This window comes from Oncorhynchus nerka, linkage group LG27, assembly GCF_034236695.1.
Source record: "Oncorhynchus nerka isolate Pitt River linkage group LG27, Oner_Uvic_2.0, whole genome shotgun sequence".
Taxonomy (NCBI): domain Eukaryota; kingdom Metazoa; phylum Chordata; class Actinopteri; order Salmoniformes; family Salmonidae; genus Oncorhynchus; species Oncorhynchus nerka.
In genome coordinates, this window is record NC_088422.1 from 30,455,718 (window position 1) to 30,595,202 (window position 139,485).

Below are 139,485 nucleotides of genomic sequence, written 5' to 3' on the forward strand. Positions count from 1 at the left end.
ATGATATTTTATTTATGACAATGGGCAGAGATGCCACACCCTCCCCCTCTCCACCCAATGAAGCCATCTGCAGCTGCTTAGTGGATCAGGCCTGTTATTCTACTTAGCCATTTGTCTTCACATCATGTGTTGCTGATAGCACTTAACAGAACAACCAAATGTTGCTGTCAATAACCATTAGCCATCCATTTACTTTGCTGTTCCCCTTGACAGATTGATTTAGCTCTCACTATTTGGATTGTGATTTCTCTGTGTATTCTGTGCAATTGCTATTAGGTTTTAAGCATTAAACATTATTTGGGTTTTGCCAAAATGTCATATTCCCATGGAAACAGCAGGGTAACTGCAGATGGCATGAGTAGTCAGCCCTTGGAATTATTGCTACAGTTTCTGGTACATATTTACATAGCACTTACAACTGCTATGCATGTTTGTGGCATGCACAATACAAAAGGATTTGCAGTTAAAATCACAACAGAGGAAAACTGAGTAGAACTAATCTTAAACAATTATTCGGTGTCGAGAGGAGGTTTAGCTACAATTAATGTATTTTTGTTTTGCTTGGGAAATGAGTATGGACATTTTTTGCAGAATATACTGTTGTGCTGCATGATTTATGTGGCTGAATACAATTAAAAGAGAGAGAGTGCTTTAGACCTGCATGGATTAAAATAATACATCTAAATCTACAGAAATGTTCAGCTCTCTCACAAGCCCCATGTAAGAGGTTCTAGATGAGAGAGGTGAGGGAGCCATGGTGCTGTATCCCCTGTCAATGCCAGACAACTCCACTGGGGACAGAGTGACTGGACTAAGGGAGGGGAAGAGAAGTTTGTTGTTACAAATCTATTGCATATAAAAATGTCAACATGCAGTTACACAAATCAGCTAACGTACCTACACTGTAATTACACTGTACACCTTCCCTTATTGTAAAGTGTGACCAATAGTTCTCTTTGTTTGACTTGTTCATTGTCTGTTTTGCTTTACTAAGCTGCCTCATCTAAGCGATTAAAATACTGGACCACTGACGGTTTATGTACTTAAGTTCTTTTGAATAATTTGACACAGTTTTGTTGGATCTGAGCATTTTTGGTTGAGTGATTTGTGTATTCTTAAAAATGCACAGGAACATCCCAATGTGCATCACAAATACAGTGAGCCAGCAGAAGGTCATGTTGGATTCAGGCAGATGTATTGGACTAGCAATGAATCAAAGCCCATTTCTAAATTCAGAGTAGGCCTTACTTTGCATAGTGTAAACAACTAGGCTAGATCTGCAGATCTGTAGTAATATTCAGGTGTACACTTTTGCCATGTAAAACATTTCTACAAATATAATCACAAACAGAAGTGGAATCCTTTAATTTATTTATATAAAAAAGATCCTTTGACATTGTCACGCCCTGACCTTAGAGAGCCTTTTTATTTCTCTATTTGGTTAGGTCGGTGTGTGATTTGAGTGGGCATTCTAGTTTTTCTATTTCTTTGTTGGCCCGGTATGGTTCCCAATCAGAGGCAGCTGTCTATCGTTGTCTCTGATTGGGGATCATACTTAGGCAGCCCTTTTCCCACCTTAGATTGTGGGATCTTGTTTTTGCATAGTTGCTATCTAGCCCTGCAGAACTTCACGTTCGGTTTTGTATTTTGTTGTTTTGTCGGAGTTCAGTATTAGAAATCATGAACACTTTCCACGCTGCGCTTTGGTCTCATTTATCTAAAGATGGACATAACAGACATACCAGAGACCATTCAAATGAAAAGGAATTCCACAAGCTGTGAATAAGGAAGACAATATTGCCATCATGTGACAGCAAGTGGATTTACAACTATTATGAAACGGATACCTCTTATTCCGATTTTATGATTGTGCTTGAGTCATGGTATTATGAGGTCATATTCATAATCACAATAAGCTTATGAGAGACAGATTCCGGCTCAATAGGGCATTGTGTATAATTGTTTACGGAACATTCTACCAACTCAGGGGTAAGCTTATTGTAAGCATTATGTAAGCATGATATGTACTGGCATCTCAGGTTGAGTCGAAAAGGTGTAGGTCGATGAATCAGTTAAGCAGACAGGGATGTGTGTCCATTCCTCACTTAAGTCAGGCTCTGATTAGAAAAACTGCCTGTACCCTCCACTTCTCACCCAGTGCTCTAGTTTAGATTGGATTGCATCACACGCCAGGCCTGCTTTTATTAAAAACTCCTTGAGAGAAAGCATGACTGTGAACAGACTCTTTTTCTGTCATCCCGAACAACAAGACAACCTTTATGGTTATCAGAGACAGGGGTAAACAGATTGAACGGTGAGTACTGTACCCTATCTATGGTGCTTTGGTGGTACAATGTTAACAGAAACAGGTGTACAAGTATAGTTACTGCCAGGATTGTAGGGCTTAAAGAACAATCACTTTCATTGTCTTGTGGTCTCAAGTGAAAGACAGAGCTGGAAGAGAGTAAACAGCCTTATAGGAGCCCAGAGAGATGGGGTTGGGAGGATTATCTCTACTGGCTAGTCTATCATTCCTCTCTTCATTTCCGTATGGTGGGGTCTTCGCCGCTCTGCCTCAGACTGGCTTACATGTGGTAAACCAACACTAACTTGACATTCATATTTTACTTATTGAATTTTACATGTTTATTTTGACATATGGGTCAAATAGAGATAAATAGTACTTAACTATTGGTGTTTTCATATTTAGTCTACCAAATGGATTTATGTGGATTTTGGTAATGTGTAACTACAGTATATACTGAGCATTCCAAACATTAGGAACACGGGAAACTGCTGAGCCTGAAAAACACACCAGCATTGCAGTTCTTGACACAAAACGGTGTGCTTGGGACATACCACCATACCCCGTTCAAAGGCTCTTAAATCTTTTCTCTTGCCCATTCACCATCCGAATGGCACATATACACATACCATGTTTCAATTATCGCAAGGTTCAAAAATCATCCTTTAATTTGTCTCATCCCTTTCATCTACACTAATTGAAGTGGATTTAACAAGTGACATCAATAATGGATCATAGCTTTCACCTGGATTCAACTGGTCAGCCTATGTCATGGAAAGAGCAGGAGTTCTTAATGTTTTGTACACTCATTGTATATTAAGAATTCTATTTTCCCTTCTCTTTTCTTATCACAGGCCTAATCGCAAGATATTGCTGCTGGGATGTAAAGTCTGCCTGAGCTATAAACACTGTCTGTTCCTTACTCGTCAACAAGGTAGCGGACTACAGCATCTGCATCAGAAGACGATCATAATCAACTCTTGTCCTCCAACCATCTGTTCCAAGATAAGACCATGAGTTCACCAGTGATCCCTAATATGATCCCTTCTCCCAAGGATGTTTCAGCACCTCTCCTGTGGACCAAGGAGGCTAAAATACATATGAGTAGTGAGGATCCAGCTGTGGGTTCAAGCCCATATCATGTTTTCAGGTCCCAGTGACAGAAGTGCACTCAGGGTTCAGGTGGATCCCTGGGCCCCATGCCCAGGCTGGGCTATGCCAAACGCAGGCTCAGGTATCACCTGCTATCAGAGGCTTTCACCTGCCTGTCCAACAGGGGAAAGTGATTGCTTTGGCCCTCCAGCGATGGGCTGAGGTAGCTCCACTCTCCTTTTTTATTGAACATTTATTTAACTAGGAAAGCCATTGAAGAACAAATTCTTATTTACAATGACGGCCTACCCCACTCGGGAGCCTCTTTTCAGGAGGATCCTACTTCTCCTGGGGCAGAGATGTATTTCCTCCTGGGCTTTGGCACAGGTTTTACAGACACGCTCTGAATTTTACTGTATGATGCATAGCCGTTGGTGTTCCCCAAGTTTATTGTATTCCATAGTGCTTACATATTGAATCTACTTTTTCTATTTTCTTCCTTCCTGTGAGAGATGTGCTCAGAACATAGCGATAGACAGATTACTCATCTTTGTATCTGTGCCATTATAGCGTCTGTGACACATGGGCAGCGCCATTGCGTCTATCTCTAGTTTAAAGTACTCAATTTTTCTTCTTCATTGGCTGATTGCTCCCAACTCATAGGAATCCCCACCCAGTCGACTACTTCAAAATGGTGGAAGCACGCAATGTCCATGTTAAAACGTTATATCCATGAGTCTTCTATCTATCTCTATGGCTCAGACCAGCCTCCCTTTGGTCTGTGTGTTTTTGTGTTTCTGACCCTCCGTCTTCAGGACATCACCTAGGCTGTCCTTTGTTGTTCAATGGAACAGGAGGAGAAGTTGCACATACAGCCCAGCCAGGACAGATCCACCTGGATGATGATGAAGTCTACAGTGTTTTTCCATCCAACCATGGGGTCAATCGGCTGTTGGTACAGTAGGCTATACACATTCAACGTGGCACACATTTGTTTCTCAGTGTGATGTGAAATTCAGAATGTTTAGCTTTTTGTTTTAAATGCAGGTTTTGCTGCATGAGACAGGACATGTACTGAGACTGCCCCACTTCTCTTCCCCTGACTCTGTGATGCACTCTCTGTACCCCAATGACAGCCTTATGGAGATGGGTTGGGAGGACCGAAAGGCCATACAAGGTCATAGGTAATGTGTACTGGGAGTATACTGGGAGAATACAAAACACACTATGTAACACCCATTTGTCTCTTCTTTCAGGCCAGTGTGAGGGTTCCTTTGACACTGTCTTTGATTGGGTGAGGAGGGTGCCCAGTGACAACCGCAGAGGCAGACTTCGCTGAGACAACCCCAGGAGTAGTGCAGCAGGGTTGGAAGGGGCTTCCTCAGGATGGAGTAGATGCCCACCTCATGACCATGACAGGGTCTACTTCTTTAAAGTGGCAATCAGCAATTGAAACAATAACAATGCTCCCTCCCCACCCGTTTTGGTAAAAAGCTGAGGGATAGGGCTGGAGACATTTCTCAAGGGCATTTAGTTCTGTTGCTCCAGTGATTTGCAGGACTTTGATGGGCAGCTGATCACTCAGGGTTTCCCTGGCATCACAGAAACCCTGGACACAGCAACATTTCACCAGCACTATCGACTGGTCCATTTCCTAAAGGTCATCAGGTCGGTAAATTTGTCAACATGTATTGAAATACATTAATGTTAGCAAATGGCTTCGTCAACTAAGGTGAATGAGGTATTTTGGGGGAATATTCTTTAAGTTGTAGTATTTACATTGTCTAGGTGTGGGGGTTCAATGTGTCCAATCATCAAGTACAGGAGAGGTACCCCACATGTTTAGAGCATTTTCCATGCTTTTGACCCAAATGATCATCCACAAGGTTGGTGTTACTTACTTAAACTTCAAAATCCAACAAAATATATGTGATATGTACAAAAAATAGATGTTTTTCTTATAGGTAACTTGAATGCTGTCTATTTCTCATATACCCAAAATGCCATGTTTTCATTATTGGAAGGCCTCAAGGGGGGGGGGAGGTGGACAACCCCCTCCTAATACTTTGTTGCTCCGCAAGAGGGAAGCAGATCAGTTGCGAGGACTTGCACAGTCCTCTCAAGCCCATTTTGTGAATGACAATGAATGTCCATAAGATCCCAGCAACATACATTTCACTTGTGTCTTTTGTACAATATGACCTACAGACCTTTTGTATGACATACAGTAGAATGGGCTTTGGTTTCCTTATTTTTTTTTTTTTTTACTGTATAGACACAATACAACACTTGACATTAACATTGTTTTCCCAACAGAGAATCAGGTGGTGTTTTGACTTATGTTTGCTGAGGTACATTTCCCTCATGGCAACCCTGGTTGCTTTAAAATGAGTTTCAAAAACAACAAGTTGAGCCCAACTTCTTAACTTCCCTTTTTGTTGTCTTTTCTATATAGAGAATCTGTGCTGGTATCAGTTTGATACACATGCAGTCTCCTCATTTGCTCATTGCAACGCCCTCTCCTTTGTTGGAGGAAAAAAGGGAGGGATGGAGGGAGGAGCTGCAGAGGATGGGGTGAGCTGAGGACAGGGAAAATAGAGAAGGGGAAAAGAGGGAGGTGGCAGCTGCAGAGTTTGGGGCGTTGGCTTTCTAATAAGGTGAAATATGACTATAATATAGTGCTTTGTTGAAGGTGTTTTTCCTTAATTCTACTGCCAAGTTATATTTTCCGAGCCCTGCTGCATCTGTAGTCCAATTGTTACCCTACATTGATGTGCTGTATATAGTGTGAGTTATGCCATGTATGGGAAACTTCAGCCACTGCAGTAATTAAGCCATTCTCTCTGCATCCCTGTCAAGTAAAACTTATATCCTTGGAAGAACAAGTGTTCTCCTTGTTGGGGATATACATCCACAAAATTCAAATTGATACGAATAGCAACAAGTCACACATAGCCCACAGTATGTACGCAATGTTCCTGCATGTGTATGAACGGCTGTCCATTTCCGCCACCAGTGTAGTGCAAAAAGAGTGTATTGAATAAAACAGACCATCCGCTGTCCAGGTTTAATGTGAAACTTTCCTCATGTGTTTCTCTAATGGGAATTGCTTTCTGCTGGCATCCTCCATCGGAAGGCATTTGGCCAGATCCTTTGGTGCAGCAGCAAGCTAACTAAATCGTAAAGATTCTAATTTATGGCCAGTGATGTGAAGGAGAGTGAGCCAGCACGAAAAACACTAATGTCAGCTCACTGATCACACAAAGGGGATAATGGGACAGAAAGGACCTTCTGACTTATGAGACACACACACACAGGGTTCCTGTTCTCTACTGAAGACGGTTCAATGTATTTAGAAAAACAGAAGAACACCCAGAGGATTAATATTAATAACATCTTAAATGTGAGTTGATGTATGTGAAAGTTCTCTCAATCACTGATTTCTGGTCGATTTGAAAAAATTAATGAAAAAATGTGTTTGCTTCTCAGCTATTCTTTATCATTTTAAAATCTACCAAGGTGGGGAAACTATCAGCAATTTCGAAAAGTTTGTTCAGTGTTTGTCAAAGGGCCACCTAAGAGGGTGTTTCTCATGAGACATACAGGTAGTACGTATATTATTGAGGAATGACATAATCTATCAACCAACCTAAAAAGGAAACAGTTATTCTAATACTCTCCTTGTAATCTAAAAGAACATCCTGAATCACCAATGCTATTATCTATACACTCCGGCAGGTAGCGTAGTGGTTAGTGTTGGGCCACTAACTGAAAGGTTGCTGGATTGTAAATCACCGAGCTGACAAGGTAAAAATCTGTTGTTCTGCCCCTGAGCAAGGCAGTTAACCTACTATTCCCTGGGTGCCAAAGGCATAGACGATTAAGGCAGCCCCCTGCACCTCTCTGATCCAGAGAGAGAAATTCAGAATACACATTTCAGTTGAAGGCATTCATTGTTCAACTGACTAGGCATATCCATTTCCAAACTCTTATTGCTGACTCATCCGGATAGTCAGGAAAATGAGTAGCTACTTCATGAGTGAATTCAATAGTGCAATAATACCAGAAATGGATGTATTCAGATGGACATGTTTTAAGACTTTATTTGTGTTCAGTACAGTACATCATTGATCCCACTAAGAATATGTCTAAGGCATTGAAAATCAAGTATATTGAACACAGTGGTGTTCTTATATGCATATTGTGGTGACAGAAATGCACATAGGTTTTTCAAACAAATATTTCTTAGGCTAATACAATACAGTATTTGCTCACAAAACTCCACACATTCTTTCTCATTTCTCTCACCCATAGAGCACTCATATTGCATTTATTTATTGCATATACAGGTATTTGCTTTTTATTATTTATCGCCTTGCTGGCACACACATGCATACACTGTCATGTTTTGCTTCACTCAGTGTACAGCCATACTACCTCTTTGCACACAAACATAAAGGCCTCTGCTGTATACAATGGTTTCCTGATTGATTGTACTGAACTAATGGATCGTTTTGTAGAGCACCTCAATATGGGACAATCAATGTGTCATTCATCAGAATCTTGATTTAAATATTTTTGTCCTTTGGCTTCTCTTTTTCCTCTGCCACTTCTACTTCCTTTTAGCTTTCATCCTCTTCTCCCTTATCATGCCCTTCTTCTGTTTAATTGGCTCCATCCTCCTCTCCATCTCTACCTTCTTGGTTTTCATCTCCTCCATCGTCTCCATTTTCTTTAGCCTCCTCTTCTGCCTCTTCCTTCATATCTCCATTTTCATCTGTAGGTAGAGACAGTGTGATTAGTTGCTATCCGCTGCAGATACAGAACCTGACATCTCAAAACCTTCATTCCTTTTTTTTGAAAGCACATTAATTTAAACTCTGGACAATACTGACCTTCTGCTTTTTTCTCTTCCTCAACATCCTCTTCCTTTGCTTCCTCGTCTCCCTTCTCTCCTTCCTCCTCCTCTTCCTCCTGAGGACTTGACTCAGCAGGCTGTGCTTGACTAGCAGCTATAATCTCATCTGCAGAGGAGAATGATGAGCTGTACATGCGTAGGTAGGGGGCACCAGAGGTCAGGCTGGACTGCATGGAAAACATGGGGCGGTTGCGGGATGGGGCAACACACAGGCTTTGGGAATAGACACTGGACATTGCTCCTGGTCCTACTGCACTGAAGCGATTCTCCTCCCCTTCAAGCAGCTTCCTGGAAAGATAATAGATACATAGGGTAGATATGTAGATAACATGTAGATAATGAGAGACGGCACAAAACATGCTGATCTAATTTTATAAGCCACAGACCTGTAAGCTGCGATCTCGATGTCCAGAGCCATCTTAACATTCAAGAGGTCTTGATAATCCTTCAGGTACTGAGCCATTTCATTCTTGGTTGTCCTCAACTCGTCCTCCAGCTGGCCAATTGATTCCTGTTTTTGGAGAGATGCTTTATTATGTTAACAGTGTAACATGATTAATAAAGTGTTTATTGTGGAATAACTATGAAATAAAAACATTTTAAGTAATAGGGAGGCACTCTAAAACAATACTATACAAACTTAGCACTATTTTCTATTGTAGACATATTTTCAATACACATTATTATCAAATTATTTGTACATGTAATCTACAGTCCAAAACTTACCTTGTTGACTTAACGGATGCATTACACCGCATTTCTGTAGAATATTGTGTACATTTGTCTGAAGGATTAGGCTCAGCAGGGTCTAATGCAGATATTCAGACATGTGACATTTTTTTATGAGAAATTGTATGATTTTCATTCATGCTGCTCTGGCACTGACCTGTAGGGCTGCGATCTCAGCACTCTGTTCCTCCTCTACCTCCTGTAACTGATTCTCCAGGGACTGGTTCCTATCACGGCAGGCTTCAATCTCCTGGTTCCGTGTTTGAATCAGGCGGCGGTACTCCCCGGCATCTTCTTTGGCATTGCGAATGTTGTCTGTGTTGCGGGCGGTGCCTTCTGTCATCACACTCACCTTGCTGCGGAACCATTCCTCGGCTGACTGGAGGTTGCGATGTGCCAGTTTCTCATACTGGACACGGATGTCTCGGAGGGCTGAAGACAGGTCTGGCTTGGCCACCTCCATCTCCACGGACACCTGGGCATTGTACTGCACCTGGGCCTGCAGCTCAGCTATCTCCCCCTCGTGGAGACGTTTCAGGAAGGCCAGCTCATCCAGCAGCGTCTCCGTCCTCTTCTCCAGCTCAGCACGGCCCAAAGCAGCCTCATCCGCCCCTTTCCTGGCATCCATCAGTTGCCCCTCTACCCCTTCCCTGCTCACTACCTCCTCTTCATAACGTCCCTGCAGACTCTGCAGCACCTCCTCCATCTGGTCCCTGTGGTTCTGGGCAGCCTGTTTCTCATCGCGGGCTTCCTCCACAGCAGCACGGAGCTGGCGGATCTCGTGCTCATACAGGGACCTGAGGTGGGAGGGCTCGCCATGCCTCTGCCTGAGGATCAGCAGTTCAGCATCCAGCACCTTGTTCTGCTGCTCCAGCTCGTGGACGCGCTCAATGAAACTGGCAAAGCGGTCATTCAGCTCCTGTAGCTGGGCTTTCTCCTGCGTCCGCACGGCCTTGAACTCAGTGCTCACCTGCACCGCCTGGCTGATGTCGAGTTCAGCAGCGGCAGCAGATCTGGGGGTAGACAGCAGCATGGAGGAGCTACGGCTGTATGTTGGGTAATGCAGTCGGGATGACCCATGGTATGAGAGGGGGGCAGAGTGGCTGGAATACACCGACCTGGATGCCATCCCTCCTGCACTGTCTCCATACCCTCCACTGCGCAGCATCACCCTCCTCTTGTGGGAAGAGGAGGGAAAGTAAGGGTCGTAAGCAATGGAACTCATGACTTGCGAAACAGGCAGCTCTAACTGTAATAGAGTTGCTGGGTCGACACAGTGGAATCTGCATCACTGTATCTTTTATAGAGCTGGTAATGACTGTGACGCAAACGTTTTTTTAGAGCACTGACAGCAGGGATCAATGATAGCGTCAGCCAGCCAAGTCTGAGCTGTTAAGGAAGGGAATGAGAGAGATGTAAGGGGCGGGGATAAGCAGTGGAGAGACGGAGGGCAATGAGGACAGTCTGAGAAAACAAAATATACATTTAGCTGAGAAGCATGTCTATCTCTCTGAAACATGATGAATAGCAAATATTACCATTAGCCCCTAAAAACAAACAAAATCTCAGCAGTGCATCAGGTGACTGCAGAGGCTTTAAACTACAGCGCTGGCAATTGAGGGAGCAAGACTTTTGCCAACAATGACACAGCACTGCACCATTTTGCCACTACCCTACAACTGTGTCCAGATCACTGCAGTGACTCATTTTGAACCTCATTTTTGTATGTTTAGCTTTTGCTCAACATTTGTATCAGTATTAAAAACCATTTTTATGTAGCCCTTAGTTCAGGCTTTATGGTGACAGTACTACTGGACTGACAGTTGCAGGTTTCTGGGTTTGAAATCCATTTGGGCTATCCCCTGAATTTTCAACGACATTTTTCCTTTATCTGGCTTTTCAGACAAGGCTCTAGTCTAGATATGCAACCTCGCACAGACTCCAAAACAATCTATACACAATGGTCACAGCTTCGGGAAGCCTTTTGAAGACAATTTAAAATTGTGAATGTAATTATATTTTGTGAAAATCAATTAATCATCTAAAGATGTTTCCCTCTATCTAGCCACTCAGACTCTAAATATGCCATACCAGCTCTCAAACCTCTAACTCATGTCTATTTAAAGTTCATGTCTTGAGAAAGCTTTATGAAGATAATTAAAAGTTGTGAATGTAATGATATTTTCATGAAAATTCTGATTAGGCACCAGGTATACCATACAAGTGCTCACAGATCTAACTGATGTATATTTAAAGTTCCACTAAGAGGAAGCCTTATCAAGAAAATTAAGTGTTGTGAATTATATTTTTGTAAAAACGTCTAAATTCTCTAAAAACATGTACTCATATTATTCTGTAGATATACCATGCCATTTCTCACATCAGGTTCACAGGTAATCAAGCATGGAGGGTTTTTACAGCTAATACAAATCACTACTGTAATTCATCAAAGATGCTTTACTCTGGTTTGAGATAAATGTTATGGGTAAACCATGGACAAAGATGTCCATTGCCCCCAACCTAACCTGACTCTTATGTATCTTTGCCATTGGGTAAACCAGAAGGGGCGAAGCGAGAGGGTTTACTCTGCCCCAAATCTTTCCACGAAAATAAGACCACGAAGTGGTCAATGAAAGCGTCGATTTTGGTCAACAAAAAATGTAATTGCTAATTTGTTACCAGGCTTATTTGATCGAATAGAAGTTTCGTAATCTTCGGGTTGTTATGAATGCACTGATATAAGTGGACGCACGTGGCATTCCGGCAACTTTGGTCACACACGTATCTGCCCTCTCATTGGCTAGAACGGTCCCATCTGATCTCGCCTCCTCCCGCCTGGTTTCCATTTTTGTTATTTGCATTGTTAGAGCGGTCACTCGACTATTTTGCCAATAGAATATATTATATTTGGGTAAACTGGTTTTGCACGGCATCGTATTTTTATTATTATTTTTGTTGTCAAATATAACAGACAGACATTATGGAGTTTAATAATTGAAAATAACATAAAAGCATACGCGAAGTGGCGATGACACTTATTTTATAATATTGGGCTGTAGACAAGATTTTCTTATTATTTAGTCATTTCAGAGATTCAATTATAGACTAAGTCTAGCAAGAATACTTAAAAGAAGGGTTGCCGGGGGGTCTGAATGAAAGGCCGAAATGAAGTGAACAGAGTCGTGCACCAATTGCGGACAATCAACTGAATATCACATCTTATGATTGGCGCTTCGAACCCACCCGGTATTAAGCTGTCCAATAACCCACGATTTTACTAGTCATCGGATCATTCCACCATGCAGAGTGAACGAGCTCTAGTGCATTTACAACAACAAAGGAGTGTCAAAGTTTTCAAGACCCTCACAGCTAGTTGGCTTTATAATATTGTATCATATTGATGCAGACTCCCAATATATGTTCGATTGTCAAAGTACCGAACAAGTCTGGTCAATGCAGGGAATGATGAGATTGGGAAGGATTGGTAAGTGGCTAGTAACAAAAAATGTGCAAGTGATGCACACCGAGACTATTAGCTAGCTAGCTAGTTGTACCGCGCTAGCTAGCTACTGAGACTGATTCGGGTCAGGATGGAATAAGGATAGCAAGTAAGCTAACTATATATTTTTTGGAATCAAATCAAAAACCTCACCTCGGTTAGTTTTCTATCGGTAGATTGTGATGTCAAGTATTATTTTTTTTACAAGAGTATCACTAACGTTAGCTAGCTATGATTCGATATGGGTTATCATCGGTGTTTTGCAGCTTGCCTCCTATCTTTGCCCTAGACGATCGATAGCTAGCTAACGTTACATACATAGCATAATTTCTGACACTGACATTCACTTGCTAGCTAGCTATACACTTCATGTTATTAACTTCTATTTTCAACATTGATCTTTAGCTTAGCATTGCTGCAGTTGTTTTGAAAAACGATTTCAACTAAAGAGTAACGTTACAGTACATACAGTTAGCTAACTTACATCTCCTGCAGCAATGTTTATCCAATATCATTTGTGTTTGTAATCTTGTCTATAGGTCTGGACAGTTGGAATTGATGACCATTGTAAGCGCATGACTCAAAGATGGTTTGTTTCTTTATTTTACATCCTAACAATCCTATACAAATAGCCAAAACTTCCAAAGTAGTAGCGATAAAGTAGTTGCCCAATACATTCTCCTGAACAGGTAGTCAAATCGCTAGTCATACTGTACCAGTACCACATGTTCAGTTTTTCACAGGACCATCAATTCTCACATTTGTATTGCACATTGATGTCTTTGGCCAATAATGTAATATTTTATTTTATTCAGATCCGGATTGCAGCACTAAATGCAGCCTCAGCCGCAGCGGATGAGTCTGAAGACCCTCTGAAAACTAAAAAGAGTCGAACTAAGGAGGCACAGGTGTGGTAATCTTGCTGAGCCGCATTCCACCAACCACATTTGGGTAAACTTTGCTTTCAAAGTAGATATTTGCTTGTTCTGAATTATTTCCCTATTTTTCCTCTACAGGAAGCAGAGGCATTTGCTTTGTATCATAAAGCATTAGATCTTCAAAAGCATGACAAGTTTGAGGAGTCTGCAAAGGCTTATCATGAACTCCTCAAAACCCCATTGCTCAAAGAGGTATCATTCCCTTCAGAGACTCGATATGTGTTTCACTGCATGTCTTATTGAAATGATCCTGCACAATAACCCTTTATATGATTTAACATGTTGTCATGCCTCTCACAGGCAATGCCCTCGGACGACCAAAAGGTGGGTCTTAAGCATCCAGGGCTGATGCTGAAATACTCTACCTTCAAAAACCTGGCTAGTTTGGCTGCGCTGCGGGATGATTTGGAGACAGCCATGGAATTTTACTTGGAGGTAAACTCATCCAAAGAGAGCATAAGTTATGTAACCTATCAGTAAACCATATAACTAATAAGGGGTAAGGAACATCTTAGCGGGAGACTAAATGTTGTTTAGTGTACACAATACATTTGTTCAAGTCCATGTGACCTGAATATACAGTATATGTTTTCTCGCAGGCTGTGATGCTGGATTCCACAGATGTGAACATGTGGTACAAGATTGGTCAGGTGGCGGTGCGACTGTTGCGCATTCCTTTGGCGCGGCATGCCTTTGAGGAGGGTCTGCAATGTAACCCAGACCACTGGCCCTGTCTGGATAACCTCATAACTGTTCTTTACACACTCAGTGACTACAGCTGTGAGTCATTCCTCTGTATGTCTGTCCTCTGTCACTGTGCAAAGGACTAACTAATCAGTATTGTTTTTATCATATTTCTTACTGTTTAGAACTGTTGATTTGAAAACAATGTTTAAGGGTGGTCCAGGTGTGCAAAAATGATGAAGGGGATAATTATCTATCATACTGTTTTCCAGGCTGTTTGTATTTCATCTGCAAAGCCCTGGAAAAGGATCATTGTTACACCAAAGGGCTGGTGTTGAAGGAGAAGATCTTTGAAGAACAGCCTTGTCTGAAGAGAGACTCCATGCAAATGTTCTTGAAGTGGTACAGCCCTTCCACCTACCTGTTTACTTATCCTAAATGTGTGCTGTCATACAGCAGTCCATGTGGTCATGATCTTGTCCTCATGCTCCATATGCAGTGACATGTCCATTCACTATGTGGAGGTGGATGAGGAGGAGACCCAGGCCATTGTGGAGGAGGCGATGGATCTGCGACGGCGCAGGCAGGCTCTCTCTGCCCGGGAACCCAAACCAGACCTGGTCCTAGTCCAACCCATCCGCTGTTTCTCGTGAGTCTTCACACTTAATCTTATCTGTTGACAGGTGGATGCACCTCCACTTCTCCTCGTTTAGTTTCACAGGATACAGAGTTGCTGTGAATACTTAAACATGTATTTATTTTTTGCAATTTACTCCCTTGCTTTTCACTTTGATTAATGATAGGATTGTTTTAATTGACAAAGCATTTAGCATTGTTATGATTCTCAGGTGGAAGAATGTTGGAGAGAGCCTCCTTGCCATGTACAGACATCAGACAACCTGCGAGCCGCCACGCCCAAGCCTGGGCCGCAGAATTGACCTGTCCCAGTACCGCGACCCCAACTGCCTCCAGGCCTTGCCTCCTGAGCCCTGCCCTCCTGTCAGTGATATTCAGACCATCCCCAGCAGCAGCCCCAGCTCCTCCCTGCCTCCACTTCCTGTCCCTGAGCCATCAGCACTGTCCCAGCCCAGCCCTCTGGTTCAGATCACACAGAGCCAGACAGTAGAGGTCATTACAACTACAGCCCCCTCTGTTGGTCAGTTGTTTCTTTTCATCTAATTTAGCATGTCAATTCCATTGATTTGCAAGCATTTAGACAACAAAACAAATTGTGTCAGAATGGCTTATTGTATGCTCTGATAATTAATGTATTGTTTAAATATCAATTTGTGCCTTCACAGCTATGGACACATCCTTCACTGTGAAGGAGAAGGAGAAGAAGGCCCCTAAGAGGAGACGCACAATGGAGGACAGCGGAGACACTGCCAAGCGCCGCTCAGCTCGGGTCAGAAACACAAAGTGCAAGAAGGAGGAGAAGATCGACTTCCAGGAGCTGCTTTTCAAATACCTACCATCCAGGTATTGTCATGAACCCCAAGGGAACAATAACAACGCAATGCAAATATATTGTTTTGGATGGTGATGAGGCTCTCCTGTTCCACTCAGACTAAAGAAGTTTGACCTTGAGGATGATGACGAGAGCCTGAGTAACCTGGAAGCTCAGTGTGAAGTTAAGCAGGACTCCCAGCTGCTCCATGGCAACAGCGGCATGCTTTTAGACTCTATTGAATACATGGAATCAGGTACATGTCTTATACAATCCTCTACGTGACTCAAATGCATTAATGTCAAACATCTTATAGGATTTACATGACATTGTCTTTCTTCATCCCCAGAACAAGAGGATGTCCACAACTTCCTGCTCAATAATATGAGCAATGGTGGGATATTAGAGTTGATGATGTGCTATCTGAAAGCGGTGGGTCAGAGGTTCATGGAGGAGTGGCCTCGGGGGCTGACTGCAGTGGTGCTGGAGGTGTATCACAGCTGGAGGAAGCACAGTAGCGGACTGCCCAACCCTCTGCTCCGCGACTGCAGTAATCAACACATACGGGTATGGGACAGCCCAGGGATCTATTGTGACTCTCTCCTGATTTGTTACTTCATCAACAGTGTTTTAAATTGAAGTACCAATGTTTTGTCATCCCACCTATTGCACCTGTCAATCTGTCTGTAAATTAGTTGTAATTGGTGTTTCATGTGCAGGAAATGTTTCTGATGAGCCTATCATGTATGGAGCTTCAGTTGGAGCAATGGTCTCACAGCAAAGGCAAAAATGGTATGTGTCAAACAGATCGCTTTACTTTGGTATTCCTTTATGATGTAACCATATTGGTTGGCTTCTTTTTGAATAACCGTACTGGTATGTTCCTTACTTTTTCTTTTTGTAAAGGGTCGCCGAGAAAGTGCAGTGGGGGCCAGAGCAGTGTTGTGTGTGAAGCAGAGTTCCCAGGGCAGCACTTTGAAGGGGACCTGTTACAGCTGGCCTTGGGATCATCACAGGGGTACTTGTTTGAGGACAACTGGGTGGCCGTGGTGGTACGTGTTTACTGGCTCAAGGCACGCTTCTTGGCCCTGCAGGTAACCTTAACATTCATCCTGTAACCTCATTTACCTATGTTTTCTTTTGCATATTTCCCTTAGCGCTTACATTTTTTTTTATTTTTATTTAAAAAAAGATTTTTGCATCATACCGAGTTGACCCCTCCCAATAAATCTCACATATTGATTTTTCTTAGTCATTGAATTGAATCTGATCAACATTTTCTGTTGATGTGATTCATAACATAAGTCTTGTTTTGTGTGCTTGTCTTCTCACAGGGAGACATGGACCAGGCCCTGGAGAGCTATGATGTGTGTACAGACATGCTGCAGAGTCACGCACGGACCACAGAGGAGGACAAGTACACCATCTACCTGCCCAACCTGCGTGTGGATGCAGCCATCTCAGTGGAGGAGGTCAGTGACCAGTAAAACTAGCACACAAATACCCTATTTGAATAACATGCACTTGGCCCTCACATGTGATCTATTATTTTGTCCAACCATCTCGTTAGAGCATGTAGGTCCCCTGTGACTTTGAGTTTCTTTCTCCAAACGTCATTGACAGATTGATAAGAAGCTGAAGTCTCTGGAGCGTTGTCAGTCCCTGGAGGAGATCCAGCGTCTGTTTGAGTCTGGGGACTATGAGTCTGTGGTGCGGCTGCTGCAGCCCACCCTCAGCTATGGCTCTGGGCGGGTCAAGCCTCTGGAGTTTGTCAGCTCTGTTCCTGAGAGGCCTGCCCAGCTGCTTCTGCTGCAGGTTAGCTTCTGGATTCATACAGCAATAGTTGTACTGTGTTCCGTGTCTTTTATGAGTCTCCTTTTCTAAGAAGCCTTTCTCTGTTTGGCATGGCACTACTTATCAGTGTGCTACCGATGTAGAAAAGGACACGCAGTGTTATTGCTTATCACGTCAGTACATTCTATGAGCATGATGCCATGTACAATAGACAGCCATTGAGCCATTTTTAGATGGATGACATTTTTCCTCTTTTCTCGGCATATCTGTACTCCAGAACTCCCTGTTGAAGCAGAAGGACTATCGTCAGTGTCTGGAGTGCACCGAGGTGGCCCTGAACGAAGCCCTGCAGCAGCTCAACGCTGTCCCAGCCAGCTCTCACTCGGCCAAAGAGGAATGGGTCTCCACCATCACAACACTGCTGGGAGGCATCGAGGTCTGCTTCACAGAGGACCTTCAACTCCTGAGCAACGTCAACCGCTACACCAGCATGGCCCGGCTGGCCAACAACCTCATCCAGGTCAGATGGGGAAACCGGGGAAACACTGACTCTAATGTATCTGGTAGACACAGAGTGTGTTTGGAAACAGAAAATCATATTCAAATGTGTTGTGTGTCTTATCTCCAGCTGATTGACTGCATCATGGTGATCCCAGATGATCCCAAGGAACCTAATTTCTCCTCGGTCCTGCCCTGGATTCTCCTGTACCACATCATCAAACACGAGGAGGCTGCTTTCAACTGCCTGCTTCGCCAGCACATATCAGTAGGGGACGATGAAGGTACGTGGTGGTGGACTACATCATGTTCATAACTGCGAAGATTGTTTAAATCCATGTTGGAAGCCCTAAAATGACTTGTTCCCGTGACCCTCTTCAGAAGACTCTAACACCCCCATGCTGCCCTCATCCTTGATGCTGCTCAACACGGCCCACGAGTATCTGGGCCGCCGCTCCTGGTGCTGCAAGTCAGATGGCGCTCTGCTCAAGTTCTATGTGAGTTGGTCAGCAGGGCTGCGATTGTGTGGACATCCTCTGTCAGCTCAGTTAATTCCCTCTGTTTTGTTTACCTATGATATGGCTTTAATTAGTTTCTAATTGCTTTCAAATTATTTTTCATAGTTTAATCAGGATAGAACGTTACTAGTGTTGTCTTCATGTTCAGGTTTGTGTTCTGGAGAAAGAGCTAGCTGCCTCTAAAGCGGAGGCCACCCATCCCTACAAAGAGGAGTTGGAGATGGCCTTGGAGCAGTGCTTCTACTGCCTGTACGCCTACCCCAGCAAGAAGAGCAAGGCCCGCTATCTAGAGGAGCACTCTGCTCAACAGGTCAAACACCCAGCCCTCTTACAGGGATACTGTGAGATCTGGCATTCAAGCCCTTGTTTTACTTTCGCTGCAAACAGGGAAATAAAAATGGTGTCCACGAGTCCATCTGACTCTGGGTAAGTAGAACCAGAGCCAGAATGCCAGAATCCAACAGTATCCCTTTCATGTCATATTACTGACTGTCCTTTACCTTTCAATGCCATTCACATTTCTGTCAGGGTTTGTCCTATTGTTTTGAGAGAGGAGAAGCTAATGGAAATCATGTTAAATCATGTGAGATCATGTAATATGTTCAACTGGCTACTAGGTGGCTGTCAATCCGTCATGAGGTTGTTTACACACTGGTACTGGCTTGTAGTGTAACTGATATGCAGTAATTGCATGATGAATAGACTGCTCCTAAGAGACCAGGTTAATTAGTTCATGATTGCAATCCCCGACTAATTAACTACTGGTTGGTCATCCGAGCCATAAGACCCAAGGACTCTACTAGAATGGGTCAAGACATGAGTAAGCAATTTGTGTACTTTCAGGGAATTTTTATGAGATTGATTATCTGGCTGCATCTGATTAAGAATGTACCAGCCAGTGCTGTTAGTCCCTTCTCATGCTAGAGGGAATCACCAAGGTTTCAGTTAGAAGCTGTTTTTCTATCTCAGGGCCATCAGACTGTTAAACAGCCATCACTAACATTGAGTGGCTGCTGCCAACATACTGACTCATCTCTAGCCACTTTAATAATTAAAAATGGAATGTAATAAATATATCACTAGCCACTTCAAACAATGCCACTTTATATAATGTTTACATACCCTACATTACTCATCTCGTATGTATATACTGTACTCTATACCATCTACTGCATCTTGCCTATGCCGTTCGGCCATCGCTCATCCATATATTTTTATGTACATATTCTTATTCATTCCTTTACACTTGTGTGTATAAGGTAGTTGTTGTGACATTGTTAGATTACTTGTTAGATATTACTCCATGGTCGGAACTAGAAGCACAAGCTTTTTGCTACACTCGCATTAACATCTGCTAACCATGTGTATGGTGCCTGTAATCGAACCCACAAATGCTGAAGCTCCAGACACTCAACTAGTCTAAAGAAGGCCAGTTTTATTGTTTCTTTAATCAGAACAACAGTTTTCAGCTGTGCTAACATAATTGCAAAAGGTGTTTCTAATGATCAATTAGCCTTTTAAAATAGTGTATGTATGCGTTAAAATAATATAATAATTATATAGATTTTTTTTTTTAACAGTACAATACAAAAAATGTTCTTATCAAAACTAAATGTGCCTATCTTTGGCGTGCAGGTGGAACTCCTGTGGAGCAATGCCCTCTTCATGTTCCAGTACTTCAAGCCCAAGACTCTGCCTGAGTTTGACAGCTACAAGACGAGCACGGTGTCTGCTGACCTGGCCAACCTGCTGAAGAGGATCTCTGGCATTGTGCCCCGAAGTGACACTCCCATCCTCACCATGGATGAGGTGTCAGCCTACATCGAGGGCACGGCTGGGAAGGTCAGTACAGGGCATTTATGAGTCACCAATGCTAATTGCTTCAACCTGGCTTTACATGTTGCCATGGAGAGTGCTTTAGGCCTATAAAGCACATCATGACCATTCATTATAGGTCATGACACTGTACAAGTCATATTATACATTCAAATATGTCTGGTTTACAAATGGAATACTTAATATGTATAAGATTCTAGTTGAAACTCTAAGACTGATGTCAGACCTGACCTTATCAGCATAGTAGATCATGAGGAGATCATCCAGTGGTTCTTCCCACCTAGGAGCCAGTACCTTGCCTTCCTGAGGGGGGCGCTCCAGCACCCCCTGTGGTCAATGAGATCTTCTACCTCCTGGCTGACTACCACTTCAAGAACAAGGAGCAGTCCAAGGCCATCAAGTTCTATATGCATGACATCTGTGTTTGTCCAAACAGGTCAGTTCTGTTCGCTGCTATAGTTCTGTTGTTTTAGTTTAGTATTAACATTTTAAGCAACTCAACATGAATATATGTTGTTATTTTTTACCTTCAAGGTGATTTCTAAATGGTGTGATGTTGATGATTTTCCCTTGGCATGATTCATTCTATGGTTGTAGGTTTGACTCCTGGGCTGGCATGGCACTGGCGAGGGCCAGCCGCATCCAGGACAAGCTCAACTCCAACGAGCTGAAGAGCGATGGCCCCATTTGGAAGCACTCCCTGGCTGTGCTCAACTGCTTTAAGAGGGCCCTGGAGATCAACAGCTCCAACCTGGCTCTGTGGATCGAGTACGGCACCATGTCCTATGCCCTCCACTCCTTCGCCTCGCGTCAAGTCAAACAGTGGAGGAGCGAGCTGCCCCCTGAGGTCGTCAAACAGGTGCAGTGGACAGACCAGTGTATAGAATACTCATAGGCACTGTATTCTGTTGTACTTCTCTAAATGATGTCACACCCTGTCAGTTCCGGTCATCATGTGTCTGAATTAATTGTTTAGTCAATTGATCTGTCGAGGGGAGGTAAATCACTGCTGACAGTATTGGATTTAATGTGTGTTTTTCAGATGGAGGAAAGGAGAGATACAATGCTGGAGACGTCGTCCCAGTGTTTCCAAGGGGCGTCTCGATGTGAGGGGGATAGTGATGAGGAAGAGTGGCTCATCCATTACATGCTGGGGAAGATAGCGGAGAAACGAAAGCAGCCACCCCGGGAATACGTCCAGCTCTACAAACAGGTGCACAGCAGGGGACACTATCTGTGGACTCAAGTGATTCATAGGTCTGCCTTGCAGACTAGATTTGTACAGACTGGGGGAGTCTGAGGGCTCAAAGGAGTAGGTATGTCCATGGAGGCCAGTATGGTGGAAGGGGAGTGATGGGGAAACTGGGAAGTCAGAGGTCAGATGATGCAGCTCTGTCTGTATGTCTTTCACCTCTCCAGACCCAGTCCTTCAATTGTTTAGCTCCATTCTATAACTTCGAATCACTGTGTATCTCTGTTTTGTTTTTCTCTTCTTCCAGTTCGTCTTTTGTAGTGTGTTCTGCTGCTCTGTTATAACAAGTCTAACACGATGTCATCAATTTATTAAGCAATATGTGTGAAAGGCTGATATCTGACCATTGCAAGTTATTGACTATGGTAACCAGTGTTTCATTGTGTGTAACACCCATCAGATGAGATTGAGCAGTGTGTCTCTCCTCTCTTTTTCTTCCCACGCAGGCAGCACATTATCTGCATGAGGAGGCTGCCAGATACCCTCGGAAAATACACTACCACAATCCCCCTGACTTGGCTATGGAGGCCCTGGAGGTACACATGCTTCAGACCGGAGGGTTTCTAGCTCCAGTCCCCACTGGGCCATAACATACAGTTGTGCTTTTGCACATGAAGCAACCACTTAAAAAAAAGACAGTTTATTGCTGTATTCATCTAGAACAGTGATATTCAAAGTCGGGGTCGCGGGAGAACTGCAGCGGGGTCACCCCCAAAAATACAATTCAGAGTATTGTATGGGACAATATACAAACGTTTTTGAAAAATAATAATTAGATTTTTTTTTATTTTTTTTTCATTTTTATATGAGCTGAACTTGTAATGAATTGAAGGTTATTTGTTGACATATAAAAATCGAAAGTTGGCTATTTACAAGGTTGTGTCATTAGATTTGGGGTCGGGTGGGGGTCATGACATTTTTGGAAGGGGGGGGTGTCCCCAGAAATTCTGGTGAAAAAAAAACTCCTGAAAAAGTTAGAATAACACTGATCTAGAAGGAATGACATGCAAGTGTCCTTTTTGTGTAGTAATAGATATGTAGAGAGAGTATACCTCATCTTAATAAATCCCTTTGACTCTCTGGCATCTCTCTCCCCCAGCTGTACTTTCGTCTGTGTGCCACCATCCTAAAGCTGCTGGAGGCTGAGGAACCGGACCTGGAGCACGAGATCTTCTTCAACATCCTGGCTGAGGCAGCCACCGGACCCTTCGCCAGGGGGGAAGAGAAGAGCATGCCCAGGTCCCACGAAAAGTGAGGGGCCTCAACCTTAGCCTGGGATCTATGCTCTTTGTTATGAAACAAGCTCTGTGATTCGCCTACAAATCAAAAGAAAAACATGAAATTCCCCCACTCTAGTCCAACCTTTTGTTTTGTCCCCCTCTCTCTCACCTCAGGGAGAAGCCCCTCTTCATGATGGACGAGGACTCCCACTGCTCTGTGTCGTCTGTGTGCGCTGCGGCGGATGTTCATGGGGCCTCCCTCCCCTCCAACGCTGCAGGTCTGACATCACCACCTTACACGGCCACTCCGGTCGACCACGATTACGTCAAACGTAAAACCCTCAGGAGGCAGCAGCAGACGTGGCAGCAGCAGCATGAGGAGGAGCAGCAGGCTGATGGTACAGTCCCAGTCCTAGACGCTGCTTCTGGGCCTCTGGGCCCTTCCTTCACTGGGCTGGGTGAGGAATCTCACTGGGCTGGGGAGTAGTGGTGGTTAGAAGGTTCATCACTATGATGATAATGGCTTTGGTTCCAGTAAGGACCCCATATGCACTGGGTGATTGGGATATCATGGTAAAATGGGCAATATGGCATCTCAGGATATGTGGATATTGTTTTACTGCACTATAAAATCAACAGCGTTTAGTTTAGGCAAACAGGTGTGAAGGTTGAGTTTGGCAGACAGCGTCCAGGCCTGTTTGATGAAATATATAGTCAATATTTAGACTTTTGTGGTTGTCACCCTCTTCCCCCCCTTCTTTCCCATTTCCCTTGCTTCTCCTTTTGATGACATCACCAGTTTCTATTGCAACTTCAGGAGACCTTGTGTCCCTGCATAGATAATTTTCTCATCGCCTCTTATGAAGACATTTTGAGAATAGATCCTGTTTTGATTTTATAATATGCTCTTTTGATTTCATCAGGTGTTTCTGATGACTGTTCTTACTATTCAAATAATTATAGCAGGGCAATTATTTATGAAAATAATGCAAGAGGCTTGCTTACTATCACATTAGACTTGGTTGCCAATATGTTCCCTGTAAGCTGTGGTGTCTTTATAGGGGGTAATGGCCAGTAAAGTAGAAGTCTGTCCTGGACACAGCAGGCTTTTAGTGTGTTGTTAACTCTAGACCCGCTGTGACAATCCCAGAGCCACAGACAGCCAGGTTTCCATTGAGAGGTTTTACCTGATCCCAGTGAACAGTTGCTGAATTGCTTGAGGTACCTCACAGTACTCTTTAGTAGCATTTCACTGCATGTTCACTTGAAACAACTGAGCTAAATTGAAGATTGTCACCCACTGATTGGACACTTCTAGACACAAAAGCTTGTCTTTAAACAAATATGTGTCAAGGGAAGTTTGGTAGCTGTACTGACACTGGGATCTGAGAACAAAACTATGGTTCAGAATTGTGCCCGTTACTGTGAGCGCAGTTCGATTACTAAACCAAAGTCTAGTGCTTGTTTTGCAGTGCCGTATGAGTATTACTGATGGCTGGTTCACTAGTAGCAGCAGGCCTGTTAGTAGAGGGAGGGAAAGGGGAGAAGAGGCTGAATTTAGAGTACACACTCTTTTTAAAGAGTGTGGGGAATCAGTCACCTTTGTAAAGAGTAATTTCAATGATTCTACTTTACTAGACCTACACTGTCCACATACAGACAATATTGTCATACAATATAACAGCATGGTTAGAGATCCTTCAGTACAAGGGAGGTAGCTTTTCAAAATGAATTACAAACAAGATATCAGTTAATGCACTGATGCAACTTTGCTTTACATTTTAGCACTTAGCATTGCATGACAACAGTAGTGTGATGGGAGACAAGCAGTTTACTCTGAACTCCCAATTGCGTGCGAGATGATTGTGTGCTTCACCAAAGTGTGGATAAAAAAAATGCACCAAATCTCAGTGCACTAAACCTATGTTTATATTTATGCACCATTTTTAAGAGCATATTTTACAGAGGGGACGCAATCGTTAAAATATCACGTACAAAGAAGTGTGCGTGTGTCTGTTTGTACTTAGTGGGAAGTTAGGATGAGATATTTGCATAATATGTTCCTGAAAAAAGTTGAAAGGCTTTTCACTTATAGAAACATAGAGCTATATACAATAATGTACAATTTGCTTCTGTTTCCCATAATTTAAATGATATTCACTGCAACATTGTTTACTATGTTTGTTACATTGTTGCAAAGACGTCAAGGGGTAAAAATAAATATTTGCCGTGAGTGAAAAGATACAGTATCATTGAATGAATGCTGTTGTAAATATTGAACAAAAATATAAACCCAACATGCAACCATTTCAAAGATTTAAAAAAGTTACACTTCATAAAAGGAAATCAGTCAATTGAAATACATTCATTAGGCCCTAATCTATGGATTTCACATGACTGGGAATAGAGATATGCATCTGTTGGTCACAGATGACTTTTTTTATTTTTAAAGGTAGGCGCATGGATCAGAAAACCAGTCAGTGTCTGGTGTGACCACCGTTTTGCCTCATGCAGCGTGACACGTCTCCTTCACATAGTTGATCAGGCCGTTGATTGTGGCCTGTGGAATGTTGTCCCACTCCTCTTCAATGGTTGTGCGAAGTTTATGGTTATTGGCAGGAACTGGAACACGCTGTTGTGCACATTGATCCAGAGTTTTCCATAACATGCTCAGTGGGTGACATGTCTGGTGAGTATGCAGGCCATGGATGGAGAACTGGGACAGTTTCAGCTTCCAGGAATTGTGTACAGATCCTTGCGACATGGGGCCTTGCATTATCACGCATGATGTTATGGCGGCGGATGAATGGCACAACATTGGGCCTCAGGATCTCTTCACTGTATCTCTGTGCAGTCAAATTGCCATAGATGAAATGTTAATGTGTTAGTTGTCTGTAGCTTATGCCCGCCCATACTGTAACCCCACTGCCACCATGGGGCACTGTTCACAACTTTGACATAAGCAAACCGCTCTCCCACACGACGCCATACATGCTGTCTGCCATCTGACTGGTACAGTTGAAATCGGGATTAATCCGTGAAGAGCACACTTCTCCAACATGCCAGTGGCCATCGAAAGTTCCTGGTCTGGCGTGGTTACAAGTGGTCTAAGGTTATGAGGCTGGTTAGACATGTTATCAAAAGCAACGTTGGAGGTGCCTTATGGTAGAGAAATTAACATTTAATTATCTGGAAACCGCTCTGGAGGACATTCCTCCAGTCAGCATGCCAATTGCACGTTCCCTCAACTTGAGACATCTGTGGCATTGTGTTGTGTTACAAAACTGCACATTTTAGAGTGGTCTTTTATTGTCCCCAGCACAAGGTGCACCTGTGTAATGATCATGCTGTTTAATCAGCTTCTTGATATGCCACTTCTGTTAGTTGGATGGATTATCTTGGCAAGGAGAAATGCTCACAAACAGGGATGTAAACACAATTTGTCAGAAATAAGCTTTTTGTGTTTTTGCAAAACGTCTGGGATCTTTTTATTTCAACTCATAAAACATGGGAACAACACTTTACATGTTGCGTTTTATATTTTTGTTCCGTATAAATTGACCATTCATTACAAACAGCCTTGCAAAATATCTTGGCAGTATATACTGTAAAAACAGCTTTTGGTATTTTGTTTCCCCCCTATGCCCTGTTTAGCTTGAATGTCTGACTACTGCAGCCATATTGCCCATGTTGCCAGTTTTTCTGTCACCTTTTCCAGATTCCTTCCTACCTACCTACCCACCTGCCTGCTACCTCTCTGCCTGCTTGCTTCTGCCACCTGCTTTGTCATGTATATGCATGTGGATACCAAGGGATGTGTGCTGCCACTGGACAAATTCAGTCCTCTCACAAACAATCCACTAAATGGTTCATGGGCTACTATGGGTTACTATTTGGCGTGGGTTTGGTGTTGCTTATGTTTGCAACAGAGATCTTAACCTATTTGATTGTATTTAAAAGTTATACAATGATTACTACGCTTTCCATTGCAATTGTGTTCAATTGATATTTACATTTTAGTCATGCAGAGCGACATACAGTTAGTGCATTCATCTTAAGATGGCTAGGTGGGACAACCACGTCATGCATAATAAGTACTATTTGTCCTCAAAGTAGCTATCAGCAAAGTCAGCGCTAGTATGATGATATAATGCCAAATCAGTCCGACTGTGGTTGGACCCTCATTGGTACACATCTTCTGAGATAGATGGTAGAAATGGACCACCGTGTGCAGGCAGGTTTGCCAGTGGATGCCGAGCCTTTCCTGCTTGATGCCTGTCTGAAGCGCATCATGGTAACCGCAATATGTAAGCAATTGTGGGGAGTAGAGGCGGTGCTGTTCTCAATTGAAGCATATGATGTTTATTTTCCTCAAACACACATGTACTGTAATATGATGTCTAATTGTCAAATCAGGAATGAAGCAATTTTTATTTATTTAAGCATATCCCAATATCTTCAACAGCCACCCCAGAACATGACCATGATTACTGCCTGCCCAGGTCTCCAATGTGGCTGGCATCCCTGAATGGTACTGCACTTAAGACCCTCTTATATCCAGGACATTACAGAGTATCATGCACAATTTTAGGGACACAATTGCTCAGTGTAAAAGTGTCCCTAAATGAGTTCCACAAACTTCGTCACTACTCCACACTTTTTATTTTTATGGGGCAGTCCTTGCAACACCTATATCAGCTAAATTTGTATATTTAGCTAATTACAGGGAATCTTTAACAAGTCCCCTGAGCTCCTTTCACAGAACTTTGTTGCCCTCCTGCTAATTTGGTTATTATCTGCAGAGGATTTCAGCTTCTTGCTGAGGTTGCACAGTGTGCTTATTAAGAAGAATGCTGGCATCTAGTTTTTAGGTGGCTTGAGTGCTGTGTAAAAGCAGAGGCCTCCCTCGAAGCATGACTAAGGTCTGGAGATTTTTGTGTATGTACGATTACTGTAATGGCTGTCTGGCAGATGAACCTGATTATGTTTGCATAAATAGACATACTTTGCTACACACACACACCCCTTTTCAATCTTGGATACAAGTACCTATTTTATTCCTGAATGAAAACCTTAACTGCTTTGTGATTGATCCCTTGATAAGGAGTAGGTGGGTGTCCGTGGCCCATCCATGGGTATGGCTGGTCCATGCGTGTGACTGGCACCCATGCCAGACCTGTGTTTGTGTTTGACCCCTGGCAGAGCGCAGTCAGGACAGTGTGGTGGTGATGCTGTCTGACTCCAACTCCACCCAGGATGCCTTCACAGACCCCGCCAGCTCCCAGGACAGTAGCCATGCTAAGCTACAGTCTCAGTCTGGGAAGGGCAGTACGTCTTCCTCTGAGAACACCACCCCCATCAAGGAGGGCCAGCCTACAGTTGAAGACACAGGTGGGTGTTGTTCCTTTTATCCTGAAATGCAGTTAAGGAAATTAGTTCTACCCGAACACCAGCTTTAGTATTTGCTAAATGGGGTTTTTCTTTTGTGATATTGTAAGCCAATGACTTGTGTTTTAGAGGGGACAGGACATATTGAGAATGGATCATGTTAATATTTCGCTCCTCTTCAAACCCTGAATTCCTCAAGGCTCGCATGGGGGAAGAAGCATCGAGGGCGGGACTGTAATCTTGCTGGAGGACAAAGAACAAGTCCAAGAAGTAGAAGACACCATGTCAGTGACAGTACCTGAGGCTGATGCCCAAAAGCCGACCATAGATCCCTGCCCTCATGCACTGCCTGTTCCATCCACCCCACCAAAGGCCTCGTCCACTCCCCAGGTCACCCCCAAACCCCCACTCCTCAGGCCACCCCCCAGACTCCCGCCAGCGATGGGAAGAGCCGTCACCAGAGATGGCCCGAGCCCCCTCCAGAGGTTGTGGAGGTGCCCAAGGCCCTCCCTGCTGAGCGGACAGAGCAGCGCCACATGCTGGTGGAGATGTGTGTCCGTGCTCTCTTCCTCTGCCTGAGCCGCTTCCCTCAGCACTACAAGAGCCTCTATCGCCTGGCCTTCTTCTACACCAACAGCAAGACCCAACAGGTTAGTTAGCCCACCCTCCCCCATAGCATGCACGGTCACTAACATTCATTCACAGAATGTTTAAACAGGAAAATTAAACAATTTATATACCAGACCGTAAACCTATCATCAGTGGTATTAAATCTGACATTTTAAATCCCTCTGACACCATGAGTCTAGTTCCTCTTGTCAATTGTGCTAGTTTGCCTGCAGTTTATGTGACTACAGAAGGTGCTGAAAGAGGAGAGTGTGCTTTGTACACAAGGCTCTGTGGGTAGAGGTGTGCGTGGGTGGCAACAGCGCAGTGCTCTCTCAGCCAGGTTTGGCACAGCGAGGCTGCATAGTGTCGTGACGTCCTACAGTAAGCATTTTGCCAGTCAGACCATCCTATGGGGACTGCTGGTCCCAATTCAATGAAGTTGGATTAGCCAATAGCCAGGGCAGAGTTCTTGCCATTGATAACAGCTTAGTGAACTGTTACTGTTTTCTTTAATAACCTTTTGAGACTTATGTAGCTCACCTCAGAGTGTGCTGTTCATCTTGTTGTTAGAGGATTCATTCAGGCAGGTAGACTGACCTGGGCCCGTGACTTGCTTTATTTTACTGCCCCAGTGTTTTAGACTTAACAAAATCACAAAGCCTACACCTTTAAGAAGTGAATAGGTCCTGAAAGTAAGTCCATAATTGTTTATTTAATTCCCTGTGGAGTTCTGTTAAAATGTCAAGTGACTACCTACTGCTCAGTGTTAGCGACCAGTGGTGGCATTGTGGGTGTTCAGGTCTGTAGACCTCTTGGTTAATAAGCGATGAACCCATTTGTTTTTCCAGTACAAATCCTACTTCCTCTGTGTTTTAAATTACAGGCTAAGGTTATTATACATTTGTCTACTAGATTTATGGGTTAGTATTGTAACAGTAATGTGTGGTGGATAGATGGATGAGAATTTGAATAGCTCTGTCTCTATGCAGAATATTCTGATAGCTTTTATGAATTTGTATTAAATATGATAATACATAGTGCCTTTCGGGAAAGTATTCAGACCCCTTTACCTTTTCAGCATTATGTTACGTTACAGCCTTATTCTACAATGGATTAAATAAAAACAATTCCTCAGCAATCTACACACAATAACCCAAAATGACAAAACTGAAATATCTCATTTACATAAGTATTCAGACCTTTTGCTATGAGACTCGAAATTTTGCTCAGGTGCATCCTGTTTCTATTGAGCATCCTTGAGATGTTTCTAAAACTTGGAGTCAACTTGTGGTAAATTCAATTGATTGGACGTTATTTGGAAAGGCACACACCTGTCTATATAGGTTCCACAGTTGACAGTGCATGTCAGAGCAAAAACCAAGTCATGATGACGAAGGAATTGCCTGTAGAGCTCCGAGACAGGATTGTGTCTAGGCACAGATCTGGGGAAGGGTACCAAAAAAATGTCTGCAGCATTGAAGGTCCCCAAGTAAGAACACATTGCCCTCCATCATTCTTAAATGGAAGAAGTTTGGAACCACCAAGACTCTTCCTAGAGCTGTCCGCTGGTCCAAACTGAGCAATCTGGGGAGAAGGGCCTTGGTCAGGGAGGTGACCAAGAACCCGATCGTCACGCTGACAGAGCTCCTCTGTGGAGATGGGAGGACCTTCCAGAAGGACAACCATCTCTGCAGCATCTCACCAATCACGTCTTTTCGGTATAGTGGCCAGAAGGAAGCAACTCTTCAGTAAAAGGCACATGAAAGCCTGCTTGTAGTTTGCCAAAAGGCACCTAAATGACTCTCTGACCATGAGAAACAAGATTCTCTGGTCTGATGAAACCAAGATTGAACTCTAGCCTGAATGCCAAGCCTCACATTTGGAGGAAACCTGGCACCATCCCTACGGTGAAGCATATTGGTGGCAGCATCATGCTGTGGGGATGTTTTTTAGCGGCAGGGAGACTAGTCAGGATCGAGGCAAAGTACAGAGAGAACCTGCTCCAGAGCGGGGGTGAAGGTTCCCCTTCCAACAGGGCAACGACACTAAGCACACAGCGAAGACAATATCGGGACAAGTCTCAATGTCCTTGAGTGGTTCAGACAGAGCTCGGACTTGAACCCGATCTAACATTTCTGGAGAGACCTGAAAATAGCTGTGCAGCAACGCTCCCTGACAGAGCTTGAGCAGATCTGCAGACAAGATTGGGAGGAACTCCCCAAATACAGGTGAGCCAAGCTTGTAGCATCATACCCAAGAAGACTCTAAGGCTGTAATCGCTGCAATAGGTGCTTCAACAAAGTACTGAGTAAAGGGTCTGAATACTTACGGAAATGTGATATTTCAATTATTATTATTATTTTTTAAATAAATTAGGAAAAGATTTCTAAAAAAAACTGTTTTTGCTTTGTCATTATGGGGTGGTGTGTGTAGATTGCTGAAAAAAAGCTATTTTTTAATCTATTTTAGAATAAGGCTGTAATCTAACAATGTGGAGAAAGTCAAGGGGTCTGAATACTTTCCGCTGGCAATGTACTGTTCCTAATGAATAGAACACAGCTTGGACACCCTTGTCTCAAAAACAAATGGTTTTGACCGCTTGGAACTTGAAGTGAAGCTTCTCCTCCCGATCATGCTGTTCTGCTTGTAAAATGATTATCAACTTTACACACCTTATGTAAAAATGAAAAGTTACTATTGGATGAACTATATATCTACTTGAATATAAAGTTGAATCCCTCCTCTCTAGCTGGGGGTGAACTCCCCCCCCCCCCCCCCCCCCCTCTAGTAAAGCCTCTAGTTCTCCCAGAAACAGTTAGGGTAAACATGAATTGGCTGGGACAGACAGTTTGAGGCTAATCAGGAAGTCAGAGATTGACAGGAGGACCTGTAATTGCAGGTTATTTGGCGCTGGGTTTTTACAGAACATCACAGTGACATTTTAAAAAGGGAGAACCACTTTCATGTCAATAACTTGACTACAGCTACAGTCACTTTGTACTGTTAAACTGCAGTTAGTTGTGTCCATCAGAGCTGCTATGACAGGGAACAAGGTAGCAAAACAGCGAGGTTAGGTGGTGGATGATGCAGATGAAAAAGAGCGATTAAAAAAAATCAAAAAAACTTGTGGTATGATGTAGCTAACAGTTGTACCTTTTTTAGTCTTGTTTGTGGTCTGCCTCTTGAGGGACCGTTTTCATATCCCCAGTCTTCTGATTATGTTTTATGTTTTCCTAGAATCTGCGGTGGGCACGAGATGTGTTGCTAGGAAGCAGTGTCCCATGGCAACAGCTGAAGCACATGCCAGCACAAGGACTTTTCTGCGAGAGGAACAAGACAAACCTGTTCAATGTAAGTTCACCAAGCCAGCTCTGCTATCAAAGGTCCTGTTACTCACCTGGCTAACATTACTATGCACCAGTCCTGGTTCTCAGTTTGTTTTACAGTTTGGAAAATGAAGTTATTTTTTGGAATATTGCAAACTCAATAGTAAGTTACAGAATTTACACCCAATTTGACTCAATCTAATCAGAAGTCAGTGACTGGAAGGAAATGCTGAGTTAATTTGGCGTGTCTTCCAATCGTCTTCCTCCTCGACTTGTAGCAATAACATTCTGCACCAGGAGAGACCCTTAATAGCTAAAACAATGGAGGGAGGACTTAGAGATTCCAACATTGCATCAGTTGTTTAAACTTAAATGAAAAGGGTACTTCTGGGAATTACATACTTAGTGTGTCAACCTTCTCATTACATCCTGTTGTAAGTCCTCCAAGATATATTTCTCCTTGCTGCAACTCTTCTTAGTCCCAGTTATCCATGCAATATGTTTTTTGCATGTTATTGTATGGTAGCTTTAAGCCTGGATGTATGGAATCCCAGGTAGCACTGTCATGAATTGAAGCATGTGTGGCGGTCTGTGGAGGGTCTGGAGACGAGGACAATGATCAGTAATGTCACTGCTGGTGTTGAGCCAGGGAGTAGGCCTACTCGGAGGAGGTTTCCCAGGTCACATCACTGCTGATTTTCATCTGACTTTTGGTGTGACTCAACAACTGTTGTCTTGTCTGCCATGGCCTTCAGTATCACTGATCCCTGAGCCTGACAGACAGATAGACCAGTCATTGTCAGTGGTGATATGTGTTGTGCCTTCTGTGTGACAGAGGGGACAATGATTGTGCTGGTTTTCCTCAGTGACAGAATGACCAAATGGCTGGATGGGAGATGATATTAGACATGAGATGATAGGTTACCTGATGGGACTTGGTCTTCAGTGGAGTGTTTTTCAATGGGGAGGCCAGGCCACACCACCTGAGTAAGGTTTCTCTAGATCATTGGTTCACTACTGGTTTTGCCTCGGGACCAGATTGTCTCAGTCACGACCCAATATTTGCATTGCAAAATGCCATCTGGAAAGCTATTTTTAATGCTATATTGATAGTCAATGTAGAAATTTACACTGAGTGTACAAAACAGTAAGAATACTTTCCTAATATTGAGTTGCACCCCCTTTTGCCCTCCTAGCAGCCTCAATTCGTCAGGGCATGAACTCTACACAGTGTCAAGCTTTCCACAGGGATGCTGGCCAATGTTGACTCATGCTCCTCCCCTTCATCTACACTGATTGAAGTGAATTTAACAGTGGTCATAGCATTCACCTGGTCATGGAAAGAGCAGGTGTGTTTTGTACACTCAGTGTATATGACAAGGGAACTACATCCCCACCTTTTCCATTGTTAGTAATAAATGCTGCCCATATTCTTGATAAAGAATGTTAGTAAGTTCACTGGTTTGAAACACAAAATTAACCAACTGTGCTAAATAGTGATCTTATTAGCTCTATTGACAGTACTAATTGAAGAAAGTTTTCGGATTTTAAATTATTCAAAAATGCAGTCTCATTACACCCTTCTACCTGGTTTTAGCAGTTTAAGTTCAGACTGGAGTATTTTCCATTTCAATTAAAAAATAAAAAAGTTCTCAGACACCCTCGACCCATTCGAAACCTCCCGTGACCCAAATTTGGGTCGCCACGACCCCCCCCAGTTGAGAATCACTGCACTCAGTCCTATATTGCAGCCTAATGTAGGTCACACTGGCCTAGTTTTCATCTGGGTATGGCTGGTGTTACATCAACTGGGCCACCATCAAGAGTAGCCTAACCTATATTCTGCTGTTTTGACATGTTCCAGACTGTGGCATGCAGCACCCTCTGTTTGACTGGTAGTAAGCCTTCTTATAACTGTTCTCATGTAGTCTCAATCATCTTGTGTTTCACCAATCGTAAATGTTGTGCATCGAAGAATATGTATAATGTAGTAACTAAACAGGTTTATTAGAAAACACAGCTGATTAAACAAATTGCATTCTTAACTGAAGATCATGATTAGATGATTATTGGAGTCAGGTGTGTTAGATGGGGCTGGGGCAAAAGTGTGACACCAGTCAGGCCCCTGAGGACTGGAGTTGCCCAGGCCTGAAATAAATCAACCATGACAGGGAATCTCCAATGGAAACACCGCTGTAGATGGACAATAATATTATAGATTTGATATGGATATATATATATATATACTATATATTTAGTTTACAGTTGCTGTAATGCTCTTCATAACATAATGTTGATGATTCCAGTAAATAAAGGCCTAAGTCCTCTGGCCTGCTCCCTCAGGCAGGGCTGTGCAGGGCTGACTGCTCTGCAGGCTGGGCTCCAGGATGACAGTCCTGAGGGGGGGGGCATTTTAAATCCATGAGGGGGGGGCAAAACTAGGATTTCTTTAGAGCCCTATCTTTTAGGCTTCATAGCTTAAAATTAAATCATTACAACTATAGGCTACATTTCGGTTGAATTTGTGACACTACGCAATGAGCGGAACCCAGCTACCACTTCTCCAGGTGCACAATATTTTCTGTGTGGGAGAGTTTAAGAAATATAAACTAAATCAAACTAATTGCATATTTTATAGTCAGAATTTTCTTACATGGCAGTAGCTAATTTGAATCTGCCACGAATAGAGCAAATGCCCATTCCGAGAGCAACACCGGCGCGCTATAGGAAGAGGGCAACACCGGCGCGCTATAGGAAGAGGGCAACACCGGCGCGCTATAGGAAGAGGGCAACACCGGCGCGCTATAGGAAGAGGGCAACACCGGCGCGCTATAGGAAGAGGGCAACACCGGCGCGCTATAGGAAGAGGGCAAACACCGGCGCGCTATAGGAAGAGGGCAACACCGGCGCGCTATAGGAAGAGGGCAAACACCGGCGCGCTATAGGAAGAGGGCAAAACCGGCGCGCTATAGGAAGAGGGCAACACCGGCGCGCTATAGGAAGCGGGCAACACCGGCGCGCTATAGGAAGCGGGCAACACCGGCGCGCTATAGGAAGCGGGCAACACCGGCGCGCTATAGGAAGCGGGCAACACCGGCGCGCTATAGGAAGCGGGCAACACCGGCGCGCTATAGGAAGCGGGCAACACCGGCGCGCTATAGGAAGAGGGCTTCACACGCACGCTATAGGAAGAGAGCAGGGAGGGGATGAAAAAGTAGGCTGTGTCATTTTCATAGTATTGACATCACTTTTACACCAGCCTATCTCATAATGACTGTAATACAAATGAATGATAACAGAGTGAAAGTTTTCCTAATTGTTTTAGTAAGTTACACACGGTATTGGTCCAACATACAAATTGTTTAAACATGTAGGCCTATCTAAAAAAATAACAGCCATAAACACAACTGTCATTTTGCACACAAGAAAGCATGTGATGTTGAAGAGAATCCCCAGGAAGACTGATAGCCCAAGGTGGGTTCATTAAGAAAGCACACACCGTAACCGTTGATTCAGGGCCATGGACAGAAGGCTACCTTCAGTCAGGATAAAGTTAGATGCACTGACAATTTCAGCATTACCTCAGAGTACAACTAATAGGCTACATTGGTCATTGTCCTGATACCCATCAAATAACGCAAAGATGTGTGTGTGTATATATGTGTGTATATATATATATATATATATATATAGCAATTAAACACACAAAAGTTGTCTAAAAGATGCATTGAAGTAAAAAGCAAAGGCTTAAACTATCCATTACATAAAAACAGCCAAACAACCAGAAGGCTTACATGAGGGAAAACCAATGAATGAATTAAGCTTATCATTTAGACTAGTTACAGTCTCCTCCATGCTGTTGTGAACCTCATGAGAATTTTCTGACTCCATTCTCCTTCCTGACAAAAATGTACTTGTCAGGTCCCTCTCAAACGCCAGCTGGACAAGCTGTGCTTTTTGTTGATGTAACATACTGCGTCTGTGTTCACTGAATACGTTCTTCAGAGTGGAGAAGGAATTTTCGCACATTGCTGTATACGTCCCAATTGTTAAGCCAAATTCATGTTTCAGTGCCAACAGCACAGTCGGCATTGTTGAAAAAGGCCCACCGTATCTTTTAAGAACACTGATTGTTGTTGCTGGCTGTGGTTGCGATTTCACTTTGCAGTAATCAATAAACTCTGCTTCGACAGGTTCACTTTTGGTTGGATTCAACAGGTTGTCAGGTGCTAGTGGCTGGGGTAATGGAGGTGCAGGTGCTTGTTGTGATATCACCTTCATGATATTTGTGCTAGGCCCCGGATCTTCTCCGTGTTGTTGGTCAGCAGACAGCGTGGGGGATGGGTGGGTATTACATTTGCTGCTAGGCTCCTCAACCTTAATGGTCGGGCCAGCCGTTTGCTCGGTGAGCTCGGCATCACACTCGACATGGTGGTCCTCCGTTTTTTTTGCTCTTGGTAATGCAAAGCCTTTTTCGGATATCCATGCAAATTAGCCAGCTGTCATTATTAATCTCGCCACGAACAAAACTTAGCGAATCTAGTAGCTACTAGCTAGATGATTAGCTGTCTGGAAAAGTTAACTACTTTTATTCCCTTTGTGAGAGAACTGTCCATTTGACCCGGTCCTGGTTGGGATCCAATGAGCTTCCTAAACAAGGTAATGAAGGCGGTACCTTATGACATTGCATGGCTAGGTAACCAATCAGAATGCATTTTGGGATTTTTAACTAGTAAATATAGCATCTCCCCCCTCTGATCATGAGTGCACACCCGGCATAGCCTCTGTACCGCTGTGCACAACTGGCAGGCCCGACAACACTCCATTGGCAAGACCAGGCATTGTAAATCATATACCATTTGTTATGTTATGGGGAAACAACTTGGAGGGTACAAACTCTATCGGGGGGTCAAAAGCTCTGCCACCCCATATAACGGGCTCTGCTGGCCTGCTCCATTCCGTAATCCTGCAGAGTCACGATGTGCTTGCTCAGGCATGGTGTTGCCCACACACACGCACTGTATGTGCTTACATATTTATCCGCCTACGCACCCACACATGCACTCTACTGCAAGCTACAGACAAAATGGATGCCATCTTTCTGGATCTTGCAAAGACAGTACAGTATGAAGATGGGCAGAAACTGCTTCTCCCAATAGAAATCCCAGATCACACTTGTAGGCGATATCATGGCTAGCTCATAGAAACACGTCACCGGGTCTAACGGTCGAGTCGTGCAGAACTGTGCATGTGCAGGCCATCGAATCAAAGCCACTCCTTCGAGTTATTTCAGGAGGTTGGAGTAATAACATGTTTAACTACTACAGACATTGGCTCGAATCTAGGTTGTGCCTTTAGGTTTCGAGAAAATGAACAACTAAGGAAAACATTTTCACTTCTCATTGACTTCTCTAACCCCAAACCCCAGCCTGGTCTGCTTCATAAGTGTTGCAGGAAGTCTCATGATCTTGTCCCACCTATAGGTTTAGAGACTCTGTGGATCCTGTTTCAGAGGAATTACATTACTTTCTAGTCTTTTAACATTGAAATATATCTTGGGGCTTTTTCCCTCACTTTAAACCTTTGTCTTCATCGCACCGAGATGCTAACTAAGTGTGTTTGTGGCTATACAAAAACGTGTTCTTGAGTCCCGTACTTATATAAACTGTGGTGTAACTGTGTCAGTTTTGCTTTTGTACAGTACTGGAATGTTGGGTGTGTTTTTCTTGTCTACCTAGCATCGTGTGGCACATTGAGTTATGTAGGTGGAGCTGCTGAGACCAGGAGAACTAGTTGGTATGAGCAAGTAGGGGAGGAGGAGTGTGAAGGCAGTGGAACATGTTGTAATATATTGACTATTTTAACGTGTTCCTTTCTCTGAGGTCCTGTCTGGCTTTGTAGCACTAACACCTCTTCGGTGCTGTCCTGTCTGTCTACCCTCCCTGCTGGAGAGCTCATCATGTCAGCAGGTTGTGGTCTTGTTTTACAAGAACATAAGCTCTGCACGTGGACAAATCGGAACATTTTAGCACCACACAAATAAGGGACCGTTCCCGGCTACACACACACTCGATGCATGTGTGGCTGGTAGCCTTATGTCTGCCTTGCCACTCACGGAATCTTGATTTTGAAATGTTTTTTAAAATGATCCACGCGTTGAAAGAACGTATTCATTCCACCCACCAGCAGATTTTTTTTGAAGCTCACCCACGACTCTACTAATGATCAGCCCAATAGGGTAAATGCAGATAGGCAACCCCATGCTTCAGTCTATTTATTTATAGCCACTATGCTGTATCAGTTGGGCTACAGGTAGTAATGCTTATTGCTAATAGCATACCTAATACCTAATAGTATGGACCTTGCATAAGCTATATGCTCGGTCCAATATGTTAAAATCATTTTACCAATATGTTATTTGGCCAATTTCTGGAGGTAGAAATTATATTTTAGATGTCAGCATAATTCTGTTTTTGTAAATTTTGGAGTAGAATATATTTTTAATGTCCACCAACCCCCCTTCCCCCACTGCAAATGTTTTTCTCCAGAGGAAACACTGTACAGGCTAGGCCGACACACTCATTCCTGTCTTTCCTTACTTCTTCAACTACTTCTCTATCCTCCCTCCCATAGCTCCATCTTACTCCGTTCAAATCAGCTGCTTGTTCTAAGTCAGCTTTTTCAGCTTGCCAACTCTTCCTCTCTCTCGGTGTCTTCCTGTTGCTCACTTTCTTTTGTGTGATCATGCTCTCCCCCTCCTTGTTGCTGCTCTCGCTAGCTCTCTTTCTCCTCATTGCTCTCTCTCCCTTCTGTTTGTGTGTGTGTGTGTGTGTGTGTGTGTGTGTGTGTGTGTGTGTGTGTGTGTGTGTGTGTGTGTGTGTGTGTGCAGTTATGGGCGGGAATAAGTCGACCCGTCGCTGATTGGCTGGCTACAGTCTAAAGGGGTGGGCACTATGATGTCTATAGAGTGAGAGCGAGAAGGGTGGAGGGAAAACAACCTAGCAGGCTGGGGTCAGGGGAGTTTGAGAGTGTGTGGGTGTTTTTGTTTTGAGATGGCAGGGTTTGAAAGAGAGAAAGGAGCGAGTCAGCCCGTCTGTCAGTGGCACGCTGAGTCTCTGGGCCCTGATGCCAGCACCGTTTCTGCTCCCCTCGTCCAGGCTGCTGCCCTCTTCCTCTCCACCTCTTCTTTCTCCAGCTCTGCCTTGCGCAGCTCTTCTCTCCTGCTGTCTACTGCAGCCTTCACAGCCCCAGCGCATGCATGCAGCCCACCCCTCTCTATCTCAGTGTGAGTTTCTCTATGGCTGCCAGGGCCGCTGGTGCTGCTACAGCCAGCAGGAAAACATCCAAAAGAATACACGCACAGACACAAGTGGAGTAGCTTTCGTTGGTGATGGTGAGTCTCTCCTTTGCCGCCTTTCATTTTTTTTCTCACTCTGTCTGTTTTATTAGGGAAAGAGTACATGATTGTATTATTTTGTTTATGTGAGTGGAGTTCTTCCACAGTTTGTGGAGTTAGTGTAGTACTTTCATGGGGCATGGTGGGGTTGATTCACCCCCCCCCCCTCCTTCTGTGGAGAGGGAGGCAAGAGTTGTGTTGAGCCCTCTGCTAGCAACGGAGATGAATGTTTACTCTACACCTGGCTTTTTTCAAGAATACAGAGCGATGGAGTGATCATGTAAACTGGTTGTATGAAAGTGCGTAGTAAAAGTCATTTCCTGTTGCTATTTCACCCCCCCCCCAACTGTTGGGTTTGCTGTTCTGCAGGGTGTAATGGTTTGATAGGAGGTAACGGTGTGAGATGTTTGTTTGAGCCTGAGGTGATGTGTTCTGACATCATAAAGTAGGCATGTAGTGGTGTGGCATATAGTGGTGATTTAATGGGTTATGGCTGGGCTAAGGGGAGTGAAAGGAGCTGGAGTTGTGCTAGGAGCAGGTGTTGTGCTAGGTAGGAAGGGGAGATACTCAACACGCAGAAACTAAAAGGCACATTGTTGTAAAAATGACTGAACAATAGGGGAAGTTGGCTGTTTTGTTAATTGAGTGTTATTAATTAGACTATTAGTTTTCCTATTTTAGATCATTACATTTGCAGAAATAATTGATTGAGCGACGTGTAACCCACGGTAATATAACCCACATGAGTGATAACTAGCGTCCCCAGGAAACATAATCAATCCTGGCAACTCTGAAAAGCATGGTCCCTCTATGGAGATGAATATAGTATCTTGCATCACAGTGGTGTTGTTATTTGATAGGATACCTGCTACATACTGTGGGATTGTGGATATAGAGTCCCAGGCAGGAAGGGGTGGAGGGGTTCCCTCTGATAGGAGGGGTTTGGTGGGCGTGGCCAGGCTGTGTGCTTCCAGGCCTCCTAACACTATAGGGAGAGAATCTCCTTTTCCTCTCTTTGTCTTTCTTAAGGTTGGCTAGCAGGGACAAAGCATGAGCAGAAGGCACATTCTTTCAAATCTGCCTGAATTATTGATGCAGTCATTATTATGTTGCTATGTTTAATGCCCGATCAGATAATGCATTTTGAATTCCCCCGTGATAGAGCGTGTGCTGTGCGTGGGCCAGGGGTGTAAACACATATCCATCTCTCACACAAACCGTGAGCGCAATAACATTTACCCATGAACAGCTTGTAAACAATTGCAGCAGAGAGCAACAAATATGGAGCAAATCTTGACCTCCATTAGAATAAAACAAATGAAGCATTTTGATAATCAGCGGTGCTGTAAATGTCATGTCATTTTTGAAACTGGTTGTAATATATTTTATTTCACTTGTACCCAGGAAGATCAATCAACATCAAAGTAGCACAAACAAGTTTGGCTGGTTACCATTTTAGAAAAACATAAAGAAAATGTTAAGACATCTAGAGGAAAAATTCTAGTTCTCACAGGCTGGTCATTCAATATGGTTAACATGCATCCAGAGTAGAAGAGGGCTGTTCTGACAGATCATTATTATAGAATGTGTATTAACATTGATGGTCTTCATTGCCTCTTCTTGACAAAATGAGGCCGACTGACTCTGGAATGCAATTTGATTTGATAGGTATGTTCTGTTTATCATTTATTTCCTGCTTGGCTTCTCTCCAAAGACTGAAAATGTCAACAGACAATGTGGACCTGTTTGTTAGGCTGAGGAAAAGACTCCCAGGTGTAGGGGCTCGTTGCGTCTGTGGAGGCTGATAAAGGCATTTCATTTGTTTTGTTCCATCGTGAAATGCTCAGTTTCTCCTCCGACTCGCACACACTTCTAAGGCTGCTCGTTGCCTCGTTGCCAAGTTTTAAAATCTTTTTTATTGCACATAGACCACCGAATTATGCCTAAAATTGTATTCTATTCTACTGAGCCATTTACTTTATGTTCCTATTGTTGCATTGTCGAGAAGGAACCTGCAAGTATGCAAGTAAGCGTTTCGTTGGACGGTGTATATAGCATGTATATCCTGTACATACAACAAATCAAACTTGAAACCATCTGCGCTCATCTCACATGATCTGCTCTGCTGTGGAGCATAGAGCCTTGCCTGTCCATACACACCTGCTGGGATGATGTGTGCACTGGGTTGTTTGGTCGTCATGTACTGTAACAACATAACATATGCTGTCACATTATATGCTGTCACATTATATGTCACATTATATGCTGTCACATTATAACATATCTGTATTTAGATTTGATTGATCGCTGCCTGTGATACTCGTAGGGATCTGAAGACTTAGCAGTCCTTCAGAGATATTGACATTAAAGAGATTATCCAGTACTTTTGTATACCTTTTAGCCAGTAGTCCTGAAAGTAGCCAACACAAGTCAAAAGTGGTCCCTGGAAATTGTGTACTGCGCCACATATGTGCACCACGTCATTGCACTCTCTCGCTCTGCTGTGCGCATGATGTGCTTCTTGTTAGCCATTACTCAAATGGTGAGGGGTAAAGCTCATTGGTTGAACTCAAATTAACAGGGGGCTGACCCACGTAGGGAAAGTGATGCAGTACATCTCCCAGAAAAACTGTGGCTTTCATACTAGGGATTTTATGACTAATTTCAGACTAAGACAGTAATTCAGCTCCTAAGTTATGCATGTATGAATTATACATTGACACATCCAGCCCAAAGCGGGAGGTTTAAAAAATACTTAGTAGTTGCCAAATTTCCGGAGCATGTCTTTAACAAGTCAACGTGTGTTTGATGTGCTGCTTTCTGTGGTTCCCTGAACCCACCTAAACCCAGACAGAACACAGTGCTAATGAGGCTGCCTCCCTGCCTGCCTGCCTGGAGGGATCTGATCTGCCTGGAGTCACTATAAAGCCCCTTCACAACCTCGACTCTGTAGGCACTGTATTTCTCCCTACAGCAACTCTTTCCATTCTCTCACTAGGGCTCCTATCGTCCAATGCCACAGTTTTAGCTCAAATGTGTTCCTCTTGTCTTCTCTTCACCTCCTTTTCCTTTCTTTCTTTCTCTTCTTTCTTTCTCTTATTTCTTTCTCTTCTTTCTTTCCTTCCTTCCTGCTTGTTTGTCCATTTCACCCCATTAATTGTTTCCTGATGTCAGCCATTGAGGAGCCTGCTACACAGACACTCCAACATACCCCATTTAGCCTGTCTTCCAGCCCCTGTGTCCAATGAATACACGAAAGGACCTGTTGAATCTCTGTAATATTATCTCAACCCAGAGTTTATTCAGGTTTTTGCATGCCATTACCTATAGACCTAAGGAATGTTTAAACATTGTTCTCTGCCAGCTGGGCAGAATACAGGGTATGCTGTTAAAGTAACTTTTTATTTAACAAAGGACCCATGCACATTATCAGTGTTGTCGGTGTTGCGTGAGTAAAAGGAGAACGTATTTAGCTGTTGCCGTTACTTTTTTCTCATCAGCACTGATCGGTTTATCTTTAAACGCGCATATCAAATCTGGAATAATATATGCTCATACATGAAGAGCTTGTACCCTCTCCTATATGGCTGATAATTGCCAGGGACCTCAGGATACTTAGGTGCTCAGCTGTATTGCGATTCTCACTATTATATGTGTTGCGATTTGATGTTCCAAACATATTGTTCACTCTACAGTGCATTCGAAAAGTATTCCGACCCCTTCACTTTTTCTACATTTTGGAACGTTACACCCTTTTTGTAAAATGTATTTAATCTGTTTTTTTCCTTATCATTAATCATTAAAACTGATATCACATTTACATAAGTAATCAGACCCATTAATTTGTTTGGCAGCCTCAAGTCTTTTTGGGTATGACGCCACAAGCTTGGCTCACCTGTATTTGGGGAGTTTCTCCCATTCTTCTCTGCAGATCCTCTCAAGTTCTGTCAGGTTGGATGGGGAGCGTCGCTGCACAGCTCTAATTAGGTCTCTCCAGAGATGTTCGATCGGGTTCAAGTCCAGACTCTGGCTGGGCCACTCAAAGACATTCAGAGATCTTGTTTCTCATGGTCTGAGAGTCCTTTAGGTGTCTTTTGGCAAACTCCAAGCGGGCTGTCATGTGCCTTTTACTGCCGGCGATCTCTTTCGCGGTTCCAAACTTCTTCCATTTATGAATGATGGAGGCCACTGTGTTCTTGAGGACCTTCAATGCTGCAGAAATGGTTTTGTACCCATCCCCAGATCTGCGCCTCGACACAATCCTGTCTCGGAGCTCTACGAAAAATTCCTTCGACCTCATGGCTTGGTTTTTTTCTCTTACATGCACTGTCGATTTTGGGACCTTATATAGACAGGTGTGTGCCTTTCCAAATAATATCCAATCAATTGAATTTAGCACAAGTGGACTCCAATCAAGTTGTAGAAACTAGAGTTCGACCGATTAATCGGAATGGCCGATTAATTAGGGCCGATTTCGAGTTTTCATAACCTTTATTTAATCTTTATTTACCTAGGCAAGTCAGTTAAGAACACATTCTTATTTTCAATGACGGCTTAGGAATGGTGGGTTAACTGCCTCGTTCAGGGGCAGAACGACAGATTTTCACCTTGTCAGCTCGGGGGATCCAATCTTGCAAACTTATCTAGTCCAACACAATAACGACCTGCCTCTTTCTCGTTGCACTCCACAAGGAGTGTTATGCGAATGCAGTAAGCCAAGGTAAGTTGCTAGCTAGCATTAAACTTATCTTATAAAAAACAATCAATCATAATCACTAGTTAACTACACATGGTTGATGATATTACTAGATATTATCTAGCTTTTCCTGTGTTGCATATAATCTGACTGAGCATACAAGTATCTGACTGGGGGGTGGTAGGCAGAAGCAGGCGCCTAAACATTCATTCAAACGGCACTTTCGTGCGTTTTGCCAGCAGCTCTTCATTGTGCGTCAAGCATTGCGCTGTTTATGACTTCAAGCCTATCAACTCCCAAGATGAGGCTGGTGTAACCGAAGTGAAATGGTTGGCTAGTTAGCGTGCGCAAATTGTCGTTGTGTTGCTGGTTCGAGCCCAGGGAGGAGCGAGGAGAGGGACGGAAGCTATACTGTTACACTGGCAATACTAAAGTGCCTATAAGAACATCCAATAGTCAAAGGTTAATGAAATACAAATGGTATAGAGGGAAATAGTCCTATAATTACTGTAATACCTACAACCTAAAACTTATTACCTGGGAATATTGAAGACTCATGTTAAAAGGAATCACCAGCTTTCATATGTTCTCATGTTCTGAGCAAGGAACTGAAACGTTAGCTTTCTTACATGGCACATATTTTACATGGAACATATTGCACTTTTACTTTCCTCTCCAACACTTTGTTTTTGCATTATTTAAACCAAATTGAACATGTTTCATTATTTACTTGAGGCTAAATTGATTTTATTGATGTATTATATTAAGTTAAAATAAGTGTTCATTCAGTATTGTTGTAATTGTCATCATTACAAATCAAAAAAATTGCCAGATTAAATCGGTATCGACTTTTATGGTCCTCCAATAATCGGTATCGGCGTTGAAAAATCATAATTGGTTGACCTCTAGTAGAAACATCTCTTGGATGATCAATGGAAACCGGATGCACCTGAGCTCAATTTCGAGTCTCATGGCAAAGAGTCTGAATACTTATGTAAATCAGGTATTTCTGTTTTTTTTATTTTTACATTTACATTTACATTTAAGTCATTTAGCAGACGCTCTTATCCAGAGCGACTTACAAATTGGTGCGTTCACCTTAAGACATCCAGTGGAACAGCCACTTTACAATAGTGCATCTAAATCTTTTAAGGGGGGGTGAGAAGGATTACTTTATCCTATCCTAGGTATTCCTGAAAGAGGTGGGGTTTCAGGTGTCTCCGGAAGGTGGTGATTGACTCCGCTGTCCTGGCGTCGTGAGGGAGTTTGTTCCACCATTGGGGGGCCAGAGCAGCGAACAGTTTTGACTGGGCTGCGCGGGAACTGTACTTCCTCAGTGGTAGGGAGGCGAGCAGGCCAGAGGTGGATGAACGCAGTGCCCTTGTTTGGGTGTAGGGCCTGATCAGAGCCTGGAGGTACTGAGGTGCCGTTCCCCTCACAGCTCCGTAGGCAAGCACCATGGTCTTGTAGCGGATGCGAGCTTCAACTGGAAGCCAGTGGGAGAGCGGAGGAGCGGGGTGACGTGAGAGAACTTGGGAAGGTTGAACACCAGACGGGCTGCGGCGTTCTGGATGAGTTGTAGGGGTTTAATGGCACAGGCAGGGAGCCCAGCCAACAGCGAGTTGCAGTAATCCAGACGGGAGATGACAAGTGCCTGGATTAGGACCTGCGCCGCTTCCTGTGTGAGGCAGGGTCGTACTCTGCGGATGTTGTAGAGCATGAACCTACAGAACGGGCCACCGCCTTGATGTTAGTTGAGAACGACAGGGTGTTGTCCAGGATCACGCCAAGGTTCTTAGCGCTCTGGGAGGAGGACACGATGGAGTTGTCAACCGTGATGGCGAGATCATGGAACGGGCAGTCCTTCCCCGGGAGGAAGAGCAGCTCCGTCTTGCCGAGGTTCAGCTTGAGGTGGTGATCCGTCATCCACACTGATATGTCTGCCAGACATGCAGAGATGCGATTCGCCACCTGGTCATCAGAAGGGGGAAAGGAGAAGATTAATTGTGTGTCGTCTGCATAGCAATGATAGGAGAGACCATGTGAGGTTATGACAGAGCCAAGTGACTTGGTGTATAGCGAGAATAGGAGAGGGCCTAGAACAGAGCCCTGGGGGACGCCAGTGGTGAGAGCGCGTGGTGAGGAGACAGATTCTCGCCACGCCACCTGGTAGGAGCGACCTGTCAGGTAGGACGCAATCCAATACATTTGCTAAATTGTCTAAATGTGTTTACTTTGTCATTATGGGGTATTGTGTGAGGATTGATGAGGGGGAAAAAATGATTCAATCCATTTTAGAATAAGGCTGTAAGGTAACAAAATGTGGAAAAGTTGAGGGGTCTGAATACTTTCCGAATGCATTGTATATCTTTTAAATTTTTTACATTTTACGGTACTTTGAGTCAAAGTATGAATATAATATCGTCCAAAATCATTTGTAACTTTAGATTTTTTTTCTTTCTCCGGCCATCACTACTGTGTCATTACAATATCACTGCCATGTCCGCTCTCCTTTTCAATTGCCCTCCCTCACAATCTGTCTGTATTAAATAAATCATCATGTATTTACCATCACATTCAATTGAACAAAACATTTCAGATACATCCTACTCAATGTTCAGTTAAGCATTTGCAGTTTTTTAAATTTAAAACTAAAAACCCACCAGTGGAATCTGTTTTCCTTGTGAGTGTGTTAGTGGGAAATAACTCTAGTTAGCCTGACAGACACAATCAATACAGTACATTAGCCTGTCTTCATAACACGTTAATGCCAAGCAGTAGGAAAATGGTATTTAGTTGATTACGGTATGGGTTCAGTGTTAGTGAACTGTTGCCTATTCTCCTCTAATCTTCCTGCTCCAGGGCATCTGGCGTATCCCAGTGGATGAGATTGATCGGCCTGGCAGTTTTGCATCTCATATGAACAGATCCATCGTTCTCTTGCTGGAGGTGCTGTCTCAGCTGAAGGACCACGACACACTGCTCAAAGTCTCTTTCATGCTCCAGAGAACCCCTGACCAGGGAAAGTAAGGATCTTTCCCTCGTGACTCAACCATGTTTCTCTCTGTGTTTCATGGCAACATGTTGTTCTTGTGTTTTTCTGTGAATTAGTTTTTTTAAATGTGACCTTTGTTTAGCTAGGCAAGTCAGTTAAGAATTTTTTTTATTTACAATGACGGCCTACGTCGGCCAAACCCGGACGACGTTAGGCTAATTGTGCGCCGCTTAATGGAACTCACAATCACGGCCGGTTGTGATACAGCCTGGATTCGAACCAGGGGGTCTGTAGTGAAGCTACATGCACTGTTCATCTGAGTTTTCTTGTATTTTCCCCTCTCTCTCTCCCTCTCATGTCTTAAAGGAAGTATTTGCGGGATGTGGATCGTCAGGTTTTGGCCCAGAGAGCATTTTTCCTAGCTGTAAAAGTCCTGGAGGACAATCTGAACAAACTCACAGGGGTACGGAACCAAAGCACTACACATATGGAGAGGACCGTAGTTTATAGGGTTTATCGTTTTGGCGTGCTCTCCTTGTTGTGACAGGCTCTGTTCTCTCTCAGGTGTCGGCGCAGCCTTCCATGGATGAGATGACGACCACGGACACGTCCAACAGGCCCAGCGCAGAAGACCGCAGTCAAGCACTGCCTAAGAAGCCGGGGCTCACTGAGGGGACCCAGGTCAATGCCCCAGGCCATGACTCTGGGCTGCAGGAGCCCCCTCAGGCACAGCCAGCCCTGCTCACCATAGACGGAGACAGGGGGGATCAACAGCAGGGAACTCCATGTGGGAAGGTGGAGGCTGCTGCAGGGGAGGGGGCCAGAGCAGGGCCAGAGGAGCCTATGGAGCTGGACACTGGCCACTGGGGGCGTCCCTCCAAGACCACAGACTCTCAGGGCAGTCAACCAGACACTGAGTCCCACAGAACTGTGTTGGAGCCTGGGGAGAAAGTGGCTGTGAGCAACCGGGCACCAGAGCTTTCTCTGGAAGACCTGAGCATCAGCTCCAGACAGCAGCAGCTCCAGGGCCTGGTAGTTAAGGGCCCAGTGTCAGCCAGTGGAGCAGAGCTGGGACAAGCCCAGGGGCCGCTACGCAGGCCCAGCAGGAAGAGGAAGCTCCTGGATGACGTAGAGTCAGGCAAAACACTTCTGATGGATGCCTACCGGGCGTGGCAGCAGGGCCAGAAGGTTGTGACCTACAATCTGGGGCGCATTGAGAAAATCATGTCCGAGACATACATGCACATTAAGCAGGTATGCTGTACTTTTATGACTTATTGATTCCCTATTTACATGTTTACTGCCATTTTCTCTTTCCCATCAAAACATTATTTATAACTGTGTCATGTAATGCAATGTAATATGCACTAACTGTAAAAGGAAATGGGTTTGATCCCTCGAGAATGATTTAGCAATGAGACCTGAAACACAGAGGGGGGACTTTCCCTGTTCACACAGCTTTAGTACTAACACCGTGGAGGTGCCATCAAACAGTGTTGTAAGGATCCAGATAACACAAATAGATCATGTGTAGCCTAATCCATGCAATTGCACTAATCATAATCATCTTCACAGTCCTACAGATATTAACTAACACAAATGGCACCATTAATATTTACAGCTCATAACTAATTATAAGCTTAGGAATCCACACATCTCATCATACATTTGACCGGAAACATGACCGAATACAAACAGTGTAGCTATTCCCTCCAAGGCAATCAAACAAGCTAAGCATCAGTATAGAGACAAAGTAGAGTTGCAATTCAACGGCTCAGACATGAGACATATGTGGCAGGGTCTACAGTCAACCACGGATTACAAAAAGAAAACCAGCCCCGTCGCGGACCAGGATGTCTTGCTCCCAGACAGACTAAATAACTTATTTGCTCGCTTTGAGGACAATACAGTGCCACTGACACGGCCCGCTACCAAAACCTGCGGACTCTCCTTCACTGCAGCCGACGTGAGTAAAACATTTAAACATGTTAACCCTCACAAGGCTGCAGGCCCAGACAGCATCTCCAGCCGCGTCCTCAGAGCATGCGCAGAACAGCTGGCTGGTGTGTTTATGAACATATTCAATCAATCCTTATCCCAGTCTGCTGTCCCCACATGCTTCAAGAGGGCCACCATTGTTCCTGTTCCCAAGAAAGCTATGGTAACTGAGCTAAACTACTACCGCCCCGTAGCACTCACTTCCGTCATCATGAAGTGCTTTGAGAGACTAGTAAAGGATCATACCACCTCCACCCTACCTGACACCCTAGACCCACTCCAATTTGCTTAACGCCCCAATAGGTCCACAGACGATGCAATCGCAACCACACTGCACACTGCCATAACCCATCTGGACAAGAGGAATACCTATGTGAGAATGCTGTTCATCGACTACAGCTCAGCATTTAACACCATAGTACCCTCCAAACTCGTCGACCCTGGATCTCGACCCCGCCCTGTGCAACTGGGTACTGGACTTCCTGACGAGCCGCCCCCAGGCGGTGACGTAGGTAACAACATCTCCACCCCGCTGATCCTCAACACTGGGGCCCCAAAAGGGTGCGTTCTGAGCCCTCTCCTGTACTCCCTGTTCACCCACGACTGCGTGGCCAACTCAATCATCAAGTTTGCGGACGACACTACAGTGGTAGGCTTGATTACCAACAACGACGAGACGGCCTACAGGAAGGAGGTGAGGACCCTCGGAGTGGTGTCAGGAAAATAACCTCGCACTCAACGTCAACAAAACAAAGGAGATGATTGTGGACTTCAGGAAACAGCAGAGGGAGCACCCCCGTATCCACATCGACTGGACAGTAGTGGAGAGGGTAGTAAGTTTTAAGTTCCTCGGCGTACACATCACGGACAAACTGAATTGGTCCACCCGCACAGACAGCGTTGTGAAGAAGGCGCAGCAGCGCCTCATCAACCTCAGGAGGCTGAAGAAATTTGGCTTGTCACCAAAAGCACTCACAAACTTTTACAGATGCACAATCGAGAGCATCCTGGCGGGCTGTATCACCGCCTGGTACGGCAACTGCTCCGCCCACAACCGTAAGGCTCTCCAGAGGGTAGTGAGGTCTGCACAACGCATCACCGGGGGCAAACCACCTGCCCTCCAGGATACCTACACCACCCTATGTCATAGGAAGGCCATAAAGATCATCAAGGACATCAACCACCCGAGCCACTGCCTGTTCACCCCGCTGTCATTCAGAAGGCGAGGTCAGTACAGGTGCATCAAAGCAGGGACCGAGAGACTGAAAAACAGCTTCTATCTCAAGGCCATCAGACTGTTAAACAGCCACCACTAGCATTGAGTGGCTGCTGCAACATACTGACTCAACTCCAGCTCACTTTAATCATGGAAATTGATGTAAAAAAATGTATCACTAGCCACTTTAAACAATGCCACTTAATATAATGTTTACATACCCTACATTACTCATCTCATATGTATATACTGTACTCGATACCATCTACTACATCTTGCCTATGCCGTTCTGTACCATCACTCATTCATATATCTTTATGTAAATATTATTTTTTCCCTTTACTCTTGTGTGTATAAGGTAGTAGTTTTGGAATTGTTAGGTTAGATTACACTTTGGTTATTACTGCATTGTCGGAACTAGAAGCACAAGCATTTCGCTACACTCGCATTAACATCTGCTAACCATGTGTATGTGACAAATAAAATTTAATTTAATTTGACATTTAAATGGTGTTTTCATGAGAGAGAAAAATAATACTTTCGATTTTTTTCTCTCATGAAAACAAATTAGATCTCTGAGATATGTGGATTCCTTAGCTTATAATTAGTTATGAGCTGTAAATGATGATTAGCGCAATTGCATGGATTAGGCTACACATGATTTACTTTGTGTTATCTAGCTCCTTACTACACTGTTTAATGGCACCTCCACGGTGTTATGCATAAAATATCCTTACCTAGCTAATAAGAAACCGTGCAAAGTGTTTTTATTAACAATTATTCAAAATGTCTTATTCTGCAGTAGTTGTGGATTTGATAATTGCGAGACGAAAAATGATGTTTCCAATGACAGGTCTTATGTATTACGTGGTCCAGTAATGGTTTCAGATAGACGGAACGGCCCATTTTATTACTTCCATCTTACCAGCAGATAACAGTTTTATTGCTCACTGACTAAATGACCGGTTTCCTGTTTTTCTAAGACAGCAATTGGCTGTTTTGAAGGTGAAGTTTGGGCATTTTATTTACTTATGATTTTTGTGAATTGTAATTGGGACACTTTCTAGTGCACTGGCACTGCTTGTAGACTCAGTCTCGTGATTTTGGCCACATACTCTGACTCCGAAGCCAAAATGTTACTTCTTATTCAGTTTGGATTCATGTTACCTAGAACTCACACTTTGTTGTATAAAATAGCAGGTACCCGACTAGTTCTTAAGATTCAGTTGGATTGATACTGATCAGAAAGGGACAATTCTATTGCAGTAATGCTACTGTACCATCCCCAAACCTGAATGTCATGTTAAGTTGATTTAATTTAATAATTTCTTACGTGACGCATAGCGGAACTGATCAAATAATAAGAGGAATGAGTTACTTTGCGTATTGCATCTGAGCCAGCTTCTCCTGATAGGTAGAAAAGTGGGAGCTGGGAGTGAACTAAAGCATTGGCATGTCATTGAGGGTGTTGTTTGAGCACAGCTCTCATCAGCCTCTCTATAGAAGCATAGATCTAGTGATCAATGCAGACAGTGGGGAACCTGGCATGTCATTGGTTGTGTCAAGCCACAGAGCTGGAGTGGGAGGCAACAGAAGCTAGAAAGGACACTACTAGGCTAAAGAGAGGGAGATGGCTAGCTACTACATCCCTCGCCCTATTTATTTCAGTGTCTCTTCTTTATCTCTCTTCACAGACACAATGACGGATACTATTTTGCAAGTTAATAAAAATGAAACCATTGGAAAATGTGCTGAGAGTTTTGGCTGGGATTTGCTTCCATACAATGTTATGCAACAAACCACGTTTCCATCCACTGTCTTTATGCGAGTAAAGTCATAACGTATAAAATAATAAAATTCACGACAGCTATGATGGAAGTAGGAAGTTTCGGTACAATTTGATAAATTCCAACAGATAATTTGATCATTTCGACATGGTGGGTTCTTTATCTGTCTTTAAAAATTAATTATGCGAGAAATGGCGGCGGAAACAGCTTTTATGAGCTTTATTGATGTAAACTTGGAGTGGTATGGTGATATGGTGTGTGATATGGTGTGTGGTAGGGTGATATGGTGTGTGGTATGGTGATATGGTGTGTGATATGGTGTGTGGTATGGTGATATGGTGTGTGGTATGGTGATATGGTGTGTTGTATGGTGATATGGTGTGTGGTAGGGTGATATGGTGTGTGGTATGGTGATATGGTGTGTGGTAGGGTGATATGGTGATATGGTGTGTGGTAGGGTGATATGGTGTGTGGTATGGTGATGTGGTATGGTGATATGGTGTGTGGTATGGTGATACGGTGTGTGGTAGGGTGATACGGTGTGTGGTAGGGTGATACGGTGTGTGGTAGGGTGATACGGTGTGTGGTAGGGTGATACGGTGTGTGGTAGGGTGATATGGTGTGTGGTAGGGTGATATGGTGTGTGGTAGGGTGATATGGTGTGTGGACCTCCCACTACGACTTGGGAAACCATGCAGTTTATTAGGCTACAGGTAAAATAAGTTATGATGGAACTTCACAGGGTGGTGAAAGTGCATGTTGATCTTGATGCTCCTTTCCAATAAATATCAAGGGTCTTATTCTGGTGACATGATAATCAAAGCTTGACTGATGTTTGACAAATAAAAATGATCTCTCCAACTTATCCATAATAATCTCAAAATGTAGCACAGCCTACCTGCATATCTGCTATTTATTTATCTATTTATTTGCTTTTTAATGAGTTGAAAATGCTATGGAAACACATTGAACTTTAGATTTCTATTTGGAATATGAAAACTGAAGCAAAAAAACATTTAATTTTATGTGCATTACGTCGTCACACTGATACGCAACAAGTCCATTTGGTGGAACACACCACTGGTGGGAAAATGTGCAGATTTTCTTTATGCAGATTTTTAATATTTGCATGAAAGTCTGTTGCCAATTGGATGGAAACTTAGATACAGTCTGCCTTCTCAGACACACCCTAGTAGGGCCTGCATATCTCGGGAACAGTGAGCAAGCCTTGACACATTTTTATTAGTACAATTGAGTGACACTAAATGCTTTTTAGTGAAGCGAAATTACAATATTAGTGCCTAATTCTTCACCTTTTTACCTTCTCCAAAAACAAGCACATCGGTTTTGTTTCATGTCATTGGGTCTGTTTTACAGTTTAGTGACGTAGCCCTGTGTTATGAATGTTCAGTACAGAGCCAGTGCAGTTGCCAGGTTGTGCCAAATGTTTCACAGTTTGCTTTAGCTCAGCTCTACGTGTTTGTGCCCCACGAGCCTTTGTATGTCTGGCACTATTATGCTAATTTAGAAGAAGAAAAGTTGTATAAACATGCTAACAACCCATCCCTCCACTCTGCTAAGTTAGGAGGACTGCCTCAAAACAGGTCCAAATTATCAGCTCTTCATTTTAACCAACCTCAGTCTCAGACTGCTGCCTCTTGCAATCCTCCCGAGTGTTTGGCTCCCAGGTCTGCCAAGTCATTCTCCAGGTCATTTAATTTGGCAGCCACGTCTTACAACCTAGAGAGTTCCACCTACTGCATCAATCAATCAAATGTATTTATAAAGCCCTTTTTACATCAGCTAATGTCACAAAATACTATACTATACAGACCCCCAGCCTAAAACACCAAACAGCAAGCAATGCAGCTGTAGAAGCACAGTGGCTAGGAAAAACTCCCTAGAAAGGTAGGAACCTATGAAGAAACCTAGACGGGAACCAGGCTTTGAGGGGTGGCCAGTTCTCTTCTTGCTGTGCTGGGTGGAGATTTTAAGAGTACATGGACATTAAAGGCCAGATTGTTCTTCAAGCTGTTAAAACGTTCATAGATGACATGCAGGGTCAAATAATAATCAAATTGGTTGTAGAGGGTAAGTAGTACCTCAGGAGTAAATGTCAGTTCGGTTTTCATAGCCAAGCATTCAGAGGTCGAGACAGTAGGTACAGTAGAGAGAAGCAAAACAGCAGGTCGGGGACAAGGTAGCATGTCCAGTGAACAGGTCAGGGTTCCATAGCTGCAGGCAGAACAGTTCAAACTGGAGCAGCAGCACAACCAGGTGGGCTGAGGACAGCCAGGAGTCATCAGGCCAGGTAGTCCTGAGGCACGGTCCTAGGGCTCAGGTCCTCTGAGAAGGGAGGGAGTGAGAGAATATTTAGAGGGCGCATACTTAAATTGACACAGGACACCAGAATAGACAGGAGAATTACACCAGATATAACAGACTGACCCTATCCCCCCGGCACATAGACTATTGCAGCATAGATACTGGAGGCTGAGACAGGGGGGACACTGTCTGACGATACTCCCAGACAAGGCCAACCAGGCAGGATATAATCCCACCCACTTTGCCAAAGCACATCCCTCACATCACTGGAACGATATCAACAGACCACCAATTTACTACCCTGAGACAAGTCTGAGTATAGACCACAAAGTTCTCCTCCACACCTTGAGCGGAAAACCGGGCTTGAAGATCACGTCAGTGACTCAACCCACTCAAGTGACGCACCCCTCTTAAGCACGGCATCGAAGAGCACTAGTCAGCCAGTGACTCAGCCCCCGTAATAGAGGCAGAGGATCCCAGTGGAGAGAGGGGAGCAGGCCAGGCAGATACAGCAAGGGTGGTTCGTTGCTCCAGTGCCTTGCTGTTCACCTTTGCATCCCTGGGCCAGACTACACTCAATCATAGGACCTATGAGTCTTCAGTAAAGACTTAAAGGTCGAGACATAGTCTGCGTCTCTCACATGGCTAGGCAGACCATTCCATAAAAATGTTGCTCTATAGGAGGAAGCCGTGCCTCCAGCTGTTTGCTTAGAAATTCAAGGGACAATAAGGAGGCATGTGTCTTGTGACCGTATGGTACGTGTAGGTATGTACAGCAGGACCAAATCGGAGAGATAAGTAGGAGCAAGCCCATGTTAATGCTTTGTAGGTTAGCAGTAAAATCTTGAAATCAGCCCTAGCCTTAACAGGAAGCCAGTGTAGAGAGGCTAGCACTGGACTAATATGATCAAATTTTGGGGTTCTAGTAAAGATTCTAGCAGCCGTGTTTAGCACGAACTGAAGTTTATTTAGTGTTTTATCCGGGTAGCCGGGGAGTAGAGTGTTGCAGTAGTCTAATCTAGAAGTGACAAAAGCATGGATTAGCTTTTCTGCATTATTTTGGAGCAAAAAGTAAATATATATTTGTTTTTATGAAGCTGGGAAAAAAGCTGCCCTTGAAATATTCTTGATATGTTAGTCAAAAGATAGATCAGGTCCAGAGTAACCCTGATTTCCTTCAGTTTTATTTGATACTGTACAACCATCAAGATTAATTTTCAGATCCAACAGCAGATCTCTTTGTTTCTTGGGTCCTAGATCTAGTATCTATGTTTAAAAGTGAAACATGTGCCGCCATCCACTTCCTTATGTCTGAAACACAGGCTTCCAGTGATGGCAATTTTTGGGCTTCGCCATGTTTTATTGAAATGTACAGCTGTGTGTCATCCGCATAGCAGTGAAAGTTGACATTGTGTTTCCGAGGGACATCACCAAGAGGTAGAATATATAATGAAAATAGTGGTCGTTAGATGGCGCTGACAGATAGGGCAGCTCTGCTTCCAGCTCCTAAGCAACTTTGCAGTATTATTATTATTTTTTTGTATTATTTCTTACATTATTAGGCCAGGAAATGTTTTGTGCTATTACATACAGCCAGAAATAACTTTTGGATATCAAAGTGGTGGTAACTCGCCAACATCACGACTGGGAATACGACTTTCCTGAATTGGATCCTTTGTTCATACCCCTCATGATTAACTACTAATGGTGTGATTGTGACCTAGAACACCTCACAATCAAATGCCGACCATATTACCTCCCAAGAGAATTCTCTTTGATTATACTCACAGCCATGTATATTCCCCCTCAAGCCGATACTACAACAGCCCACAAAGAACTGCACTGGACTTTATGCAAACTGGAAACCACATATACTGAGGCCGCAATATTGTAGCTGGGGATTTTAACAAAGCAAATGTGAGAAACGCTACCGAAGTTCTATCAACACGGCTGTAGCACTCGCTCTGAGAACATTAGACCACTGCTACTCAGCTTTTCGAAATGCCTACAAGGCCTTCCCCCGACCTCTCTTCGGTAAATCTGATCACGACTCCGTTTTGCTCCTCCCTGCCTATAGGCAGAAACTCAAACAGGAAGTACCCATTCTAAGGACTATTCAATGCTGGCCTGACCAGTCAGAATCCAAACTTCAAGATTGTTTTGATCTTTGGACTGGAATATGTTCCGGGTAGCCTCTTAAGAATTACATTGACGGATATGGTGACTGAGTATATCCGGAAGTGTATAGGAGATGTTGTACCCACTGTGACTATTAAAACCTACCCTAACCAGAAACAGTGGATAGATGACTGCATTTGCACAAAACTGAAAGCGCGAACCACCGCATTTAACCATGGCAAGGTGACTGGGAATATGGCCGAATACAAACAGTGTAGTTATTCCCTTCCTAAGGCAATCAAACTGGCAAAACGTTGGTATGGAGACAAAGTGGAGTCGCAATTCAACGGCTCAGACATGAGACGTATTTGGCATGGTCTACAGACAATCACGGACTTCAAAGGGAAAACCATCCACATCACCGATACCAACGTCTTGCTTCAGGACATGCTAAACACCTTCTTTGCCTGCTTTGAGGATAACACAGTGCCACCGACGCGGCCCGCTACCAAGGACTGTGGACTCTGCTTTTCCGTGGCCGACGTGAGTATGACATTTTAGCGTGTTAACCCTCGCAAGGATGCAAGCCCAGACGGCGTCCCTAGCTGCGTCCTCGGAGCATGCGCAGACCAGCTGGCTGAAGCGTTTACGGACATATTCGATCTCTCCCTATCCCATTCTGCTGTCCCCACTTACTTCAAGATGTCCACCATTGTTCCTGTACCCAAGAAAGCAAAGGGAACTGAACTAAATTACTATTGCCCCATAGCACTCACTTCTGTCATGACGTTTTTTGAGAATCTAGTTAACGATCATATCACCTCTATCTTACCTGACACCCTAGACCCATTTCAGTTTGCTTACCGCCCCAATAGATCAACAGAGGAATACCTATGTAAAAATGGTCTTAATTTACTATAGCCCAGCATTCAACACCATAGTACCCTCCAAGCTCATCATTAAGCTCAGGGCCCTGGGTCTGAACCCTGCCCAGTGTAACTGAGTCATGGACTTCCTGACAGCCACCCCCAGCTGGTGAAGGTAGGAAACAACACCTCCACTTCGCTGATCCTCAACACTGGGGCCCCACAATGGCGTCTGCTCAGCCCCCTCCTGTACTCCCTGTTCACCCATGACTACGTGGCCACGCACGCCTCCAACACAATCATCAAGTTTGCAACAATGATGAGACAGCTTACAGAGAGAAGGTGAGGGTCCTGGGATTGTGGTGCCAGGAAAATAACCTCTCACTCAATGTCAACAAAACAAAGTAGCTGATTGTGGACTTCGGGAAACAGCAGAGGGAGCATGCCCCATCCACATCGACTGGACCGCAGTAGAGCAGGTGGAAAGCTCCAAGTTCCACAGCTTAAACATCACTGACGATCTGAAATAGTCCACCCACACAGACAGTGTGGTGAGGAAGGCGCAACAGCGCTTCTTCAACCTCAGGAGGCTGCAGAAATTTGTCTTGGCAAAACCCTCACAAACATTTACAGATGCACTATTGAGAGCATCCTGTCGGACTGTATCACTGCCTGGTATGGCAACTGCAATGCCCGCAACCACAGGGCTCTCAAGAGGGTGGTGTGGTTTGCCCAACGCATCATCGGGGGCAAACTACCTGCCCTCCAGGACACCTACAGCACCCAATGTCACAGGAAGGCCAAAAAGATCAAGGACATCAACCACCCGAGCCACTGCCTGTTCACCCCTCTATCATCCAGAAGGCTAGGTCTGTACAGGTGCATCAAAGACTGAAGGACCGCTTCTATCTCAAGGCCATCAGACTGTTAAACAGCTTCCACCCGGTTATGTAACACTGCACCTTAGAGGATGCTGACCCTTTATTCATGGACTTGAATTCACTGTCCATTTTAATAATGGAACACTAGTCACATTTGCTTTACTCATCTCATATGTATTCTACTGTATTTAGTCTATGCCACTCCGACATTGCTAATTCTAATATTTAGATGTTCCTTAATTTCATTATTTTACGTTTAGGATGTGTGTATTGCTGTGAATTGTGAGATATTACTGCACTGTTGGAGCTAGAAACCCAAGCATTTCACTACACCCGCAATAACATCTGCTAAACATGTGTATGTTACAAATACAATTAGATTTGATAACAGAACCTTGAGGAACACCAACATTTACAACTGATTTGTCAGAGGACAAACCATCCACAGAGACGAACTGATATCTTTCTGACGGATAAGATCTGAACCCGGCTAGAACTTGTCCGTGTAGACCAAAAACAATGTGGTGGAGATGGTGTCAAAAGCAGCACTTTGCAGAGCCTTGGTCTGACGCCATTAAAAGGTCATTTACAACCTTCACGAGTGCAGTCTCAGTGCTATGATGAGGTCTAAAACCAGACTGAAGCGTTTTGTATATATTATTTGTCTTTGGGAAGGCAGTTGCTGTTCAGCTTTTTCTAAACATTTTGAGAGGAATGAGAGATTCGATATTGTCATATTTTTATTTTTCAGGTCAATGTTGGGCTTTTTCAAGAGAGGCTTTATTACTGCCACTTTTAGTGAGTTTGGTACACATCCAGAAGCCATTTATTATGTTCAATATAGGAGTGCCAAGAACAGGAAGTAGCTCTTTCAGTAGTTCGTCAATGCAGAACCAAAATGTTTTTAACACCACATAATAAAGTAGCTTGTTTGAGAGATATGTGAACATGGAGGCTTACTTTCATGTGTGCTACTCCATTAGTACTCCATCATTTGTGCTACTCCATGTGCAGCAGCATCAGCTTCCTGACTTCCACACACAGAGCGCAGTGGTCTATGGCACTGCATCTCAGTGCAAGAGTCGTCACTACAGTCCCTGGTTAGAATCCAGACTGTATCACATCCGGCCGTGATTGGGAGTCCCATAGCGCGGCGCACAATTGGCAGAGCGTCGTCCGGGTTTGGCCGGGGTAGGCCGTCATTGTAAATACGAATTTGTTGTTAACTAAATTGCCTAGTTAAATAAAATAAACAGAGGCACACATCTACTGACTGACAGACAGAGAGCAGACAGCCTCCACAGAGAGAGGCCTAATGAGGGCCACTTTCTCCTATTACTACGGCTCCTATTACTATGGTGTTTTCCTTAAGTACATGGAGTAGCCAGCCAAATAAATAAAAAGTATTCAGCCAGGGTATTTCCAGGGCTGTCTAAAGGGGTCCAGGGGCATTGCCGGTAATACAAACAATTATTTGTACCATGATTGTCTTCAAAATATGTATTTATTTACACAAAGATGGACCACGAAGATTGCCATTTTCCCATTCACGATAATGGGGTGTCCTGTTATCGGAAAACAATGCCTGCAGTACCGGAGTCAGCCTTGAACTTTGTCGCTTCAATGAGAGGGGGCAGTCGTTCTCCCCTGGTGTGCATGCACACGAATTAACTGGGTGATTTGATTAGCAAAGCATATGGAGCCATCTGACAATCTTTACTGAGCAAAATATTAAAGGCTACTTATGTAAATGTGATTATTCAGTTTAGTTTTAAATAAATTTGCTAACATTTCTAAAAACCTGTTATCGCTTTGTCATTTTGGGGTATTATGTGAGGGGGAAAAAACAATTGAATCAGTTTTAGAATAAGGCTGTAACGTAACAAAATGTGGAAAAATTCAAGGGGTCTGAATGCTTTCCGAATGCACTGTAATCCACACAGAAGGTCTCAAAAAGCAGGTTATACAAACTTGCTACCCGTTATTCCCTTTTGAGAGAGAGAGTGCAGGTCAATATCAAAGCATTAATTCACAAACGGCAACATCGCTAATTTGCATTGCAACAGTCAATACCAGGCAGTTCATCAAAACAGCAACACGATGCTGGTTATCACACAGACATCACACCGTGTCCTCGTCTGTCGGTCTGAGGAAATAACGTAGCTCCTCGAGCCGACTGCATCGGCACCTGCCGGGAAAAGGCTATACGGACTTTTATGACTAGCAAATTGAACATTTTAAATGAAAAGAAACCTAGATCATTTATGAAGTTAAATAAGTAGTTGGCCAAAAATATGTACATTACCAGCTGTTTAGGTGGCGCTTAGTGGAAACACTAAGGCCCTTTGCTATGTGTTAGCCATCCGGAGCTGAATCATTGGTGCTAACGGGGCTGTAGGAACGGTGTAAGAATGTGTTGTTCTGCTCTGATCGTCTCTGTTCTCATGGTGTGGACAGGTGGACGAGGATGTGGCGCTGGACCAAGCAGTGAAGTTCTGCCAGATACAGATGGCCACGTCAGCACAACGACAGGTAGGAGGATGACCTGGCCCACGCACACACACACACGCCATGCATATTTCATGCATATACTCTACATGTACATGGACCCCATACAAACACAACACTCACAAATGTAAACATTCAATATGTCCATATATCCCATGATCCCAGTTGAATCAAAGCACTGGTCAGTAATTGATCTACCCCAGATTATCCAGATATCATATTCTTATTTGTTTCATCCGCTCATCTGACTGGAAAGTTATTCCACTGCCAGGGCTTCTCTTCAATTTATCTGGGCTTTGATTGAAGCTATTCGAGGGATGTGTGGTCCCACAATTCAAGTAAAACTTGAGGTTGATTGCTTCTTGTCTTCCCCATCCGCAAGATGTTAAGCTAGATCTAAATAATTCCCCCGTACTACTTGAAACTTGTCAGCCATGGATAGGTGGCCTGGGGGAATGATACTGTACTCTACTCACTAAATACCGGAAAAGCAATGATTGTTAATCATGACACATTCTGTTGTGTCACTTCCTCTTTCCTTTCTGGGAACAAACCGTTTTTAAATTGATACGTTATCCATTTTGATCCATGTTTGTTTATTTCTTGATGTTATAACATGTCTGTTCCTCTACTCTGTTTGCACTACACATTGTGTCATTTCACTATTTTCCCCTAAGGTAACTTATCTTTGAACCACTTTGAACCACTTTCCATTGTGTTCAAAGCACCCGTTTGCAACTACATTGTACAGTGCATTCAGAAAGTATTTAGACCCCTTGACTTTTTCCACATTCATCTACACACAAATCTTTGCAAATTTATAAAAATATACACTATCATTCAAATGTTTGGGGTCACTTAGACATTTCCTTGTTTTTGAAAGAAAATCACATTTTTGCCCATTAAAATAATATCAAATTGATCAGAAATACTGTGGAGACATTAATGTTGTAAATGACTATTTTAGCTAGAAACATCTGATTTGTATTTTTAATGGAATATCTACGTAGGCGTACAGAGGCCCATTATCAGCAACCATCACTCCTGTGTTCCAATCCAAGTTTATCAGAAGGCCAGCATCCCGCAGTCTGGGCTCTGGCTGGGTCACTCAAGGACATTCAGCGTCTTGTCCCGAAGCCACTCCTGCGTTGTCTTGGCTGTGTGCTTAGGGTCGTTGTCCTGTTAGAAGGTGAACTTTCGCCCCAGTCTGAGGTCCTGAGCGCTCTGAAGCAGGTTTTCATCAATGATCTCTCCGTACTTTGTTCCGTTCATCTTTCCCTTTATCCTGACTAGTCTCCCAGTCCCTGCTGCTGAGAAACATCCCCACCGCATGATGCTGCCACCACCATGCTTCACCGTAGGGATGGTGCCAGGTTTCTTCCCAGACGTGACCCTTGGCATTCAGGCCAAAGAGTTCAATCTTGGTTTCATCAGACCAGAGAATCTTGTTTCTGCTGGTCTGAGAGTCCTTTAGGTGCCTTTTGGCAAACTCCAAGTGGGCTGTCATGTGCCTTTTACTGAGGAGTGGCTTCCGTCTGGCCACTCTACCGTAAATGCCTGATTGGTGGAGTGCTGCAGAGATGGTTGTCCTTCCGGAAGATTCTCCCATCTCCACAGAGAAACTCTGGAGCTCTGTCAGTGACCATCGAGTTCTTGGTCTCCTCCCTGACCAAGGCCCTTCACCCCCGATTGCTCAGTTTGGCTGGGCGGCCAGCTCTAGGAAGAGTCTTGGTGGTGCCAAACTTCTTTCATTTAAGAATGATGGAGGCCTCTGTGTTCTGGGGACCTTCAATGCGGAGTACTTTTTTTTTTTTTCTTGCCCTTCACCAGATTTGTGCCTCGACACAATCCTGTCTCGGAGCTCTACGGACAATTCCTTCGAAGTTGGTTTTTGCTCTGACATACATACACTATCAATTGTGGGATCTTATAGACAGGTGTGTGCCTTTCCAAATTATGTCCAATCAATTGAATTTACCACAGGTGGACTCCAAATATTTCAAGGTTGGTCAATGGGAAACAAGATGCACCTGAGCTCTATTTCGAGTCTTATAGCAAAGGGTCTGAATAATTATGTAAATAAAGTATTTCAGTTTTTTTTTTTTTTATATATATACATTTGCAAACGTTTCCAATTTGTCATTATGGGGTATTGTGTGGAGATTGATGAGGGAAATTATTTAATTAATTAATTTTAGAATAAGGCTGTAACAAAATGTGGAAAAAGTCAAGGGGTCTGAATACTTTCCGAATGCACTGTATGTGTCAATTGAGTTTCAATTACTCGAATGCCAAATAATACACTCTACTCAATGTCTGACTGCTAGTGTCTCTGACTGTATAGGAAAGACAGTCCTTTTAGATTGAGGGTCTCAGTTTATTGACACAATAAGGCGACAGCTGTTGGGACCCATTCACTGCAGCCTTGTTTCGCTCTGTTGCCTAACTGAGGGAAATAACTAGCTGAACTGTCTGCTGGGGAGTTGTGCTAGTTCTGTTTGCCCTTATTTGGGTGCTGTGCTGTTAGCTTGTGAAGCCTGCAGAGCGCCATGGGCGGGCAACACAGCAGTGACTGGCTGCAGAAGCTGTCAACTAGATCATAGTTTTGAGTTTCCTAACGGACTGACATTCTTCTCTCTTCCATAGAGCACGTGAGACTGTGTGAGCTATTAACATGTCGTGTCTGTCTGTAGTAAGATGAGCTGTGTTCTTGCTGGGTAAATCCCAGGGCTTTCTTCTCTGCACCATCCTGCCTGTGCTTAAAATAACCCCAGGTGCAGTGAGAATGTTCCCTTTTGTCCTCTGTCTTCACACAGTGGTTGCAGAACTTGTTATTGGTTTGAACTGAGTATTACCATTGATATGTGCAGCATTGCTTATTTGCACATGAAAGGAAATGGTACATTTTGAATTCTAAATGGAGAATTTAACACAGCCATATGCAGAGACGCGAGACACAGTCAAATTCAAATGAAAATGCTAGTGATATTGAATGTGAAACTGGGGGAAAAGCCTGTTATAATAGCTTTGTTGTGTGATGCTCACACTAACCTATAATCATTGCAGCTGAGCTTTGTGTTTATCTCTCACATTCTTTATAAAAATCATCAGTTCTTCTGCCTCATCTGTGGGTAGTCACTGAGCCCCCATCCCACTGCCTCCACATCCGGCTAAGGTCTCTCATCCTGTTGTCTCAGTAATGTAAACCACTGTACGGCATACTAAAGGGAGAAAACGATGGGTAGGCTACTATAGCTCACAATTGACAGTTATTTAGCCAAATGTATACAGATAAGGGTTGTGATCATGGCCTTATAAAGGCTCTGTGTATGTGTGCATCATAAGTCATAATGTAGATAAGACTTTTGATGCTGGATCCAAGCAGGATGGTTTCATAACAGTGTGCATGTGGTCAGTTGTCATCAGTGTGTCCCATTTATCACACCACATCTAGGTTTCCCATGTGATTCTTCTCACTAATCCATGTTTTAGATTGAGTTGACATTGTTGTTTCTATTCAAGGTCTAGTTACTTTTCTAGTGGTTGTTATTTGTAAGGCCCAATACAGTGCCTTCAGAAAGTACACCCCTTGACTTTTTCCACATTTTGTTAGAGCCTGAATTTAAAATGGATTAAATTGAGATTTGGTGCCACTGGCCTACACACAATACCCCATAATTTCAAATGTTTACATATTGATAAAAAAATGTAACGCTGAAATGTCAGTAAATGGCAAGCCTAAATGAGTTCAGGAGTACCAATTTGCTTAACAAGTTGTATAATAAGTTGCATGGACTCAATAATAGTGTTTAACATGATTTTTTAATGACTACCTCATCTTTGTACCCCACACATACAATTATCTGTAAGGTCCCCCAGTCGAGCAGTGAATTTCAACCACAAAGACCATGGAGGTTTTCCAATGCCTCGCAAAGAAGTTGGTAGTTGGTAGAAGGGTAAATATAAAAGCAGAATTTGAGTATCCCTTTGAACATGGTGACGTTATTAATTACACTTTGGATGGTGTACCAATACACCTAGTCACTGCAAAGACACAGGAACCCTTCCTAACTCCGTTGCCAGAGAGGGATTTCACAATGAGGCGAATGGTTTGGCTGTGATAGTTGAAATCTGAGGATGGATCAACAACATTGTAGATAATCCACAATACTAACCTAAATGACAGATTGAAAAGAAGAAGCCTGTACAGAATAAACATTCTGAAACATACATCTTGTTTGCAATAAGGCACTAAAGTAAAACTGCAAAAAAATGTGCCACAGAAATTATGTCCTGAATACAAAACGTTATGTTTGGGGCAAACACAACGTGTCACGGTGTATCACTCATCATATTTTCAAGCATGGTGGTGGCTGCATCATGTTATGGGTATGCTTGTCATTGACAAGGACTAGGGAGTTTTTTAGGATAAAAATAAACGGAATAGAGCTAAGCACCGTCCTCCTAGAGGAAAACACAAGGCCAAATATACACTGGAGGTGCTTACCAAGACGACATTGAATGTTCCTAAGTGGCGAAGTTACAGTTTTGACTTAAATCGGCTTGAAAATCAATGGCAAGACTTGAAAATGGATGTCTAGCAATGATCAACAACCAACTTAACAGAGCTTGAAGAATTTTAATTCTGTACAATCCAGGTGTGGAACGCTCTTAGACTTACCCAGAAAGACTCAAAGCTGCAATCGATGACAAAGGTGATTTTAACGTATTGTATTGGCTGATTCTGTATTGTGAAGATTCTGTATTTCATTTTTGCAAACATTTCTAAAACATGTTTTCACTTTGTCATTATGGGGTATTGTATGTGTAGATATATATATATTTTAAGTGATCCATTTTGAATTCAGGCTGTAACAAAACAAAATGTGGAATAAGTAATGGGCTATCAATACTTTCTGAAGACCATGTATATGGGGCTAATATAGCAGAGCAGAAAATGACTGTGTTTGGGGTGATCCTCTGCTCCCTGCCACCTACCCACTTTATGCTCACTCAGGTGCACAAATCTAGATGACTAATCACCAAACCGATTGAGCCCACTGTGAGCCCTCTCTTGTGTATAGAGATTACATTTTACTGAGCCTGAAAATAATGAGTTTATATCTAGACACTCACAATTATAATGAGTTGCCATTGTTAATGTATCAAAGTTATTGTACTGCTGGGCTATGTGGTCTTTGAGACAGAGCTGACACCTGGAAAGAGGAGGTTGGCATAAGGCTAAGCAACTCCCCTGCAGGGGCCTGGTTGTTACTCATGTGGGTGGGAGGATCTGCTAGTCGTGTATTGACAGGATTCTTTTTTAATATCTTGCTGTTTCACCCATCCATTTACTTGGGACTAATTTGCAACATTTTGTGGGTGGCCTTGGTCTCATTTGCACTCTGTCCTCCTTACCAAGAAGTCAGGTCACATCTCAAAGCCTTCAGTGCCACCTGCCAAAGTCGATGAAGAATATGGAGCTTCAGGTCTCAAAGAAACAATGACAGCCCTTGAACTAAGTTATTTGGAGTAAAGATAACTTGGAGAGGCAATAACTTAATTCAAATATTATCAGAACAGGAGATGACATACACAGAACTGATAAGCTGCTTTTTAAACCCCATCTCAGTAATTGCAGAAGGGACCACCCACTTTGAAACCAGCCTGGCTGTAAGCAGTCTTGATATGATACTCAATGAATGGTGGAAACAACAACTAGGCTACACGGAAGAGTCTGCTGCAGTGCTCTCAGGTACTTATTCCCAGAGCAAACGGTCTTTATTGTGTTCCTTTTATGTATAATTCAAAGCTAGCAATGGAACCCTGTAGGAGCTGCTGTTGGTCTGTGTTGAGCTGAGATGTGGGCCTGTTGCAGCTGGAGGTCTGGTTGGTTGGTTTGTTGAAGCCTGTGTGAATCCCTCATGGAGCCTCGTAATAAACAACTCGGAGCAGGATTTGACTATAAATCCCTGCAGTGGGATTCTGAGAAAAATACCAAGTGAGCTATGTTATTGGTAGATCAGTTGACTGATCCAGACTAACCTTGTGTTGTGTGGCAACCTGATAGTCATGTTACCTTAAAGGTGAAACTGTGCCAGTGAATCGCCCCCCAGGCACATTAGTTATTGTTTTTGTTTTGTTTTTGAAAAGGAGATGAACATTCGGCAAAGTAATAAATTAAACAAGTCTTAGTACATCCTCTTCTATCTCGCATGAAATGATGTCCGAGAGAATAAAACCGCGTTCGGTGTTTGAAGTAATATCTTTGTTATTGTAATATAGCAAATGGACGTTTCAGTTTCATCCGCAATGGATTCCAACTTTAACCTGGACATGAGTCATGATAAGATTATAGAAAATCATCTATACTCCATCTTGTGCATTCATTTGGTTTGACTCTTTAAAGTGAGATGAAATTACACTGACCCTCTGACTTCTTACCTTCATTTGATTAGCTTTACTACTGCTGTAAATCATTATCAGTGCCCTGCCTCGAATTCCTCCTTCCCAGCTATCCAATGTGTCCGTGGCGTTCAGTCTAAAGCTTTCCTATTTGAGGGAAAAACGAACGGAAACTGTATTCATGCCATTTTCCATTGGCTGTGTTCTTCCAGTTGCCATGACAGCAGCTGTGGGAGCAGGGTGGCTCTTGTCACAGGTTGTTTGTGCAGGTCTTGTGTTTATGAGTAGTCCTCATAAACACACATGGGAGAGTGGCAGGTAGGGTCGGGGGGTGGAGTCCTGGAGTTGTGTTCCTGTGGTGGCAGATCCCCCTCCAGCGGCCTGCATGCTTGCCCAGTCTGACTCCACACATTACAGGTTCCACACAGAAAAGTAAGCCTCAGACCTCCACAGGACACCGCTCTAGCGTTAAGTCAGTGTAATTGCAATGAAGGTCATTTTTTTTGTGTGAACAGTGAGATGGTGTTGGTTATAATGACTCAAACTGTTTCTACTGCGGTTCTATGTATAGGGGAAAGAAGATTCTACTGCAGATGGGCACTCCGTCAGGCTCCTCCTCCTTACTGCCACTCTGTCTTTATCTTTATCAGTCTGCCAGTGATGCCCCGACAACACCTAAGTACTCCAAGGATCACCGCGACATCTTCTTCCCTGCCTCTCTGCCCACTCCGGTCCTGCTCAGTCACGCTGCCTGCCACCCCCTGTCTGTCCAGGATAGCCAAGCCAAACTCCAGTACGAGCCCCTTGGCAAGGTGCCCAGACCTCCAGCCAGCGGCTCCCACGAGCATTGTCAGCCCCAGCACAGGAGAGCCCCCCTGCCTATCCACCCTGCTTCAACTATGGCCTTCCACCCCCAAACAGGTCAGTTTCTTTCCTCCCTCCTCTTGCAGTACATTTCATAAAACACAACAGTAACACTGCCTGTTACACTGGTCTGATAAAAAAGAATGTGTTTAAAATATGCTGCTACAAAGAGGATAAGTTCATCAAGCATTTCATTAAAATTGTGTGGATCTTCTTTGGAGAATATATTGTAACGTGAATAGATTTGTAACAGCCACAGTAAGTTAGCTACAAACTGTTGTTTTTTTCACTGTGTTGTATCTGCAGTTGATGATTCCCTGCTTTGTACCTGCTTCTCTAGTGGAGGAGGACAGATTAAACTGTCAGAGCTTTTCTCCCTCGCTCTGTTTCTTTCGCTCTCTGTTTGTCTCTGTCTCTGTGTAATTAGATAGCCAGCCAGCAAGGGGCACACTTGCCCACCCAGAGCTGTGTTATGTAACTTCTGTACATCATGACCTGGTTGAATATTGAATTTCTAGTTTAGTAAGTCACTAATGTCTCCCTAGTACATAGTACATTTGACACTTACAGATGGAAGTGTTTGAAATAATGATATGTCTTTAACCCGGGAACACTGTTCTTCTGATGATGCAGGAGTTTACCGATCAGGAGTTTACCGTCCTGATTGTTGAGTACATTGAATATTTAAGGAGGGTATCATCCACATGAGTGCGCACACGTGAGGTTTAGGAGATCAATGCTCAGCATCAGGAAGCTTGACACTGAAATCTACTAATGGTTTCCCAGGCAACCTGAATGAAGAGGTCGGGTAGAGAGAGAGAGTGGATGATTGTATATGCTGGCAGGGCTGCGAGCGCTACTGAACGATGCTACATGAGGATCTCGCAGGCAGGCTGAGGCATTACTTTCCCTCGTATTTCCTATTTTCCTCCACTTTTCGTTGTGAGATCTGTTATGGCAGCCTGGAGCACTGTTTGAAATCAGTGGCTTTGTTTGTCTGTGCATTAAAAATGAAATGTGTCTTCCAGTAAGCTCATGTTAATGTTGGTCATTGCAAACATTGTTGCTATAGTATAGTGCACTGCATACTGAATCAGTCTGAAATGGGTTATTCTGTCAACCCCAGAAGTATGAGTGAGAGCCTGCCATCTTGTCTTTCTTCACTGTGCTGGTGTATGTGTTTTGAATGCTGTATGGATTGTGACAGGTGATGTGGTTGTATTTCTCCAGAGGAACGTGAGGAGCCCCCAGAGGGACTGTCCTACAGACAGCAGGAGTCTCATCTTTGCCAACAAATGAAGTTGGCCACTGTGTCCCCAGGGCAGGAGGCTGCAGGCTGGTACCATGACGAGCCTGCTTCCTGTAGTGCCACACAACCTTGCTCAGGTAAGAACAACCAGGAATTACCAAGTAAGAATTCCAATAAGGGGCGGATCCATGTGAGAAGTTGTTAATGTTCCTCTGTCCCATCTGTCTCTACCTCCTGTTGTTTAGACCAGCAGCTATATGGCAGCATTGAGCAGTCCAAGATGTCGGACCCTAGTCGTATCCGCTCACGCATCCCCCCCAACATGCCAAAGCTCTTCATCCCCTCCACCGTCACCAAGTTCCCCCCGGAGATCACCGTCACCCCGCCTACTCCCACCCTGCTCTCCCCCAAAGGAAGTATTTCAGAGGAAACCAAGCAGAGACTCAAGGTGCTCTCTCTCTCTCTCTCTCTCTCTCTCTCTCTCTCTCTCTCTCTCTCCCTTTCTCTTATCTATTTTTCTCTCTCCTATATATCTATATCTTATCGCTCTCTCCTATCTATTTATCTCTCTCTCCCTATCCTATCTATGTATCGCTCTCTCGCTATCCTATCGCTGTCTCCTATCTATTTATCTCTCTCTCTCTCCCTGTCCTATCTATTTCTCTTTCTATCCTATCTATCTTTCTGGCAACCTTCCGTCTTCTCACTCTGTCTGTCAGTGAAACTAAACCCTCCTGTTCTCTGCTCCTGTTCCTGTGCAGAACGTGATCCTGTCCTCCCAGTCAGCGGCCACAGTGAAGAAGGAGACGCTGAGCCAGCCGGCCCTGGAGGTGCAGGAGACCTCCAGCCAGGAGTCCTCTCTGGAGAGTGAATCAGACGATGGGGATGAGGAGGATGATTACATGGACATCTGAGCCACTGCTACAAGACTGAACAAACCCAGGCCACTCCTTGGAGCTGGACCTGACTACCATCAAGCCCCTCCACTTCCTCCCTTGTCTTGAAAAGATGGAATGGTACATGTCACTGCAGTTAGTGTCTCTGTGTTGGTGCAGTTGGTCTATCTTGTAATTTCAAGCTGTCTTAATGGAAAAAAGCTCTTGAAGTGAAAATGTGCAAATGCGCAATGTTCAGCTCTTGACACTGGATGACTGGGGATGTTTTTCGTTTAACAATAATTTTGCTAAGTACCATTTACACTTATCACACCTGTCAGCTAACCAAGCTCTCCATAGTCTTTCACATGAAAATGGGAAAAGGTGTAGAATGATGATCTACGCTTTTACTGTAAGTTAAATGGTCAGAATTGGTGGTGGATTGTTGCTTTGTAGACACATTCTTCGCATGCAATGCAGTTGGCATCATTGGCTGTGATTTATACATCTTTCACACGTAATGGGGACTAGAATTTGGCCTGCTTTTACTGTATGTTTCAACTGCAGCTAAATCCTTGTTGTTGGAATGCAACATCCCACACTGAGGTGCTTCAACACGATGAAATGTGCCATGGCAACATATCACAGGTGCCAGCCAACTTCTATCCATACACATTGATATAAGAATCTGAACGGCAAGAAATCCACATTTGTATGTGACCTGCATTTTCATGGACACTAAGATTTAATGAGGACTGCAAACCAGAGTTTTATATAGGGCTCCTAAAGCAATGTTGAGGACCCTACTTCTCCAAAGCCTAATAACCTGTAGCAGATTGGATATGTTTACACTTCCAAGTGGGATGTCTTTGATTTGTCTCTTGTTCATGTTCTATTTTTGTACTCAACTCTATTCTATCAAGTCTTGTTTGATTTAGTCCTTTTGTTTCTCTGGGGATTTGTAGCTTGGAGGACCCTTCTTTACCAGGAAGAGGTCCTGTCACCAGCATTGCTCAGAATAATAGACAAAGTGATGGTTTGGATTAGTCTGAATTAGCTTTTGTACATATCACATTTAAAACATATTCTCAAATGAAGCAACTCTTACGCGGTCCAGGTGTTTATTTACCATTGGGGTCAAGTGTGGATGTTCCTAATTCAGAGAAAATGCCTTGGTAAATATGTTTAAATTCTATGTCAACTCAGAGGACGACAATAGAATGTTGTTTTTGTTTTTTTACAGATTGTTTCTATAAAAAGGATATTTACCATATGTTTCTTGTAAATTGTCTTTAGAAGACTTTTTAAAAAAGGAAGAAATTATGAAGAAATAATTGTAAAGGACATTGCCCGAACAAGTCTTGCTTGACTGACTACCTACCTGTAAATGGATGTTTGTATTTTTTGGTGTAAAATACTGTTTTGTATTTCTGCTGCTGAGCTTCTTATGGGAATGTATAATGGCTGAGAGGTTTTTCTTCCTTAAACCTTGGCACAGGCTGGGGAGTTGTTGTTCTTTACATATTAACTTGCCACATTAAAGATGTCACAAACCAAAAATATACGTGATACGCTTTTATCTGGTCTTGGTGCTCTTTAATTATACTGGCTGTATAATTTCAGCCAGTAGTTTTGAATGTAGCCCTCACAAGCCAAAACGGGTCCCTGAAAATTGTGCCCAATCGTGTACAACGTTAACCAATTCGTATATCATATGTTATGAATTATAATTCGTACAATATTTTTGAAATTTGTAAGTGCTTAAGATCCCATTCAATTTCTTTTAATACATATTTTCATTCCTTGGTGTTTTGAACTGAAATGTTCTGTTTATTTCCATATTTAGGTTAAGTTTGAACTTCAAGCCCCGGCAGCTATAATGGTAATGTATTTGTTGTAATGGCTGTATATAGTTTCAATCTGTTAGCAAGACCAGCTCAATGTCACGTTCTACAAACTACAATCTCAAGTCAAGTTTCGCCTAAACAAAACGATCTGTGGCAAAGTGTCCATTTTTCTGCCAACGTGTCCCCTGTGTATCAGTCATGTTGAGACGGCACCTTGTCCCGCTCTGATATTTTAGTCAAAGAGCTTGCACACTTGTGTGAAGTCCCAGACACGGTGGGATAACTTCCAGAAGTTTCTTATAAAGTGCTGTGAATTTGTCATTTACCCCTTTGCAAGGAAAGCTACATTTGAATTTTGTTATGAGGTGGACCAAATGTGTGCTCCCCATCCCTTGAAATAGTGAGATCTGTCTTCTCCATGCCTTGATCAGGCAGAGGGGGTTGGTAAGTGATTTCTTTCTTCAGTGTTTCAACCTCTCTCTGTCTGTCAGCAGGAATAAGTTAAGTGCCTACAGTTGAAGTTGGAAGTTTACATACACTTAGATCGGAGTCATTAAAACTTGTTTTTCAACCACTCCACAAATTTCTTGTTAACAAACTATAGTTTTGGAAAGACGGTTAGGATATCTACTTTGTGCATGACACAAGTAATTTTTACAACAATTCTTTAGACCGATTATTTCACTTATAATTCACTATATCACAATTCCAGTGGGTCAGAAGTTTACATACACTAAGTTGACTGTGCCTTTTAAACAGCTTGGAAAAATCCAGAAAATGATGTCATGGCTTTAGAAGCTTCTGATAGGCTAATTGACATCATTTGAGTCAATTGGAGGTGTAGCTGTGGATGTATTTCAAGGCCTACCTTCAAACTCAGTGCCTCTTTGCTTGACATCATGGGCAAATCAAAAGAAATCATCCAAAAATTGTAGACCTCCACAAGTCTGCTTCATCCTTGGGGCAATTTCCGAACGCCTGAAGGTACCACGTTCATCTGTACAAACAATAGTACGCAAGTATAAACACCATGGGACCACGCAGCTGTCGTACCGCTCAGGAAGGAGATGCATTCTGTCTCCTAGAGATAAACATACTTTGGTGCAAAAAGTGTAAATCAATGCCAGAACAACGGTAAAGGACCTTGTGAAGATGCTGGAAGATGCTGGAGGAAATCCACAGTAAAACGAGTCCTAAAGACAACCTGAAAGGCCGCTCATCAAGGAAGAAGCCACTGCTCCAAAAATAAAAAAGCCAGACTATGGTTTGCAACTGCACATGGGGACAAAGATTGTACATTTTTGGAGAAATGTCCTCTGGTCTGATGAAACAAAAATAGAACTGTTTGTTCATAATGACCATTGTTATGTTTGGAGGAAAAGAGGGAGGCTTGCAAGCCGAAGAACACCATCCCAACCGTGAAGGACGGGGGTGGCAGGATCATGTTGTGGGGTGCTTTGCTGCAGGAGGGACTGGTGTACTTCACAAAATAGATGGCATCATGAGGATGGAAAATTGTGGATATATTGAAGCAACATCTCAAGACATCAGTCAGGAAGTTAAAGCTTGGTCACAAATGGGTCTTCCAAATGGACAATGACCCCTAGCATACTTCCAAAGTTGTGGCAAAATGGCTTAAGGACAACAAAGTCAAGGTATTGGAGTGACCATCACAAAGCCATGACCTCAATCCTATAGAACATTTGTGGGCAGAACTGAAAAGGTGTGTGCAAGGAGGCCTGCAAACCTGACTGTTACACCAGCTCTGTCAGGAGGAATGGGCCAAAATTCACCCAACTTATTGTGTGGAAGGCTACCCAAAACGTTTGACCCAAGTTAAACGATTTAAAGGCAATGCTACCAAATAATAATTGAGTGTATGTAAACTTCTGACCCACTGGGAATGTGATGAAAGAAATAAAAGCTGAAATAAATCATTCTCTCTACTTTTATTGTGACATTTCACATTCTTAATAAAAGTGGTGATCCTAACGGACCTAAGACAGGGAATTTTTACTAGGCTTGAATGTCAGGAATTGTAAAAAAAAAAAATGTAAAAATAAAAAAGTTTAAATGTATTTGGCTACGGTGTATGTTAACATCCGACTTAAACTGTACCTATATTATCTATGTTCAGCCATAGAATGAAAATGTAGTTTACCAAAACATTACATTTGAAACAAATCCTGAAGAGCTTCACTGACTCCACATTTTCTAGTTGAGGGAATTCACACTGATTTCATATTTTCGTGTGTTTTGCAGAGGAAAAAGGGAGTGTTGTCACTAGATCAATAATAATTTATCCTGTGTTCTTATTGTTCAAACATCTTTAAGATGTACTGATTAGGAACATCATACAGTGCAGTCATGAAGTATTCATACCCCTTGACTTATTCCACATTTTGTTGTTACATCCTGAATTCAGCATGGATTAAGTAAAACAAAAAAAGTATATACATATTACTGATCTACACACAATACCCCATAATGACAAAGTGAAAACATGTTTGTAGGAATTTTAGCAAATTTATTGAAAATGAAATACAGAAACGTCTCATTTACGTAAGTATTCACTCTCCTGATTCAATACTTTATCGAAGAACCTTTGGCAGTGATTACAGCTGTAAGTCCCTTAGACCTCTGTCATTGCCTCTGTCATTGCCAACAAAGGGTATAACAAAGTATTGAGAAACTTTTGTTATTGACCAAATACTTATTTTCCACCAATGTGCAAATAAATTCATTACAAAATCCTACAATGTGATTTTCTGGATTTTGTTTCTTCTCATTTTGTCTGTCATAGTTGAAGTGTACCCATGATGAAAATTACAGGCCTCATCTTTTTAATTGGGAGAACTTGCACAATTGGTGGCTGACTAAATACTTTTTTGCCCCACAGTATACAGAATGGTGTCGTCTGCGTAGAGGTGGATCAGGGAATCGCCCGCAGCAAGAGCAACATCATTGATATATACAGAGAAAAGAGTCTGCCCGATAATTGAACCCTGTGGTACCCCCATAGAGACTGCCTCATGCCCCCGATTTGACACACTGAACTCTGTCTGCAAAGTAGTTGGTGAACCAGGCAAGGCAGTCATTAGAAAAACCGAGGCTACTGAGTCTGCCGATAAGAATAAGGTGATTGACAGAGTCGAAAGCCTTGGCCAGGTCGATGAAGACGGCTGCACAGTACTGTCTTTTATCGATGGCGGTTATGATATGGTTTAGTACCTTGAGCGTGGCTGAGGTGCACCCGTGACCAGCTCGGAAACCGGATTGCACTGCGGAGAAGGTACGGTGGGATTTGAGATGGTCAGTGATCTGTTTGTTGACTTGGCTTTCGAAGACCTTAGATAGGATGGATATAGGTCTGTAACAGTTTGGGTCCAGGGTATCTCCCCCTTTGAAGAGGGGGATGACTGTGGCAGCTTTCCAATCATTGGGGATCTTTGGGGATCTCAGATGATACGAAGGAGAGGTTGAACAGGCTGGTAAATAGGGGTTGCAACAATGGCGGCGGACAGTTTCAGAAATAGAGGGTCCAGATTGTCAAGCCCAGCTGATTTGTATGGGTCCAGGTTTTGCAGCTCTTTCAGAACATCTGCAATCTGGATTTGGGTAAAGGAGAAGCTGGGGAAGCGTGGGCGAGTAGCTGCGGTGGGGGCGGAGCTGTTGGCCGAGGTTGGAGTAGCCAGGAGGAAGGCATGGCCAGCCGTTGAGAAATGCTTGTTGAAGTTTTCGATTATCACAGATTTATTTAAAATATGTAAGAAACTATAGATACAAGGGACACGACACGACAGGACAAAGACGTCTGACTGCTACGCCATCTTGGATTCCGGATTGAAAAAATAATGTTACACTATTATTGCAACTTATTATGTGACTTGTTGTTCAGCAATTTTTTTCTGCTGAACTTATTTATTGGTTGAATAATTACTGACTCGAGACATTTCAGCTTATAATTTTGAATTCATTTGGAAAAATGTGTCAAAACATAATTCTGCTTTTGTCATTTTCCAAGTACCAAGATGGCATAGCAGTTCAGACGTCTTTTGTCCTCGTCTTGTCGTGTCCTGTATATATATATATTTACAACTTTTTTCACATACATTTTATTTTTATTTTCCATCAACTCATCTTCAAAACACTCTCCTGCAACCCGCCTCACCAATTTATATTTATAAAAAAGTATTATTTACCTCAAATCTGTAATCCTCCAAGAAGCTAGCCAGAAGCTAGCCAGAAACTCCAAGAAGCTAGCCAGAAGCTAGCCAGGAGCTAGCCCAGAAGCTAATCCAGAAGCTAATCAGAAGCTAGTTCAGAAGCTAGTTAGCTTCTTTACTGGCAAATCTTTAGTATTCAGCTAACCACGGTTTGTGGTCACCACGGTTTGTGGTCATCAGCTATCCTTTAGCTCGAAAATCTATCGCCAGTTTTGTACGGCTCGGAACGGAACATACCGGACCAATTTTTCTCTCCATGTCCCTGGATTTCAACTGCTCTCTGGACATTCATACCCGGATCTCACAGCTAGCTAGCTGCTATCCGTGTGACTATCGGCTTTCGTCGATTCCGGAGCAAACATCAATTATTCCGGAGCTAGCCAGCTCCGTCAATCACTCCTGAGTTCCATCAATCACTCCTGGGCTGCAGTCACCTATCCGGACCCGTTTTACTGCCTACGCGGAGCCCCACCGGGCCTTCACAACTGGACTGCCGACGTTATCTACCCGAAGGAGATCCGGCTGGCTCCTCCGTCGCGACGTTACCTGAACGCCCATCTGCGGCCTGCTAACCGTTAGCTGTCTTACCGGCTGCTATCTGAATAGACAATCGGACAATTTATTTTTATTATTATTATGTTTCTTCTTGGGCCTCTATAACTATATCTATTGTTTTTATTTTTTTTGTTGTTGTGTGATTTGGATTAATCCCCTCTACCACACGGAACCCCACTAATCTACTGACAGAACGCAAGAGGTGGCTAACAACAGACCTCCATCCTATGCTAGCTTGCTACCGATGGCCTGGCTAGCTGTCTAAATCGCCGTGATCCCCAACCAACCTCTCCACTCACTGGACCCTTTTGATCACTCGACTAAGCATGCCTCTCCTTAATGTCAATATGTCTCGTCCATTGCTGTTCTGGTTAGTGTTTATTGGCTTATTTCACTGTAGAGCCTCTAGTCCTGCTCACTATACCTTATCCAACTTATTAGTTCCACCACCCACACATGCAATGACATCTCCTGGTTTCAATGATGTTTCTAGAGACAATATCTCTCTCTTCATCACTCAATGCCTAGGTTTACCTCCACTGTATTCACATCCTACCATACCTTTGTCTGTACATTATACCTTGATGCTATTTTATCGCCCCCAGAAACCTCCTTTTACTCTCTGTTCCAGACGTTCTAGACGACAAATTCCTATTGCTTTTAGCCGCACCCTTATTCTACTCCTCCTATGTTCCTCTGGCGATGTAGAGGTGAATCCATGCCCTGCAGTGCCTAGCTCCACTCCTATTCCCCAGGCGCTCTCTTTTGATGACTTCTGTAACCGTAATAGCCTTGGTTTCATGCATGTTAACATTAGAAGCCTCCTCCCTAAGTTTGTTCTATTCACTGCTTTAGCACACTCTGCCAACCCGGATGTCCTAGCTGTGTCTGAATCCTGGTTTAGGAAGACCACCAAAAATTCAGAAATGTTTAATTCCAAACTACAACATTTTCAGACAAGATAGAACTGCCAAAGGGGGCGGTGTTGCAATCTACTGCAAAGATAGCCTGCAGAGTTCTGTCCTACTATCCAGGTCTGTACCCAAACAATTTGAACTTCTACTTTTAAAAATCCACCTCTCTAAAAACAAGTCTCTCACCGTTGCCGCCTGCTATAGACCACCCTCTGCCCCCAGCTGTGCTCTGGACACCATATGTGAACTGATTGCCCCCCATCTATCTTCAGAGCTTGTGCTGCTAGGCGACCTAAACTGGAACATGCTTAACACCCCAGCCATCCTACAATCTAAACTTGATGCCCTCAATCTCACACAAATTATCAATGAACCTACCAGGTACCCCCCCAAAGCCTTAAACACGGGCACCCTCATAGATATCATCCTAACCAACTTCCCCTCTAAATACACCTCTGCTGTCTTCAACCAAGATCTCAGCGATCACTGCCTCATTGCCTGCATCCGTAATGGGTCAGCGGTCAAACGACCTCCACTCATCACTGTAAAACGCTCCCTGAAACACTTCAGCGAGCAGGCCTTTCTAATCGACCTGGCCGGGGTATCCTGGAAGGATATTGATCTCATCCCGTCAGTAGAGGATGCCTGGATATTTTTTTAAATGCCTTCCTAACCATCTTAAATATACATGCCCCATTCAAGAAATTTAGAACCAGGAACAGATATAGCCCTTGGTTCTCCCCAGACCTGACTGCCCTTAACCAACACAAAAACATCCTATGGCGTTCTGCATTAGCATCGAACAGCCCCCGTGATATGCAGCTGTTCAGGGAAGCTAGAAACCATTATACACAGGCAGTTAGAAAAGCCAAGGCTAGCTTTTTCAAGCAGAAATTTGCTTCCTGCAACACTAACTCAAAAAAGTTCTGGGACACTGTAAAGTCCATGGAGAATAAGAACACCTCCTCCCAGCTGCCCACTGCACTGAAGATAGGAAACACTGTCACCACTGATAAATCCACCATAATTGAGAATTTCAATAAGCATTTTTCTACGGCTGGCCATGCTTTCCACCTGGCTACTCCTACCCTGGTCAAGAGCACTGCACCCCCAACAGCAACTCGCCCAAGCCTTCCCCATTTCTCCTTCTCCCAAATCCATTCAGCTGATGTTTTGAAAGAGCTGCAAAATCTGGACCCCTACAAATCAGCCGGGCTAGACAATCTGGACCCTTTCTTTCTAAAATTATCTGCCGAAATTGTTGCCACCCCTATTACTAGCCTGTTCAACCTCTCTTTCGTGTCGTCTGAGATTCCCAAAGATTGGAAAGCAGCTGCGGTCATCCCCCTCTTCAAAGGGGGGGGACACTCTTGACCCAAACTGCTACAGACCTATATCTATCGTACCATGCCTTTCTAAGGTCTTCGAAAGCCAAGTCAACAAACAGATTACCGACCATTTCGAATCTCACCATACCTTCTCTGCTATGCAATCTGGTTTCAGAGCTGGTCATGGGTGCACCTCAGCCACGCTCAAGGTCCTAAACGATATCTTAACCGCCATCGATAAGAAACATTACTGTGCAGCCATATTCATTGATCTGGCCAAGGCTTTCGACTCTGTCAATCACCACATCCTCATCGGCAGACTCGACAGCCTTGGTTTCTCAAATGATTGCCTCGCCAGCCTTGTTTTCTCAAATGATTGCCTCGCCTGGTTCACCAACTACTTCTCTGATAGAGTTCAGTGTGTCAAATCGGAGGGTCTGCTGTCCGGACCTCTGGCAGTCTCTATGGGGGTGCCACAGGGTTCAATTCTTGGACCGACTCTTTTCTGTATACATCAATGAGGTCGCTCTTGCTGCTGGTGAGTCTCTGATACACCTCTACGCAGACGACACCATTCTGTATACTTCCGGCCCTTCTTTGGACACCGTGTTAACAACCCTCCAGGCAAGCTTCAATGCCATACAACTCTCCTTCCGTGGCCTCCAATTGCTCTTAAATACAAGTAAAACTAAATGTATGCTCTTCAACCGATCGCTACCTGCACCTACCCGCCTGTCCAACATCACTACTCTGGGCGGCTCTGACTTAGAATACGTGGACAACTACAAATACTTAGGTGTCTGGTTAGACTGTAAACTCTCCTTCCAGACCCATATCAAACATCGCCAATCCAAAGTTAAATCTAGAATTGGCTTCCTATTTCGCAACAAAGCATCCTTCACTCATGCTGCCAAACATACCCTTGTAAAACTGACCATCCTACCAATCCTCGACTTTGGCGATGTCATTTACAAAATAGCCTCCAATACCCTACTCAACAAATTGGATGCAGTCTATCACAGTGCAATCCGTTTTGTCACCAAAGCCCCATATACTACCCACCATTGCGACCTGTACGCTCTCGTTGGCTGGCCCTCGCTTCATACTCGTCGCCAAACCCACTGGCTCCATGTCATCTACAAGACCCTGCTAGGTAATGTCCCCCCTTATCTCAGCTCGCTGGTCACCATAGCATCTCCCACCTGTAGCACACGCTCCAGCAGGTATATCTCTCTAGTCACCCCCAAAACCAATTCTTTCTTTGGCCGCCTCTCCTTCCAGTTCTGTGCTGCCAATGACTGGAACGAACTACAAAAATCTCTGAAACTGGAAACACTTATCTCCCTCACTAGCTTTAAGCACCAACTGTCTGAGCAGCTCACAGATTACTGCACCTGTACATAGCCCACCTATAATTTAGCCCAAACAACTACCTCTTTCCCAACTGTATTTAATTTATTTATTTATTTTGCTCCTTTGCACCCCATTATTTTTATTTCTACTTTGCACATTCTTCCATTGCAAAACTACCATTCCAGTGTTTTACTTGCTATATTGTATTTACTTTGCCACCATGGCCTTTTTTGCCTTTACCTCCCTTCTCACCTCATTTGCTCACATTGTATATAGACTTGTTTATACTGTATTATTGACTGTATGTTTGTTTTACTCCATGTGTAACTCTGTGTCGTTGTACCTGTCGAACTGCTTTGCTTTATCTTGGCCAGGTCGCAATTGTAAATGAGAACTTGTTCTCAACTTGCCTAACTGGTTAAATAAAGGTAAAAAAAATTAAAAAAATAAAAGGCCAGTGACACAACATCTAAATGTAATCCATTTTAAATTCAGGCTGTAACTCAACCAAATGTGGAAAAAGTCAAGGAGTGGGAATACTTTCTGAAAACACTGTAGTTATGCACTGTCATTATTGTTTATAGCTAAAAAAATGATTTACAGCACGAGATTAAATGGTCAGCTAACAACCACAAAATAACTATGTAATGGCTCTATTGTCAGGTTTAACCATTTCTCATGACAAGTCTTTCTCATGTTTGAGGTTATGTACCAGAAGGCAAAGGGCTTGGAGCGCCACTGACATCAGGCTGTCTTCAGCCTCGACTGCTACCTATACAAACCCATCAAAGTGACCAATTAAGGCATCAAAAGGGCATGCTGCATAGCTAATGTGGGCCGAAGGTGTGAGATTTCTCATCGGCCTACTGCAGGGGCTCTTTATTGGGCTGGAGGAGAGTCGTCTGATCCATCGTCCCGGCTGTGTATTGGCAGCTGTTAACAATTGAGCACAAGGGGATCTAGAGACTGACACCTGGGAGGTAGAGCATCAGTGGTAAAGGTGATCAGTGAGTAGACACGGAGGCCTGGACAGCGGCCCCGCCATAGACACCACTGTGGGCAAATGCTTTGCAGGGAGGATGTGCCCTAGTAGACTCATCTGTGTGGGAGAACAGTCAGGACACATTAGCTACACTATTGACACAAACTGAGCAACTAAGTTAATTTTTAAATACTGTAAATCTAGTGTTTGGCATCCCTTAATCTCTATGCCATGTCAGCTTTGGCAATGTATTTATTTTATTTTTCATTTAACTAAGCAAGTCAGTTAAGAACAAATTCTTATTTACAATGACGGCCTAGGAACAGTGGGTTAACTGCCTTGTTCAGGGGCAGAACGACAGATTTTTACCTTGTCAGCTCGGGGATTCGATCTAGCGACCTTTCAGTTACTGGCCCAACACTCTAACCGCTAGGCTACCTGCCACCCCTGGCAATGGTATCACTTTCAACAGCTTTATTACATCCAGTGTCCAGAGAGTTTTGGCAGATGGTGTTTATTCCTCTTCATATATTGGTATGTTGGGAATATACTTTGTTTGTCATATCTACAACCCAGTGCTTCAGTGTTGACTGAAATCATTCATAGAGATTGATTGATGACTCTTTGGGTCACTTCATGTTGTGATTATAGTTAGCTTCACCAGTTCTTAACTCAGTCATTATCGGCAAGGCCGCAATTCCCCTGATGTGTTGCCCAAGTCTAAATAAAGCAGACGGCAGCAGCTGTAAAATATAACAGTAGACCTGCCACCCTGACTCTGGCCTGTGTCCTCTGCCACATACAGCAGCCTGGCTATCACACCTGTCACCTCCATCTTCACTGCGTAATGGGATTGCCGCTGCTGAAATGTACACCTTAGCTCTGACATTGACATGCTCACATTAGACTTCCCTGTAAGCCAGAGATGGGCAACTTTGATGGGGGCCACAAAACATAATGAACTTTTCATGAGGGGCCCACTCATTTATTTTGTGGTTGGGAGGGAATTCATCCGAGTGCCTTTTGCCCGCGAGCCACCAGTTGCCCATCTCTGCTCTAAGCCTTTCAACAGTGACGACTTAAAACGATTCAACATCAAAATATGTCTCTTCTCCATTTCCTGAAATAGTCACACTCTTTTAATCACAAAGAGCTGTGCCCTCCTTGTTTTGATATCCCATGACATGGCTCTGAGGGGACTGATGCTGGGCGACTGGTAGTAAAGCCCCTGCTGGAAAGCTTACGAGGGGGAGCCGGCTCAAGTAGCCCTGGGAATATGCATTTTCCCTCACAAGTGCTAGGTGTGGAGAGTAACACTGAATCTGTGATTTAATAACTCCTCAGCAACAATTGGTTTCACATATCAGGAGAATGAAACCACATCACACTTCCTAAAGCTCATAGTGCTGCTAGCAGGCTGGTCGTCTCTGCAGGGAGATTGGTGGAAACATATGTCTTTTTTTCCCTCCAGAATAGCCTTTTCGAATTAATGTTAGAACATGTGGTGTGAAAATCAAATGCTGTTCTCTGAGTGGGTCTGTTGGAGTAATGGGAGTAATATACGCCGACTCAACACGGGCTCTTTAAACTAGCCAGTCAATATCCTCACAGGCCAAGCTTTCTAGTTGTAAAACCTCTCCTGAGGCCTGTTCAACTACTGGATGTTTCCTGGTTTGATACAGCCATTTACAAAGGAAATGTTTGATATTCACGGGAGCAAATTACAAAGACAATAGATATCACAATAATACTATGGAAACTTGGAACATGCAATGCTACCACTGGAGGTACTGTATTCAATATGTACACATAAGCATACAATGAAAGATACTGACTAATTGTATAGGGATTGTTTGAAAACTGCCTGGTTTTGTCAGACAAATCTGAGAGAGAGACATTATTTCTAAATTCGAACTCTACCTGAGTAAAGTTTTTAGATCTATTGAGGGTATTTGAGGTACTTTTAAGTGCCAGAGGAAGTGGAGATGAACCATGGAGGAACCCTGCTGAAGTGCTGTGAATGGTTTTCCATTTAAAGTTTAGCATTTGTTTAGCCTATAGTAACAGAGGTGGATAGAGGAGGAGACATCTAGCCTATGGACACTTGTGGATTTGCCTGGACGATGATGATTGTGGGAGGGAGGGCTCCTTCGGATTGGCAGGGAGGTTTTGCCCGGTCTTTATCTCTCTCTCCCTCTGTCTCTTTCAGTCTGTGGTGTCTTGCCTGTGGTGCTAACTGATTGTTAATTGCTGGCCCATACAGTGCCTTTCCGCATGGAGAAACTTGGGCCTGCAGGGGAAACTGCCCTAATGAGATTATCTATCGGAGCATTGTCCTCTCTAGACACCCCAATACACAACCCCCAAGGCACTGCTTGCAGCCCCAACACCCAACCTGGCCAACCCCAGGTTAGACTCACCTAGAGAAAGATACGGGTATTAAAGTTATCACACCATTATGGGTTTATTGGTCCCTCACACACTCCTCACTTTCTCGGATTGGAAAACTGGATATGCCAGAGACCATGTTTGGTCAAGATTAAGTCATTGATTCAACCAATATCATATATGACCTGTGTGTTTTAGTAGTGTTATAGCTGTTTTGTAAGAATGAATCAAATTCGTATATCATTTCTTTAATTTTATTGTTGGGGAAAGTGATGTATGTTGTTCATTCAGCAAACCCCATTTTGATCATCATTGAACAAATGTAAAGGGACAATTGGCAATAGTTACTGCTGTTCAATGGTAATTTCAATCAATAATACAGTTGAAGACGGAAGTTTACATACACTTAGGTTGGAGTCATTAAAACTTGTTTTTCAACCACTCCACAAATTTCTTGTTAACAAACTCTAGTTTTGGCAAGTCGGTTAGGACATTACTTTGTGCATGACACAAGTCATTTTTCCAACAATTGTTTACAGACAGGTTATTTCACTTATAACTCACTGTATCACAAGTCCAGTGGATCAGAAGTTTACTAAGTTGACTGTGCCATTTAAACAGCCTGGAAAATTCCAGAAAATGATGTCATGAATTAGAAGCTTCTGATAGGCTAATTGACATCATTTGAATCAGTTGGAGGTGTATGGATCTGCCAGAGCCGCCATTCAGCCAGGATCTGCCAGAGCCGCCATTCAGCCAGGTTCTGCCAGAGCCGCCATTCAGCCAGGATCTGCCCCTCTGTCCAGTGGGGTCATTTAGAAGGGTCGCCGTGGTTAGGAAGCCACGCAGGCGGACTAAGACTATGGTGAAGTGGGGTCCACGTTCCGCGCCAGAGCCGCCACCGCGGACAGACGCCCACCCAGACCCTCCCCTATAGGTTAAGGTTTTGCGTCCGGAGTCCGCACCTTTGGGGGAGTACTGTCACGTTCTGACCTTTATTTCATTTGTTTTGTATTTATTTAGTATGGTCAGGGCGTGAGTTGGGGTGGGCAGTCTGTTTGTTTTTCTATGATTTGGGGATTTGTATGGTTCTCAATCAGAGGCAGGTGTCATTAGTTGTCTCTGATTGAGAATCATACTTAGGTAGCCTGGGTTGCACTGTTTGTTTGTGGGTGATTGTCTATGTTAGTTGCTTGTGTCAGCACAGGTCTCATTTATAGCTTCACGGTCGTTATTTGTTTATTGTTTTTTGTATAGTTTGTATTCAGTGTTCAGTGCTTTCTTTTATTAAATATTCATCATGAACACACACCACGCCACATTTTGGTCCTCCGATCCTTCTCGCCTCTCCTCTTCAGATGAAGAGGAGGACGTCCGTGACAGTGTACCTGTGTATGTATTTCAAGGCCTACCTTCAAACTCAGTGCCTCTTTGCTTGACATCATGGGAAATTCAAAAGAAATCAGCCAAAAAATTGTAGACCTCCACAAGTCTGCTACATCCTTGGGAGCAATTTCAGGACGCCTGAAGGTACCACATTCATCTGTACAAACAATAGTACGCAAGTATAAACACCATGGGACCACGCAGCCGTCATACCTCTCAGGAAGGAGAAGCGTTCTGTCTCCTAGAGATGAACGTCCTTTGGTGCAAAAAGTGCAAATCAATCCCAGAACAACAGCAAAGGACCGTGTGAAGATACTGGAGGAAACCGGTACAAAAGTGTCTATATCCACAGTAAAACAAGTCCTATATCGACATAACCTGAAAGGCCGCTCAGCAAGGAAGAAGCCACTGCTCCAGAACTGCCATAAAAAAGCCGGACTACAGTTTGCAATTGCACATGGGGACAAAGATCGTACTTTTTGGAGAAATGTCCTCTGGTCTGATGAAACCAAAATACAACTGTTTGGCCATAATGACCATCATTATGTTTGGAGTAAAAAGGGGGAGGCTTGCAAGTCAAAGAACACCATCCCAAACATGAAGCACGGAGGTGGCAGCATCATGTTGTGGGGGTGCTTTGCTGCAGGAGGGACTGGCGCACTTCACAAAATAGATGGCATCGTGAGGAAGGGAAATTATGTGGATATATTGAAGCAACATCTCAAGACATCAGTCAGGAAGCTAAAGCTTGGTCGCAAATGGGTCTTCCAAATGGACAAAGTCAAGGTATTGGAGTGGCCATCACAAAGCACTGACCTCAATCCTGTAGAACATTTGTGGGCCGAACTGAAAAAGTGTGACTCAGTTACACCAGCTCTGTCTGCAGGAATGGATCAAAATTCACCCAATTTATTGTGGGAAGTGTAACAGGATTCTTCCTGGGAAGGAGAGGAGGACCAAAACGCAGCGTTGTTGAAGTTCATGGTTCTTTAATAACTAGAAACTATACATGAACTACAAAAAAACAAGAAACCTGAAAACCTGAAACAGTCCCGTGTGGTACAAACACTGACACAGGAGACAACTACCCACAAAATACCCACAGAATATGGCTGCCTAAATATGGTTCCCAATCAGAGACAACGATAAACACCTGCCTCTGATTGAGAACCACTCCAGGCAACAATAGACTTTCCTAGACAACTCTACTAAACACAACCCCATAAATCTAATAAACCCCTAGACAAGACAAGACACATAAATCACCCATGTCACACCCTGGCCTAACCAAAATAATAAAGAAAACACAGAATACTAAGGCCAGGGCGTGACAGGAAGCTTGTGGAATGCTACCCAAAACATTTGACCCAAGTTAAACAATGTAAAGGCAATGTTAGCAAATACTAATTGAGTGTATGTATACTTCACTGGGAATGTGATGACAGAAGTAAAAGCTGAAATAAATAATTCCCTCTACTATTATTCTGACATTTCATATTCTTAAAATAAAGTGGTGATCCTAACTGACCTAAAACAGGGAATTTTTACTAGGATTAAATGTCAGGAATTGTGAAAAACTGAGTTTAAATGTATTTGGCTAAGGTGTATGTAAACATCCGACTTCAACTTTATATACCCAATTCATTCTTGAATAATAGAACTTGCCTCAACCTGTTTTATCCTATCGAAACCCAAAATATAAGATTACACCATTGTTTGTAAACAATGTTCTTTGTAAATAAATATAGATTCAACATATGTTCAAAACGATCATGTTGATCTCATAGTCTGTCACTCCTTGCATTAATAGCTCCATCTATGAATTTTAGAATGGTTACATTTCTCCAGCCTCATCCCTCAGCAGTATAGCAAGCAAAGTGTTTTTTGGCAAAAAAAAAAAAAAAAACTATTAAGGATTGTGACTCAAATGTTCTATGTTGTGAGGGTTGATCAAGTTTGAAATGGATCACCTCTCCGAGCTCTTATTAGCTATTATGGCTATTTTACCACATTGCATAATAATGTTCTTTGTAAATATATTATGGCTATTTTACCACATTGCATGAGGACACTAAATAGGCTTTCTGTGTGTGGTTACATCTGTGTAAATGACAATTACACAGATTTTGGTGCCGCTGTAGGCCCTGTTCTCCAGTGGGGAAGCCCATCCATATTTGTTTTAAAGTCTCTTAGCAGTTAATAAAGATGTGTTTCCTCTGTCACCCTTCCTGTGGGGAAGGTATCAAGGCTCTGTTAAGTCCCTTTGATTTCCACAACCCTCCAATCATAGTGGGACATCGTTGTGCCACTTCAAAGCCTGGGAATGGCTCTTCAGGCGACTCCCACTCCTGGGCTCCCCTTAAAAGTCCCATCCTCCAGTTCAACAGTTCTAGAGAGCCCCAAGTGATTGCTGTTCAAACACCATTGGACCTACGACCACTCAATATATGCTTCTGGCACCAGTGGAATATGCTGAAAGCTCAAGACCGATGTGCAGCACCAAGGAGGGACTGTTAACTGTGGTTTCTACTTTGGAAAGCACTAAAACAGTTTTCTGATATTCATTATATTTTTGGCGCACCTCTCCTTGTTCCACCAACTCGTCTGAAGAATGCAGTCCATCAGAGGTGAGTGTTGATCCTCAAGCTCTTTTTTTGTCATCAAACCTACCTTGGATTCCCAATGGACATCTCACAAGGCATAAGCTCTCACAAGGCATAAGCTCTCACAAGGCATAAGCTCTCACAAGGCATAAGCTCTCACAAGGCATAAGCTCTCATTGTCTATATCAGTAGTCTGTGTATGTGAAATATTCCTCTATCACAGCCTATTCAGTTCTTATCTTGGTCAGATAGTCCTCCATCAGTTTGAGCTTTTGACTGGTTCTTAATAATTGTTTCTACATCCTAGACATGAAGTCCAACTTTAGTACTCCGTCGTCGTCTATTCCCGGTGGTCCCGATGCTTATCGCCAAGGCAACATCAAGATGACTCTGGAGAACCCAGAACTCTGGAAGTCCTTCCATGAAATAGGAACAGAGATGATTATCACTAAACCAGGCAGGTAAGATAACCACAACTTCAAACTCTATCTGCCATTATCAATTTCAATGTACTTGATTGACAATGCTTCAAGAAATTGCACTTTCTGTGGACTGTAATGATTATTCTTGAATTTCGCAGGAGAATGTTTCCACACTGTAAAATCAACCTTTCTGGACTAATTCCATGTTCCAAGTACATCTTGTTGGTTGACATGGTACCTGTGGATGGTTTCAGGTATAAGGTAACAACCTTTTGCATGTTTACACTTGAATACATATCCATTGCCTTTCATATGAGCAAAATCATCATCGGAAAATGTTCATTTAGAAATGACACATCCCTGGCTTGTATCAAACAATTGTGACATTAGCAAACATTAGCAATAGATGTTCTTCAATGGTCATACGAGACCCAGCTCCACTTCAGTCTTTGCTAATCACCCCTCTGACATTGGTCATCAAATCAAATCAAATTTTATTTGTCACATACACATGGTTAGCAGATGTTAATGCGAGTGTAGCGAAATGCTTGTGCTTCTAGTTCCGACAATGCAGTAATAACCAACAAGTAATCTAACTAACAATTCCAAAACTACTGTCTTATACACAGTGTAAGGGGATAAAGAAGATGTACATAAAGATATATGAATGAGTGATGGTACAGAGCAGCATAGGCAAGATACAGTAGATGGTATCGAGTACAGTATATACATATGAGATGAGTATGTAAACAAAGTGGCATAGTTAAAGTGGCTAGTGATACATGTATTACGTAAGGATGCAGTAGATGATATAGAGTACAGTATATACGTATGCATATGAGATGAATAATGTAGGGTATGTAACATTATATTAGGTAGCATTGTTTAAAGTGGCTAGTGATATATTTTACATAATTTCACATCAATTCCCATTATTAAAGTGGCTGGAGTTGTGTCAGTGTGTTGGCAGCAGCCACTCAATGTTAGTGGTGGCTGTTTAACAGTCTGATGGCCTTGAGATAGAAGCTGTTTTTCAGTCTCTCGGTCCCAGCTTTGATGCACCTGTACTGACCTCGCCTTCTGGATGATAGCGGGGTGAACAGGCAGTGGCTCGGGTGGTTGTTGTCCTTGATGATCTTTATGGCCTTCCTGTAACATCGGGTGGTGTAGGTGTCCTAGAGGGCAGGTAGTTTGCCCCCGGTGATGCGTTGTGCAGACCTCACTACCCTCTGGAGAGCCTTACGGTTGTGGGCGGAGCAGTTGCCGTACCAGGCGGTGATACAGCCCGCCAGGATGCTCTCGATTGTGCCTCTGTAGAAGTTTGTGAGTGCTTTTGGTGACAAGCCGAATTCCTTCAGCCTCCTGAGGTTGACGATGCTGTCTGTGTGAGTGGACCAATTCAGTTTGTCTGTGATGTGTATGCCGAGGAACTTAAAACTTACTACCCTCTCCACTACTGTTCCATCGATGTGGATAGGGGGGTGTTCCCTCTGCTGTTTCCTGAAGTCCACAATCATCTCCTTAGTTTTGTTGACGTTGAGTGTGAGGTTATTTTCCTGACACCACACTCCGAGGGCCCTCACCTCCTCCCTGTAGGCCGTCTCGTCGTTGTTGGTAATCAAGCCTACCACTGTTGTGTCGTCCGCAAACTTGATGATTGAGTTGGAGGCGTGCGTGGCCACGCAGTCGTGGGTGAACAGGGAGTACAGGAGAGGGCTCAGAACGCACCCTTGTGGGGCCCCAGTGTTGAGGATCAGCGGGGTGGAGATGTTGTTGCCTACCCTCAACACCTGGGGGCGGCCCGGGCATGATCTCTTCCTGTTGTTATATCCCCTGCTGTTTGCCTCTGTGGGTGGTGCAACTGAAAGTATCACTCTCTTTTAGCCTCAAGGTTAGACAGGGATCCTCTGAAAATCACCCCTGCCCCCCTTTATATGACATATTAACTTTATGTTAAGCTGTTTACTTCTGTCTCCTTCCAGTGGAATAAGGAGAAATGGGAAGTGACTGGGAAGGCGGAGCCGCAGCCTCCTTGTCGTACGTACCTGCACCCAGACTCTCCGGCCCCTGGGAGCCACTGGATGAAACAGTCAGTGTCCTTCCTCAAGCTCAAGCTCACCAACAACACTCTGGACCAACATGGCCATGTAAGAAAGCATTGTCAAGCTCTGTAATAATAATATTATTATATATATATATAATAATATATATAATACTAATAATAATAATATTATATATATAATAATAAATATATATATAATAATAAATATAATATACTAATAATATTATATAATAATAATAATAATAATAATAATAATAAATATATATATAATAATACTTACTCTATAGAGCATTGGCAAATTATTTTACTTTGATGACATTAACTGTTGTCATTGTTCCAGTGACTAAACTAACTGTGCATCTCTCTCTTTCAGATCATTTTGCATTCCATGCACTGCTATCAGCCGCGCTTCCACATTGTCCAGGCAGACGACATGTACAGTGTATGCTGGAGTGTCTTCCAGACCTTCACCTTCTCTGAGACCACCTTCACCTCGGTCACCGCTTACCAGAACACTAAGGTCAGTCTCACTGCAGTCACTGGCACAGGAGGGCACTACCCTTTATTTTATATGCTTAAAACCAACTCTTTTTCCCCTAGATAACAAAGCTGAAGATTGACCACAACCCATTTGCGAAAGGCTTCCGAGACGAAGGAACTAATACAAAAAAGTAGCTAGAATTGTTATCATTACTTTTCTATTTCACTCTTTCTTTTCTATTTTCTGTTTGCCTTGAATATGTGTACTAATGATCCTGTTGTATTTTCCTCTGCAGGCATGCTAACAGAATCCCAGCCTCAACAGAGAAAAAAACAAAGGAAATGGATTATCTAAGCAAAGACTCATATGAGGACAGCCCTTCAAGTATTGGCTTTCACCAGTTAGTTTAGTGACCAAACTACTCATCCCTTCATGTAGAGGTTGTTATTCTCTGGGCTCAGTGGGTCTGATGTCATGTATGTTTTGCAGGCTTACACATGTCATCATATGAGGGATACGAAGGGGAGCGGGCAGAACTCACTGAGAGAAAAGAGGAGGAAGTGGTGAAAGAGGAGCACTACTCCCCTTGGGGGCCTGAGAGGGAGCATGGACACCACGGCCAGACAGACACACCCCCTGGACCCGGCGTCAGGGACATGTACAATGCAGAGCAGCTAGTACCAGACCCAGCTTCATACCAGCCAAACAGGTAGGCACCACAGCATGCTGCCTATGTCAGTAATGTTCATCCTGCTGCCTGTAGGAAGGAAAACTCACTGCCACATTGTCATCAAAGCAGACAACACTGACCACCACCCTGCCTTCTCTCTTTTCAGGTTCCATAAATACGGGAGGTCTCCATCTCCCTCCTCCAACCTGGGCAGCAGCAATGGCGGTTCTGGACGGGCCAGCTTTGAGTCCAGAGTCCCTGATGTAGCCACAGTCCCAGAGCATGAGGCCCCCAAGCCCTCTGTTCATGAGATTACACCATCTCCCTGTGGCCCGCAGCCCCTTGCAGGACATCATCCGGACTACACAGGTGTGCTCAACATGGCCCAAGCAGGCAAGCCAGGGGTCCTCAGCCACCACATCTACAGCCCTTATGGCACAGAGAAGACCCTGGGCCAGTGGAGCGGCCCCAGCCATACCCAGTACCCTCCCCCTCACCACCTACCCACTGACTACAGTACCCCGGCTGTGCACCACGGATATCACCATGGCAACGTGGCTGAGTGGAGCCAGTACCCACTCTTCTCCTACTCATGCTGGTGAACCATTTCCTCACAGTTTCTCCCAAAAGAGAAGGACTGCAGTCTCACAGGTGACTCAGTGAGACCTCATAAATGCTACTATGCTGTCATACCTGTGTTTCCCCTAGAGGTCTGTCCCAAGTCCAGCATCACACCCAGAGCTCATGGCCATGCTACTGCATGCTGAGGCTGAGGGAGAAGGACCTGGGTCTGAAGAAACATCAGCAAGCAAAAATGATAATGGAGTGGAACAGAGACAATATGCTTTAGAATGACCACCAGAGTAGTGCTGTTGACTCGTCTGAAATCACAGCTGGCTTTAGGCCTGAAAAATGAATATGTTCCTACCCAATTATATGTTTATCATTGAATTGTCTATTTATTTTGTTTTGATTTCATTTATTCAAATGTTTTTGTCGAAAAATAAACATTTTGTGTGTAATAAATTGCTTTAATGAGATTGTAATGGGAGCTGTATGTAATTAAAGAATCAACAAGTCAACGTGTTTTTCCACAGTTTTTTTCAAAGCAAAAGTATTAATTTACTTGGTGGCGGGATTCAATCGAAGGAGCATTATAAACTGGGTGAGTCGACAGCCGTGGTACACTACATGACCAAACGTATGTGGACACCTGCTTGTTGAACATCTTATTCCAAAATCATGGGCATTAATATGGAGTTGCTATAACAGCCTCCACTCTTCTGGGAAGGCTTTCCACTAGATGTTGGAACATTGCTGCTGGGACTTGCTCCCATTCAGCCACAAGATCATTAGTGAGGTCAGGCACTGATGTTGGGCTATTAGGACTGGCTCACAGTAGGCATTCCAATTCATCCCAAAGGTGTTGGATGGGGTTGAGGTCAGGGCTCTGTGCAGGCCAGTCAAGTTCCTCCACATCAATCTCGAAAAACCATTTCTGTATGGACCTTACTTTGTGCACGGGGGCATTTACATTCTGAAACAGGAAAGGGCCTTCCCTTGCCACAAAGTTGGAAGCACAAAATCATTTAGAATGTCATTTTATGCTGTAACATTAATATTTCCCTTCACTGGAACGAAGGGGCCTAGCCCGATCCATGAAAAACAGTCCCAGACCATTATTCCTCCTCCACCAAACTTTGCAGTTGGCACTATGCATTCGGGCAGGTAACTTTCTCCTGGCATCCGGCAAACTATTTTTACACGCTACATGCTTCAGCACTCGGCGGTCCTGCTCTGTGCTCTTGTGTGGCCTATCACTTTGCGGCTGAGCCGTCGTTGCTCCTAGGCACTTTACAATAGCAGCACTTAAAGTTTACCGGGAGAACTCTAGCAGGGCAGAAATTTGACTAACGGACTTGTTGGAAAGGTGGCATCCTATGACGGTGCCCCGTTGAAAGTCACTGCGCTCTTCAGTAAGGGCCATTCTACTGCCAATGTTTCTCTATGGAGATTGCATGGCTGTGTGCTCTATTGTATACACTTGTCAGCAATTGGTGTGACTGAAATAGGTGAATCCACTAATTTGAAGAGGTGTCCACATACTTTTGTCTATATAGCATATATCAGACCCAATACCACGGATATGACAACGTATATTTACTGCTCTGATTGCGTTGGTAACCAGTTTAAATAGCAATAAGGCACCTCAGGGGTTTATGGTATATTGCCAATATACCACGGCTAAGAACAGCCCTTAGACGTGGTATATTGGCCATATACCACACCCCCTCGGGACATATTGCTTAATTATAGCGCAGGACACTAGACAGCAGACACGGTGCCTTTTAAAGGTATTTCCTCCAATGTTCTTGAACATAGCATTCATGGTAAATGCTACGCATGTCGGCTCAAGCGTAAATTACCTTTTAGAAGTAGTGCGCGGCGCTATAACACACCTTGAATTGAATCCGGGCCTTGATCAATTTGACTTGTGATTCAGGGTAGAAGACTAATAGTTAACACTTTACCGCCGGCTGTTTCCTGAGTTCAATCCTCTCGGATTTGATTATTGCTGGTGTAAAATTGAGGTCACAATCTATGACTTCCTATAATGCAAGGCCAGTTTGATAGGATGTAATTAAGGATGGATCAGTAACTTGATCAACGCCCCATAACCTTTTTCACATCTATGTACTCATTACAATAGATCTGTCTCTGCACTTTTGAAGATCCCCAGAGCCTACAGAAGTGTTTGTATTTTCCCTTTGTTTACCTAATGTAACGAGGACCACACTCTAGTTTCCTTTGGCCCAGCATGCCTTAAAGACCCTGCACTATTGTGCCTCTGGCCAGGGGAGTGACTTTCCCTGCTGATGTTTTCCCACTAATAAAACATGCCATGGCCATCTTTCTCCCTCTGAACGAGCGTTAAAGAGCATGAAAATGGGCGGGGCAGTTGTCTCCCTTTCACAGCAGCGAGCACAAAGTAGCCTGATGGCCCCTCTTCAAGGATGTCAGCTGCTAATGACTGCCGTAAAGCTGGGGAGGGAGGGTGGGAGTCGTCCTCCAGGGACAATGCTCCAAGGGCTTTTAGTCAGCTCAATTCATTAGTATGCTCATTTGGGATATTAGTGGGACAAATCTTTGCCTCCCTTTCTCCCACCCTCCTCCTTTGATGAATACTCACTCCACCCAGCTGATGCATGCATGATGCACATCTTGTTTACCTTATCTGACAGTGTGGGTGTCAGGAGGAAAATATAATATGTTCTCCCATCCCAGTGAGTCATGTCAGTGGAGAGATTCACCCCAGGCATTACTGATTACTTGATGTGGTGGTAGAGAAGATCACTGTAACACATCTATTTGAGCTAATATTCTCTGGTCTGAAGCTGGTCTGCATAGTAGAGATGCTCCAGAAGCATATTCCATTATCTATCCTTCATTCTAGGAGTCGCTGAGTCAGCAGACTGTTGGTACTTGAGGGTGGGAAATGGTTTGGGCTATGGCTGACTGTGGACAATACAGTCTCCCCCCCGCTGCCCAATTCCTCATATCCAGTTTTTTTGTCAGGACCGGACATGGCTATCAAAAGTCCCCAAACCAAGAAGACAGATGTCCCACAGACATTTGCACCCGTATGCACAGCTACCAGAATTAGAAACAAATACTGCTTTTAGAACGCCTCAATACTCACAATTTATTACAATGAACTTGGATGCCAAAATACAATGTTGAAGGTTCAATAACCAGACTATCATCAGATGTGAACTTGGATTCACGGTAAAGTTCACTGGGTGTGCAAAGTAGAAAGCTGAGTGAACTAGTGTGGCATAACTATTACTCCCCCAGTTCTCATTTTACAACAAATATCACAGAGCAGCAAGCAACATACAGTATATCACAAAAGTGAGTACACCCCTGAAAGATTATTGGAATCTGTGTGGGTAGCTGGACAGGTAGGATGACTGACAGTGAAGGTGAACAGGTGGTCACGTGTCAGGTGACAGAGGAATGGATGAGACTGAGGCAGGAATTCCTTTAACCATAAAGTGGTATATTTACTGAGTAGTCTGTGCTGCATCACAAAGGAAAAAAATAACATGTATCCAATCAAATTCATAATCAAAGATCAAATCACATCATTCATTATTAACATAAGTTAGGGAATTCAACAGTCCAGTTCATTAAGAAGTCAATAGTAATCATCCGCGAGTCATTTAGGCTCATAACTATTTATCATAAATCATGAAAGAATACAAACAGTGAATGGTTATACAATCTATAATCCCCATGATCAAAGTCAATCAGTTAGCAAACAATGACGTTTCTCATTTCACTCTTTCAATTGTCTTCATGTGTCCATATAATTAATTTCAATACACATGAACCATATTGATTGCATAATTGGCCTATGAGGAGCCGTAGGGCCGTGATCATTGACAATTCACATTACACAATATGTTTGAAGCTGCGCTCCAAGCCGCGCTCCGTGGTAATAACTATTAACAGTAACTGAATGGCCCACTCTCCCGATCGCCACAGATAATTCAGATGAAAGGTAAAAGTCGGTCGATTTACGTGGATTCATGGACGCACAGAACTTCTGGATCAGATGGAGTTAAGGAAGAGAAAGCAGCGAGATCAGGCGATGGCCATTTCCTCCTTTTATGGAGTTGAGATCTGTCGGACATTTCCACCTGACCTAATTAAAGCGCCCCGGGCCCAGCTGAGTAAATGGCAATGAATTAAAGGATTATTCCACCAACTCCATGGGCCTTTTCTACAGCCACCCCGGAAATTTGTTAAATTCCACACTCCTCAAAAAAGGCTCATTGCTCCCCGTCCTCTGTCATCTCAGGGAGAGGAATCAGTCGGGCAACTGGCCGGATATATGTCCGGTTCTTCACCTGGATCTCCACTGATCGAACACGACCATCGATCCCAGGCATGGTCTTAGTTATACGGCCCACCGGCCAGGAGGCTCGAGGCAGCTGAGGGTCCACCATCATTACTACTTGGCCAGTTTCCAGGCTGGCCATTTCTCTCCGCCATTTCCCTCTGTGCTGTAGACTTGGTAGGTAATCCCGAATGAATCGGGCCCAAAAATGGTCAGCTAAGATTTGGCTGTGTCGCCACCGGCTTCTGCCTACGAGGTTGGTATCAGCATACATGGCTTGAGGAAGTGACGCATCTCGGCGTCCCATCAAGAGCATATTCGGTGTAACCGGATCGGGGTCAGCGATGTCTGCAGAGAGATATCACAAGGGTTTGGAGTTCAGAATCCCTTCCACCTCTATCAGGACGGTCCTCAAGACAGTTTCAGTGACAGTTTGGTCCCCCAGGACGACTCGTAAGGCCGTCTTTACAGATTTGATCTCTCGCTCCCATGTTCCTCCAAAATGAGGAGCGCCTGGAGGGTTAAATTTGAATGAGATTTGTTGGTCCATCAGCTGATCCTGTAGGCTGGGTTCCAAGGCTTGGAAGGCTTCCTCCAACCTGGCTTCTCCTGCCTTGAAGTTCGTACCTCTGTCAGCCAGGATCTCGTAGGGTTTCCCCCGTCGGGAGATAAACCGCCGTAGGGCCATGAGGAAGGCTTCCGTATCCAAACTCTCCAGTAGGTCCAGGTGGACACATCTGGTTGTCAAACACTTGAATAGAATGCCCCAGCGCTTTTCCACACGACGACCTAACTTGATCATCAAGGGGCCAAAGCAATCTACTCCTGTTGACCAGAAGGGTGGTTTAAGGAGGTGCAAGCGAGAAGGGGGTAAATCTGCCATTTTGGGCACCATAGCTCCGGCCCGCCATCTCTGACATTCTACGCAGGCGTATTGGTGCTTACGAATGGCTCCTCGTCCTCCAATTATCCAGTACTTCCGCCTCATCTCCCCATAGACCCTCTCTGGCCCTGGGTGGAGAAGCCTCTCATCATAACTCTTGATGAGGAGCCTGGTAAGAGGGTGTCTGGAGTCAATGATAATTGGGTGGATAGCATCTGGGTCCAAAACCTCTGCTTGGCGCAGCCTCCCTCCGACTCTGATCACACCAAGGATTGGATCATATTCTGGGGCAAGAGAGAGAAGACGGCTGTCCTTAGCCACTTCCCTACCGGCTTTCAGAGCTTTTAACTCCTCAGGGAAGCTAACTGCTTGTGCTTGCTGGAGGAGTAGTGCCTCTGCCGCGAGGGAGGTGGGTATAGAAGCCACCCCATCTGAGGTCTGGTCTGTGGCGACGATCAGATCCGGCAGTGTTTGGGATTGTGTTAGGTCAGGGAGAACCATTGTTGGTTCCGTAGAAATGCTGTAGCATTGGGCGGACTTCCTTAACTCATGAGCTTCAGTTGGTTGCGGAGGGTCCGCACGCCTGGGGGCTGTCGGCCACTCGTTCTCTGGTTGGGACAAGAATGGTGGTCCCAAGCTCCAGCGATGGGGTTTAGCCAATTCCTTAAGGGTTTTACCTCTAGTAATGTCATCAGCAGGATTGTTTATGCTATCAACATACCTCCAGTCCTGGACTTCTGTTAGGTCTTGGATTTCGCGATGCGAGTTCCGACGAACACCTTATACCTGCAGGACTCCGACTTGAGCCAGGTCAATACAGTGGTCGAATCACTCCAGTAGATGACCCGTTGGATTGACAAGGTGAGCTCGGCTCGAAGGTAGAGGCCAACTGGGCTCCGGAAAGGGCAGCACTGAGTTCCAGCCTAGGCATTGACAACTGCTTCTTGGGTGCGACCCTGGACCTGGCCATGACAAAGGAGACATGGGTGTGGCCTGCCTTATCCTCCACTCTAAGATAGGAAACCGCCCCATAGGCTCGCTCCGAAGCGTCACAGAACACATGCAGTTCCAGGCATGATCCCAGTTGGTCAGCACAGGATGGTACATAACATCTTGGCATTTGGACATCAGAGAGCTCCGTTTACTCCATTTCCCAAAAGATCCATCGTTCCACTAGGTCAGCCGGGTGGATTGGTTCATCCCAGTCCCTCTTGGTCTGCCACAGGTCCTGGACTAAGACTTTGGCCCGTGTTGTGTATGGCAGGATATACCCAAGGGGATCGTATTGACTGGCCAGGGTCCGATAGATGGTGCGCAGAGTGGGGGTTTCGGTACTCGGGGATGAGCGGTGCTTATACCCCAGGGTATCCGGTATGCAGCTCCACCTCAGTCCTAGAGTGGGCTCTTCTGGGTTAGCACCAGACTGCGTTAGCCATAGTTCACTGCTACTGGACCTAGCTTGTGGCGGGAGGTGCTGGATAACCTCCGCTCTGTTACTAGCCCACTGTCGGACCTCAAATCCCCCTTTGGACAGGAGATTCCGTACTTTATCAAGGAGTGATTTCGCTTCAGCCGTGGATGCTTTGTAAGCAGTTATCCACATAGAAGGCATTTTCCACTGAATCCAATACTTCTGGGTCACTGTCGGGATGCTCCCGTGCGTGTCTCTGCAGAGCGTATATGGCACAGCAAGGACTGCAGGTGGTGCCAAATGGGAGTACCTGCCATTCATAAATTGTGGGCTCTGCATCTCGTTCCATATCTCGCCATATGAACCGGAGCAGTGTGGTGTCGGAAGGCAGGAAACAAATCTGATGAAACATGGCTTTGATGTCTCCACTGATGGCTGTAGAGTGCTGCCGGAACCGGAGAAGGACACCGAGCAAGGAAGGACCTAAGGTTGGTCCGGGGAGTAGACAGTCATTCAGGCTTTGACCAGCTGCTTGGAATGAACAGTTGAAGACAAGTCTATACTTCCCACCATGTTGCTGGATAACGTGGTGAGGGAGATACCAGGATTCACGGAGTGCGTTTCCCTCTTCATGAGCTGTCACTTCAGTGACGTAGCCTGCCTTCACAAGATTATGAATCTCTCGGTTATGAACTTCTGCAAGCTCAGGATTCTTCACCAGGTTTCGCTCCGTTCCACGCAGTAGTGGGAGTACAGCCCGTGGCGTGGTTGCCAGAGGAGGATGGTTGGGCACCCGTAGCAGTGGGGTTGCATACCTGCGAACGCCATCCATTTCAGTGGTGGTGGTGCTCTTCTCCAGGAGGTCTAATGCATAGGAGTCATTTTTCGAGCGAGTGACCTCCTGTAGCTTCCAGTTGGAGAAGGTGTCCATCTTCCAGAGCATCTCAACATTCCGAAGGAGGTCAGTGGCTGCATCTGGATTGCTTCTGGTGAAGAGGACTTGCTGTGACTGTACAGCTTGGGTGGAGAGAAGTAGATGGGATGGACCTTGCACAGCCCAACCCAAGGATGTATGGACAGCAATGGGTCCTCCTTCTGGTCCAGCTCGTATAGGCTCAGTCGGGGTGACGAGATGTGGGTGGTCTGACCCAATCAGGATAAGTGGCGCTACTCTGGCCAGGTTAGGAAGAGGCAATCCTCGTAGATGAGGATATTGTTTCTGTAGAACACTTACCGGGCAGGAGTGCTCTGCGAGATTCAAGCCATCTGCCGTGAAGGCATTGGTGATGTTATAGGCCACGTCCCTGTTTCCTGAAGGTGAAATGCTAAAGGTTACAGCAGAGCCTTTCATTTGGATAACATCATGTGTGCGACATGACGTGGCGAGAATCTGTCTCCTCACCACGTGCTCTCACCACTGGTGTCCCCCAGGGCTCTGTTCTAGGCCCTCTCCTATTCTCGCTATACACCAAGTCACTTGGCTCTGTCATAACCTCACATGGTCTCTCCTATCATTGCTATGCAGACGACACACAATTAATCTTCTCCTTTCCCCCTTCTGATGACCAGGTGGCGAATCGCATCTCTGCATGTCTGGCAGACATATCAGTGTGGATGACGGATCACCACCTCAAGCTGAACCTCGGCAAGACGGAGCTGCTCTTCCTCCCGGGGAAGGACTGCCCGTTCCATGATCTCGCCATCACGGTTGACAACTCCATCGTGTCCTCCTCCCAGAGCGCTAAGAACCTTGGCGTGATCCTGGACAACACCCTGTCGTTCTCAACTAACATCAAGGCGGTGGCCCGTTCCTGTAGGTTCATGCTCTACAACATCCGCAGAGTACGACCCTGCCTCACACAGGAAGCGGCGCAGGTCCTAATCCAGGCACTTGTCATCTCCCGTCTGGATTACTGCAACTCGCTGTTGGCTGGGCTCCCTGCCTGTGCCATTAAACCCCTACAACTCATCCAGAACGCCGCAGCCCGTCTGGTGTTCAACCTTCCCAAGTTCTCTCACGTCACCCCGCTCCTCCGCTCTCTCCACTGGCTTCCAGTTGAAGCTCGCTACAAGACCATGGTGCTTGCCTACGGAGCTGTGAGGGGAACGGCACCTCAGTACCTCCAGGCTCTGATCAGGCCCTACACCCAAACAAGGGCACTGCGTTCATCCACCTCTGGCCTGCTCGCCTCCCTACCACTGAGGAAGTACAGTTCCCGCTCAGCCCAGTCAAAACTGTTCGCTGCTCTGGCCCCCCAATGGTGGAACAAACTCCCTCACGACGCCAGGACAGCGGAGTCAATCACCACCTTCCGGAGACACCTGAAACCCCACCTCTTTAAGGAATACCTAGGATAGGATAAAGTAATCCTTCTCACCCCCCCCTTTAAAAGATTTAGATGCACTATTGTAAAGTGGCTGTTCCACTGGATGTCATAAGGTGAATGCACCAATTTGTAAGTCGCTCTGGATAAGAGCGTCTGCTAAATGACTTAAATGTAAATGTAAAATGATGTTATCCAAATGAAAGGCTCTGCTGTAACCTTTAGCATTCTGAGATTAAGGGTCTTGGGGGTCCCTTCCAGGTTAAGGTGACGGGTGGCCGCTGTGAGAATGATTGTTCTTTCTGACCCATCATCTAGAACGGCGAATGTATCAATGCTTCTCCCTTCACTTTGCAGAGTGACCTTGACCACCTGCAACATGACCCTTGGAGACCGGTTCTGCTGGTCGAGGTACAGCTCCTTTGCAGCTCCTACCATGAGCATACTCTGCTCCTTCTGTGCTTGGGGAATTAGATCATGCAACACGGTGAGATGGATTTCTTTACAGCGGTTGCAGGGTTTCCTCAATGTGCAGGTCTCCACCTTATGGCTACGGGCACACTTGTAGCATCGCTCGCCTGAAGTGATCCAGGCCTTCAATTGAGTTTGAGTGAGCTTTTTTACTCTGGGGCATGAGCCAAGGAAGTGCCTCTTACTATTGCAATATGGGCAGTAATGCTGGAATTTGATGTTCTTGCTCTTGAGGGGGGTCTTCTTCCCGGGTTCCTCCCCGGCCTCACTATTTAAGTACATGGTAGTGGGATTTGGCCTTTTCTGTCCCTGCTGGCGTTCAAACTCCTTCCTTCCCCCGGTGGCTATGGCGGAGATTGTGGCCTGGTGAGCAATGCTCTTCGCCTTTGCCTTCACCTCCAACCATGCGGCCAGGTCTCTGAGAGCATAGGTGCTTCTCGAGCCCTCTTTCAGGATGCCCTTATTCAAACAATGTTCAATGAAAACTGTCTCTGAGGTACAGTGGAAGTTTGCTCAGAAGCCTGTCCACGTGGGAGCCACATTTCAGCTCGTTCCCGTCTTTTCCTTCAACGGATTGGAGCATCGAGGTCAGGGATTGGACAGCCAGGGAGAATTCTTGGAAGGCAGCATGGTCTCCCATTTTAATTGGAGACGTGTTCAGGATGTTGTTTAGTTCATTCTGGACTAGCTGACGTGGCTCACCATATCTCGCCTTCAGGGCCTGGAGAGCTGCAGTGTATGGTGTTGCGGAGTGCATAAAGAATTGGGCCAGCCTGTATATGCACTGGGAAACCGCAAATGATCCATTAGTACTTGGTATTTGTAGCGTTCTGACAGATGACTGTGAATACCCAGTAGGCTCTCCAATGCCATTTCCAAAAGGACAAATTCACTCTCCTTTCCATTTTCAAAGTATGGCAGTTTGGGTCTGGGAATTCCATAGGCTGAGGCTACTAGAAGTTTCATAATGTTGGCTCCCTCTTCTGGTTGCGTGAAGGATAAACCCGGGACTACTGATGAGCCCACTGTGGCCTCATTGGGCCTGTCCCCTACTGTCCCAGACCCTCCATTTGTGGCAGCCGGAATTGGGCGAGAGCCCTCCGACCTGTTGTTTGAGGACTGGCCTGGCCCTGGACAAAAAGGAACGATTTGCCTTGGTTGGTAATTGGTGGAAAGGCGAAGGAGTGATGCTTTGTCCAGATGGAGGAATGCTAACTTGTGTCACTGGCATAGAGGGCGTTGGTGGAGCGGCCTGTCTCCCGTGCTCCGTGTTGGCTGTTGACCCCGGAGCGTCCGGGGACTGTGTGCCATGCTGTACCAGAGGGGCAGATTGGGAAAGAAAGGCAGACAGTTCAGGTCCATGTGGAGGGGTGGTCAGGTCAACTCCCTGTTCGTTCCTCTCCAGGAAGGATGAGACCATCCGTGCCTCCTCTAATTCCCTTCTGGATTGACGGTGCCGTCGCTGCTGTGCCAGGTCCTTGGCAATGAATTCCCTTTCCTGTAGAGCTCTACGGGCCTGCACATCCAATTGGTGACATCGTTCATCAGCCTGTCGTTCCTCCTCAATCTGACGCTCAATTTCATCCAAAGCTAATAGTTTCATCCTCTCTTGTAGGACAGCGGTCTGTGAATCGCTGAGGGCTAGTGAATGGCGGCTGCCATGGCCACTTCCAAAGGGGTATCCACTGGTCGAACTCCCACTCCGTCTAGAGTGCTTTGACGATTTCCCATTAGTTAAGGGGTGAGCGGAGCCTGCCTCTGGAAGCTGGTCGACCTGTGCAGTGGGAGTTACCTCCTCCATAGGTTCTTCACGTAGACCACTTTCCTGCTCCAAAGCAGTTTCCGGTCCTTGGCTCAGAGGGGATGGTTGATGGCTGAAACGTACAACCCTACAACCCCTCACATTTTTGTAAATATTTGAGTATATCTTTTCATGTGACAACACTGAAGAAATTACACTTTGCTACAATGTAAAGTAGTGAGTGTACAGCTTGTATAACAGTGTACATTTGCTGTCCCCTCAAAATAACCCAACACACAGCCATTAATGTCTAAACCACTGGCAACAAAAGTGAGTACACCCCTTAGTGAAAATATCCAAATTGGGCCCAATTAGCCATTTTCCCTCCCTGGTGTCATGTGACTCGTTAGTGTTACAAGGTCTCAGGTGTGAATGGGGAGCAGGTGTGTTAAATTTTCATCTGTCCACTCTACCATAATGTCCTGATTGGTGGGGTGCTACAGAGATGGTTGTCCTTCTGTGGAGATGGGAGAACCTTCCAGAGAAACTCTGGAGCTCTGTCAGTGACCATCGGGTTCTTGATCACCTTCCTGACCAAGGCCCTTCTCCCCCGATGGCTCAGTTTGGTAAACGGGACAGATTTAGGAGGAGTCTTGGTGGTTCCAAACTTCTTCCATTTAAGAATGATGGAGGCCACTGTGCTCTTGGGGACCTTAAATGCTGCATATATGTTTTGGTACCCTCCCCCAGATCTGTGCCTCGACACAATTCTGTCTCGGAGGTCTACGGACAATTCCTTCGACCTAATGGCTTGGTTTTTGCTCTGAGATGCACTTGAAGTGTGGGACTGTATATAGACAGGTGTGTGCTTTTACAAATCATGCCCAATCAATTGAATTTACCACAGGTGGACTTCAATGAAGTTGTAGAAACATCTCAAGGATGATCAATGGAAACAGGATGCACTTGAGCTCAATTTCAAGTCTCATAACAAAGGGTCTGAATACTTATGTAAATAAGATATTTCTGTTTTTTAATACATTTAAAAAAACGTATGGGGTATTGTGTGTAGTTTGCTGACAAGTATTTTATTTAATCCATTTTAGAATTCGGCTGTAACGTAACAAAATGTGTGATACGTCAAGGGGTCTGAATACTTTCCGAAGGCACTGTCACTCCCTGACATTAGATATCTTTTTTTCTTTATTATTTGGTTAGGCCAGGGTGTGACAAGGGTGGTTTGTGTTGTTTTGTATTGTCTAGGGGTTTTTGTATGTTTATGGGTTTTTCTAGTCTAGGTGTTTATATGTCTATGGTTGCCTAGATTGGTTCTCAATCAGAGGCAGCTGTTTACAGAACTTCTGCACTCAACAATCCGGTCGCATTTCGCTTCGCTCCACAGGTAGTATCACATTTTTCATTTCATTTCATTACAGTACAACGGCTTGATTTGTTTGATCGTAGCTAGCTACATAGCTAGCTACATAGCCGTCTTTGTATCAAAGATAATTGTGTAGTCTAGAGCGATTTCCTAGGTTAGTTAGCCAGCTATTGTCGTTCTTTTAACGCAACGTAACGTAATCAACACTGCTAGCTAGCCAGCTAGCCCCGAATAGCAGCACAGTAGAAACTATTACACTCAACGGAACGACTTGATTAGTGTAGTGTCAACAACGCAGCCAATGCCAACTAGCCTACTTAGTCAACAACGCAGCCTCTGCCAGCTAGCCTACTTCAGCAGTACTGTATCATTTTAATCATTTTAGTCAATAAGATTCTTGCTACGTAAGCTTAACTCTCTGAACACTCGTGACGTGTAGTCCACTTGTCATTCCAATCTCCTTGCATTAGCGTAGCCTCTTGTGTAGCCTGTCAACTATGTGTCTGTCTATCCCTGTTCTCTCCCTCTGCACAGACCATGGCCGCGGCCACCCTAATCTGGTGGTCCCAGCGCACGACCCACGTGGAGTTCCAGGTCTCCGGTAGCCTCTGGAACTGCCGAGGGGCCAACAAGGCAGAGTTCATCTCCGCCTATGTCTCCCTCCAGTCCCTCGACTTCTTGGCACTGACGGAAACATGGATCACCACAGACAACACTGCTACTCCTACTGCTCTCTCTTCGTCTGCCCACGTGTTCTCGCACACCCCGAGAGCTTCTGGTCAGCGGGGTGGTGGCACCGGGATCCTCATCTCTCCCAAGTGGTCATTCTCTCTTTCTCCCTTACCCATCTGTCTATCGCCTCCTTTGAATTCCATGCTGTCACAGTTACCAGCCCTTTCAAGCTTAACATCCTTATCATTTATCGCCCTCCAGGTTCCCTCGGAGAGTTCATCAATGAGCTTGATGCCTTGATAAGCTCCTTTCCTGAGGACGGCTCACCTCTCACAGTTCTGGGCGACTTTAACCTCCCCACGCCTACCTTTGACTCATTCCTCTCTGCCTCCTTCTTTCCACTCCTCTCCTCTTTTGACCTCACCCTCTCACCTTCCCCCTACTCACAAGGCAGGAAATACGCTCGACCTCATCTTTACTAGATGCTGTTCTTCCACTAACCTCGTTGCAACTCCCCTCCAAGTCTCCGACCACTACCTTGTATCCTTTTCCTCTCGCTCTCATCCAACACTTCCCACACTTCGGATGGTATCGCGCCGTCCCAACCTTCGCTCTCTCCCCCGCTACTCTCTCCTCTTCCATCCTATCATCTCTTCCCTCTGCTCAAACCTTCTCCAACCTATCTCCTGATTCTGCCTCCTCAACCCTCCTCTCCTCCCTTTCTGCATCCTTTGACTCTCTATGTCCCCTATCCTCCAGGCCGGCTCGGTCCTCCCCTCCCGCTCCGTGGCTCGACGACTCATTGCGAGCTCACAGAACAGGGCTCCGGGCAGCCGAGGCGGAAATGGAGGAAAACCCGCCTCCCTGCGGACCTGACATCCTTTCACTCCCTCCTCTCTACATTTTCCTCTTCTCTCTCTGCTGCTAAAGCCACTTTCTACCACTCTAAATTCCAAGCATCTGCCTCTAACCCTAGGAAGCTCTTTGCAACCTTCTCCTCCCTCCTGAATCCTCCTCCCCTCCCCCTCCTCCCTCTCTGCAGATGACTTCGTCAACCATTTTGAAAAGAAGGTCGACGACATCCGATCCTCGTTTGCTAAGTCAAACGACACCGCTGGTTCTGCTCACACTGCCCTACCCTGTGCTCTGACCTCTTTCTCCCTCTCTCTCCAGATGGCGTCTTGTGACGGCCGGCCGCCCTACAACCTGCCCGCTTGACCCTATCCCCTCCTCTCTTCTCCAGACCATTTCCGGAGACCTCCTCCCTTACCTCACCTCGCTCATCAACTCATCCCTGACCGCTGGCACGTCCCTTCCGTCTTCAAGAGAGCGAGAGTTGCACCCCTTCTGAAAAAACCTACACTCGATCCCTCCGATGTCAACAACTACAGACCAGTATCCCTTCTTTCTTTTCTCTCCAAAACTCTTGAACGTGCCGTCCTTGGCCAGCTCTCCCGCTATCTCTCTCAGAATGACCTTCTTGACCCAAATCAGTCAGGTTTCAAGACTAGTCATTCAACTGAGACTGCTCTTCTCTGTATCACGGAGGCGCTCCGCACTGCTAAAGCTAACTCTCTCTCCTCTGCTCTCATCCTTCTAGACCTATCGGCTGCCTTCGATACTGTGAACCATCAGATCCTCCTCTCCACCCTCTCCGAGTTGGGCATCTCCGGCGCGGCCCACGCTTTTGCGTCCTACCTGACAGGTCGCTCCTACCAGGTGGCGTGGCGAGAATCCGTCTCCACACCACGTGCTCTCACCACTGGTGTCCCCCAGGGCTCTGTTCTAGGCCCTCTCCTATTCTCGCTATACACCAAGTCACTTGGCTCTGTCATAACCTCACATGGTCTCTCCTATCATTGCTATGCAGACGACACACAATTAATCTTCTCCTTTCCCCCTTCTGATGACCAGGTGGCGAATCGCATCTCTGCATGTCTGGCAGACATATCCGTGTGGATGACGGATCACCACCTCAAGCTGAACCTCGGCAAGACGGAGCTGCTCTTCCTCCCGGGGAAGGACTGCCCGTTCCATGATCTCGCCATCACGGTTGACAACTCCATTGTGTCCTCCTCCCAGAGCGCTAAGAACCTTGGCGTGATCCTGGACAACACCCTGTCGTTCTCAACTAACATCAAGGCGGTGGCCCGTTCCTGTAGGTTCATGCTCTACAACATCCGCAGAGTACGACCCTGCCTCACACAGGAAGCGGCGCAGGTCCTAATCCAGGCACTTGTCATCTCCCGTCTGGATTACTTATCGCTGTTGGCTGGGCTCCCTGCCTGTGCCATTAAACCCCTACAACTCATCCAGAACGCCGCAGCCCGTCTGGTGTTCAACCTTCCCAAGTTCTCTCACGTCACCCCGCTCCTCCGCTCCCTCCACTGGCTTCCAGTTGAAGCTCGCATCCGCTACAAGACCATGGTGCTTGCCTACGGAGCTGTGAGGGGAATGGCACCTCAGTACCTCCAGGCTCTGATCAGGCCCTACACCCAAACAAGGGCACTGCGTTCATCCACCTCTGGCCTGCTCGCCTCCCTACCACTGAGGAAGTACAGTTCCCGCTCAGCCCAGTCAAAACTGTTCGCTGCTCTGGCCCCCCAATGGTGGAACAAACTCCCTCACGACGCCAGGACAGCGGAGTCAATCACCACCTTCCGGAGACACCTGAAACCCCACCTCTTTAAGGAATACCTAGGATAGGATAAAGTAATCCCTCTCACCCCCCCTCCCCCTGAAAAGATTTAGATGCACTACTGTTCCACTGGAGGTCATAAGGTGAATGCACCAATTTGTAAGTCGCTCTGGATAAGAGCGTCTGCTAAATGACTTAAATGTAATGTAATGTATCGTTCTCTCTGATTGGGGACCATATTTAGGTAGCCATATTCATTGGTTATTTTGTGGGTTATTGTCTATGTGTAGTTGCCTGTGTCAGCACTCGGTTTATTTAGCGTCATGTTCTTTTTTGTTATTTAGTTTGTTTAGTGTTTCTTTGTTATTAAAGAGTTTGTATTCATATCACGCTACGCCTTGGTCTCCTCTATACGACGAACGTGACAGGCACTGTATATCTTAAGTTAAGAACTGATAGGGCACTGCAGTCTTATAGGACTACATATAAATACTGTGCCTATTTCTACAGCCAAACAGGTATCAATGAACCGCCATACAGAAAACATGCCCTGGGCTGTATAGTTGGCTGAGATAATCAGAGGACAGGCTGATGTTAGTGTTGATAGGTCATGTTGAGGATCATGCATGAATGTAAACTGACGGTTGAGGAGTGTGATGTTCTGGGGGTGGGACTTGGGCCCGGACCACTCCCTCCCTGACAGATGGGAGATGTCAAATGGTCAGCAGGACCCTTTTCAAGTGCAGAGCTGCAGTCTCAGTTCTCTCCCAATCTTCCTCACCAGCCTAATTACTTAATAAACGGACAGCCTTTCCTTTAAACACTGAGACAGGCCCTTCAATAGGACAGGACAGAGCTCAGACTGGAATTAACAGAGAGAGCAAAGCAGAGCACAAACACGTCTCTTATGTAACAACCCCCAAGACACTCACATCCAACATTCCACTCTGCATAAACTCTTCAAGACATCACCACTGGGCAATTTCAGTATTTTAATAGCTCTGATAATGGACAAGCAAAGAGCTCTAAATCGACTTGCATTCTAAAGTGTGTATAGGCCTCAGCTCTCTTTGACAATGCTAAATATGGGATATATGTCTTCATTATTCCCCAGGTGGCCAGTGGTGTCAGTGAATATATTGGTGTTTTCAGTCGCCATGAAAACGTGGCAGGTTGTGCGAACGGAGCTTGATGTCCAAAACAATAGGGTGAATCAGCAGACTTCACCAAACGACAAAGCGAGGACTGGCACAGCAGTGTGACATTAAGTGGGGGGCACTAACTGGGGGGTAATGGGGGTTTGCAAATGCAGATGAAACAACCTTGGAGAGGAAAGCAGCAGTCAAGCTTCATAAAGTCAATGAGCTATAGGACCGAATGGAGAGGAACTATCAGAGACTGGGATGAAGGGCAAACAGACAACCACTCAGGCCCGGGTCAATAACATGTCAATCTCAGTTTAGAGAGGAATTCAAAATGGACAAAAAATAATTGCAATTAAATAAATGATTCTACATGAATTAGCAGAAGTTATTCACTAAATCATTCTCTACATGAATTTGCTGCTCTGTAAAAAGCATAAACACTACCAGTCAAAAGTTTGGACACACCTACTTATTCCAGGGTTTCTTTATTTTGACTATTTTCTACATTGTAAAATAATAGTGAAGACATCAAAACTATGAAATAACAGAAATGGAATCATGATGTAACCAAAATTTAAAAAAAGAGTTTAAGAAATCTAAATATATTTTATATTTCAGATTCTTCAAAGTAGCCACTTGTCACGATCGTCGTAAGGAGCGGACCAAAATGCAGCGTGGTATGTGTTCATGATGATTTTTTAATTAAAGAAAGCACTGAACACTGAATACAAACTATACAAAACAATAAACAAATAACGACCGTGAAGCTATAATGAGAACTGTGCTGACACAAGCAACTAACATAGACAATCACCCACAACCCACAATGACAAAACAGGCTACCTAAATATGGCTCCCAATCAGAGACAATGACTAACACCTGCCTCTGATTGAGAACCATATCAGGCCAAACACAGAAACAGACAAACTAGACATCCAACATAGAATGCCCACTCAGATCACACCCTGACCAAAGAAAACATAGAAACATACAAAGCAAACTATGGTCAGGGTGTGACAGGTGTGATGGTGTGGGTGTGCATTGTTGGTGACACTGTGGGCGATTTAATTAGAATTCAAAGCACACTTAACCAACATGGCTACCACAGCATTCTGCAGCAATACGTCATCCCATCTGGTTTGCGCTTAGTGGGACTATAGTTTGTTTTCAACAGGACAATGACCCAACAAACCTCCAGGCTGTGTAAGGGCTATTTGACCAAGAAGGAGAGTGATGGAGTGCTGCATCAGATGACCTGGCCTCCACAATCACCCAACCTCAACCCAATTGAGATGGTTTGGGATGAGTTGGACCGCAGAGTGAAGGAAAAGCAGCCAACAAGTGCTCAGCATATGTGGGAACTCCTTCAAGACTGTTGGAAAAGCATTTCAGGGGAAGCTGCAAAGCTGTCATCAAGGCAAAGGGTGGCTACTTTGAAGATTCTCAAATATAAAATAGATTTAGATTTGTTTAACACTTTTTTGGCTACTACATGATTCCATATGTTATTTCATAGTTGATGTCTTCACTACAATGTAGAAAATAGTAAAAAATAATGAAAACCCCTTGAATGAGTAGGTGTTTCCAAACTTTTGACTGGTACTGTATGTTTAAATAGTGATAACGTTCGAGTATAGCTCTTCATTCAATTATTGCATAGCCAATAATACCCTTCTGTGCATCACTTGAGCTGGGTGTCATGTTAACTTAAAGAGCCGTGAAAGATTTTGTTGAGTCAAAACTAGTTGAGTCTTTGGAAGTGTTCCTGAAGGGATCCTTCTTCTTCTCGCTGTATAAAATAAAGGGGGGACGCCAGTGATAGACCAAAGTGGTAAAGTTACCTTGTCTGTCAATCTAGCAGACATACGCAGTAACACGTCTTCAGGTCAAAGTTAGGGCAAGCTGCAAGGATGTGAAAGGCCCTACTGAAGTACAAATGTTGGAGCAACAACACAACAGAAAGAGGCAAAAGGCCTTGGTTTACACTTTGGTTCAGAGGCACTCAAAGTGGTCATCACCACTGTATCAAACAAGCTAGGAAAACATCACAATAATTCATTCAGCATTGCTTGCAACATAAAAGATTAAACAAATAACAGATTCCCCTCAGATTCATTTCAATGCCCCCTCTGAACACCTCTAGTCTCCTCATACACAGCCAGGAACACATCATTCAGTCAGTTTTCAGGGAGTTGTCAAAATCAACCTGCTCCCAGGATGCCTTGGTGTGCTGCTCCACTTCTTTGCCTGACCAATCACAGCACGGGAGAGGAGCACCACGCAGTCTGCCAGGCTGGAGATGCTGTCCTCAAAAGCTGTCGCGCTCTCCTAGAGGACTGCCTCTGTGTTGTACACATGCACATATTTTATATGGTTGCCCTTGTGGTAAGAGCACCCACCTAGTCTATAGATGCAGTTGCTGAGCACTGCCACGCTGGGCTCCCCATGACCAGCTGGTAGAGGACTCATCACAGACCAAGAGTTTGCCGCTGGGCTGTAGCAAGCCATCTGGAAAAGAGCCCATTAACTTAGTACATTACTCTTCTTTACATCTTACATCTCAAGCCTTTGATATATTACAAACTGTTTCTCAGTCACTTCACTTTGAGTACCATTGATAAGTGGCGGTACAGTACCTTGAGAATGTTGTGGTGATACCCACACTCGTCATTGCTGCCTCCAATGACAGACTCGTCCATTGACAGCAGCCATGCCTTGCCTGCACCACCTGCCCCTCTGCACACGCTGCCCACTGTTTGCGCTAAGGGTCATAACAGTATGTCTCCCTCAGGTATGCCATTCCCCTGCCACCCACAAGTGACCTACCTCTTGTAATCCAAGACTGCTCTGGCGTGTACATACACCTAGAGGAAAAACTAGACTTGTGTTCAAGGATAGGTTCGGCACAACATAAAAAATAAAAAATTAGGACAAATTATTAGATTATTCTAACAAATGGTGAACTGGTCCAACTTGTTGTTTATGGTGTTGTTTGATCTCAAAGGAAGGTTTCTCAGAAATGCCCTCTTCTTCCCCAATACCTCGATGGAGACTGACAAACAAATATCAGTGAATATCTAGCACCCTCTTGTGGACAATGAGAGTACATACTTAGACATTGTATTTATGACATGATGATCCTACCTCTTTCCTAAGGGGCCATAGCTGCTGGAAGTAGTTTGGGGGTGGGGGTCATGCAGACTGCTTTATTGTTTTGTCAAAACAGGACTATTAAAAGACCCAGAGCACTACCTTTGCGAAGAAAAAAAACTGTTACAAAAAATATATCATTAATATTTTTTTTTAAAACATACAGTACCAGTCAAAAGTTTGAACACACCTACTCATTCAAATCAAATTAAATCGTATGTCACAATCACCGAATAAAACACCTTACAGTGAAATGCTTACTTACAAGCCCTTAACCAATAATGCAGAATTAAGAAAATACAAAAAAAAGTAAGAGATAGAATAACAAAAAATTAAAGAGCAGCAGTAAATAACAATAGCAGGGCTATATACAGGGGGTACCGGTAAAGAGTCAATGTGTGGGGCACCGGTGTTGAGGTAATATGTACATGTAGGTAGAGTTATTAAAGTGACTACGCATAGATAATAATAATATGTTCCCACATACCGCTGGTTCCTTTCTCCGGCTGCCTCCACCTGTTCCCTTGGAAGGCGATCCCTTCCCGCCAGGATCTCCTCCAATGTGTAGGCTCCCTTGCCGTCCAGAACAACCTCCCATGTCCAGGAGTCCACCTTACCATGCTGCTTGGTCCGTTGGTGGTGGGAAGTTCTGTCACGGCTGGCTGAAGGACTAGACCAAGGTGCAGCATGGTAAGCATACATTTCTTCTTTATTCAAAATGACGCCGACAAATGAAGACCATAAACCAAACCGTGCCGCTTTGCACTATTGTGCCCTGAATAAAGACAAAGTTAACTGCCCACAAAACAGGTGGGGGAAAATGGTACCTAAGTATGGTTCTCAATCAGAGACAATGATAGACAGCTGTCCCTGATTGAGAACCATACCAGGCCAAGACATAGAAATACAAAACATAGAAAAGAGGACATAGAATGCCCACCCTAGTCACACCCTGGCCTAACCAAAATAGAGAATAAAAAGCCTCTCTATGGCCAGGGCGTGACACTTGGCTATTGTACGGCAATCTGCTCTGGTCGGATTAAGCTCAATAACTCTCATTGCATCTACTGTAATTCTCACCATCTCTCTTCGTTCTCCCAGGGTTGGCTGTTTGCCTTTGGCGATGGCTGATCTCAGGTTCATGGACATCTTGCCCCAAGGGTCAGTGAAGTTCTCCGGCCAGATGTCCAGGTCTACGGTACCGTTCATACTGGTTGTTGACCGGGTTGTGCTGGATGTGGAGGATGACTGTGAAGGGGAAGGGCTTGATGACTCAAATGTTGATATATCAAATCAAATCAAATCAAATTTATTTATATAGCCCTTCGTATTAGTCACAATCAGAAACCCAGCCCTAAAACCCCAAACAGCAAATAAAAGCACGGTGGCTAGGAAAAACTCCCCTTAGGCTATGTGGGGTGGCCAGTCCTCTTCTGGCTGTGCCGGGTAGAGATTATAACAGAACATGACCAAGATGTTCAAATGTTCATAAATGACCAGCATGGTCAATAAGGCAGAACAGTTGAAACTGGAGCAACCAACTGGGGACAGCAAGGAGTCATCATGCAGTAGTCCTGGGGCACGGTCCTAGGGCTCAGGTCCTCCGAGAGAGAGAAAGAAAGAGAGAATTAGAGAGCAGCATATGTGGGGTGGCCAGTCCTCTTCTGGCTGTGCGGGTGGAGATTATAACAGAACGTGGCCAAGATGTTCAAATGTTCATAAATGACCAGCATGGTTGAATAATAGTAAGGCAGAACAGTTGAAACTGGAGCAGCAGCATGGCCAGGTGGACTGGGGACAGCAAGGAGTCATCATGTCAGGTAGTCCTGGGACATGGTCCTAGGGCCCAGGCCAGTTGAAACTGGAGCAGCAGCATGGCCAGGTGGACTGGGGACAACAGCAAGGAGTCATCATGTCAGGTAGTCCTGGGGCATGGTCCTAGAGCTCAGGTCCTCCGAGAGAGAGAAAGAAAGAGAGAAGGAGAGAATTAGAGAACGCACACAATTCACACAGGACACCGAATAGGACAGGAGAAGTACTCCAGATATAACAAACTGACCCTAGCCCCCCGACACATAAACTAATGCAGCATAAATACTGGAGGCTGAGACAGGATCAGGAGACACTGTGGCCCCATCCGAGGACACCCCCGGACAGGGCCAAACAGGAAGGATATAACCCCACCCACTTTGCCAAAGCACAGCCCCACACCACTAGAGGGATATCTTCAACCACCAACTTACCATCCTGAGTGTATAGCCCACAAAGATCTCCGCCACAGCTCAACCCAAGGGGGGAAACCAAACCAACGGGGCGCCAAACCAGACAGGCCGAGTGAATCAACCCACCCAGGTGACGCACCCCCAGGGACGGCATGAGAGAGCCCCAGTAAGCCAGTGACTCAGCCCCGTAACAGGGTAGAGGCAGAGAATCCCAGTTCGGCCAGGCAGAGACAGCAAGGGTGGTTCCAGAGCCTTTCCGTTCACCTTCCCACTCCTGGGCCAGACTACACTCAATCATATGACCCACTGAAGAGATGAGTCTTCAGTAAAGACTTAAAGGTTGAGACCGAGTTTGCATCTCTGACATGGGTAGGCAGACCGTTCCATAAAAATGGAGCTCTATAGGAGAAAGCCCTGCCTCCAGCTGTTTGCTTAGAAATTCTAGGGACAATTAGGAGGCCTGCGTCTTGTGACCCGTGTAGGTATGTACGGCAGGACCAAATCAGAGAGATAGGTAGGAGCAAGCCCATGTAATGCTTTGTAGGTTAGCAGTAAAACCTGAAATCAGCCCTTGCTTTGACAGGAAGCCAGTGTAGAGAGGCTAGCACTGGAGTAATATGATCAAATTTTTTGGTTCTAGTCAGGATTCTAGCAGCCGTATTCAGCACTAACTGAAGTTTATTTAGTGCTTTATCCGGGTAGCCGGAAAATAGAGCATTGCAGTAGTCTAACCTAGAAGTGACAAAAGCATGGATTAATTTTTCTGCATCATTTTTGGACAGAAAGTTTCTGATTTTTGCAATGTTACGTAGATGGAAAAAGCTGTCCTCGAAATGGTCTTGATATGTTCTTCAAAAGAGAGATCAGGGTCCAGAGTTGAGGTGGACTGTACAACCATTAAGATTAATTGTCAGATTCAACAGAAGATCTCTTTGTTTCTTGGGACCTAGAACAAGCATCTCTGTTTTGTCCGAGTTTAATAGTAGAAAGTTTGCAGCCATCCACTTCCTTATGTCTGAAACACATGCTTCTAGCGAGGGCAATTTTGGGGCTTCACCATGTTTCATTGAAATGTACAGCTGTGTGTCAATAGCAGTGAAAGTTTACATTAGAATAACATCCCCAAGAGGTAAAATATATAGTGAAAACAATAGTGGTCCTAAAACAGAACCTTGAGGAACACGAAATTTACAGTTGATTTGTCAGAGGACAAACCATTCACAGAGACAAACTGATATCTTTCCGACAGATAAGATCTAAACCAGGCCAGAACATGTCCGTGTAGACCAATTTGGGTTTCCAATCTCTCCAAAAGAATGTGGTGATCGATGGTATCAAAAGCAGCACTAAGGTCTAGGAGCACGAGGACAGATGCAGAGCCTCGGTCCGTTGCCATTAAAATGTCATTTACCACCTTCACAAGTGCCGTCTCAGTGCTATGATGGGGTCTAAAACCAGACTGAAGCATTTCGTATACATTGTTTGTCTTCAGGAAGGCAGTGAGTTGCTGCGCAACAGCCTTCTCTAAAATTTTTGAGAGGAATGGAAGATTCGATATAGGCCGATAGTTTTTTATATTTTCTGGGTCAAGGTTTGGCTTTTTTCAAGAGGCTTTATTACCGCCACTTTTAGGGAGTTTGGTACACATCCGGTGGATAGAGACGTTTATTATGTTCAACATAGGAGGGCCAAGCACAGGAAGCAGCTCTTTCAGTAGTTTAGTTGGAATAGGGTCCAGTATGCAGCTTGAAGGTTTAGAGGCCATGATTATTTTCGATCATTGTGTCAAGAGATATAGTACTAAAAGACTTGAGCGTCTCTCTTGATCCTAGGTCCTGGATGCAGACTCAGGACAACTGAGGTTTGGAGGAATACGCAGGTTTAAAGAGGAGTCCGTAATTTGCTTTCTAATAATCATAATCTTTTCCTCAAAGAAGTTCATGAATTTATCACTGCTAAAGTGAAAGTCATCCTCTCTTGGGGAATGCTGCTTTTTAGTTAGCTGCGACAGTATCAAAAGGAATTTCGGATTGTTCTTATTTTCCTCAATTAAGTTAGAAAAATAGGATGATCGAGAATAAGGGCTCTTCGGTACTGCACGGTACCGTCCTTCCAAGCTAGTCGGAAGACTTCCAGTTTGGTGTGGCGCCATTTCCGTTCCAATTTTCTGACTTGCTTCAGAGCTCGGGTATTTTCTGTGTACCAGGGAGCTAGTTTCTTATGAGACATTTTTTTAGTTTTTAGGGGTGCAACTGCATCTAGGGTATTGCGCAAGGTTAAATTGAGATACTCAGTTAGGTGGTTAAGGATTTTGTCCTCTGGCGTCCTTGGGTAGGCAGAGGGAGTCTGAAGGGCATCAAGGAATCTTTGTGTTGTCTGTGAATTTATAGCACGACTTTTGATGTTCCTTGGTTGGGGTCTGAGCAGATTATTTGTTGCAATTGCAAACGTAATAAAATGGTGGTCCGATAGTCCAGGATTATGAGGAAAAACATTAAGATCCACAACATTTATTCCATGGGACAAAACTAGGTCCAGCGTATGACTGTGACAGTGAGTGGGTCCAGAGACATGTTGGACAAAACCCACTGAGTCGATGATGGCTCGAAAGCCTTTTGGACTGGACTTTTCCATGTGAATATTAAAGTCTTAGAATATTATCTGCAATGACTACAAGGTCCGATGGAATTCAGGGAACTCAGTCGCTGTATATGGCCCAGGAGGCCTGTAAACAGTAGCTATAAAAAGTGATTGAGTAGGCTGCATAGATTTCATGACTAGAAGCTCAAAAGACGAAAACGTCTTTTTTTTTGTAAATTGAAATTTGCTATCGTAAATGTTAGCAACACCTCCGCCTTTGCGGGATGCACGGGGATATGCTCACTAGTGTAGCCAGGAGGTGAGCCTCATTTAACACAGTAAATTCATCAGGCTTAAGCCATGTTTCAGTCAGGCCAATCACATCAAGATTATGATCAGTGATTAGTTCATTGACTATAATTGCCTTTGAAGTAAGGGATCTAACATTAAGTAGCCCTATTTTGAAGTGAGGTATCATGATCTCTTTCAGTAATGACAGGAATGGAGGTGGTCTTTATCCTAGTGAGATTGCTAAGGCGAACACCGCCATGTTTAGTTTTGCCCGGTCGAGGCACAGACACGGTCTCAATGGTGATAGCTGAGCTGACTACACTGACTATGCTAGTGGCAGACTCCACTATGCTGGCAGGCTGGCTAATAGCCTGCTGCCTGGCCTGCACCCTATTTCATTGTGGAGCTAGAGGAGTTAGAGCCCTGTCTATGTTGGTAGATAAGATGAGAGCACCTGGATGGAGTCCGTCACTCCTCAGCAGGTCAGGCTTGGTCCTGTTTGTGGGTGAGTCCCAGAAAGAGGGCCAATTATCTACAAATTCTATCTTTTGGGAGGGGCAGAAAACAGTTTTCAACCAGCGATTGAGTTGTGAGACTCTGCTGTAGAGCTCATCACTCCCCCTAACTGGGAGGGGGCCAGAGACAATTACTCGATGCCGACACATCTTTCTAGCTGATATGCACGCAGAAGCTATGTTGCGCTTGGTGATCTCTGACTGTTTCATCCTAACATCGTTGGTGCCGACGTGGATAACAATATCTCTATACTCTCTACACTCGCCAGTTTTAGCTTTGATGGTACCAGCTGTGTCACTCTTTGCTGGTCCTGGAAGTAAAATAGTTGCTCAACTCAGAAATCTAAAGTAATACAATTCCAAACATTTCCTCTGAACTGTACAGTACTTGTAAATCTTTTAGTAAAATGTAATATCTTCAAATCTCCATGCATTTAGCAGCTTCCGACATTGTATTGGTCTGATGTGCTCCTATAGGTCTTCTTCTTAAAGAAATTGAAGGTCTGGCTTTCCCTCTACTCCCACACTTGCTAGCTTGTCCGGGAGAGATGAAAGTGTCTACTCAGGCAAATCTGGTAGGTACTGACAATACTGCCTCTCTTATCTGCTCTCCTAGCGCTGTCATGGCTCTACAACAAAGGGAAAGAATGATGAAGGATCATCATTGATTTGACAAATAACTTGTACTCTACTAAGGGGTAATAATCAAAAAGGTCTTCATGCTTAATGCAGATCCATTTTGAGTCCTGGGCTACTCCTGTAAGGCAGGAAATACCCAAATCAACTAACTACACATCAGCCTCAGCAACTCTAAAACAAAATGGAGCAATGGACCAGCATCAACTTAATCTCAGCCATTTGCAATCCATCCTCATCTTTCCCGATCACAACATACATTCCCTTTCTGTGCATTGTGCATTTGACAGTGATATCATTTGAAACAACTGTGTTGTCAGATTTTAAGTGAAATGCAGCGACTGAATCCTCAATCTTCTTGTTGTAATCACTGACATAAAAAATGTGTTCCCTGTTCTACCTGAATGTGAGGCAGAAATAAACTGCCAGCACTTAAATAGGCTTGGAACAGTTGGTGTCTCTCTGCTAGAGTCCCACATAGATTCTTAAAGTTGTGCAATTTCCATTCACCAAGTGCTTTATTTATAGGGACATACTGGGCAAAGCACTCTTTACCAGATTCATTAGTGCCTAAATACAAGGGCACAGGTTCAACATAATTGAAAGTGTTTTTAAAGATAGTCTTATGACGCTGATCTGTTCGTAAAGAACCATTACAGGCCTTGAGAAGATCCTCCTTTGGAGCTCTTCGATTTCATTTTTTTATCATTCTCCGGAATGCCAAGTACACTCAACCTCTCCTTGAGCTTTGAAAGAAGATGTGATTGACCAAGGTCATGAATATCTTGAAATTCTTCAATAATAGACTGAATAACAGAGACAGGTAACAATAACTTTGCCTGAAGCTTTAAATAAAACAGTGTAGGATTTTTTTTTTAAAGAGAGCTTCATCAACACTGTCAAAGGGGCCGCCTGCTTCTAGGTCCTCGGAAAAGTCATTATCTGTAGACACATCAGGGGTCTCAGTAACATTTTCAGTTTGTGTTTCCAACACTCTCTCATTTGCATGTTTGACCGAGCTGTTTTAGTGTATTCTGGATATATGAGACGCAAATGTAGATTTAACAGCATATGTTTTTTCACATCCCATAAAAGGGCAACTAATTTCTCTGCCCACTTGCAAATTATCCTTCAAATGAGAAATAATTCAGTCAAATGTAAACATCTGAACTGACAAATGTCTATTGGGTAAATCAACATTTTGTCTGCTGGTTGAAATTGAGCACTTTTCACAGACTTTTAATATCCCTTGTGGTCTCTGTATAAGGGAGACTTAAAGGCAGTATATTGCCTGAATGCATGGGAGCATTTGGGCATGCCACAACTAAAAGAGCAATTGGGTGCATTTTTATGAAGTTTCATGTGCTGTATGAATGATACTTCTGTATTAGATTCATGCATACACGATTTGCACTGAAACATTTTAACTGTGTAAGGTTGATTCTGGATAATAAAAAAATATAAAAAAATCAGCTGTCTCAGTTCAAGCTGCAGTAGCCTGTACTTATTTCTAAAATCCAAATCCCAAAAATTGAAGTTATATAAACAATTCAGAATAGCAAGCTAACATGTGTGGCTGAGAATAGTTAACCTAAATTCACCTCAAATGACAGCTATAATGCAGCTAGCTCACCAACGGACAGACAGATTGATTACACATTTGAACCATCAAGCCATAACTGACATAACGAAAATACATCTAGAATCTATTCCATCTTGATTCAAACAACGTTCCAATATTTAGCTAAGAGAGGGCACAGCTAGCTATTAACTCGCATACATTTTGGGTGGGGGAAACAGAACATGTAATAAACTATTAATTGCAACAGTTTTCGACTGAAGGGTCGCAAAGACACTTCACATTTTCAAACTGATACATGGGTTCCCGATGCAAAATGTTCTGTCAAATTTCACCAAATTTCATGTAGCCTACTGACCGCAATTGCAGATGTTCACTTCCATCATGAGTTTGCCCGGGTATGTGGAAAGCATGATGTACCCAAATGGCCAATTCTTTACAGTGGGCTATGTGATTCTGTTGGCTATTTTTCATCGGGAGCCGTAACTTTGTTGAGAAATTGTCTTCTTGTTGTATGGCTGTTGAATGTAAAATATGATTTAAAACCTCTCTGGGATATGTGGGACGTTAGCGTCCCACTTGGCCAAAAGCCAGAGGAAATGCAGAGCGCCAAATTCAAATAAATTCCTATAAAAATCAAACTTTCCTGAAATCCCACATGTAAGATACCAAATTAAAGCTACACGTGTTGTGAATCCAGCCAACATGTCAGATTTCAAAAGGCATTTCGGCGAAAGCAAACGATGCTATTATCTGAGAATAGCACCTCCGTAAACAAAAGAGAGAAAACATTTCAACCCTGCAGGCGCGACACAAAATGCAGAAATAAAAATATAAATCATGCCTTACCTTTGACGAGCTTCTACTGTTGGCACTCCAATGTGTCCCATAAACATCACAAATGGTCCTTTTGTTCAATTAATTCTGTCTAAAATGTACATTTATTTGGCGCGTTTGATCCAGAAAAACACCGGTTCCAACTTGTGCAACGTGACGACAAAATATCTCAAAAGTTACCTGTAAACTTTGCCAAAACATTTCAAACTAAGTAAATAATAGATCAAATTGAATACGGGATGATCTGTGTTCAATACAGGAAGACAACAAACTCAAGCATGCTTTGTCTTGTGCCTCTATCAAACAGTACACATGATGTGACACTCGTTCAAGATGGCCGTTCTTCTTCATTACACAAAGGAATAACCTCAACACATTTCTAAAGACTGGTGACGTCCAGTGGAAGCGGTAGGAACTGCAATCAAGTCCCTTAGAAATCTGGAATCCCAATGAAACATTGAAAAGGGTGACCTAAAAAAAAATCTAAATGGTTTGTCATCGGGGTTCGCCTGCTACATAAGTTCTGTTATACTCACAGACACGATTCAAACAGTTTTAGAAACTTCAAAGTGTTTTCTATCCAAATCTACTAATAATATGCATATCTTATCTTCTGGGGATGAGTAGCAGGCAGTTGAAATTGGGCATGCTTTTCATCCAAAATTCCAAATGCTGCCCCCTATCCTACAGAAGTTTTAACCCACCTGATGGCTGCTTCAGTGTAAAGGTCTTGTACAAAAATTCACCTGAAACGATTGCGCAATCCCATAATCCAATGGGCAGGACTAACCATTATGAGCTGTAAATCATCATGCCTGTATTTTGTTTGCGTGACATTTACTGTAACATTTACTGTTAAAAACTGTAATCGTTCAGCGACCCAAGATGCATTGCAGTCTACAATATTATGTTGTTAATGGATAACACAGGGAATTACTGTGCGTTTTTACTGTAAAAACTACAGCAATTTGTTCCAGTGTATATATATATCAAAATATATATTGGACGTATTTAACCCCTTATTTTAGGCACTAAACTATCTCAATATATACTTCCATTCATTTTTTAAAACTGATACCCAGCTACCTTCAGACTAGTCTTGTGAGGCTTGTGGACATCCTTGTGGTCGTCCGTGTGGGCGTACATGTTCATGAGAGACTCACCTTTCCATAGAGGGGTCATATTAGTGACAGACAAAAGTTGGTAGATCGGCTGTACTGACTTCAGACAAGTCCCGTGATGCAACGCAGAACACCATCTTGTTCGTGAGAGTCTCAACTTTCTATAAATGGGTCATAATAGTAGGCCAAACTGTTCGTAATCCACAGACCAGACGTCTTCGTTAGAAGACCAATTTTCGGGATGTTTCATTGTCTGACAAACACCTTTGTAGATCTGCCACCTTTCACCCCACCCATCTCTTAGCTTATCTATAGTTTTTGATTGGAATTGTTTTATTACGTCATGAGACTTCAGGGAACGCTTGAAAGCAGACCAAGCAGACCAGGCTGGGGTTTGGGGTAAGAGAAGTCAATGAGTGAATTGAAAAATGATTCCTTAGTTGGTCATTTTCTCGAAATCTAAAGGGACAACCTAGATTCGAGCCAATGTCTTTAGTAGTTAAACATGTTATTACTCCAACCTCCTGAATGTGACAAACTGACACATTTTCATTTTTGTCAAAAACGACTTTATGTTAAAGGCATGCATTTATCTGAACGCACATGCGCAGTTCTGTGCGTAACTACCGTTAGACCCGATGACGTGTTTCTGCGCATGATCTTAGCTAGCCAAGGTCGCGGTGACATCGCCTACAAGTGTGATCGGGGATTTCTATTTGGAGAAGCAGTTTCTGCCTATCTTCATACTGTACTGTCTTTAGCTAAACTATCATTCAAATGAAAGCCAAACCCTGTCTCTACTTAGAAACCGATGTGCGGTGGGGATTTGTTGAAATTATCCAGTCAAAAAAGTGTTGCGTTTCGTTATGACATCTACCCAAGGAATTTTCTCACAGTCTAGAGACAGAATTTGATATATGGCTAAGGCAGCTTGTCGTCTATCGACAAACACGTAGTATACCGAAGTTATTTGACGTGTGTCTGTTAGAAGAGCGCAAACGGTACATGTCCCAGTTCCATCGATTTCAATACAATATCGATGTGAGGGTTTCATTTACGCAAGTTATTGATTACAGTAGAACAAGCTAATCAATTCCAGTCTTGAGTGACCACTTGGTAAATATTGGTGCGTGTGCAGTTTAGAAGATACTAATTTAGCAAAATGCAAGTAATCTGAATACAAGCAGGACACGAGTGTGTAACTTGTATGTATTGCAACGAAAGGAGGGAGTAGTGTAACGACCCTGGGTTTATAAGCTCGGAATTCGACTCTGCCGTTCGAGCATGCTTTAGCGGCAGAGTCGATAGCGCGCCTGACCTCGGGCTAGAAGGTCGATGATTGAGACCTGCTCCCTGCTGTTTCATTACAGTATTGGTCTTCAAAATAGAACAACTTATTTCAGCATATTGATTATGAATTTGGACATCTAAAACCAGTGTTTTGACACTCAGCCATAAATCAAAAAGCAATGACAACAGGAAGCAGCAACAGTATCATTTTCAACGTATGTGTAGTTTCTGCATTAAAATGACCAACATCGCCCTCTAGTGGCCTCATTGGTGGAACGTTATTAATATAGTTAATAATTCAATAATTAATATTCTTAAAAAACAAAACAATCCAGTGTTTCTATGTTAAACGGTTTTGTTATATTTCAGTCTCCTGCGATGTATATAAAGTGTAATATTGCGATGCAAACTCAAAATTAAATACATTTCAACTCTATATCTGACACAAGTACAGGTGCCTTCTTTTGTTTAAGCCCATAACCACGTGTGTGAGGTGTATACTTTGGTTTCAAAGTATATATATTTTTTTTACCAAGAAAGACTACCAAGAAGCACTCTGTATGACCCTGATTTAGCCAACTGTGGTAAAAGATTAAAGAATACATTGTATTTTGTACATATTTTTTCAACCGGATTCTACTATGACCGAATGAGCCCAAAAATGTGCTATGATTTATTGATTTAGATGATATTAGAGAAATCGTGAAAATGTGTTTGTATTGGCTAATATCAGTCTGCATTTTCAAGTCGATTGAATGATAGCTAGGTTGTTTTGCAACTGACGTTTCACTTTCGATTTGTTGAAGCGGAAGTAATATTCCCACTTTAACAATGTTGTTAGAAAAATAAGTAGCAACAAACAAATCAACAATATAGCTACCTAGCCAGCCATTTGCTTTCAGTATTTATATAAGGCCATTTTGTGTGAGGTCATTTCTGTGTACAATATTCTTTCTGAGCGCGCAGTCAGTGCATGATAAAGCATGACCATCATAAATGTTTCTTTTATAGAAATTATGCATAGCCTGCCTATTGTGTTTGATTTCACAGTGATTCGGGCTAATGCTGTGAAAGAAACTGAGGAGGGGAGACTGTCAGATGTGGACAGGTTATATTATGTTGTGGTGACTAGACTTGTATAAAATGTAAATTAAGTGACACAATTTGTGGTAGTCTACCATTTTCTCTGGAATAAACTGTGTCAGGAAATGTACTTCTTGCAGGGAGTTGTATGCGCATGTGGCAGATGCGGAATAAATGTAATGTATCACCATTAGTTTACTGACCAGAAGAGGACGCTCTTTCCTCAAAAGTCCTGACCATCAACCGTTTTCATGGCAATGGCTCTCTATTTGAGAGAGATTCTCCCCATTTACAGGAAAATGTCAACAGAAAGACGTAAACAGAAAAATGTAAACAGAAAGATATACATATATACAGTACCATTCAAAAGTTTGGACACACCTACTCTTTCAACATTTTTTTCTTTATTTTTACTATTTTCTAGATCGTATAATAATAGTGAAGAAATCAAAGCTATGAAATAGCACATATGGAATCATGTAGTAACCAAAAAAGGGTTAAACAAATCAAAATATATTTTAGATTCTTCAAAGTTGCCATCCTTTGCCTTGATGACAGCTTTGCACACTCTTGGCATTCTCTCAACCAGCTTCACCTGGAATGCTTTTCCAACCGTCTTGAAGGAGTGCTGAGCACTTGTTGGCTGCTTTTCCTTCACTCTGCGGTCCAATTCATCCCAAAACATCTCAAGTGGGTTGAGGTTGGGTGATTGTAGAGACCAGGTCATCTGATGCAGCTCTCCATCACTGTCCTTGGCCAAATAGCCCTTACACAGCATGCAGGTGTGTTGGGTCATTGTCCTGTTGAAAAACAAATGATAATCCCACTAAGCGCAAACCAGATGGGATGGCTTATCGCTGCAGTATGCTGTGGTAGCCATGTTGGTTAAGTGTGCTTTGAATTCTAAGTAAATCGCCCACAGTGTCACCAACAATGCACACCCACACCATCACACCTCCTCTTTCATGCTTCACGTAGGAACCACTCATGCGGGGAGATCATCCGTTCACCTACTCTGCGTCTCACAAAGACATGGCGGTTGGAACCAAAACTCTCAAATATGGACTCGTCAGACCAAAGGACAGATTCCCACAAGTCTGACTGTTCTTTGGACTGTAATCAACCTGGCAACTTTATATGTCAAATGATATTCACCTTCATGTTTTATTGTGCTATAATACCAATGTTCCCAGCTATCTCCATTGGATTCAAGCCAGAAGTTACCTTTTCTATTTCACATCGTCATGGGTCCAGGCTATATCTATCCCTTGAGATCTCATCAAGTTCCCACAGAGTTAAAGGTTCTGCAGCAAGGTTCTGTCAATCTCAATACTGCATGTATTAATCATACTGTATGTTGGATCACAAATGGAAATAAATACTTTTAATTTCAGAAACATCTTCCCAAACTGTTTAGACATTATCAGTTGTTATGTCATAAAGAGTTTTTCTGAGGCTGCTTGTCCTGTTCTATCAAGGCCTCTGTATTATTGCTTTGGTTTTACATTCCCATTCATCTTCTGGGGAAGCTTCCATTTGCATACATCATTTCTGACATGTAAGACAGACATATTCCACTAAAATTGATATGGCATTAAGCATTAACCATCATCACTTACTTCTAACCCTCAAACAAAGTCATCATCTGGGATGTTTCTTTCTTCAGCACACATCCCTATATTTACTTTATACTTAGTTTAAGCATGTATCAATGTAATCACAGCTCTTATACATTGGATTACTATTCTCTTCATGTTGTTTCCATGGTCTTGATTCTGACATTGCTTTACCAGACATTATTTATACTCTGTCCCACCCTTGTGTCAAGTACTTGGTGCTATTAGAGAGAGTAAGTGGTACACTGGTAAAATTAAACAATTGTTCAATCAGGAACAAAATCACCAATAACAGAAGGGTACATGATTTTGTCAACATGAGGCAATTGTAATCTGTTCATCTGTGTCAATTTCCAGGTTATCTTGCAGGGAAAATATAACAAATGCTGTTTCACAAAGAGACATTATAATGTATTTTTCATACTGATGTATTTCATGTATTTTTATATAATGTATTTTTTATACTGATTGTAAAATGTTGGCTGATAATGTTCAACCTCTGAATTCGCTCTATGGTTTACAAAGATGAGTGGAAGTCCAAAGGTTTGCTTTATCAGAAAGCACAGATACTAATACAGTGCAGAAAGTATTCACACACTTTGACTATTTTCACATTTTGTTGTGTTACAGCCTGAATTTAAAATGGATTACATTTAGACATTTTAATCACTGGCCTATACACAATATCCCATAATGTCAAAGTAGAATTATGTTTTTAGACATTTTTATAAATTAATAAAAAAACGTAAATGTCTTGAGTCAATAAGTATTCAAGCCCTTTGTTATGGCAAGCCTAAATAAGTCACATAAATTGCATGGACTCTGTGTGCAATAATAATGTTTAACATAATTTTTGAATGCCTACCTCATCTCTGTACGCCACACATACAATTATCTGAAGGTCCCTCGGCCAAGCAGTGAATTTCCAGCACAGATTAAACCACAAAGACAAGGAAGGTTTTCCAATGCCTCGCAAAGAAGGGTACCTATTGGTAGATGGGTAAAGATAAAAAAGCAGACATTGAATATTCCTTTGATCATGGTGAAGTTATTAATTACACTTTGGATGGTGTATTAATACACCCAGTCACGACAAAAATACAGGCATCCTTCCTGATTCAGTTGCCTGAGAGGAAGGAAACCGCTCAGGGATTTCACCATGACGCATAACAGCTCAAGAGTTTAATAGCTGTGATAGGAGAACACTGAGGATGGATCAACAACATTGTAGTTACTCCACAAGACTAACCTAAATGACAGAGTGAAAAGAAGGAAGAAAGACAATGAACAAAATGGAGCTAAGCACAGGCAAAATCCTAGAGGAAAACCTGGTTCAGTCTGCTTTCCACCAGACACTGGGAGATTAATTCACCTTTCAGCAGGACAGTAACCTCAAACACAAGGCCAAATTTACACTGGAGTTGCTTACCAAGAAGACATTGAATTTACCTGAGTGGCCGAGTTACAGTTTTGACTTAAATCTACTTGAAAATCTATGGCAAGACCTGAAAATGGTTGTCTAACAATGATCAATTTGACAGAGCTTGAAGAATTTGAAAAGAATAATGACAAATGTTGCACAATCCAGGTGTGAAAAGCTCTTAGAGACTTAACCAGAAAGACTCACAGCTGTAATTGCTGCAAAAGCTGCTTCTACAAAGTATTGACTCAGTGTTGTGAATACTTATGAATCCGAGATATTTATGTATTTCATTTTCAATAAATGTGCAAAAATGTCTAAACATGTTTTCACTTTGTCATTATGGGTTATTGTGTGTAGATGGGTGAGAAAAAAAATATTGAATCCATTTTAAATTCAGGCTGTAACACAACAAATTTTGGAATAAGTCAAGGGTTATCAATACCTTCTGAAGGCACTGTATGTAAACAGTTATGACTATGATTAATAATGACACCTGATTACATAAAAATATCTAAGAAGGCTAGATATTATTTTTATTTGTATACTTTTGCACAGTGCCTTACAACACCATGCACATTGGTGGGCTTCAATTGTTGGTGGTCTTTAATCCTATCAGCACACTGGTTGGTTCTCTATCTCATTTCATCCTTTTCCTTCTCACCTCTTGTCCTCTCACTGTAAAAGCTTGACACAGTGTTCTGCGTCACTGTCTATAGTTGCAGGAAGAGAGGCCAGAAGTAACAGAGGGCAAAGTTTCCTGTCAACCCAAATTCCATCTAACAGACCCAAAGGCAATGTGGTAGATGTTGTTCCTATATTCTAGATGGCTTGAGCTGGCCCACAAAAACCCATGTCACATTAATAAATCATGTTACGCTGATTGCATTGAAACTGAAAGGTGAAGCTGATGCAGCTCCACTAGATATCTCACAAGTGGTGATTGAATAACTCCTTTTGACATTGGTCCTAGCATGGTTGAATCAAACACTTGAGCAAAATAAAGTATTCAGAGTACTAGACTGAGGAGGGCACTGTAATGTTATCACATCTTTTTTCTTCTCCCTCGTCTTGTTGTTTTATTTGACATGTGAGAATGTGGATAGGTTGTTTGTTGTTGTTGGACCACATCATGCCTAGTAAAGTCATTCATGAGAGTAGTCCAAACACTAGTATCCTGGACACAGATTAAGCATAAACCAGGACTAAAAAGGATTTTCAATGGAGATTCTCTATTGAGCTTGCTTTTTACAGGACTAGGATTAATCTGTGTCTGAGAAACCGCACCGAAGAATTCATCTATTCATAATAAGCAACTACTGTCGGCATATTTTGATTGTCTGTCAAAATAGTAATGAATCACTAAAATAAGGTCCTCAAGCCTTTACGAGTTCTGGAGAGAATAGTAGAGGAGTCTTCAGCATCAGCTGCTAGGTAGAACTACAATAGAAAGTAATGAGGCTTATCACTAAGGCTTGTTGAAATGCGGGTGAACCAACCGTGCTCCGCTCTTCAACATGGTGCTACTATACTTCAGTACATGACTGAGGTCTGCGGAACTTGCAACCCTGTGGACAATACAACTGATTAGCACAGGACAGGTGGTTACCAGCACTGCCATTCACACTCATGTTACAGAATATGGTTTCCATGTCAACTAGTCAGCCTTTTACACAGGAGCGCTGTATAGCCCCCAAGTGGCTCCCTGGGGCTAAGGACCCTGTATTAATAATTTTGGAAAATAGGCCTAGTCTAGTGATCATTTGTTTGGAATATTATTTATTAGATCTGTTTCACAGAATGGAATAATTGGAACGAATTAACAGATCCCAATATGCTTTACAATGAACCAACTTTGTTCTCTGTGGTGGTGTAAATCAGAGGAACGGTTGTGTAGAGACTGAAGTATGATCCTGGCAGCTGCCATTTTTCTGTGGCTGCTCAGTGATTACAAATGTACGATCAATTCTCCTCCACAGCGAGATCCTATAATATAATAGCTCAAAGGCCCAGTGTTTGATGAAGCCTACTGTCAGTCTCAGCTGGCTTTCTTCAAGTGATATATAATTCTCTCTCTCCAAGTGATAAACAGTGGGTTTTTCCTCCACTTTTATTGGGTCGTATCAGTAATGATTTGAACAGATGCACTTGCTACATTTGTCATTGTCATAAATCATTCTGTGTAAAAGCAACTTGTGTTTATCACAGGGTATTCTTCTGGAAATAGCTAAGATAAGTTTGAAAAATAACTGTCATATTACAGTTTTTTGTTACGTGTTTATAGTATTGGAATTACTTATGTTTTTTTTTACTAAATTCAGAATACTAAGATTAGTCAGTTCAAGTAAATATTGTAAACATTACCATTTCAAATGTTTGACCTAAGAGTTTGTGACAAAAGCCAGCATACAGTATTATGGCAGCTCATAGGCTCCAAACGATAAAAATAACACAGCACTTCAGTTAGCTTAGAGGTCAGTAGCAGATGCCAATGTAACCATTAACAATTATTCCCTGCTTTCAAGGCCAGAACATTTCAGAGCCATTGAATGCAAGAACGCACAAACAGTTTATTTCTTCCCTTAGAGACAGGTGATGTAGTATGGGTGTCACGGCTGTTGGTGGAAGAAGGTGAGGACCAAGGTGCAGCGTGGTACGTGTTCATCCTTTTATTAATGGAACTGAAGACTGATTAACAAAACAACAACCGAAACAGTTCTGTCTGGTACAGACACAAAAACAGAAAGCAACTACCTACAAAAATCCATGTGGGCAAGAGCTACCTAAGTATGGTTCTCAATCAGAGACAACGATAGACAGCTGTCCCTGATTGAGAACCATACCCGGCCAAAAACAAAGAAATACAAAAACATAGAAAAAGGAACATAGAATGCCCACTCTAGTCACACCCTGGCCTAACCATAATAGAGAATAAAAGCATCTCTATGGCCAGGGCGTGACAATGGGCTAGCTGATGAGTTCCCCTTTAGTGTATTTCTGCATGTAGGGCCCATGTGTGGTGGCAGAAAAATTACATTCCCCAGTGGAAGTGTTAAATGAATTACTGAGGGCTGCCTGCATGCAGCCAGCAACACTGCCCTGCTCTACAGTAACAGTCTGAAAGGGATTTGGACTCTGGCTCTGCATCTGACTGCAGAGTAAAAGGTATAAAACGGGGTGGAGTCAGGGAAACTGTAAAGACAATGTCTGCCGGTCCTGGTGGCCATTCTAAAGGCCTTCTATTCTAAATGTACCTCCTAAACCCTGTCTGTCATGCTTTCTCGATTTGATTGTTTTATACAGCAATAATACCCCCAAATCCTATTTGGACTAATCTCTTCTTTTTCTGTTGCATGTTTCTGCTCATTGAGCATGTACAAAGCCATTCATTATTTTTGCACCAGTAATCTCAATGCCAATGTAACCATTAACAATTATTCCCTGCTTTCAAGCCCGTGCTCTGGTACAGACTAACAATGAGGCTTATGATGAAATTAGACAGATGACTTCTTTCAAATCATCAGGTGCTAAATTGAATAAGCTCTTAATTTGGCTATTACTGTGCCCAGGAACCTCAGCAACCAGCTGGTCATATCTGCCATGTGTCAGTGGATATGGGCTGAAAATTAAACTATGCTGCTGAGGATCACTATTAACTTGTCAATTTCTGCTCCATAATACTGGATGCTGCAATCTGCATCCTGCCAATCCTTTTTCCCCAATAAGTGTTCTATTTTCAGATGTGAAATTCACCACCTCAATTTGGTGTTGGTGGTGTTACTTTTTGCTATAAACATCACCTATTAAAAGCATAAAATCTGTCTATTGAACATAAAGTAGAAAATTATATTACAGATAGCCATTACATCCACTGAACTGCTAGGGGCTCCTGAGTAGTGCAGTGGTCTATGGCACTGCATCTCAGTGCTAGAGGTGTCACAACAGACCCTGATTCGATCCCATAGGATGGTGCACAATTGGCCCAGCGTCGTCCGGGCGAAAGGAGGTTTTGGCCGGGGTAAGCCGTTATTGGAAAATAAGAATTTGTTCTTAACTGACTTGCCTAGTTAAATAAAATAAAAATGAACTGCAGATGAAGCCTATATGACCAACTACGAGGCCAGATGGTTTCCACTGATCCACTGAACTGTGGATGAAACTTGATTTGTCTGGAACTGCATGGAATACTTATAGCTTTCGAAGAAGAACAGGAAGGAGATTTGGAACATTAATATGAATCAGTTGTGTACAATCAGTAGATCTTATACATGGTAGATGGATTATACCTTTAATTCATCTAATGTAATTGTTTTTTAATAAACCCTATTGCAGTTTGTGTGCTCTCTTTCTCTCCTTCTTTATCTCTCGCTCTCTTCCCTGACAAAATGTCAGCCTTAAAGGGCCCTATATTATATTTTGTGTTGCTTTTTGTTCTTTTCCCCTCACCTTTGTTCCTCATTGTGTTACTTTATGTATACAGCAGGAGGCACAATGATGCAAGGCTGCAAAACTACATTATTTGTGTGATATTTACAACATTTATGTTGTATTTGTGTTGTGATCAAAGGATTACTGCTCCACTACAATGAAAGCAACATTGTTAATTTTAATTTCATATCATAATTTGAATAATACCGTTGTTTACATTAACTCCCCAGGCTATATATTGTAAAGATGCAGGGATCATGCGGAGTTCATGGAGGGTTGTCCAGATTCTTCAGGAAGATCATGGCGGGTTGAGTTGTCCTGTTCTAAGCCACCTGGTCATGGAAACACTGGGGTTTAGAGTGGGAAAGAAGGGTCTTAACTTGATTTTCGATACTGGATGTCCAACCCTGGCATACTTGACTGTCTCCTGATTCTTCTAGCCAATACAGTTAGTTAGACCCTCCAATGCTAAAATACATTTTATTCTTGTTTTTATTTCATGCTTATCATGAGGAGCAATTAGAAAAATACATCTCAGGTGTTCCATAAAAGCCGATTGGAACAAAGCAGCATCAGGGTGAGCTCAATGTTAGGCGTGATCTGTTGGATGGAAGGGGCTATTTGTCATCCCTGAGAGCCAGAGGCATTGTGGCCTCCATTCTAGGGCAGGGTAATTTACAGCCTCATGGGAGTTATAGGATTGTGTCCCAGCGTTGGTGTCAAGGCTTATTTCAACTGTGGTTCATGTGTGGGACTGCTGTTTCAGGGGGGATATTGAATATTATGCTGATCATTCCTCAATATAAATAGTTTTGGGACATAATTGGCATGGGTGAGAGATGGAGTGAAGAATTAGACTAAGGACAGGGTTGTAGCAGTGGAGAATGCCTAGTACCTACCAATACCTCTAATATTCTCTCCACACTGGTCAACTTGTCATAGCTCAGAAAGCATTCATTTTAAGAGCATATTGATTCTGGGTGACACCCTGACTTGAAATGAGAGCAGTCTTTGGAGAACTGATGAATGAGAACTGAAGGGAAGACAACATGTCTTTCGATCATGAATACCTAGGTGACAGACTGCTATTTGCTGTCTTATAACTGTTCAAGCATAGTCAATTACTCCACCTTCATATCTGTTACATGTACTGTAGCAAACAGCAGAGCAGCGAACCAGGGTTGCTGGTGTGAAAGGCTAACACACAATGCATCGGGCCAATAGGATTAACCCACTTGTTGGGAATTGTAATGTGGCTCAAATAGCAAGGATCGCTCCACTGCCCCCTCCAAACAGGAAGCTTCCTAACACGTCCAGGCCTACTCAGCTTCCTCACACATCCAGGCAATGCATAGGGTGTTTGCCTTTCACGCCAGCATCCCAGGTTTTCTGCCCTGCCCTGCCGTTCGCTACACTGGTGTCAGAAGTGGGTGGCGGCCGTGAGGCACAAACACAAACAAAGACTTGGTGGAAATTGTAACGTGGCTCACATAGCGAGGATCGCTACAGTATTTTAAAAGTAAACAATAAAGTGGTTCTTCCTTTAAAAGTTGTGGCGTACTGCAGCACAGCTTGCGGAGTGCTGCAAAAGACTATGGCACGTAATTTAAGTGTTAGCCATTGTTGCCAGAATGACGCAATTTACCACAATCTGCCACCATCTACCACAAATGGTCGCGGCATAAGCTCAAATCTTTTAAAGGAAGAACCACTGTACCAGTAAGGAGGCATCTAATGATAACCAAATAATTCAGCCCTTATGGACAATGAGAGGTCTTGAAGATAAATAGCAGGGCAGGTCTTCACAGTCTCAAGACAGATAAATCAAGGATAAACAAGCATACTGGGATGTTACAGTATAGTGATCTGTCAGAAAGCAGCGTGAATTATGGGTATCTTAGCGTTAAGCTAAGATGCAATTTACTGACCATGGGGCAGAGATACTTATTGATTTACACTGCCAGTGACACATAAAGAATCTCAACTATTTTCCCCACAAAAGACTATGTCCAACTACTTGTTTATGTAATAGGTGTCTCCCCCTAATATCAACTCATTCCTAGAGAGATTATTTGTTCTAGAACCGTTGGTTCTCTGTGCTAAAAAGATCTGAACACATTTACGTAGTACAACTTAAAATACTTTATCAATGACAATTAACATAAAGTTGATGATCAACTGGGCAGGTTGTTACATAGTGTCTACAGTGCCTTTCGGATAGTATTCAGACCCCTTGACTTTTTCCACATTTGTCACAATTGGTTACAGCCTTATTCTAAAATGGATGAAATAAAAAAATGTCCTCATCAACCTCATAACGACAAAGTGAAAACAGGTTTTTAGGATTTTTTGCAAATCTATTAAAAATAAAAAAACAGAAATACTTTATTTACATACTTTTTCAGACACTTTGCTATGAGACTCGAAATTGAGCTCAGGTGCATCCTGTTTTCATTGATCATCCATGAGATGTTTCTACAACTTGATTGGAGTCCAGCTGTGTACATTCAATTGATTGGACATGATTTATAAAGGCACACACCTGTCTATATAAGGTCCCACAGTTGACAGTGCATGTCAGAGCAAAAACCAGTCCACGAGGTCGAAGGAATTGTCTGTAGAGCTCCGAGACAGGATTGTGTCGAGGAACAGATCTGGGGAAGGGTACTAAAACATTTATGCAGCATTTAAGGTCCCCAAGAACACAGAGGCCTCCATCATTCTTAAATAGAAGAAGTTTGGAACCACCAAGACTCTTTCTAGAGCTGCCCGCCCGGCCAAACTGGGCAATCGGGGGAGAAGGGCCTTGGTCAGGGAGGTGACCAAAAACCCGATGGTCAATCTGACAGAGCTCCAGAGTTCCTCTGTGGAGATGGGAGACCCTTACAGAAGGACAACCATCCCTGCATTACTCCACCAATGTACATGTGATATTTCAGTTTTTAATTTTAAATACATTTGCAAAAATGTCTAAAACCGGTTTTTGCTTTGTCATTATGGGGTATCGTGTGTAGATTGATGAGGGGAAAATTCCTAATCAATTTTAGAACAAGGCTGTAATGTAACAAAATGTGGAAAAAGTCAAGGGGTCTGAACTGAATACTTTCCAAATGCACTGTATAACATAACCTTGCCTTTTTCATAGATATATGAATGTTTCTCTGTACAAAAACCTACTTGCAGTATTTGATCATTTAATGGTTTCAAATGACTCCCTTTTCTATGTTTCAGAATTTCTAAGAATATCCACCCTTCTCCTGTCCTTCCCTTTCTAACCATTACAGAGGACCGAATACAGTTGTCCTTATCTAATTGGCAGTATTATTAGCTACTTGGACATGCTGATACTGAGGCTGAGATTGTAATATGAAGGATACCATTCCCCCTTCCATTTCAGATCAGTTGATAACTGAGTTGAAAACAGACTGTATTTCCTTTGTCAACTTCTGCATGATAAATTCCAGATCCACCTTAGTATTTTGTGGATTAGAAGTGGATTGCGTCCTAACATCACATTGAACATGAATCTTCAATGTGTCAATGTTCTCTTACCCTGTAAAGACGTGCTTTTAGAGAATGGTACATAATACAGTTGAAGTCGGAAGTTTACATACACTTTGGTTGGCGTCATTAAAACTTGTTTCTCAACCACTCCACACATTTCTTGTTAACAAACTATAGTTTTGGCAAGTCGGTTAGGACATCTACTTTGTGCATGACACAAGTCATTTTTCCAACAATTGTTTACAGGCAGATTATTTCACTGTATCACAATTCCAATAGGTCAGAAGGGTACATTCTCTAAGTTGACTGTGCCTTTAAACAGCTTGGAAAATTCCAGAAAATAATGCCATGGCTTTAGAAGCTTCTGATAGACTTATTTACATAATTTGAGTCATTGAATGTGTACCTGTGGATGTATTTCAAGGCCTACCTTCAAACTCAGTGCCTCTTTGCTTGACATCATGGGAAAATCAAAAGAAATCAGCCAAGACCTCAGAAAAAAAATTGTAGACCTCCACAAGTCTGGTTCATTCTTGGGAGCAATTTCCAAACGCCTGAAGGTACCACGTTCATCTGTACTAACAATAGTACGCCAGTATAAACACCATGGGACCACGCAGCCGTCATACCGCTCAGGAAGGAGACGCGTTCTGTCTCGTAGAGATGAACATACTTTTGTGCGGAAAAGTGCAAATCAATCCCAGAACAACAGCAAAGGACCTTGTGAAGATGCTGGAGGAAACCAGTACAAAAGCAACTATATCCACAGTAAAAAGAGTCCTGTATCGATATAACCTGAAAGACCGCTCAGCAAGGAAGAAGCAATTGCTCCAAAACTGCCATTAAAAAAAAGCCAGGCTGCAGTTTGCAACTTCACATGTGGCCAAAGATCGTACATTTTGTAGAAATATCCTCTGGTCTGATGAAACATAAATAGAACTGTTTGGCCATAATGACCATTGTTATGTTTGGAGGAAAAAGGGGGAGGCTTGCAAGCCGAAGAACACCATCCCAACCGTGAAGCACGGGGGTGGCAGCATCATGTTGTGGGGGTGCTTTGCTGCAGGAGGGACTGGTGCACTTCACAATATAAATGGCATTATGAAGAAGGAAAATTACGTGGATATATTGAAGCAACATCTCAAGACATCAGTCAGGAAGTTAACGCTTGGTTCTAAATGGTCTTCCAAATGGACAATGACCCCCAAGCATACTTTCAAAGTTGTGGCAAAATGGCTTAAGGACAACAAAGTCAAGGTATTGGAGTGGCCATCACAAAGCCCTGACCTCAATCCTATAGAAAATTTGTGGGCAGAACTGAAAAAGTGTGTGCGAGCAAGGAGGCCCACAAACCTGACTCAGTTACACCAGCTCTGTCAGGAGGAATGGGACAAAATTCCCCCAACTTATTGTGGGAAGCTTGTGGAAGGGTAACTGAAATGTTTGACTCAAGTTAAACAATTTAAAGGCAATGCTACCAAATACTAATTGAGTCTATGTAAACTTCTGACCCACTGGGAATGTGATGAACGAAATAAAACCTGAAATAAATCGTTCTCTCTACGATTATTCTGACGTTTCACATTCTTAAAATAAAGTGGTGATCGTATCTGACCTAAAACAGGGAACTTTTACTAGGATTAAATGTCAGGAATTGTGCAAAACTGAGTTTAAATGTATTTGTCTAAGGTGTATGTAAACTTCCGACTTCAACTGTAGTCACTATTTCAGACTATGACCTTCACCCAGAAAAACATACACTACCGTTCAAAAGTTTGGTGTCCCTTAGAAATGTCTTTGTTTTTTAAAGAACACCAGTCTCGACATCAATAGTGAAGAGGTGACTCCGGGATGCTGGCCTTCTAGGCAGAGTTGCAAAGAAAAAGCCATATCTCAGACTGGCCAATAAAAATAAAAGATTAAGATGGGCAAAAGAACACAGACACTGGACAGAGGAACTCTGCCTAGAAGGCCAGCATCCCGGAGTTGCCTCTTCACTGTTGACGTTGAGACTGGTGTTTTGCTGGTACTATTTAATGAAGCTGCCGGTTGAGGACTTGTGAGGCGTCTGTTTCTCAAACTAGACACTCTAATGTACTTGTCAGTTGCTCAGTTGTGCACTGGGGCCTCCCACTCCTCTTTGTATTCTGGTTAGTGACAGTTTGCGCTGTTTTGTGAAGAGAGTAGTACACAGTGTTGTATGAGATCTTCAGTTTCTTGGCAATTTCTCGCGTGGAATAGCCTTCATTTCTCAGAACAATAATAGACTAACAAATTTCAGAAGAAAGGTCTTTGTTTCTGGCCAATTTGAGTCTAATCGAACCCACAAATGCTGATTAGGTAACACAACATGCCATTGGAACACAGGAGTGATGGTTGCTGATAATGGGCCTCTGTACGCCTATGTAGATATTCCATAAAAAAATCAGCAGTTTCCATCTACAATAGTCATTTACAACATTATCAATGTCTACACTGTACTTCAGATCAATTTGATGTTATTTGAATGGAAAAATGTTTAGCTTTTCTTTCAAAAACAAGGACATTTCTAAGTGACCCCAAACTTTTGAACGGTAGTGTATATTTGATTCATTCTGAAATAATGTTCCTTCGTGTCTGTCTTTCCTCACAGCAAGGCCAGTTAAAAATAGTGTGGATGTAGGGATGGGCATTTGAGTTACTGGTATGAGATTGTGCGGGGGAGAAGAGTTGTAATCCTCTATACCACTGCATTTCATTACTGGAGAGCATTGAATGCTTGTTCATTGGGACAAAATAGACCCCAAGTCCCCAAGTCCCTCTGCTTTCTCTCAGCAAAGGAGCATGCACACTCACTCTCTTCCAAATGGTCAAATAAAATAAGCTGTTTATCCTGTAAATTCTGGTTTGGCCACTATAAAATGTTGGCATCTCGTTTAAAATTTCTTGTATCCTAAATATTTAAAATATTGTGCAGATTGATTTTTTACTGTGAAAACAGCAGTTATAAAACAGGAACCTAAATGTGAGGGATGTGTGTATTACCTAATTTTTCAGGAAGATCAAACCTGCATCCACGCTCCATAGGAACACCATGCTGTGTGTTAATTTGAGATGTTCTGTCTGTCTGGTTTTCAAGCACAGTCAGTCGAAATCTGACTCATTCAGGTCTTCCTTCTCTTCACATCCCTCTCTAGGGGAAGTGCGTGGGGACAGTAAGAACCTGTCATCTTCTGGCTCACCAAGTGCAAAATCTCAATTAAATAGTTTTCTTTGTGAAAGCCTGTAGGATCTGTCATGTCTTGGGATGCTGTTTCAATTAGGAAGGATGTGAGACACACAGTTTGACACCGGTGGGCATGGTAGCTGTGATTCTCAAATTCTAACCTAGCCTCCTACATTTTTTTGCATTGAGGAGGAATGCCAATCTGTAATATTTTCTTGCCAGTTTAATTGACATTTGGAAAAACGCAGGGAAACTGGTCGATTTGGGGGGGGGGGGGGGGTTGGCAATAGTAAGCTATGCTATGGAAACAGAGAGGTCAGAATTCCTGCCTGCATGGGATGTGACTACTTTCACCAGTTGAGTGTGATGGCCTACACTTTTTTCCCTTTAACTTATTCACCATATATCCATGTTGTTGCTTAGTTTTGAAAGAGGAGACCAAAATGTTCATATGACACATCACTACCCATCCATATTGATTTACATCAGGCAAATGACATGATTTAACCAGGTAGGCTAGTTGAGAACAAGTTGTCATTTGCAACTGCGACCTGGCCAAGATAAAGCAAAGCAGTTCGACACAAACAACAACACAGAGTTACACATGGAATAAACAAACATACAAAAAAAGTATATATACAGCATGTGCAAATGAGGTAGGATAAGAGAGGTAAGGCAATAAATAGGCCATGGTGGCGAAGTAATTACAATATAGCAATTAAATACTGGAATGGTAGAATGTGCAGAAGATGAAAGTGCAAATAGTGATACTGGGGTGCAAAGGAGCAAGATAAATAAATAAATACAGTATGGGGATGAGGTAGATTGGATGGGCTATTTACAGATGAGCTATGTACAGGCGCAGTGATCTGTGAGCTGCTCTGACAGCTGGTGCTTAAATCTAGTGAGGGAGGTAAGAGTCTCCAGCTTTTGTGATTTTTGCAGTTCGTTCCAGTCATTTGCAGCAGAGAACTGGAAGGAGAGGCGGC

General features: G+C 43.6%; 3 protein-coding genes and 1 non-coding gene across 7 annotated transcripts; 2 read left to right on the top strand and 2 right to left on the bottom strand.

Moving 5' to 3' along the window:
* Positions 1 to 693: 693 nt before the first annotated feature.
* LOC115112593 (small nucleolar RNA SNORA49) lies at positions 694 to 826 on the bottom strand. The gene has a single exon (XR_003860967.1). It is a non-coding gene; the product is annotated as a small nucleolar RNA SNORA49 (small nucleolar RNA).
* Positions 827 to 7,474: 6,648 nt separating this feature from the next.
* On the bottom strand, positions 7,475 to 11,811 carry LOC115111567 (neurofilament light polypeptide-like). 4 transcript variants are annotated; one of them, XM_029637734.2, is made up of 5 exons: positions 11,724 to 11,811; positions 9,202 to 10,221; positions 8,702 to 8,826; positions 8,293 to 8,603; positions 7,475 to 8,174 (listed from the first exon to the last, which is right to left on the bottom strand). In XM_029637734.2, the coding sequence occupies exons 2-5, from the start codon at positions 10,210 to 10,212 to the stop codon at positions 8,062 to 8,064; spliced, it is 1,560 nt and encodes a 519-aa protein (XP_029493594.1). In that variant the 5' UTR covers positions 10,213 to 10,221; positions 11,724 to 11,811; the 3' UTR covers positions 7,475 to 8,061. The 4 variants fall into 4 exon arrangements, with proteins under 4 accessions (XP_029493594.1, XP_064867617.1, XP_064867616.1 ...); XM_065011545.1 differs by having other exon boundaries at positions 9,202 to 10,433; XM_065011544.1 differs by having other exon boundaries at positions 9,202 to 10,508.
* Positions 11,812 to 11,934: 123 nt separating this feature from the next.
* Positions 11,935 to 71,811, top strand: LOC115111566 (calcineurin-binding protein cabin-1). The gene is given in 40 exon segments (XM_029637726.2): positions 11,935 to 12,652; positions 13,083 to 13,132; positions 13,359 to 13,451; positions 13,560 to 13,673; positions 13,782 to 13,916; positions 14,081 to 14,261; positions 14,438 to 14,567; positions 14,665 to 14,814; positions 15,014 to 15,321; positions 15,467 to 15,644; positions 15,732 to 15,868; positions 15,962 to 16,179; positions 16,332 to 16,404; positions 16,519 to 16,706; positions 16,947 to 17,084; positions 17,236 to 17,427; positions 17,684 to 17,926; positions 18,035 to 18,188; positions 18,286 to 18,401; positions 18,571 to 18,732; positions 20,058 to 20,264; positions 20,543 to 20,694; positions 20,856 to 21,117; positions 21,301 to 21,471; positions 21,957 to 22,046; positions 22,610 to 22,761; positions 22,905 to 23,128; positions 27,196 to 27,261; positions 27,933 to 28,121; positions 28,318 to 28,490; positions 28,493 to 28,768; positions 31,965 to 32,078; positions 47,008 to 47,171; positions 47,507 to 47,603; positions 47,705 to 48,394; positions 60,789 to 60,863; positions 67,895 to 68,165; positions 69,339 to 69,494; positions 69,603 to 69,805; positions 70,119 to 71,811. Coding segments are annotated over 39 exon segments (6,798 nt in total). The 5' UTR covers positions 11,935 to 12,652; positions 13,083 to 13,129; the 3' UTR covers positions 70,272 to 71,811.
* Positions 71,812 to 87,822: 16,011 nt separating this feature from the next.
* Positions 87,823 to 92,051, top strand: LOC115111197 (T-box-containing protein TBX6L-like). Its single transcript, XM_029637059.2, has 9 exons — positions 87,823 to 87,838; positions 88,122 to 88,275; positions 88,395 to 88,497; positions 90,219 to 90,383; positions 90,672 to 90,818; positions 90,899 to 90,969; positions 91,075 to 91,163; positions 91,269 to 91,488; positions 91,616 to 92,051. Exons 1-9 carry the CDS (start codon positions 87,823 to 87,825, stop codon positions 92,049 to 92,051), a joined length of 1,401 nt encoding a protein of 466 aa, XP_029492919.1.
* The last annotated feature ends 47,434 nt before the right edge of the window (positions 92,052 to 139,485 follow it).

What these genes read in the sequence shown, in the direction of transcription:
- LOC115111567 (XM_065011545.1), bottom strand. Translation starts at nt 10,269, where the DNA reads ATGAGTTCCATTGCTTACGACCCTTACTTTCCCTCCTCTTCCCACAAG. An exon ending in CTGAGATCGCAGCCCTACAG is followed by an intron (nt 8,827 to 9,201) that starts GTCAGTGCCAGA and finishes CTCCAAAAACAG; the next exon opens with GAATCAATTGGCCAGCTGGA. An exon ending in GGAAGAGAAAAAAGCAGAAG is followed by an intron (nt 8,175 to 8,292) that starts GTCAGTATTGTC and finishes CTCTACCTACAG; the next exon opens with ATGAAAATGGAGATATGAAG.
- LOC115111197 (XM_029637059.2), top strand. An exon ending in CCGCTTACCAGAACACTAAG is followed by an intron (nt 90,819 to 90,898) that starts GTCAGTCTCACT and finishes TTTTTCCCCTAG; the next exon opens with ATAACAAAGCTGAAGATTGA. An exon ending in GAAGGAACTAATACAAAAAA is followed by an intron (nt 90,970 to 91,074) that starts GTAGCTAGAATT and finishes TTTCCTCTGCAG; the next exon opens with GCATGCTAACAGAATCCCAG.